Consider the following 144,179-nt stretch of genomic DNA (forward strand, 5'->3'; position numbering starts at 1 on the left):
ATGGAATCAAGATACTGTCACAGTCTTTTAAAATCAATACTAACAAGGGATTTCATTGACATTTTGTTAGAAAATTGTTTATCTTTGCTCCCTGTGCATATCTTCTTGTAAAAACCTAAATACCAGCACAACTGGGGCTAAGCCTCTTCCTGCTGATTTACACGTTTCCAAAATACTTAGTGACACTTTTTCTGAGAAAAATGGATTTTATGTATTTTTACATCAAATTAAAACCAGCTTGTGAAGGATAAAGAAAGTGTGCATCTGCTTTAATGTAATTGAAACTATTTTTTTACAAGTCTTTAATTTCCATACAGAGCAAGATATTGTACAGATACTCCTATTATAAGAAGGTATTTGGACTCAGAAATAGTATACAGTTTTACTCTTCCAAATTAAAATCTTATTTTTCTTGGCTCAGATCAATATTCTCAATATTAAATAGCACATGATTTTGTAACTGAGAAAAGACTTTTGTAAACAGAACATTTGGAAAATCAATAGTCTCTCAATTGTTAAATTTCTTACCCTGTATTGTACTTGTAATAGATGTTCTATTTGGTTTGTTATGATTATTTAACAGATTGAAAAAATACATATGTAAATATATTCTTATAATAGAAAATTTTCCATATGATGTCCTTGTAACCTGAGATTTTCTTGTTTTTGCACACATACTTACATACCTTCAAACTATAGTGCAATAAAATTATCTGAAGCAGATGAAATCCATTCAAACTTAGGTTCAATACTTGTATCAGATATATTATACTATAAGAAAATCAATTTTAGATAGATGAACTTTAACATGGGGTATTGCTGTAATTGTTAAGGCCAAACTCCATTTATTTTGTCAAGAAAATAAGAAGTTTCCTTTTTGGTCTTTTCAAAAATATCGTGATATTTGTGTCCTGCAGACTCTTTCATGAGAGCTAAATCTGTTGCACCCTTCCTCCATGGGGGTCTGCTGACCAGCTTGTGACTAGGAGCTTCTAGCAAAATACCTCTTGTCCCCTCCTCCCAGTAAAGCCTGAATGCAAGTTCCTGTTTTCTGCCCATCGTTATTGTCTAAATTCAAGTTCCAGTTGTCCACCCATTCTTTGCTGGAGGGCGCTTGGGAACAGGAGCTCTTGACGTTGGTAGTTTTCCACCGAGTCTGCTACTGGTATTTAAAGCTCTGCTCTTGTTACAATAAATGTCATCCTCCTTGCAAGATTGAGCTGTCTTTGTCTTCACCCAGATCATTGAGAATTGTTGTAGCTCCACCACCGTTCGCTACATAAATCCATGCAAATGAATGCCCAAAAAAAGGAATCAGAAAATTACTAGTAACAAATAACATGACACAATAACATAACAGTACATGTGGGACATTTGTTTCTTTGTCTTAGTTCATCTCTTTCTGAAGGTAAATCCCATTTGCCAATTGGATTAGGAATTCTATGCCAGATGCTTATAACTTCTCAGGGAGCTTTAACAGTGAAGAGTATTCAGATGTGCAGGGGCATGATTTTAAGCATCATTGTCTCTTCCTTATGACACTGAATTGAGTGGATAGTGGTAATCTTAGAACTCCAACTAAATGGATTTTATGTTTCCAAAACTGAACAAACAAGAATCACTGAAAATCTAATTTGATTGAATATAATTCTACATTTGAGAATCGCAATTCAGATGAGAAAACAATTAGTTACTAAAACTGTTTTAGTCATGTAATTTTAGGTCTTTGAATGACTACTGAACACATCTCTAGGTATTGCAACCATCTTTTTACTTAATTTCTCCTTCCCCCTTTCCCCTGACCTTTTTGTTTTCTTTCATCACCTTCCTTCTTGCTTGTCCCCTCCTCCTACTTCCTTCCTCCCTTTCTTCTCTGTTCCCTTTCCTTTCCCTTCTTCTCCTCGGTTTCCCTTCCTATCACACTCCTGTCTTTCCTTTTCTTTATATTACTTTCTATTTATTTTTATTTTACTGTTCTTATTTTTCCCTTATACTCACATCTTTTTTGCTGATTTAATCTATAGCATCTATAAAATTCAAAGCTGATGACAAGTAATAAAATCATGGTTCATACAGATTGAGGTGTTGCATTATTTTTAAATATGACAATTTTATATGTCTCAAATTTTAATATTAATTATTTATTCATTTATTGTGCTGCAGTTCTATGTATTTTGGACTTGCATTGTAACCATACAGTGCAGAGTTTGTCCTTGAACTTGTCCTTTTGTTCCATACCCACAGTATTAGTCTTTTCTTTTTTTTTTTTTCTTTTTGGTTTTACGAGACAGGGTTTCTCTGTATTGTTTTGGAGGCTGTCAGTCCAGCCCGGCCTTGAACTCACAGAGATCTGCCTGCCTCTGCCTCCTGAGTACTGGGATTAAAGGCGTGCGCCACCAACGCCGGACCCATAGTATTAGTCTTACTACTCTCATCAACATGCTTGACTTCTGTGCCGGGTGTGGAACCCAAGAATTCCTGGATCACAGGCAAATATTTTACCAACTGAGCTATTTCATAAATGACAAAATTTGAAAAATGATAACTATATAAATTAAATATCTGTATAGAAAGTTAGAAATACTTTTCAAAGGAAAGCTGACATTCTCAGGAAAATATGTTTATATCACAGAGTAAGTTCATTAAAACTGTCTTTTTCTCAGTTTTATGTTGTTAAATAAATTCTCAAGTGCATCTTTCATTGTGATTATTTCTCACACACTGTTCAGTGACAATTCTTAGATAACTAGCCTCCTCAGAAATGGTATCATCAAAGATTTTACCTCTTTTTTTTGCAAATTTAATACTTCAATCCTTCATATAAATTATTTTTAGTTGGAAAGACAAGAGAAAATTAAACAATGAATTAAGTATTTAAAATATATGTTTGGAGTATATGGAATATTCAAAATTATTCATCACACATTTTCTTCTGATTTGTACGTTTAGGATTTTTTAATTGCTTTCTTACAAATTCAAAGAGAAATAAACGTAAATATATTTCATTTGATGACAAATCATAGGCAATGAATTATCTATGGCTGAGTTCATTGAAAAATAATAATCTAAATACAATATTAAACTATTGTTTTTTATAAAATATAACATGCTTGTCTAGTATTTGAAAGAGCACAACATGTTATTTATAATGTAAAGAAACTTGTAGTATATTGTCTAAAGCATTTTGACCTATAATTACTACCTTACTATATAAAATCTTATTTAGCATTATAGAGAATATGGCAATAATACATTTGCTGTCTTGTAATTATGCAAGAGATTAGTAGGTATTTCCTATCAGTGTAAGCATGAAGAAAAAGACAAATCACAGAGCCAATATCATGCGTGCATGTTATTAAGTCATAATCCACGTCATGCTACAATAGTAACTGTTTTATGCTTATTCTGATATGTATTCCAATTAAGAAATTATGGTGTATTCATATTTTTATATTAAACACTTTTGTATAATGGAAGAAATTTCCCTTCTGCTTATTTCTCATTCACATATTTGCCGTAAGATCTAAGAAGAAGCTGCCATTTTCCAAACTAACCCAGGTCCTCAGAGCACACATAGAGAATGGAAACTCCTTCTGAGCAATGCCAGCACAGAGTAAATTTATTGTCTCACACTTTGATTTATGGAGGAATTATTCACAGCACTTTACCTTATGTTAGTATAGCTGTAAATAAATAAAGCAAAACGTGTTTGTTAACAGTAATCATGATCACATTTGAGAAATATGTTGGAGCTGGCAACATCTGTTCAGGAGGTGGTGAATCTAAATCACATTTCCTATATAAGGGAAGATTTCTCTGTTTAAGGGAAGATTTCTCAATAACTCTGCCTTTTCGGTGCTTTCTGAGCCAAACATATATTTGGAATTAACAAGTTATGAATGAGTAGAATGAAAATTAAAACATACTGCCATGGATTCAATGAACAATGAATTCCCTAAGTCAAAAAGAACCAAAAGAAAATGTGGGAGCTAGGGAAATGGCACAGTGGTTAACAGTACTGACTGACTTGGGTTCAATTCCTAGTACCCACATGGCAGCTCACACCTGTCTGCAACTCCAGTCCCAGGAGTGTGACAACATGGCAAAATACCAATGCAAATACAAGAAAAAATTACAGAAAAACAAGAAATAGAAAAAAAAAGCACTTGCTTGGTCAGCAGTGATAGTAATCTATGTGACAAAACTTTGACAAGCATCCTAAGCACTTCCTTAAAACATCCCTGCACTCTGGCCTGATGCTTCATATAATTTCAGCTCTAAATCATTTCTTCATAAAATTAAAGATGAACAAAACACTTTATTTCACTGATTTATAGCAACTTAAGGATTCTTAATAAAGATCATGTTTGTAGACTTATGTGTTAAACATAAACAAACTTTCTAGTCCATAAGCTAAAACTGTATCACACTTTACTGACCAAATAGAACATTTTTATATCCTTCTCTTTCAGTTTTTGTTCTTTTTCACTGTACATATGTGTGAAAAGTAAGAACAATTATTCTATACCCCAAATGCTACTGTAGCATATGAACCCGTTTTTCCTATATCAGAGTCACCAGAGTTCTACGTTTCCATGCAGAATGCTGTATACTGTGTGAATGTCCTCTTGTACACACAGATCCTGGGAAAGTTATTGTTGTCTTCCAAAACATACAAACTTCCTCAGCGTGGCCAACATGCTCTCCATTTCTTTCAGTATTCCCATCTTCCAGGTTCTCACTAGAATTGCCTGTTAAGCTTTTGATTATAATATTCAAGGGCTTTTATAGCCTAAATTTTCAAACTTCTTCTCATTCTTTCTGTAAAGCAATTGGCACAGCCTTAAAACTACATGGTCATGTGTACTAAAGCTGTGTCTCCAATGATGAAAACAAAATCACTTTATTTTGCCCTATTAGAAATTATAGGTATTCGGGGCTAGAGAGATGGCTCAGAGGTTAAGAGCACTGACTGCTCTTCCAGAGGTCTTGGGTTCAATTCCCAGCAACCACGTGGTGGCTCACAGCCATCTACAATTCAATCTGGTGTATATGTAATAAATAAATAAATCTTTAAAAAAGAAATTATAGGTATTCATGTATAAATATGCACAGTCTCATCTAATCTGTTTGATCAGAAGTTTTTGTTTTAAGTAAATTTAAGCCACAAAGAATATTGTTATATACCCTTACTAAATACATCTTTGATACTATCTACTTCAGTTTCACATATGACACAGCATCTCTTTTTGCTAAATTATGTCCTTTCTATTTCCTAAGTGACTATTTTGTTTTACTCACAGACACATATTCTGTTATTGTTGATCTGGAAATCAAATACCACATGATAAAAATGTACTGAATTTCATGTGTTCCTTGAAGATTGATTTGTAAGTATGAGATCTATCACCCTTTTAGACATTGTCAATACATTCATTTCTCTTGTCCAGCCAAATACTAATCTTGTCAATGAATAAGAAAACATTCAGATGCATAAAACTTTAGACAAACTCTTAGTATTTGTGTTAGGTTTTTTTAGTTGTTTCAAGAGTGCATACATAGAAAGAAATATGTCAATATGTGTGTGATTGTCACAAAGCCACCAATTTCAGGTCACCATGAATGTAGATCCAATTCAATTTGTAGACTTAAATACATTAGTGTATGTCATTCACAAAAAATGTCCATTTGCCTCTATATTGTTGTTGGATCATGAGAATTTATGTGGAATGCAATATTTGATACGTTTAACTATTTAGTCTAATTTTATCTCTGTGTAGTAGTTTGCATAAAATTATGCTAACAAAATTTTAGAGTACAAGATAAAGTAAGAATATTAAATGCATTTTTTGCATGATGCATTGGCTAGGGATTGATCTTGGGTTAACCTGTGAAATAACCGAACTCTTTGACTTAACGTTCAGCTTTAAGGATTTTAAAAGGATTCAATTTTTAAGGGAAAAAAAGCAAAAGAGCAGTGAAGCCAGATCATTAACCTGAGTCAGTGACAAGATGTCTGCTCTAAGTTCAGAATTTACCCAAGGAAAGGATGTCAATAAGCAGTGATGAGTTCCACGAAGTAGGTGCAAAGCAGCAAATAGAACAATCACTCAAAATGACACATCTCAAACTCAAAGAAATAAGAGATCCACGTCAACTGGCTTCAACTAACAACTTGCAGAAAATGGACTTTTGAACTCCTCAAGGCACCTTTGTCCACAGATATATCTTACCACAATACTCACTGCAACACAACCACAGAGATGAAGAGGTTATGCAACATTTCAGAAGGACTTAAAGTGACCCAGTGAAACACTTTATAGCTAATGCTAACCAAGCTTTTCTATTTCTTGTGCTCATGTATTATTAGAATTCAACAAAATTGGTAATATACACAAAAACAGAAAAAATGAAGCATATTAATTACATAATAAGTACAAATGCATAAAGAAAATGCCATCCTATTTTAAATGACAAAGCTATGTCAATCATTGTGCCCCACATTTTAATAATAGTTTAAGTTTAAAATATTTATTAAACAAAGGGTGAATACTATGAATTATACAATAGATTATATAACATCACAAACTCCAGGTGTCAGGGAATGTAAGGGTTAGAATAGGAAAGGAAAATGAAAGAAACAGGGTGTCAGTTCTGTGCCTATTTTTAGATGCAGTAGATATTTTAATAGACTTCAGTATAGTTTATGAAGCAATAATAGGCATCGCATGCATTTATTTCTAAGAATGTTTAAGCTATGAATATATCATATGACAACATAAATGTTTTATGTATCTTTTAATTTAAAAATATACTGTATAATATTTGTAAGGGGATGCTGTATAATAGAAAGTAGATTTCTACTCATGTTTTTAGAGAAATACATGCAAAAAATGTCTCAATCATAGATACAAGTATGTTACCATTCACATTATGTTCTTTATGGGGTGCTGTGGATTTTGGATAATGTGCCTCATTAGCTTCTGGGTGAAGAATGATCATTATCAGTTTTCTATTTCTGTGGCTAACAATGGTCACAGTCCTTCACTGAGCTTGGTAGTAAAAATATAACTATATAGAGGTTACATTTCCACTACCAAGCTGGCTTGTAAGATAATCTGTAAGAGCATTTTCTTGAGTAATAATTGATATGGCAGGGCTCAACTTACTGTAAGCAATAAGACCTCTTGGTCCTGCGGTGACTACAAGTACAGCTATCAATGGGTAGCAAGCCAGTAAGCAGCATTATTCCATGGGTTCTGCTTCATTTCCTGAATCCAGGTGCTTGACATGAGTTCCTTCCCTGACTTTCCTCAGTGAAGGACTGCGATCATTGTTAGCCAAAATAACACCTTTCCTCGTTAGGTTCCTTTTGGTTACAATATTTATCACCACAGAAATAGAAAGAAAATTAGACATTCAATAATGTATTTTTATAGTAATTTGGTTTTTCAAGACAGGGTTTCTCTGTGGCTTTAGAGGCTGTCCTGGAACTAGCTCTTGTAGGCCAGGCTAGTCTCAAACTCACAGAGAGATCTGCCTGCCTCTGCCTTCCGAATGCTGGGATTAAAGGCATGCACCACTAGCGCCTGGTTCCTTTTTTTATATATATTTTTTAACCTAAGAGACCAGGAGATCTATGGCTTGTCTTAGATACAGATGACATTTTCCCTGCTAATTACAGAGTGAGGAACCCTTGTCAATTTCAGAAACATTAGTGATCTGTAAACTAACCAGTCACAGAACTGCAAATATCAATTATAGTTCCTAATTTCTTTGAAATATAAACTGTCTCATGACAATTTTTGAACGTAAAAGAAAAATAAATATCTCATTTAAAATGTACTACTTTCTATTTTTCAATGAAAAACAATTTCTCATGAGAAAATAAAGAAGTCTGATATAAACTCAATTGCTAATATCTACATACATGGCTCAGTTCTTTAGCTGACTTGGTGCTCTTGCCGAGGGCCTAGACTCAGTTGCCAGTATCCATGTGACAGCACATGGCTGCCAATGACACAGTGCCAGTTAATATGAATCACTCTTCTGTTCCCTGTGAGCACTAGGCACATATGGAGTATATATATATACATATATATATATGCATGCAAGACTCATGCACATTAAAAATAAACAAATCATAAAGCTCAAAGGGCTAATATTTTTCCTGAAAATGTCTCAACAGGTTTCATAATTTTAATAATCACTCTTTGAGCCATCATTTTGATTTTGAGTATCTACATTACTCCTAAGTAAAATACTTAGTAAAAGCACAAGTGATGTGTAAGCAGTATTAACTGAATTTGAATTCCAAACTTTCATTTAGAATAAGTTCAAAAGCTAGTTTTAGAGAGTAGGTTGAAAATTATCTAAATCATGAATCTAAATCACGTTTAGGTTTATACGTAAAATCAAAGGGACTCCAGAAAAGGATTTAAGCAGATGTTTGAAGTTGAATAATTGTATTTTGACACATTATATCTCTCTCTTGACTTATGTAATTCAGGGATTGTATAAACAGGCAATAAGGATGAAGAGCAATAGGTAATAAAGATTCTATCATAATTGAAATTATCACTGATGAAAGCAAGTATGCTGATTATCATTAGACAGGCAAGTGGATAGATGATAGGTGACTACATAGATAACAATTGTAGAAAATAGATATAGTCTTTTTAGACAAGATTTTTGTTTTTATTGATGGATATAAAGCATGTGTTTATTTCTTCAGTGATTACTTAAGGCAACAATACAGATTAGGTATATGGGCAATATTTGCCTAAATACTTGTTCATTTGTATGTATGGTCCCAACCAGTTTTCTGTGTTGATTTTCATGACTCATATGTGATAAATAGTCTCTCACTTTACTCACTTGATTAATTCATTTTTCTCTGACATTTCCCACCAATGGTGATATACTTATCTGGTGATTATGTCATTTGGAAATGAATTATTGTGATACTTTCAGAATTAATTGAATTCTGCTATTTTAACAAGAACTTGAGTGGTATGATATTTTGGATCTTGTATGTTATGTTATAGAATATTAAGTTCAAAATGATCCACTGTAGGGATATTGCCTTACCAATCCTGTTGCTATTCTGAGTCCTTGGATTTATCACCATGGACACTGAGCTAAGATATCAATCAGGATTTCAAACTCTGAAATTGACACAGAGGATTGGAGACTGCATTAACTTTATTTAAAACTAAATCACTAAAAGCAAATAAGGATGTATATTTTGTATAAGGAGATAACATGTCATTTTCTTTATATAAGAACCTTGAAAGAGATTATCAAGCTTCCAGTGTTTCATAATGAAGAAACACAACTACTCTTCTATGTGTTTTTATGTGTCAATGAGTTGATAATGTGCTATCCGCACAAATGATAAAATTTTGGTTTGACTATCATGTGATTGATGATATTAGACACCACATTCTAAAATAAAATTGAATATCATGAAACAAGAAATCCTATTATTTTCCATATTTGAGCAAAAGGAAACAGAATTCTAATTTACATGAAATAAATGTTTGAAATTTTAAAACTTAAAAAAGTAAGAAGGTGAGCATTTCAATCCAGTTCTATACAAGTAACATAAAATTAGTTTTCTAAAGCTGGCTACTGTAAAAATCTTCAATGAAAACTTTCATGTTTGGGGAAAAAAACAGCGTGCTTTCTGCATGTATGAACCTCCATCTTATACTATCGTTGTCATCTTTTATTTTGAAGTATTATCGTAGATTTGCTTATATGTGGAATCTGTTTAATCCACCAGAGGTAGATGGACATTTGTTTTGATTTTCTTCTGAATTTCAATAAAGTAGCAAATAACTTACTAATGATATGAAGCAATTATTGCCTGATCGTTAACTAAATATGCACATGTTACTATAGCAATTGTGCTTAACTTCTAATGAATTATGGTAATGTTTATAAAGATCCTTATGCAATACTTGGAATTTAATAAATAGGCACTGACATTTAATTATGGACAACAAAATCACAGGGAAATCTTTGAAAAAATGACTTCAATGAAGACTTTTCTATATCATGCCAGAATACATCTTGCAAATCCCTACAATTGTAACCAAGCTTCTACTTCTCTGACATACAGATTCATTTCTTACTTATCGTTTCTTCTGGTTGATGAAAATAAGGAATCATGAACATTGAAATGAATATAGATATGGAGGAAATGATTCAGTAGAATCCTCCAAAAAGTCCATTCTACCTGTGCTGAATAAGGCTTCTGTTTCTCACCAATAAAATAGCACACTGTGTCAGAAACAGAGAAACACTGCCCCCCGAAGAGCAAAACCCTTCCTGATATGACAAAGTGCAAAAAGGAAAAATTTGAAACTTCTTTACTTTTAAATGTGAACAACATACTTATTGATATTTATGTCATAGATTTAAGCAAAGCTTGAAACAGAAGTAATCAGATGTGACAATGTAAAGTGAAAAATCTGTTGGCTTGTTATTTTAAGTTCTAGTAACTGAAGAACATATTGGAAATTTTCATGTTGTAGAAGTGGTGAACATATTTAGAGATGCTTTTCTAGCTAATCACCAGAAATCATCTGTTGCTTGCTTTATAAACTGAATTATAATGCTAAACAGGCTTATGGTATAAGTTTACTTTTTAAACTGTAGTAAAAATAATTGGTGATATTTATGAGAAAATGCATTTATTAGATGAATGTAGGGGCTGATACTGGCATTAGCATCATTAGTAATGTGTCCAGATAAAATATGAAGAAAGTGCCACAATAATCCTGGTATAATTGGTGATGCTGCTAAAGTTATATGCAAATGATTTACATGTGGACATATATACATAAGCACTATGTATATATGTATATATTTATATATGTACATACATATATAGTTTGTGTGTTTGTATCCACTAAATTGTGAAGCCAAATTACTAGGTACCTTGTTCTATTTCATTTGTGAAAATTTGACAAAATGATATAGTACAATGTTAGTTTATATAATAATGCTTTCAGCTATTAATATATAATTTTCCTTTAGTTTGTAGTTAAGATTTTTAAATACTTTAAGAACTATGTATTGGGACAAGGACTAATTTATGGGTATTTCCATATTGGATAATGTAGCATTCAGAGAAATGAAACAAAGCATAATTTTTAATGCAGACTTCTAAGCATCAATAATTATCTGACCAATGTTCTTTCTTTTCAGTACAAAGGATTGGACATAGTCTTCATTAGCATCTTTTTGGTTCAATGTGTTACATATACTACTTGTATCAAAAACTAGGTAGGTTAAAAAATTCTAGGAATGTCCTCAACAAAACGAGGTAAAGAATAACAACTAAAAACTCAATTAAATTAGAGCCATTCAATTAGAAAATCCCTTTTAGTAACAGCAGTACACAGTAGAAAAATGAGTTAACTTGTTGTTAATTTTGTTGGGTGAGTACCAGAAGGTATTTAAGAAGCCATAATTTCATAGTTTCATCCTGTGATCTTTGATTTACATGTAGAGAAATAAACACAACATGTATTTTATTATACATAAATGAGTTTATTACAGTTAGCTAGTCAAGGGAAACAACAATGCTTGAGAAAACTGCAATGAATGGAAAAATTTTATTTTCATTTTACATGAGGGAAAGTGAGGCTCAGTGAATGTTATTTCTAGACTCAGATACATAGTAGGGATGTGGCAAACCTAAACTTCAAAGTCTGATCTATTTCCAGTCCAGGATCTTGTGATGTAGAGGGATGCCACAAGCAAGAAAACATATATAAAAAGTGAAATTTGTATATCCCAAGCCTAGAAAGATATCTATGGTATTATATACACTTATAAGTGAATATTAGTCATTAAGTAAATGGCAATCAAGCTACAATTCATAGACCCAGAGAGGTTAGGTATAAAAGAGGAGTCTAGGTTATATGTAGACATTCACTGAGAGGGGAAAATATAATGGATTTTATGGATTGATTAGGGATAGGTGGGATTGGTAACAGGGGAACCACGTATGGGGGAGATGTGGTAGAGGTAGATAGTATGGGGAAAGATGGCTGGAACTGGGGGTGGGGGATTGAGCGGTGCTCTGCAAACCTAGAGCAACCATAATTTTCTGGAAATTGAAAATCTGTTCCTTATGAGGACTCCTAGGAATGGAGGATACAGAGTCTCAACTGGGCATCTCTTGGAGTCAGGTGGGTCTTGTAGTAGTAGGACTTGGTTACAGTCAATTGAGTTGTTGGTCAGGGTGTCCCATGGAAATCTCCAAACAATTTAGGCTGCATGCAAACATAAAAAATTGCCCTCTGAAAACTGACAGCCAGGCCTCATTGCCAATAATAACACCCACAGACACTCACTCAACAAGGAGAAGTTATGATGTTTTCTACATGGAGCCCCTAGCTCTATGTTCTAGTCCCTTCCATGTGGGAAAGTGTTCTGCCATCTACTGAAAGAGAAACATAGACACCAACCCAGCCAGAAAACATCTGACTTATAATCTGTTCTGCCTGCAAAATATACTAGGGGAGTAATGACACAGAACTTGTGGGAGTAGTCAACTAATATCTGTTTTGACATAAGGTCCACTCCATGAGAAGGAGCATCCTACTGCACACTGCTTGGGTAACCAAGAACTAGAGACTAGATAGCCCAGAGCCATAGGGTAAAGGCAAACACTACTGGTCAAGAAATTTAATAATCAATAAAACAATCCTAATGATATTGTGCTATACTCATAGCTCAGTGCTTTATCCAGTCATCATCAGAGAGGCTCCCAGATTGGAACAGTTTGCAGAAACCCACAACCAGACATGCTGATTGAGTCTAAATTGGGGGTCTCCATCGAATGCCACCACTCCAAGCTCTGGAAATCCCATGAGAAAGGAAGCAGAAATATTGTAAGACCTAGCAGGGTAAGCAGACACCAGGAGAACAAGGCCCTCTGAATCTACTAAGCACAGTGAATATGAGTTCACAGAAGCTGAAGCTGCCAGTAGAGGCCATGCAAAATGCATCACTCTTCTTTCTTAAACTTTACATATGGAACATATAGATGTCAATATCTGAGCCATAGCTATCAGTGGCCCATGTTATTAGTCTTTTCACTCATATTGTGAGCATCTATCCCTCTTTGGTAAGATATTAGTGAATCTCATCCAGGACAACCTCTGAATTATTTTTTAAAATCAACTCACTTTCATGATGTAAAATGTCAAACATTTAATTAAATTCATAATCAATAAAGAGTAGGTTTTCTATTTATTCATCTATTTATTTTACGTTCCAGCTACAGCCTCCTCCACCATCCTTTCCTTCCAGTTCCTCTCTCTCCCATTTCACCATTCTCACCATCCACCTCCAACCCTCTCCTCTTCTTCTCTCTTCAGGAAAGTGCAGGTCTCCTATGACTATCAATGAAACATGACAAACAAAGTTACAGTAAGAATAAAAACGATCGAGTGGGAGCTGGGAAGAAGAGAGGGGTAGAAGAGGAAGAGAGAGTAGTCATGGGGGAACAGGAAGATTGGGGGGGTAGAATAGGGGGAGGAGGGAATCATAGGTTAGAAGACAGATCAGGCACTAGTGTGACCTCTAGTGATCTAAAGGGATGACACCAATTGGCAAGCTAAGCAATAGTGGAGAGACCACCTCGAATGCCCATTCCTGATAATGAAACTTGATGTCTATAACCATCCTGGAGCCTTCATCCAGTGACTGATGGAAGCAGAGGCAAACACCCACAGTTAAACATTGAACTGAACCCAAGGAACCCAGTGACAAAGAGAGAGGAGCAATGAGCAAATTGGCAAAGAATGGGCTGGCAAAACTAGCAGAGACAGCTGATCTGAGCAGGGGAGAGCTCTTGGACCCCAGACTGACAGCTGGAGGCCAGCATGGGACTGATCCAGACCCCCTGAATGTGAGTCAGTGAGGAGGCCTGGGCAACCTATGGGGCCCTGAGCAGTGGATTAGTGTTTATCCCTGGAATACAAACAGAAATTGTGTGTCCATAACACACAGAAGGATGCTCTCTCAGCCTGGACTCTTAGGGGAGTGCCTGGACCCTGCCCTGAGTGAAATGACAGACTCTAGATATCCCCTATGTGGAAGGAATTGGCAATAGGGTGGGAGGCTGGGGGGTAGGGAGAGGGCGTGTGGGAGGAGGGGAGGGAGAGGGAACTGGGATTGACATGTAAAACAAGCTATTTAAAATAAAAAAAACAAAGAATAAATACCTTTCCATAATAAGGCTGAGCAAAGCAACCCAGATTGAGAAGTAGGGTCACAGAAGCCAATAATTAAAGACTGCCTAATTTCTCCCCTGTTAAGAGTCTCATAAGAGGACGAGGATACACAAGTGTAACATATATAGATTGCCTAGGTCAGTCTCATGCAGGCTCCCTAGTTGTCATTTCAATCTCTGTGAGCTCCTTTGAGGCCAGATTAATTGACTGTGTGAGCTTTCCCATTGTTTTCTTCACCTGTCTAGCTTTAACATTCCTTTCTCCTCCTCCTCCTCCACAGGATTCCTGAGCTCTGCCTCTCTGATGGCAATTGGGTCAAGCACGAATCTGGTCACAGGAGACAGCCAGTTCAGGCTACTTATACAGGATTGCTAAGTGGAGGGCTCTCCCCATAGATTACTACAATAATGCCCTGTGCCAGGCTTCCTGCTCAGCACTCTCCTCGTCTGTGATCACCCCCATCTGATTGCTCATGTTCCCATCCCAACTTGTGCTCAGTCCACTCAGGAAAATCTCTTCTATTTCCCCTTCCCAGGGAGATCTGGTTGTCCCCCCAAGAACTGTCCTTGTTACCTAGTCCCTTTGGGTCTGTTGATTATAGCGTAATTAATGTTTATTTTCAGCTAATATCAACTTAAGTGTGAGTACATATATGGTAGAACTTTTCAAAGGATATGAAATGAAAATAATATATTAGAATCAATCCATAACACCATTTTCTCAGAACAAACCTCCATTTTCATATTCGTGTATATTTCCAAAAATCCACTGATGACCAGGAGAGATGTGTTATCTGACATCTAGTGAGAACCTGGATTCTGTATGTAACACCCACATGGAGGTCCACAACTGTTCAAAATTCCAATTCTAGTGGATCTGAAATTTTCTTCTGCGCTCCTTATGTATTTGGCATGTACATAGTGCACATAAATGAAGGCAAACACTCAGTAATATAAAATAAAAACAAATCTTAAGAAATTAATCAAGTAGTTTTTAAGCATTCTATGACCTAGAAAATGATGAATGAGTTTCTTTATGTAGAAATGTATAATACAAGTCGCTTACTTAAGATTCATTATATTTTGTTGAATTGTTAGGATAAAAAAATATATATGAAATTTGAAAAGTCAGTGTAATGAAATTTTTAAAATGAAGTTCATAGAAATTTGATTTACTTAATTTGTTTGCATTTAGTTCAAGGAAAGGCATTATTTACTAGTTTTTGTTAGTTTGGTTTTTGTTTTTCAAGACAAGCTACTCTGCATCGTCCTGTTTTTTCTGGAACTTGCTCTGTATGAGACTGGCCTAAAATTCCGAGAGACCCCATCGCCTCTCGCTCCCACATGCTGGAGTTAATGCTGAGCACCACTACTGCCCAGTGGCATCTACTAACTTTTAAAATTAAATATTCAAGCAATACTATATAATTATTTAAAGAAACAAAACAAAAGTTACAATGAAATGTCACTTTCTACCATTTTCCTCTTCTTCAATATTCATTTAGCATTTCAGAAGTTAATGTTTTCACCTCCCTTTTGCTTTCTTTTGTATTTTCAATTAACAACATTATACAATATCTCCTGGATTTTCTGATGCATACTAAAGGTTTAGACTATATACACTATAATATTTGCTAATTAATGTGTTTTATAATTTTAACACAATATATATATGTATAATCACTGTACTTAAAATATATTGTTTTATCCATAGTTAAGTGCAATAAATAAGGCCCTTATATATTCTTCTAAGTATCATTTCCTAATATTAAACATTTCTGAGTATAGTGCTTGTGGTAGAATATTATTTTAAGGATTGTGATTTTTGTTTATTCTGCATTTGTTTATGTCTGTGAGGCTGTGATTCCTTGCCTGTCTAAAACACCTGATGGTCTAATAAAAAGTTGGTCAATAGCAAGACAGGAGCAAGGATAAGTGGAACTGGAAGGCAGAGAGGATAAATAGAAGGAGAAACAAGAAAGAGGAGGAGCAAGAGAACAGGGAGAAGAGAACATCAGGGGTCCGTCACCCAGGCACCCAGCTACCCAGCCATCTAGCCAGCGATAGAGTAAGAAAGAAAGTCAGAGAAATAGAAGAAATATAAAAGCCCAGAGGAAAAAGGTAGACAGGTTAATTTAAGTTAAGCAAAGTTGGCAAGAAGCAAGTAAAGCCAAAACAGGGAATTCATAACTAAGAACAAGCCTCTCTGTGTGATATATTTGGGAGCTGGATGGTGGTCTCCTCAAAAAGACCAAATAGTAAAATTTCCCACTACAAGTGTGAGTCTTGTATACAATGTTTTTCTACACTAAGAACATGAACAATGGGGTCACTGCTCTGTATCTGTTGTTTTACAGAATCATTATTTGAACTATTTGCTTTGCTGATTTGAATGTATTCCCATTTGTCAATTATTACCATTATTTCATTTCAAATTATTTTTGCAATTTGTCTTTATTTTACGTAAACAGATGTTTTGCTTGCATTTATGTCTGTGGGACATATACATAAATTCCACGAAGGCCAGAAGAAGATGCCCAGTGCACTTCTGTGTGGGTGTTAGGACATAAACCCAGGTTCTCTTCAAGTATAACAAGTATTCTGATGGCTAAAATGTGGTTCCAACCTTACTATTATTCCTAGATCAATTATATATAGTAAAATGCATATAAAATTTTATGCATTTATAGAATATCATGAGATTTTCAGATTGAATATTGCATGTTGTTCACATCAGAGTTAAGATAACCGTCTTTTGAAGCTTTTAGAATGTGTTTGTCATGAAAACATAGAAGATTCTTTCATCAATCTTTTTACAAAAGTCACATCATATTATCTATTGATAGAGTACTCTACAGAAACATACCAGAAATCCTTAGTCTTCTCTGTGATGCAACACTTTGATCCCCTGTTACCTATCACTTCATCTTCCCTCCTCTCCACTCTCTTCTGATAATTATCTCACTGTAAATCAATATACAATCAATGGAAAAATCCAACATGTTATTTACATATATACTGCAAATTGAAATTTGGTATTTCACAGCAAAAAGGCTGTGAGAAACCCACAGAAACAGCTGACCTGAACAAGGGGGAGCTCATGGACACCAGACTGACAACTGGGTAACCAGCAAAGGAGTGTTCCAGACCCACTGAACAAGGATGTCAGTTTGGAGGTCTGGGAAATCTATGGGGTCTCTGGTAGTGGATCAGTATTTATTCCTAGTACACAAATTGTCTTTAGGAGTCCATTTCACATAGAGGGATACTCTCTCAGCCTAGTCACAAGGGGATGGGGACGTGGGGGTATCTAGACCCTGCTCCAAATGATGTGACAGACTTTGAAAATCCCTCATGGAAGGCCTCACCCTCCCTGGGGAACAGAAAAGGGTTGAGATAGAGGGTCAGTAGGGGTAGGGGAGGAGGGGAGAGAGAAGAAACTTGGATTCACATGTCAAACAAACTTGTTTCTAATTTAAATAAAAAATAATAAAAAAGCAAAAAAATCTTGTTTTATAATTTCTTATTAACACAAGCAAAAAATATTCTAGAACTCTTCTGTCTATAGTAAAAAATATACATGTTAACTAAATATCCTTGGTTTTCATTTATACTTTTTAACAGTCTATGAGCTTACTATCAGAAGAATCAAGATTCAGTACAGTAATCACTTCCTTCACTCTTACCTTATAAAGAAAACCAGAATAGCACTATTTAGTAACTACTGAATTCAGCCATCAATTCTATGATGGATAACAGAATATTATCACTGTGTTAGTATTATTCTGAAATTAAAAAGAAAACAAATTTTATCTCTTACTTTCCTACTGGCTATGTAGATCTTTTGTAAATCTATGGATAATTCCTAAACACATTTGACTTTTGGTAGCGTAGATGAATCTTTCTGTCCTGCCAGTCAACTCCAAAATAACCACACTGAGACTTATTATTAATTTAGGTGCTTGGATGATAACTTAATCTTGTTACTAACTAGCTCTTACAAATTATATTAACCCATATTTCTTATCTACATACTACCAAGTGGCGGTACCTTTTTTCAACAAGGCATATTCATCTTCTGCTTCTTCTCTGTCACCTGGAAACTCTGCCTTCTTCTTCAACATACTCTCTTTTGGTCACCACTTAGCTCATTATTAGCCAATGAGAGTAATATATATTCATAGTATGCAAAAGAATGATTCCACAACATGAGAGAATGGTTAATCTGACCTAACTTTTCCAGTTCATGCTAAAGAAAAAGAATGTCTTTGAAAACATTGTATTAATATGGATAAAATCATTATTAGCTATTATTCAATGGGTGTTTGGAATGTAATGAAATTAATAAGAAACTTCTGCCCTGCTGAGGTATTTTTGCCCCTCACAGTTTATAGGAAGCATTATTTTCCCATGTCAGTTTCATTTTCTAGCCTAACTTCTCAAAATCAAATAACGATTTCAGTTTATCTACTGATAATGGAATTTCCCCTGAAATTAATCACTACTTTGAAGTCCTGTAGTTCCTTCCAGTTTTCTTTGAATTGTACTCTTATCACATTTAGTTTGTTTTTTTCTTCTGGATTCTGTTTCACCCCAATTTGTTTTTCTATTCTGTGTTCATGTCTTTCCTGCCTCCTACATGCCATGTAAGAGCACGAATGTTTTTCATAGCACAGAAAGAATATGGTCAACATTGGAGAAGAGTTTCAAAGTTACCTCATAACCAGAGAAATTAAATTTTTAAGCATTTTTTGCAACAGCATTTTAATTATCCTATTTCAAGTATCCTAATTTGACAGTAATTTGAGGTATAAAACTTTGGCATCTCTTACCATACTCACTAAGTCTTGATTTCTTAGTTTATTTTAAACACACCCATACACCTCAATATCCACTTTTTGTCTTAGCCCCTGTATATTTGTTAATACCATTGAAAAAGCTATTAGTATATCCCATATAGCTAGCCGTTTTTCTACTTGATAGCCACAGTTCTGTTTTCTACAATGAAGCATTCAGAAATTACAATTCTGTTATTACTGAACTTCCAAGCACTCTTAATATTGGGAAATAAAATCATACACAAAAGTATGATCAATTTTTAAAAGAAAACTATCACAGAGGCCAGGGTACTATAGTAAAAACCATATTTGTTCAAGTTTAACAAGCAAGCAAACACATACAAATAGAGGCAGACACTTGGAAATGGACCACACATGGGGAGACAGATTCCTGTGCAGTCAGAAGTTCCTTTGCTTTATTCCAGTTGGTTGAAAAATGACAGCCTGCAAGTACATGGCATCTGGAAACTCACCTTTTCACAGAAAGAATGGAAAAAGCTTAATATAGCACAACACACAGGAATGGAACTCAAACAGACTGCATACCCAGTTCTGGAAAGTTATACTATGAAATTAATAAAGAAACATTATGAAAGAAAACTTTACTGTTTCCTAGAGGAAGAAATAAAAGTTATTGGATATACATTTTTTAATACAAATGATAATGTAGAATTCATTGTGTTTAATTATGATGCAATTCAGATTTTCATTTTACAAAGGGTAAGATAAGATTATATGCTATGAATCAATATGAAATATAAACCATATTTTAACAGTGTATGTTGGAGAAAGCATTAGATCAGTTATTTGGAAAGAATGGGAGTTTTAGAAATATCCTTTGAATTTATATATAAATTCATAATCTCTGTGACCCAAATAGATTCACTTTTATAAGTAAAATGACAATGAAATCAGGATGTTTGTCATTTCATAATACACCTCAATTTCTGACATTACTTTATGTAGAAGTAGATACTTAAAATATAATAGAATTCTTTAAACAGTAGGAATTGTTTTAGATGTGTCACGACTCTATATAATAATTATTTTGATTAATTTGGCAGAAATTAGTATTAATATTTTCTGAAGCTTGTCCTTTTAAATAATTTTTAAACTATGGAAAACTTAAGCACAGTGAGCAAGGTCTTTTGCTGCTTTATCCTTTATTTGAATATAAAATACAATATTGTGTCCCACTTTTGAGCTGGTCAGGTGGCCTGACTGATTCACTAATATCCACTTTTCTATTTTCTTGGGAGAGAGTACTAGCTGGACATCAGAAATTTAGCTTTTAAATCATCAAAGGAGCTACAGATAACTAAATTAAGTGGTAAATTTGATGCATCACGACAATACATCAATTTGTGTATCATTGTAAAAAGTCATGGACTCTTTATGACATAACATGGAGATGCAAGGCTGTTTTTATCTATAATCAAAAAGAGAAAAGCTATCAAAAAGTTCTGACTCTGTAGGTTGCCCTCCAGGTGTATAACATAAAAGAACAAGCTAGTATGAAATGTTTCAGTTGTCCATCACCGCATAGCCAATCCTACTTAATCACTTCACAGTGTGTAGCCAGGTATTGGAGTACCTCCAGGGCCTTCATGAAGTTTCCATGATAGGCCTTCCAGAGCTGCAGGCAGAAGGCCCAGGGATCAGCTTCCAAGATGAGTCACGTGAATATCTTCTTTGGCTAGAGATATATTTTTTCTTTTAATAGGGATTTGGACATAGATTTCCATGAAATTTAAGGTTGCTTTGAACATAATAAAGTCGCGGAGAGTTAGAAACAGCCACCTGGTTTCAGTAGAACTATACCATAGTTCATTTCTCAAAATTGTACCAGTAGGCCCTGTCTACACTTAAAAAACATGCAAGTTACAAGAGCATGAACAATAAGAGTGGGATCATTAGATTGTTTTAGAGGGTATATATACTTTTATGTAAATAAACAAAACTACTGAGTGTGAAGAGTATAAATAATGCATAGAGGAAGATAAATTTCATAAAGAGAAATTAAAAATTTGCAGTGGGTTAGAAAGCTCACCTGAGAAAAAAAACATGAGAAAATAAGGTGCTACCACAAATGTAAATATACATATGAGACCATTTCTTAAGGGGAAACTGCAAAGAAAGAGACACTGAGAGGTAACATGACAGAGGTAAGAAAGAAGCAATAATCAGCACATGCTTAAGACTTTTAATCAGTTTTCACAGACTAGGATTAGAAAACACGTGCTGAATCTGTCAGTATGAAACAATGTAGCTTTGGAGATAAGACAGAGCTGCAGAGCATCTTAGTGAACTGCTCCAAAGAGTATTTTGGCTTCATTATACATTTTTAAAGCTTTCTTGTTTCTATTTTTTCTTCGGTGAAATGAAATATTTTTTACTTTTTTTATTCAAAATTTATATTTCCTTTATAATACCAACTCCAATCCCTACTCCCTCCCCTTCTCCTGCTCACCCCCTGCCTCTTATCTCCCACTTTTCCCATCCCCCCCCATGCACTCCTCAGAGGGGGTAAGTCCTTCCATGAGGAGTGTTCTCCTTTTTATAAAGAAGCTTGAGAGGGAAAAACACCATTCCACAAAGTTCAAGCAAGGGTTTTCTTTTTGTTTGTTTGTTTTGTTTTGTTTTTAATTAGGGGAAAAGGATCCTAAAAAACAGAAAGGGGATGGGGGAAACTGGCCTCTGGGGACAGGAGCATCAAGACAGAGGAGGAAGGGAAATGGGGAGGACAATGGAAGGGGAATGGAGGGAGGGAGGGGGAGGAGGGAGGTGGAGAGGGCCCCTTTAAAATGGAACATGGTGAAGAGGCACAGGTGATGTTCTTTGTGGCAGCAGCTGAGAGCATATCCTTTCAGAACTCCAAAGACAGACCAGTACAAATGCCTAAATCCTAACAGGGAGTCAAGAAACTTTGGCATACCAATCTGAGGCAGGCCAGAGCCTCTCCCCACTGTATTAAGTCTGAGCAAGGTACCCCACCACAGGGAATAGGCTCCAAAATGCCAGTTCATGCCGCTAGGATAGGTCTTGGTGCCACTGTCATGCCCCCCCCCCCCAAAACCCCGATAGGGTCACATAACTGTAACCCAAATTCAGAGGGTCTATTTCCATCCCAAGAAAGTTCCCAAACTATCAGTCCATAGTCTTGAGCTCATCATACTCACTCCATTCAGCTATCTCTAATTTTCCCCAACATACTCTTTTTTTTTTAAAATTTTATTTTCCAGTTTAAATTTAGATAAGAATCAAGGTTGCTTCACAAGTCAGTTCCAGGTCCCTCTCCCATTCCCTCCCTTCCTCCCATGCCCTCCCCTCCACCCCCGTTATCCTCTCATTTCTCCAGGGAGGGTGAGGCCCTCCATGGGGGTGTCCATAATGTGTCATTTCATATAGGGCAGGGCCTAGACCCTTTCCCAAGAGTTCTGGGTGAGAGTGCACCTCACATTGTTCTATTGGAGTCCAAAGTCCGTGTGTATACTTGGGATGGGTACTGATCTGCTGCCCAAGGCTCAATAGATTCCCTAGGCCTCTTCACTGACACCCAGATTCAGGGGGTCTTGATCAGTCCCATGCTGGCTTCCCAGGCTAATGCCTGGGATTCAAGAGTTAACCTTTGTCTGGTCAGCTGTTTCTGGGGGTTAAACCAGCCCAGTCTTAATCCCTTTGATCATCAGTCCTCCCTCTCTGTTACTGGCTTTCTTGTGTTCAGCTCAGTACTTAACCAAGGGAGTCTGCCTCTTCTTCGATCAGCCACTAAATAAAGTTTCTGTTTCCCAGACTCTCTGGCCATAGGATTGTAGGCTGGCACTCCCCAGATCTATGTCTAAAATCCATATATGAGAGAGTACATGCCATGTTTCTCTTTTTGTGACTGGGTTACCTCACTCAGGATGGTTTCTTCTAGTGTCATCCATTTGCCTGCGAATCTCATGATTCCATTATTTTTTCTGCTGAATAGTACTCCATTGTGTAGATGTACCACATTTTCTCTATCCACTCTTCAGGTGAGGGACATCTAGGTTGCTTCCACGTTCTGGCAATTACAAATAAAGCTGCTATGAACATAGTGGAACAGACCTCTTTGTTGTATGAATGGGCATCTTTTGGATATATGCCTAAGAGTGGAGTTGCTGGGTCTTGTGGTAGGTTTATTCCCATTTTTCTGAGGAATCTCCACACTGATTTCCAAAGTGGCTGAACCAGTTGGCACTCCCACCAGCAATGGAGGAGTGTCCCCCTTTCACCACATCCTCTCCAGCATAAATTGTCATTGGCGTTTTTGATTTTAGCCATTCTGACAGAGGTGAGATGGTATCTGAGAGTTGTTTTGATTTGCATTTCCCGGATGGCTAAGGATGTTGAGCACTTTCTCAAGTGCCTCTCAGCCATTTTAGACTCCTCTATTGAAAACTCTCTATTTAGTTCTGCAGCCCACTTTTTAATAGGGTCCTTTGGTGTTTTGGAGACTTGCTTCTTGAGTTCTTTGTAAATTTTGGAGATCAACCCTCTGTCAGATGTGGGATTAGTGAATATTTTTTCCCATTCTGTGGGCTGCCTTTTTGTCTTGCTGACTGTGTCCTTTGCCTTACAGAAGCTTCTCAGTTTCAGTAGGTCCCATTTATTAATTGTTGATCTTACTGCCTGTGCTACTGGTGTTATGTTCAGGAAGCTGTCTCCTGTACCAATTCGTTCAAGGGTACCACCCACTTTCTCTTCTAAGAGGTTCAGTGTGGCTGGATTTATGTTGAGGTCTTTGATCCATTTGGACTTAAGTTTTGTGCATGGCGATAGACATGGATCGATCTGCATTCTTCTACATGCCAGTCTCCAATTATGCCAGCACCATTTGTTGAAGATGCTTTCTTTATTCCATTTTATATTTTTAGCTTCTTTGTCAAAGATCAGATGTTTGTACGTGTGTGGGTTAATACCCGGGTTTTCAATTCGATTCCATTGGTCTACCTGTCTATTTTTGTGCCAATACCAAGCTGTTTTCAGGACTATAGCTCTATAATAGAGCTTGAGGTCAGGGATGGTGATGCCTCCGGACGTTGCCTTGTTGAACAGGGTTGTTTTGGCTATCCTGGGTCTTTTGTTTTTCCATACAAAATTGATTATTGTTCTTTCAAGGTCTGTGAAGAACTGTGCTGGGATTTTAAGAAGTCCCCAACATACTCTTGACCCGCCTTTTTCATATGATCCCTCCTCTCTCTCTTCAACTGAACTCCAGGAGCTCAGCCCAGTGCTTGGCTGTGGGTCACTGCATCTGCTTCCATCACTTACTGGATGTAGGTTCTGTGATGACAATTGGGGTAGTCATCAATCCAGTAAACAGGGAAGGCCTCTTCTGACAGCCTCTCCACTCCACTGTGGATTCCTTAGACTTCTTCTAGCACCAGGGGTTTTCCTACCTCCATAATGGCTCCCTCTAGATTGGTATCTCTTTCAGCAGGTCACGGTGGCACAGGCCTTTAATCCCAGCACTTGGTAAGCAGAGAACAGATAAGCCTGGTGTACAAGAACTAGTTCCAGGGCATGCTCCAAAGCTGCATAGAGAAACCCTGTCTCGAAAAATGAAAAAACAAACAAACAAAAAACAAAAGCTATCCTTTTCATTGCTATCTGCCTCCTTCCCTTCACCTCAGTCTTCTTCATCTTTCATGTTCCCATTTTCCATCTCCTCTCTTCTGCCCTCCCAGTTTTCCAGGAGATCTTAACTATGTTCCCTTCATGGCGCCCTCCATGTGCATCATTCTGATGATACCACGTTTTACCTAGCTCCTCTGGGTTAGTGGATTGTAACCTGGTTATTCTTTGCTTTATATCTAATATCTACTTATGAATGAGCACACACCCTGTTTGTCTTTCTGGGTCTGGGTTATTTCACTGAAGATGTTTTTTATCTAGTTTCATGTATTTGCCTACAAATTTATAGATGTTTCTATTTTAAAAATTGAATTTGGGTTACCATGAAGTCATTCTGAAGGAGAGAAAGAGGAGAGAAGAAGAGAGATAGGAGATAAAGAGATTTCAGATAGTTCACAGCAAAAGGAAAGAATCTATTTTAAGTCACTGAAGAAAGGAGTAAAATAAATTGTGAACAGTGAGTCAAAGAAGTCCAATGCACTTTTATAAAGCAGTTCATGGGTAAAGAATTAAATGTTTAACTTGTCAGTCAAAGAAATTGCTGATGTACTTCCCTAGCAAAAGCAACTTTAGGTAGATATGAAGCTGTGAAATTCAAGGAGTGTTTAACCCTGCCTTCATAGAAAGTGACAATGTTATACAAACCTGCCTTTTCTTTCTTTTAAAAAAATGTAGCCATTCGTATAATAAAATAATATAATAAAAAATTGAATGTGGTGTTTTGTCTGCATGCGTATCTGTGTCCAATATTTAGCTGCTACATTTACCCCAACGTAGCAAGTAAACACAAATTCAAATTGCTTCTATGGTTTCTATGGAGTTTTGCTTTGACTATCAAGTTCATAATTTTGAGTATTACATATTCATAACCCTGCTATTTAAATTTTTATAAAAAGGAAGAATCATACCTTTCTTAGGTGCTAGTAATTGTGGCAACAAAAAGGAGCTGAAATTTTCACTCAATCCAGGCATTGAGATGCTGATAATGATTTTGTGAAAGGAATTCCACAAATTAAATATGTAGTATTCATGGAGTCATAATCCTTTTTCCATTCTCCTTCTAACACCTTTTCAACAATTCAAGCTTTGTTTTCAGCCCCTGGTAACATTGTTTCATGCAGGAGTAACATTACTCTGCTTGCTCCAGATCCTGTAACATTCTCTTTTCCTCTGGGGTGACTACTTTTCCTACTTGAAGGTGAGGTGTCTGTTTCATGGAGGTGAATCCCTAAACATGCCTTGATTCATCCTTCTTTGTTTTAGATTAATTAAATGGGAAAATAAAGAGCTTTGAGAGAACTAAGGGGACTATGTAGTGGAGAACCAAAAAAAAATATCAATTCTTGCTCTCAACCAATCAAGGCACTGCTCAAATAGCAATACCTTTTTTTACTGCCATTGAAAATCTAATGAGTTTTAATTTCACTGCTCATAAAATTATATATACAGGTCGAAGACGATGATCAGATTTACATTGGATGGCTAACCAAACAAGAAGTCAAATATCAGTTATTTCTACATGATGGTAAGTCTTTATGTGCAATTCACCTTCTGTTGGAATATTCTCTACTTTCCCCTTTGGACCTGTGATAGAAAACCAAGAGAAAGCAATTGGTATCTTGAAAGTTGTTGACAGAAACAGAAGGATGATATCAAGGCAGTTGTCTTTTCTTCCCAAATATATTACGGAAGAAAACTGGGAATGAATAGATAAAAGACTAAAATGTGGAGTGTGGATGGAATAATGGATATTGGTCCTTAGCATCATTTCTAGTGTCTTATGTTTGCTCTGGTTCCTGGAAGGAGTAGAGCTAATCAATGACTAGAATGAACTCTTGTGAGATCATCCCTTCTTTAGGCACCACACATTAATTTGGACCATCAATCGTCTGCAGTACAATTCAAATTTATCCTCAGAGTTATTTCAAAGACAGGCCTATGTTTTAGGTGTTTATTTGAGGGCTGTATTGGAAAAACGATTTTTACCAAGTGCACTTAAAAATCCTCTACCCAAAAGTTTCCAGTTTATGTAGTATAGTAATAGCAATTAATTCTGTTGACCTCTCTGTTATTTTTTAATTTCTATGAATAGCATATTGAGCCGTGACATCTCATAGTAAGCTTTGCCTATTATCTGTAGAAAACTCATTGTATTTGATTATTTTTATATTTATTAACTCTTTCAGTCTCTCTGTGTTTTTCTCAGTGTGCTTCTATGTCTCTGACTCTCTCTTCTTCATTCTCTGTATGTGTGTGTCTGTGTCTACTTTTTAGGGCATTTATATGAAGGTCAGATTACTTGGTTGTCTCCTTCTGCCTTATGAATTCTAAGAATTAAACTCAGGTCATCATTATTTGTGGCAAATGACTTTACCTGCTGAGGTTCTTCATCAGCCCTCATTATCTTATTCCTGTGATTAAAACATCTACAAAATACAGTTTGTTCCTGGGGTACCAGTTTTCTCATGTCTCTATCAAAATATCCAGTTTGCATGTATCGCCCAATCCCTATAAAGACAAATTTAGAGTTCACAGGTACTGACAAATAGTTTCTTACTTAAGTACTCAGAATTTGACATTTTTTTATTGACTTCTACATAACTCATCAATATATTTGTTTATCTTAGTTTCACTTAATCTATAATACCTACTTCCAATTGTCATCGTGTTTGGTTAGGAAAATCATCAAAATCACATGCAATATAGCTAATGAATAATTTCACACTGATTCTAAAATGTATTGCTCTTATAGTAACAAAACTGTAATTTGCAATTTCTTCTAATATTTGTTCCTCTAAAATATTTCACTATCCTTCTCTCCTTCATGATTGCATTTTATATAAACCAAAAGGACAGTTTCTCTTCTAAATCAGGTCATACTACTTCCACTGCAAGGATACCCTTTGCATAGTTTTATCACAGCTTTACATACTTTAATGTTAAGGACAAAATTTTGTTTATTTTAATTTAACACTCCAATCATATTGAACCCTATTATCCTATAACTGGAATGAGTCACAAAAGAAGAAAATGAGTTGTGTACTTACTAGTGCCATTCTTAGAAATGCTACAATCCTCCTTTTCATAAAGAAAATTACAAATTAAATCTTTCAAAGTCACAATAAAATAAAACTATGCAAGCTTTCCTGTCATTTTTTAGTCTCTTTCCTTATTTCAACATTAATATGTTTAATTTAAAAATGGGTGTGTTGGTTTATATATCTTTCTTTTGATTTTAAAATCTTGGTGTTTTCAGACATCTTAGAACACTTTCTGTTCTCAGGTGAATATTTGATTAATGGATACTGAGTAACACTGGGGTAGTAACATTGACTTTTAACCAGTAAGATGGTGATAAAGTTAGAATTTGGTTTGAGATTCCATTCTCCTTAATGCTGTTTTTCCATTCTTCTCCTTACACTGTTCATGCGTCACAGTGTCACTCTAATAAATACAAATAAATAACAAAAATGGATTTATTTTTCCACTGTTTTGATACAGCACGTAAACCATAGTCACATTAATTTGTGCTTATGTTAAAGAAGAATTTTTAAATAGTGCTATTGATTCCATCACCAGAAGCATTTTCATATCATTCTGTAATACATAGAATCAGGGTAACATTCATAGTCACTTTGCATCTAGATACAACATACCTTCCTTAGAATTTATGGAGCACATGCTGTTTTCAGTATGTATTATTATTATAAGCAGTTCAAATGTTAATCAATCCTGTCATTCAAAAACCCAAACCTACTCCCTCTTTGTTTCCATTCAGCATACACTTTAACTATGAATTCTCTAAGTCATTATCTAAACAAACTGGCTTTACTTACAAAACTAGAGGAAAACTTTGTAATACAAAGACAGGTGGGTGAGCATTCATAGGTTGCACAATCCTTATTATGGTAATGAAATGAAACAAAATAAGGATAAACAAATAAATTATATATTTACACTTTTAAAAGTTTAATAATAGCAATACAGTGCTCCAGGATGAGCCCAAATGAAAGAGATAATCTGTACTGTTAGTAAAGCAAGCTTTCTCTGTGCATTAAATTGCCTGAGGGCTGCGCTACAACATGTCACATAAACAGTCACCTTGCTGCTTAAGCAGGGACTTACTGCTTAATCCTGGACCATCTTAAGTCCCTAGAGTACATAGATAATCACCAAATGATCTCAGATGCTTCCTTCTTTCTCGGGATCTTCTGTTTTCTCAGTAAATACAATCCCTTAACTCCAAAAATATACACACATGTCCTCCAGAATTATTTTCCATATAGCTTGATCAAAATATGATTTGTGGGGGATATCTTGAGAATATTTTATCACATTTCTGGTGAATTATGAGGAAAAAATAGAAAACTCTCCTCCACAAGGATTTCCTTCAGCCCACTTTTAAACTTGATCCATAATTTGATCGAATGCTCTTGGGCACTATTAAATAGTAATAATGAACTTCACCTAAAGCCCTTAGTAATTTTGTTCCACATTTCCTTCTCTAATTATCCACTATTCCCTATTTATTATTACTTCATTCCCTGCCTTGAGGCCCTCTAAAATTACTAAGAATGATAAATTAAACAATACATTTGGCACCAAGTTAACCTGTAGGGAGGGTTATAATTTAATGGGTTGTCTTCTGAATTAATTATTTCTGAATTATTTAATTGCAGTTTCTAAACAAATTTCTCAGATAATGTGACATTAGCACTTGTAGGATATTTATAATAAAATTATTATGACAAAAGTCCCACATTTATCATACTTATTTAGAAGAAGTTTTCCTCTAATTATCCTATATGTTGTTAAGATTTATAGCAAATGTTTATAGCTTTACAGTCAAGCATTATTTTCATATATGAGTATAAGCATACTCTGTATTATTTCACTACTTCAGAACTTCAGACCATAAGTCATAATGATTAGACGTTTCCAAGTATTTTTTCTGTAGCGATAACAGGAAATCAAGGCAGGAGCTGTAATCGGGAACTACCTCTCTCATATAGTCCAGGCCCACTGGAACAGGGATGCCACTAGAAGTGCCAGCTCCAGCCCCTCCCAGCATCTCCCAGCCACTCAGTGTGTAATCAAGATTACACTTCATAACCATACTCATAGACCAAATGGTTAGAGACAACATCAACTGAGATTCTGTCTTCCAAAGTGAGTTCATATTTGTGTCCAGTTGCTAACTCAAACCGTACCATTCAACTCCTTGTCCACTGATTTTCAAATGTTTCAGTTTCACCCATATTCCCTTTTCACTTCTGTTCATCCAGAACTCTTGCTAATATTACAGCATACAACATAGTCAAAATTAAGCTCCACATTCAATAAAAATTTCAAAACTTTAATACCGAGGATCTTTCTTCTTAACTATGGGTTCCTCTAAACTCAAACAAAACAGAATCACAACAACAAATAAATTCATACTTTCTTATTAAAAGAGGGAAGAACTAGAACAGTTACAATATTACCAAAGCCGACCAAAATTATAAAAAATTAAATAGTACAGTTTACAATGCTTGGGACTCACAGATGGTCTTTCAGTCTCCAGAAGCTGTGGTTAGCCGCACCTCTCCAGTTCTACCTTAGGGATATACATCGTGTTGAATAGGGTACACCTACTCACACTTTCTGTTGTCTTTGGTGGTCATTCCATGGTTAGATGTTTCCAAGTATTCTTTCTGTAGCTTCACTATGCTGGTGTCACCTAGCAACTGAGGTTCCAATTTCATCTGTGGTCTCTCCAAGAACTATGACCCTGCCACATGATTCCATATATCAGCTTCTCTACATGATCCCTTCAGTCCTGTGACTGTCAGAAACTCATGCTCTACCCTCTATTGCCCCAAGCCTCAACTGCTCTTCATGACTTCTTCAAACCAACACTATTTGTAAGAATCTTACACATTACCATACTGAACTACCAGCTTGAGATTTAGGATATATTCTCCATGTGACTACAGCTTCTATGTTCTGACTGAGAAAAAAATTCCTAGGAGAGTTTGCCTTGATGATATTGTTCTCTTATAAATCACGGTTGCTGTTTAGCCTCAGATAACCAGCATCTATTATCCCAGTAAAGCAAAGCTTTCACTTCAGTCTTGCTTTTCTTTTGTTACTCACAGCTAATTATTCAACCCCAGGTAAACAGAGTCCACTGTTCCTTAACTCAAAATATCAAATGAGTGGCTCTTATTGAGTCTTTGAGGGAATTCCTGTCTTCCCTCTGAATGTTCAGAAGCCTAGCCTCCATTATTTGCATTGTTTTCAGCGTTCTTATTTTGCATGCACCCACAATACCTTGTTAAGCTCTGAACAATCAAGAAGGTTACATCCCAAAGTTCCAAAATCTGCAGTCCTTCTCCACTCAAAAGTCCACAACATAAAGATTACACTGTCAGGTTCGTAACTGTCACAACTCTCATTCCTACTATTAATTCCTGTTCAGGAAGAAATAGTTTATTTGCATAGATGTTATAGTCTACCAACAAAGGAAGCCACAGCAGAAAATCAGGGCAAGAGTTGGAGGCAGAAACCATGAAGGAATGTAGATTAGCGTGTTGCTTTTTCTGGATTGTTAACATTCTTATATCGCCTAGTCCCAACCTGGCCTAGAACTGCCTTCAGTGGGATGTGTGGTCCCACAACAATCATCATCAAGAAAATGACTCAAAGACATGTTCAGAAGTCAATCTGATGTAGGTGGTGTTTCCACTGAGAATCCATTTACTTAATTATAGCTAGGTTTGTGTTAAGTAGACAAAAAATTATTGTAATTTTTTTCTGTACCATGAATACCTGTAGTCATTGAGTCTTATGTTAAATTCCTGAAAGTCTGACTCCATCTATACATTTTAGTTGAAGTCTTACTTTAAAATATATTATTTTCCATCCCCCATCAGTGTCATTAACAAGTTGTAATAACCAATTTATGTTTCTCTGAACTAGAAATGCTTTGATTTTATGTGACAGAAAATTGTCATTAAGATGAATCTATGTTGGAAAATGTTAATCAATCTGTTGTAGTGCAAAACTTAGCTAGTAATAAGCAGGTGTGTGTGTGTGTGTGTGTGTGTGTGTGTGTGTGTGTTGGAGGGGGATAAGTGTGTTCCTCTTGGACAGGCTGGACTCTCATGGAAGTTCATCACAATGTGAACAAACAAAAAATATTTATTGTCATAGTAAGTCCAGAGGAAGTGGAACAGAACATCTGGTCCTAACCCCTGGAATTTTCCCAAATTAATTACTTGCTACAGCAGCCCAGAAAACCTCTCAGATTTCATGTGTGAATGGCTGCAGTGGATATCCACAGCTCTTGACAGCCTTCCTTAATACCTTAAACCACTGGACAGCTGTTTTTTTAGTGCTTCATAAAAGTCGCTGGAGGAAAGAATGTTTTGACTATGTGTCTGGTTATTTTTCCACCATAAAATCTCAAATTTTCATGTCTGTGCTGAATTCTTATTATATAAATGGCATTCATTTTTTGTTAATCTTGCTTATAGAGAGGACTGTGTTCATTTTGTGTGCTAATCATAGAGCATTCTTCACCAAGTCCTGCACCTTTTAAAAACCATCTCCCTCCACCCACATACACACACACACACAAACACACACACACACACATATATATATACGTATATATATATATATATGAAGAAAAAGCAGTTCAAAATTTCAAATAAGTGTCATCCTCACAAGAAACACACATAAAGGATTTAAATTTTTAATAGTTTGAAGTAATGTGTTGGACTGTTTCTAAGAAGTTCAAATTACCTGCATGGACTTAGAAATGTTACACACAGCTATGGACATTTCAGCCAAGTATCTGAATTAGAGTATTCATAGAAACACATTGTATAACATACAAAGTTGAATATAAAGTTCAATAGGTACTGTGTGACAAATCTTAACCTGGGAAGATGAAACACATTCATCTCTTCATCCCAGATGAGAAACTCACAGTATGCCAAAGTACAGATAGGTACCTCTGAAGTCCAACTTGGTGAACCACTGAATTACATTGGTTATTACTTATAGGAAAATGAGTGAGGGATTACTTACAGATCAGAAATGACTGAAAGACAGCTGCGTCATCAAAGCCCATTCCAGCATGTGTGACAACTCACAGAACCTGGCAGTCCTGGAGTCACTGCTCAGCCTGCAGGCAGGTCAATGGGTTCTTCTAGCTCTAACATTCTTTCTGTTCCTTCTACTGAAAAGATCCCTGAGCTTTAGAGGGAGTGACTATAGATGTCCTTCTATGGCTAAGATATAGGCTACAATGACACTGTAACAGCCTCTTGTTCAGGAGCTTATCCAGTGGTTAGGAGTTGGAGCTGACACCCACAGTGGTCTGTAGGTATAAACCTAAATATTTATAGAGCATTTGGGCACGCACATTACATCCATATCATAAAACCATACAAGGTGATTCCCTATTAGGATTCATCACCTCCCAAGCCATAGGATTCCATTTTGGCTTTCCATATCAGGGTTGAATTTCATCCTGAGGAACAGGTATTAAATCCATCTGGAAGAGTGTTGGTTACCCAAGATAGCCAAGCAAGAATGTAGATGACAGCTCTTCACCAGAAGCCTCCATTGCTTCTCTGTCACTCTGAAAGGCAGCCAGCAGAGATGAAACTTGCAGTCAAGTTCCAGATTAATTTATTCATTTCCTACAATCAAAACATGAACATGTGGTGTCTTCAACATTACTATCATAAGTCAAATTCTGGCATACAATCAAGAGTAATAGCAATAGCCTTTACCATTTGCATGGCCTCAGGAGCTTCCCTGGCCAGCAGTCCACAGGGGAGATAGCCTACCTCTGGTACTAGTATTTTATTCAGTAACCATACGGTCTCTGGGAGTATACTTTTCCTTCCGTGTAGAGTACCTTTAGTATTTAAAGTCTTTAGCTGATGATTCAATTACTGGGAGATTCTCAATGGCTTTAAAGGATAATGGTCCTAGAACAGCCTGAATGGTACTAGTGTTAAAGCTTGAATATACCATGTCACACTGTTGTAAATATGCATCCCCCCTTTGTAACACTTGACTCCATAGCGTAGCAGAAGTCAATCTGGCCAGAATGCCTTCAATTCATGCCAGTGTAGTGTAAATGGTTTTTACTCATTGATGTGTAGCCAGCTATGAATTGCACCTTTTGCAATTCCTGGTTTACCTCCCGAAGTTGATGTCCTAGTGCATACATACCCTCTGCTCTTTTCCATGATTGAAACCAAAATTCTATTGGAAACATTTGTTTAGGTTGCTTTTGTCATAGCCACCATCCATAACCTTCTGAACTGCTAGTGGCACTGTGTCAGTGGGACACGTAACTGCTTAGCATGTCTTGCAATGATCTTAGCCTGCTGAAAAGCCTTTGAATTCTTTCTGTTCCAATCCCCCATAACACACTTTATCAAATTATACAGAGGACAGACATGTTAGACAAGATGGTGCATAAAAATGTGCTAATATTCCAAGAGTCTCAAAATGCCTGTAGCTTCTTTACATTTACAGGCACAGTCTGTTGTATGATTTTTCCATACACATCTAACCAGGCTATAATTAAACAAGAACTTTATAGCTGTGTCTGGCCCTTGTACCTTGTGTGGAATGAGCTCCTATTTGAGTTCCTTTCCATGTATCTCTATGTCTCTCTAAGATTAGTTACAAAGCATGGGCAGAGGTGCTAACTTAACCAGTTCCCTGTAGTGTTTAAATATTATCTTTGGACCATTACTTTTCTGTATCCTGGCTGTTTTCCACAGAACCTCCCTATGTTCCTGAGTGCCTGATACACTCAATGAGTCTGACTTAATCTGCTCAGACCTACCATCCAGAGGCAAAGGGAGATGCAATCTTGGCCTGCCCTGCTGAACCTGCTGTCAGAGTGGACCTGGCTTGGCAATGCAGGTCCTGTATCTGCACTCATCAGATATAGCTATTGGAAGAAATCCTGGCTAGGCAAAACATCTCCATCCCTACCATCATGACCTTTTGCTGGAAGGAAATATATTGTCCTCAGTCTGGAGGTAAAATGAACCAAGCCCTGGAACTGGCTTGGTCATATCAATTTCAGCACTTGAAATTCTCTTAAGGCTCATAAGCACACAGTCTTGCTTTCTATCAGTTTTCCCCCTTAGGAACTCTACCTCAAAATAAGACTTAACACATTTTTTTCCAGGAACCCAGGCAGACTTCTTCCTATGCTTTATATTTTTACTATCTGAAGATGAAAAACAAGTCACACCAAGAATACTGTGAAGGGGGGGTATCATATGATAGAGATATGATATTTGATAGAGAGAGGACACTTACATGAGAAGCCTAGAACTGAGCTCAGTGATCTGTAGGTCTCCGACCACAATAGCAAAACCAAGAGAGAGCATGTGCCCTTCCTTTTCCTTTTATTTCTCCTCCCTCACATACCTGTGACCACGTCCAAATGGACATGGTCAATGTTGAGGATATGAGAGATCTCTCCCAACAACTATCTTCTCTAGGTTGATCTTTCTTTACAGACTCTCTTTACATGCTAGTCTATGCCACTGAGATCTGCCAAACCCTTTTCCTAGGAAAGGACACAGTGAAATCAGTAAAGGCCCACACTAGCCTCTCAGATCCTGCTAGATTAATCTTTTGTTTAATTCCTCTGTGATTGTAGGCCTATCTGTCCCAGTAAGCTGAGGGTCAAACACAGATCCTTTTATTGCTAATTCCATTGACATCATCTTCCCCTCCTCTGTGAGTCTCCATCTTCTGTTTTTATGACAACTTCAGAGAGAGAGAACAAAGTTTTCCTAATGCTTACATAAGGCAGCATACCAGGGACTGATTTCCCTCATATTGTGGTATTTCCATTAATGAGCAATGGGAAATTACATTAGTCGTTTTTTCTGTCTCCATAGCAGTCAGAGTGATCACGTTCACTTCCACCACATCCCAAAGCATCACTAGCCTACTTCTTTATTTAAAAGTCTTAATTCCAATAGTTTAAATGTTAGTATTTCCTCACCACAATAAGGCCTTGCATTGGACTATGGTTAGTGTATCCATTTGCACACTATATTATTAGAGCTTTTCCCTCTTTCTCTACTAAAGTTTGGGCTTGAGAGGTATTGTTCACTGCTTTTATCATGTCTCTCTCTCATCCTCTTATTTATCTAACTTAGTTGTTAAATCAGAAGCTAACATAGAGGATATTACCATATTTCCATTTCTTGTTTCAATTGATCCTTTGCACAGTAAGTTCTTGCTTTACACAAAGAAGCCCCTGCTTGGTCACCATCTCAGTCTGAGTAACATTTCTAACTAAACACAACAGTGGTCAGGAACCTCTGCCACTGCTTGCTGAAAATCTCAACCCTTGTACATTAATCTCAAAGACTGCAAAATTTTCTCTAAAACTTTTGACTATTTTCAGGGTATGTCTGTATTCACATGGTGCATCCCACTCATCAAAAGGAATGCCATTTCATACCACATAGTTGAAGACTGGCATTCTGGGATTCCTCCAACAGACACTCCTAATACTGGTGTCTTAGATTGAATTGCATATTTCACTACCCATAGCAATAACCATTCAACTGCTGTCATAGCACAAAGACCCACAAACACACGTAACACAGAAAAGAACAACTCTATCAGAATGTCCTCCAGAAATGCTACCCAACTCAGGCTTCTAAGACTTACATGCATGTCTTGCTACCAAAAGCCAGGACAATGCACTGTCTTTTTCACAACTCATCTTTGATTCTACCAGGTCCCTGTTTCTGCACAAATTACACTGCCTTACAAAGCTACTCATGGGGAGACAACATACCCTTTTCTGCTCTCCCCAGATAAGACAGCCACAACACACCAAGGTACAGATGACACCAAAGCCTAGCTTCATGAACAAATCAGCTTTATTAGGATCTGTTACAGGAGCAGAAATGACTCAAAGACAACTGTATCAGCAAGGCACAGGTGACAGTTTATATAATCTGGAAAGCCTGGATGGAGTACACTGCACAATTTACAGGCAGCTGAATATGTTAGAGAGTCTTAACCTGGTGCCTCATCTGGTTGAAGTCCCTTGCAAGAAGTTCTTCTAGTGCAAGAGTCTACTTTGCTGCTGGACTCTGTTCTATATAGCAGAGAATGGCCTGGGGAATCTGATGAGTTTCAATGAGTTATTGATCTCTTCTCTTTTCTTTTTTCTTTCTTTCCATTTGTTGGCTTGCTTATTTATTTATTTACTTATTTAATGGGATGTTGCTTACCTCCTAGTTCTGGGGCATCCCTTGCAGGGTGGAATGTTTTGATCTTAGAATAATCTATTAAACAACAATAGTAAATTATAGAAGCTTAATTGCAAGCATTCACCAGAAGGGAATAAATACTGTGCAAAAAATAATAATGTAGTCACTAATTGTTTAAGCAATATTAAATCAATGAAAATGACTATATTCCTTCTTTTCTAAATTTACTAGCAAGTATATTTTTCTATAGTTTAAATATCCAGATAGTAGAATCTATACAGAAGACAGGAGGACATGTGTTGCACAATATTGTATTCTTGATATAAGACTATGTTATGCCATCTGGGTGATGTTTTCACAATAAACATGGAGATATATAGACACATTCTATGCTTTGCCCTTTAAAATCCTTGTCATCGACAGATGAGATAAGGAACAATAGAAGAAGGTACACCCAATTTTTAAAGAATATCACAGATTGAATATAGCAGCAGAGGAAAGAGGAGAAGTCCTAAATATTTCAGAAAAAAAAAGAAGATTCCTTCTCATAGGAAGATGTCTACTGAATTTAGCCTATTTTTCACTGTGACTAAACAATGCACTTCTACTTCTTCACCTATAGCAATCCATACTCCTACACCCCTCAGAAAGTATCCATTCACTTCAAATACTTGTGATAGCTAAGTGTGACAATTAGAAATGATTCCTTTGGGTGAGGGCAAAGTGAATATTGGAGTCATAATATTTATGGAATATTGATTACATGTATCTTGTTCATTGTTAGGCTGGTAATGATAATTCATCTCGTAAATTTCACAAACTTCTCATAGTGTTCAGTAAGGATACAAACAGCAAATACTCATGTGTTTGTTTTCATTGAATAAATTATATGGTCAGTACTGTTACTTCATAAGGCAAGCTGGTTATAACACTGACTAAATGTATACTGTTTGTTATATTACCAACCCAAAGTTCCCACTTTTCATAACTAGGGATAATAATAATAATTACATGTAAAGAATTCATACTATTCAAAGATCAAATAACTTCATATGATTAAGCTAAAGCCTAAATTACACATTGAAAATTCATTAAGGCACCTAATACATGCCAAGGCCAAAAGAAGTTAGTGTTTTCATGGTTGATTTGGACAATATGTTTATTATAATTTCTACTTACATTGTCATTTAAATTTCCTTCATGACACAAAATAAATACAGAGTGCTACATTAGGGGATGCAAAGGTTACAGTAATTTTTATGTGTCTTCCATGGACAACACTCAATGGAATTATTTAAAAACTAAATAAGAGTTTGATAAATTTTGAACCTCAGTATAAATAATAGATGACAAAAGGAAGTTAACACAGAAAATACCAGCATATGATTGTAGAATAGTTTTGCACAAGGCAACTATTTTAATTACTATATAGCTTAGATAGCTATTAAGGAGGACTTAAAGAGATAAAACATGGACTACCCTGCTAGTTTATGTAGAAATTTAAGAGCAGAGTAGCATTGAAGAGCTAATTATTCCACTTTTATTCAAAATATAAACAACTGTATTATGAAGAAAAGAAAATATTATTGACAAGTAGTTTTAATTTCTTTTTTCATGGATAAGTAAAATACATAAATTTGTCAGATAAACACATTAATTTTGTGAAAATGTATTAAATTTGCTATCATACTGAGTATGCTGAGAAAAGTATAAATTCTTCAACAAAACACACATTTGTAGAATATATTGCATAATTTCTAAATTAAAAAGAAGATTTTTGACGAATCTTGAGTAATTTAAGTTTGAATCTTTAAGAGAAATATGTGGAAGAAAATGTCAGAGAATAAAATTTCATATTGCCTAATAATATATTTCTTTTTTACACTTTTTATTTTATATTTAAATTAGTAAAAAGCTTGCTTCCCATATCAGTCCCAGCTCCCTCTCCCTCCCCTCCATATCTACTCCTCCCACCAGCCCCCCCCCAATCACCACTCAATTCCTCAGGGAGGGTAAGGCCCTCCATGGGGGATCTCTAGACTCTGTCATTTCGTTCCAGGGAGGTCAAAGCCCTCTTCAAAGTGTCCAGATTGAGAAAGCATGCCTCATTGTGGGATGGGTCCCCAAAGTCCATTTGTGTACCAGGGACAAATACTGATCTACTACCCAAAGCAACATTCAGGGGGTCTGGATCAGTCCCATGCTGGCCTCCAAGATCTCCCTCTTGTCCAGGTCAGCTATTTCTCTTGGTTTCACCAGCCTACTCTTGACCCCTTTGCTCATCACTCCTCCATCTCTGTCACTGGGTTCCAGGAGTTCAGTTCAGTGATTAGCTGTGGGTGTCTGCCTCTGCTTCCATCTGTCACTGGATTGGGTTTCTAAGATGGTATGTAAGACAATGGTCAAAATCACTATTAGGGCAGGGAATTTACTGTAGTCTCTCCACTACTCCTTGTTTATATGGTGGATTAGTTTGATGGATTTTCATATGTTGAACCATCCCTGCATCCCTTGGATGATACCTACTTGATCATGGGGGATGAGTTTTCTGATGTGTTCTTGGATGTGATTTGCCAGTATTTTATTGAGTATTTTTGCATCAATATTCATGAGGGATATTGGTCTGAAATTCTATTTCTTAGTTGTGTCTTTGTTTGGCTTGGGTATCAAGGTTATTGAAGCCTCGTACAAAGAGTTTGGCAAAAACCCTTCACCTTCTACTGCATGGAATATTTTGAGGAGAATTGGTATAAGGTGATCTTTGAATTTCTGGTAGAATTCTGCACTGAGGCCATCTGGCCCTGGGCTTTTTTTTTGGTTGGGAGACTTTTGATGACTGTTTCTATTTCCACTGGGGTTATAGGTCTATTTAAATTGCTTATCTGTTCTTGATTTAATTTTGGCAGCTGATATCTATCCAGAAAGTTGTCCATTGCCTTTAAATTTTTGATTTTATGGAGTACAGGTTTTCAAAGTATGACCTGATGATTATCTCGATTTCCTCAGTGTCCCATTGTTATGTCCCCCTTTTCATTTCTGATTTTGTTAATTTTCATGTTCACATTATGCTGTTTGGTGAGTTTGGATAAAGGTGTTTCTATCTTGTTGATTTTCTCAAAGAACCCAGTCTTCCTTACATTGATTCTTTATATTGTTTTCCTAGTTTCTACTTTATTGAGTTCAGTCCTCAATTTGATTATTTCCTGGCTTCTACTCCTCCTGGGTGAGTTTGCTTCATTTTGTTCTAGAGCTTTCAATTGTGCTGTTAATTTTCTAGTGTAACTGTTCTCCAGTTTCTTCATATGAGTACTTAGTGCTATGAAGTTTCCTGTTAGCACTACTTTCAAAGTGTCCCATAGGTTTGGGTATGTTGTGTCTTCATTCTCATTGAATTCTAGGAAGTCTTTCATTTCTTGTTTTTGTTTCTTCTGTGACCCAGGAGTGGTGCAGTTGTACATTATTCAATTTCCATCAGTTTGTAGGGTTTCTGCAATTTGTGTTGTTGAATACTAACCTTAAATCATGGTGGTCCAATAAGATACATGGAGATATTCCAATTTTTTGTACCTGTTGATATTTGATATGTTGCTGAGTATGTGGTCGATTTTTAGAGGGTCCATGTAGCACTGTGAAGAAGCTATATTCTTTTGTGTTTGGATGGAATGTTCTATAGAAGTCAGTCATACCCAATTGGGTCATAACTTCTATTAGTTCCTTTGTTTCTTTGTTAAATTTCTGTCTGGTAATACTGTCTATGGGGAGAGTGGGGTGGCAAAGTCTCCCACTGTAAGTGTTTGAGGTTTTATGTGTGGTTTGAGTTTTAGTAATGTCTCTTTTACGAATGCAGTTGCCTTTTTGTTTCGAGCATAGGTGTTCAGAATCGAGACTTAATCTTAGTGGATTTCTCCTGTGATGACCTTCTTCATCTCTTTTGATTAATTTCAGTTTAAAGTCTAGTTTATTAGATATTAAGATTACTACCCCTGCTTATTTCTTGAGTCCATTTGATTGGAAAACCTTTGCGCAACCCTTAACTCTGAGGTAACATCTGTCTTTGAAGCTGAGGTGTGTTTCTTGTATGCAGCAGAGGAAAAGATAGAGGCCTTCACAGAGGATATGAGAAAATCCATTAAAGAAATGGAGAAAAAACAAACAAAAAAATCCTACAAATACAAGACAGGAAGGAAAACATGAAGCTAAAATTACAAGAGCTGACATGGAGACAATAAAAAAACACAGTCTGAAAATAGGCTAGAAATAGAAAAACTGGGGAAATGGTACTACAGATGCAAGCATAACCAACAGAATACAAGAGATGGAAGAGAGAATCTCAGGTCGAATAGATTCATCGACCAAAGAAAATCTTAAGTACAACAAATCCCTAACATAAAACATCCAGAAATATGGGACACTGTTAAAAGACCAAACATAAGAATAATAGGTATAGAAGAAGGTAAAGAAACACAACTCAAAGGGGCAGAAAACCTATTTAACAAAATCATAGAAGGAAACTTTCCCAACCTAAAGAAAGACATGCCAATGAAGGTATAAGAAGCTTACAGAACACTAAATAGAATAGACCAAAAAAAAAAAAAAGTCCACTCACTATATAATATTCAAAACCCCAAGCATACAGAATAAAGAAAGAATACTTAGAGCAGCTAAGGAAAAAGGTAAGGTAACATATAAAGGCAAACCTATCAGAGTTATACCTGACTTCTTCATGGAAAGTCTGAAAGCCAGAAGGTCCTGGACAGATATTATATCAACACTAAGATATCATGGAGGCCAGCCCAGACTACTATTCCCAGCAAAACTTTCAATCAATACAGATGGAGAAAACAAGATATTTCATGAGAAAACCAGATTTAAACAATACATATCCACTAACTGAGCCCTGCAGAAAGTTCTAGAAGGAAAACTCCAATCCAAGGAAATTAGCTACAACCAGAAAAACATAGGTAATAGATAATCCCACTTTACTAACAGCCAAAAGAGAAAATGGGTGGAAATCCACACACAATTTCACCACTATCAACCATCCCAAAGCAAACAAGAATGAGCTATCAAAGGTCATTAATATCCCTAAATATTAATGGACTAATAATGTATTTCTAATACCCAAAGTGATATTAGTAGAAAGGATGTGAATAACTTGCTTTTATTTTAAACAAAGGCCCATAATTCAGTATTAATAAAATAATGATAATTTAATGATATCTACATGAATAAAATACTCTGAAATTAAATAAACACATGTAAATCTGCAACTAATAGAAATATCCTGTGTCAGTGATGTTGTATCTGCATACTTTACATTAATGTTAATTAACAAAAGAAAATAGCAAAATCATTTGCAGAGAGTTATGTCTGAATTGGGATTATGATTATGAGGAGTTCATTATTAATTCATGCTAATTGTGGTTGAATTTATATATACATAGTATTGTATATTTATAATTATATTATGCAATTATGCAAAATTATTTGTAAATGGACAGTAAATAATGTCATATTTAAAACTATAGAAAAATTATATCTCTAGCACTATATGTCTCAGTAACACAAAATATGCATGCAAAATAAATGATTATGCTTTCTTTCCAAATATCACACCCCATTAATAATATAAATGAAAATTTTAAAAAATTGTTTTGATTTATTATTTTTCCATCCTATTTTGCCATAGAAATAACACATTATTTTTTAAGTAAGCAATGTTGCAAAATATTGTAGATAGTTTCAACTATTAGTCCCATTTTAATAGAAAAAGGCACTGTAAATATTACACACTATTATTAGAAGAATGATAAAATGCAATATTCATATAGAATTAGTTTAGTATGTTAAAAATATTACTACCTGAGGTTGATTAATTAAAGAAAAATAAGTATATTAAAATGATACAGTTTTAAAGTGCCATAGGAGTTAAGTGAAAAACCTTCACACAGGATATTATGAGTGGATATTAATAGTTTAATAATAAATCAAACTTATTATAAATTGTATTTAATTTCACCGTATAACTATCAAATGTTTCAGGAATTATAACACTTTTCTAAACACCCTAGCAAGACCCATAGAATTCTAAAATGAATGTGAGTTTCGCTTCTAGCCTTAAGCTTTTAGCTACCAATAAATTTTTTGTTTCAGTTAATCAGCTAATTTGATTTCTACACAGTGATATGGTACTAATATGAATCCCCATGAAGGGACCCACAGCTCAAAAATGTGGTCTACCAGTGTAATAAACTTTGTAATATATTTTGTGAAGAATGGTAAAGGCTTATAAATAGATGATGAAGGGTAATTTTTTGAATGCATGACCCCTAAAAATGCTGAACTTTACCTTTGCCCAATGATTTTGAAATTACTAAAAGTTAAAAAATTTATGCCTCTCCTTCGTAGTATATTTTTGACTCCTCAATAATATTTTCTTTTAAAATGCTTCCTCACAAAGTTCAGGTATAGTTTATACTGGCAGTCAGTAGAATGGAATCAAGAGTCTTAACCAACAAACTATTCATACTTTGTCTGCAGTGTTTTCTTATGTAACATTTAACATTGTTATATTGGAGGTCTAAAGCATGTAAAATATTTATATGGTCATCCTGAATATGATTAAAATAAAATAGTACAGAAAAATATAACAGAACCAGACACATTCATAACTTGTCCTCTTTTGCATTTCAGTGGAAATACAGATTATTATTACTTCATGACACAAAGACACATGCAAAATTTGTACACATCTTGTTATGTATACATACTAGAGTCTTGACACAAATTATGCATGCCTGAAATCAACATTGGCTCTATATAACAAATTTAATGTAAATATCACACCTAAAGCGAAGTCTAGAAGAATTTTCTCTAAGTTAAGGAGCTGTAAAAGCTGTCCTCTATCTACTCTTATTTGACAAAGTTAGAGAAGTTTTAGATAGAATAATTAGTTAGAAATATAAAGAGCGGCTGGGTGTTGGTAGCATACACCTTTAATCCCAGAACTCGGAAGGCAGAGGCAGTTGAATCTCTGTGAGTTCGAGGCCAGCCCGGTCTACAGAGCAAGTTCCAGGACAGCCTCCAAAACAATACAAGAAACCCTGTCACCCTGTCTTGAAAAACCATATATATATGGAGGTAAATTTAACTTCATTGTAAGATAACATCATTTTATATAAAAAACTGAAAGACACTGCCAAATATGTTTGAGCTATGAGAAAATTTCACAAAGCATAAATATATAAAAGCAAATATAAACATATATGCATATTTTGTAGCATACATATAAATATGCTTTTTATATGTGTTATATATTCATATTATATTGTATGCTATATTAGTAGACATTTATACAAAAATATATGTCTATGTTTACATGTATGTACAAATATTTAATGAACCCACAGAAATGAACTAAAACTTGTACGCTAAACGGACACTGTAACAATACGCGACACACAATTACTGACAGTAAAGCTAAGTATTTAATGTAGAAAATTACTCACAAGATACCAAACCCAGAGGAGCCAAGCAGTTCTCAGCTAGCAGCCGGACCGGAAGCCGAACTCCAGGGAAAGAGACCGAGACTTCCTGTGTGCTGTCTTTTATGCCTTTCCCCGTAACGCCCCTAGCCATGCCCAAAAGTGGGCCTGGCTAGTGACGTAGTTCCGCCTATATACGTATACGTCTTTACGTCCAGCCATATACGTCTTTAGTCCTGCCTAAAGTGGGTGTGGTTAGCGGTGTGGTAAACCGCCCTTTTATTACCTCATCTGTATGCACCTCTAATAAGTCACATGTTTAATGGCGGCATCAGACTTCCTCCTACAATTCCCCTTTTAGTCTAAAAAAGGACAACTAACTTGTGTCCATGAACAAAATGTATCAAACTTCTATCTAAACCTAAACTTATCTGAAAGAAACACCCAAATATGAACACCTCCTTCCAATCCCAACTCTAAAATAATTGAAAACTAACACTAACAGGTGTAAACTATCTTATAATATCAATAGTAGGGAGAGGGGGCATGGAATTCTCAAAACTATTTCCTGCTGAGATGGGACGATGATAATCTCATGGGGACCTGTGAAAAGAAAATGTTAGTATAACAAAATCTCAGTAGATCAGACAGTCTCAGTATGGCAGGAGATGCTTGATTGAAGTCCCTGACTGGGGTTCTAGTGTTGATTGAAGCTCTTATCTTGAAGCTCTGGCCAGATTGTAGAAGATGTGCTGTTTCAGTTTCTTGGTCTGGAGTTGTGTAGAGTGATGTAGTTTCAAGCCAGTTTCAGGATAGTGCTTGTCAGGTGGAGTCAATGATGTGGGGCAGTTCAGATGCCTCCAGTCGAATCAGGTGAAGTCAAGGAAGTGGATCCTTATTCTCTTTCGGAAGCAGTTGAAGATTGCTGTCAGGAAATCCCTTGTTCTCTGGAAAACTCAAACACTAATGTTAACAAAGAAATATTTTAACTTTCATATGTATGCCTACAGAAGAGGTGACAATAGGGAAGATGGAAAACCTGGAGGAAATTAGACTGTTCAGAAAAAGAAATCCACAGATAACAGTCCCTTATTTTATTTCTTCTGTCTTATATCAATGGCTCTTTGATATAATACAGAAATTCTGAATCGTATTTAAATAATATGCTTGAGTTTAGAGTAGGAGAGCCAATCCAACTCCAAAGCCAGCTTCAGTTAAATGAATGGGGACTGAGGTATGTGAAGAAATAAAGATAAAAGGGTACTATGAAAAAACAATATAGACCGATTTAGACTTTGATACCACACAGTGAGATACTGTTTGTTTGATGGTCCTCAGGGTAGCTATTCATTCTTCTACAGGAATCCATAGGTCCAGTATTCTTTGCTGAGTTTACCTGTGAATACAAAAAACAAAACACTTCTCTTTCCTTTTATGAGGTCACTTTATCCATGGTGGACTATGAATTTGAAGATGGGCTGTTATCTTCCTCCTCCTGAGATGTTTTCTGCTCTGATCGAATTTTAATTAATTTTGATGGAACCCAAACCTTTTCTTCTCCTGTGGAAACAAAAGCATAACCCCTTCCCCAACATAACACATATCCTGGTTTCCAGACTGAGGTCATAGCATCCTTAAAATACACAGGTTGGTTCAGTTCAGAAGTCTTCTCTGTAGTCCAGTGTCTTTCTGCTGCAGTTTGTCCTTTTTCATCAGCATTAAGAAAATTCAACGTTAGTAAAGCATTGTGTAACCTGTGTTTCGGTGTCTTTGTTTTCCCTGGCTGTTTATGAAGCATCTCTTTTAAGGTTCGGTTAGATCTTTCAATTATTGCTTGTCCTGTGGGATTGTAAGGTATACCAGTTACATGTTTTATATTATAATATTTGAAGAATTGTTCCAATTTACTGGAGACATATGCTGGAGCATTTTCAGTTTTTATTGTTTTAGGTATACCCATAACAGCCATCACCTCTAAGAGGTGTGTAATAACAGAGTCAGCTTTTTCAGAGCTGAGGGCAGTAGCCCATTGGAAGCCTGAGAACGTGTCTATAGTATGGTGTACATATTTCAAACTGCCAAATTCTGGGAAGTGAAATACATCCATTTGCAAAAGTTCATTTCTGTGAACACCTTTAGGATTACAACCTGCTGGTAATGGAGTTTGATTGTACAATGAGCAACTGGGACAATTTCTTACTATTTCTTTGGCTTGTTGCCAGGTGATAGAAAAATCCTTCTTTAAACCTTTGCTGTTAACATGGTGTTTCTTATGAAATTCTGAAGCTTCCAACATAGTACCTACTAATAAACGATCAATTTCATCATTGCCTTGTGCCAGAGGACCTGGCAGACCTGTATGGGATCTGATGTGTGTTATATATATAGGATGAGTCCTGTTTCTGATGATTTCCTGCAATTGTAAAAACAATGAGGTTAATTCTGTATTATCAGGAACAAATTCTGCAGTCTCAATGTGCAGGACAAATCTTTCTGCATACTGAGAAACCGTGACTATATTGAGAGGCTCTGTAAAGTCTTTAAGTACCATGAGAATGGCATATAACTCTGCCTTTTGTACGGAGTTGTAAGGGCTTTGAACTACTTTACTTATATTTCCTGATTTATACCCTGCCTTACCTGATTTGTTTGCATCCGTGTAGAAGGTAAGAACTCCAGAAATAGGTGTTTGCCTCACGATACATGGAAGAATCCAAATTGTTTTCTTTATGAATTTGATTCTCTCTGTTTTGGGATAGTTATTACTAATACTTCCCAAAAAGTCACTGCAAGCTATTTGCCAATACTCATTATCCTTCCATAAGGAGGAAATTTCCTCATTCGTTAAAGGTACAATAATTTCAGCTGGGTCTTTCCCAGTCAGTTGACGAAGCCTTAATTTACCTTTTAATATCAAATCTGAGACCTTTTCTATATAGGTTTTCAATTTTTTATTCTGTTTATGTGGCAGAAATACCCATTCTAGAATGATGTCTTCCCTCTGCATTAATATTCCTGAGGGGTATTCTCTAGATGGTAAAATAACCAGAATACAGTCCAGATTTGGATCCACACGGTCCACATGTGCTTCTAATATTCTCTTTTCTACCCATTCTAATTCTTTTTCAGCCTCAGCTGATAGTACTCGTGGGCTGTTTAGGTCTTTATCTCCTTTTAAAGCCATTTTCAGGTGTTTTAAATCATGCCCTTCTACACCAATAATCGTCTGTAATTGAGAGATTTCTCCTAATAGTTTTTGAAGATCATTAAGAGTCCGGTAACGATCTCTTCTGATCTGTACTTTCTGTGGTCTAATTTTCTGAGCATCTATTTTATAACCTAAATAGTTAATAGAATCTCCTCTTTGTATTTTTTCTGGGGCAATTTGTAATCCCCAGCGAGGCAAAATTTCCTTTACTGCCTCAAACATCTTTTCCAAAGTATCCTTATTTGAATCAGACAATAATATGTCATCCATATAATGATATATTAACGAATGTGGAAATTTGTTACGAATTATTTCTAGAGGTTTATTCACAAAATATTGACACAAAGTTGGACTGTTTAACATACCTTGAGGTAGTACCTTCCACTGGAATCTCTGTACCGGACGGGAATTATTATAGGTAGGTACTGTGAAGGCGAACTTTTCTCTGTCATTTTCTTGTAGCAGTATGGTGAAGAAACAATCTTTTAAGTCTATAACTATAATTGGCCAATCCTTAGGAATTAAAGAAGGTAACGGCATCCCAGGTTGTAGAGACCCCATAGGCTGAATTACCTTGTTGATGGCTCTAAGATCAGTAACCATTCTCCACTTACCAGACTTCTTCTTGACAACAAAAACAGGCGAATTCCATGCACTAGTTGATTCCTCAATATGTCCAGCATCTAGCTCTTCCTGGACTAACTTCTCCAAAGCCTCTAACTTCTCAGATGTCATAGGCCATTGACCCACCCAGACGGGTTCATCTGTCAGCTATTTTAATGGTAGACCTTTCGGTTGCTCTGTAGGTTTGGCACTAGCATCTTGCTTCTGTACAGCCTGTACATTTGGCATCTGTTTTCTGTACTGTCTTACTATATTCTTACTACCACTAAGAGCTTGTCTATAATTCCTAGCTGACACAGGAGGAATTTTAATCTGTGTATTCCATTGCTGGAGTAGATCACGACCCCAGAGGTTTATAGCAATATCTGCAACATATGTATTTAACCTTCCTCTCTGTCCTTCTGGCCCAATAAAGTCAATCCATCTAACGCTCTGTTTAACTTCAGATAGGGTTCCAATCCCTAAGAATTGAACATTAACCTCTTTCAAAGCCCAGTTGGATGGCCAGGACTGCTGATTAAGGATAGTGACGTCACTTCCGGTGTCCAGTAATCCGTAAATCACCCTATTTTTTACCTTAACTGGCAGCTTGGGTCTATGATATTGTATAGAAGTTTGCCAAAATATATGTTTTGTATCTCCTCCTGATGTAATTGATTCATCCTCTGGAGCTAATGTATTATCCAGTGCCGTATTATTTACAATGGGCAGTGGATCTTCTAATTGTCCTGGGAGAGGCTGTCCTCCACTGTCACTGGGAATGACCGGATAATCTTCCTTTTCGGGGCTCCATTGAGCCCCGGAACCCCGTTTCCCTGCTGTAAAGATCTACCTTGTCTGTCTATTGTGGAAAAGCATTCATCAGTCCAATGGCGCCCCTTCCCACACCTACTGCATAGACCAGGAGGCTTAGGCCTTCTGTTTGATGCATTCCTGGTAAAAAGCATTATTTCTAGGAATGCGTTGTCTACAGTTCCTACTAAGATGTCCTATTCTACCACAGTTAAAGCATGTTGTGTCTTTATGCCTATTAAAATTCTTAGAGATTGGCTTCCCTACCCAGGCCTCTATATCATCACAGGTAGGGTATTTGGCATCCTGGTGCCTCCTCAAGCCTGTAGAAATAGCTTCAACTACCCAAGCTCCTGTATCCTGACTTTTACATTCCAGGTTCGCTGTATGTAGAACCCATTCCTCCAATGGCGCTGATCTTATTTTTAATGGCCAAATTACCTGCCTGCATTGAGGATTTGCATTCTCATACACCAAAGATTCTATAAGAAGATGCCTGGATTCTGGATTCACTACCTGTACTTCTACTGCTCTGGATAATCTCTCTAAAAATTCAGTGAACCTTTCCCTTGGGCCCTGTAATACCTTGGTGTAGGGTTGCATTATCTCTCCTGTTTCACAAACCTTATCCAAGGCATTTAAAGCAGCTGTATGGCACAAAGACAACATGTGCTCGTCATATGCTGATTGAACCTGTGTGTCAGCGTAAGGACCCTCCCCAAGAATCTTGTCTTGGGGTACTTCATGACTGTTCTGTAATTCCTGAATTTCTATAGCTTTTGCTTCTTGCCTCCATAAAGCTCTCCATTGAATTTGACAAGAATTTTCGAGCACTGCAAAGGCTAATTGGGCCCAGTCTTTTGGGCTTACTTTATTTACAGTAGCCCATGAGGTTAGGAGCTCTCTGACAAAGGGAGAATGAAGACCATACATGACAATGGCCTCCTTAATATTTTTTAGATCCTTCATCTGTATAGGCTCCCAGTGATAAGCAATGGGACCATTTGATTGTTTTTTCGTTGCTGGTTTTTCTGTTACAGATACTGGAAAAATCATAGGGGAACGCATAGCAACCTTAGGGAAATCATTCCGGCATTTGAGAAGCTTTGGGAAACTCCTGTCCTGACCTGTTGCCTGTATTTCTGATTCTGAAGTATCAGATTGAGCGTCTTCTAAATCCTGCAGTCTATTCATCATTGTTTCTCTGAGCTCTTGAAGTTCTTGGGACAAATAATTTTCTAAGGACGTCATGGAATCTTTCATTTTTTTTCATTCATCATTTACATGTGATTCCAAATTTCTAATATTCTCATCCTTAGCAAGTACCTCAATAGCATGTAAACTGCCTTCTACAAATGATATTCTATCAGTTAGTTTATCATTGCTCTCAGACATGGAACAATTCTTTTCTGCTAGCATTTCAATTTTATGTTCCAGTCTTTGTAATTTGCTAGTGAAATCATCAAACTTGGAATCGTGTTTTTCATTAAATGTTTCAACATTATGTTCCAATTTTTCAATTCTATCTGTGGAACACATTTTTCCTGATAGTAATTCAATTTTGTGTTCCATCTCTTTAAACCTGCTCGTCAGACCTACATTATCATTTTTAATATCCTGAATATTATCTACCAACCCTTTCTTACTCTCCTGTAATGAATTTTGCACTTCCTGAATCCTTTGTATTAAGATTTCAAAACTATCCTGCGATGGCTGTATGACCTGTATAAGTTTATTCCTATTTTTGAGCCATTCCATTAACAAAATTATATTGATTATGAAGCTAATAATCACCATCGTGGGTAGGAAGTACCTTTCAGGTAGGTCCTCAACCCTTTCTAAAATCCCATCCATACAAAAAACAAGAAAATTCTTAACATCCTGCATCATAGTGTTAGCTGTTGACATTGTATAAAGCAGTTACGTTTGTTACCAATGGAGTAATTCAGGCCGAAATCCACAGGCTGCCAGCGAAAGAGCACGTTCCGCCTACGTACGTATACGTCTTTACGTCCAGCCGTATACGTCTTTAGTCCTGCCTAAAGTGGGTGTGGTTAGCGGTGTGGTAAACCGCCCTTTTATTACCTCATCTGTATGCACCTCTAATAAGTCACATGTTTAATGCCGGCATCAGACTTCCTCCTACAAAAACTACTACTGGGAAACAACTGCACACCGAACTACCCACAGACCAAGCTGTGTAACTGCCGGCCTGGTATGGCTCTGAGCAGCACTTCTTCCCGAGCTCGGGTTCTAAAGCCGGAACTACCTGCACCTTCGGTTCAAAGGCTGCCCTACTGTGTTCTGCAGATCCACCTCTCCCAGGGTGGAGACCACCAAGTACCGATGGTTTGCGGAACATATACGCTTACTGGGCCTTCATAGACTGGGCAGAGGCAAATTCCCGGCTCCTTCCTGGCCATGTAGTAGTTCCCCAACTCATTTGCTGCCCAGGATCATGTCTCTGCCTACCTCCTGCCACTATCCTGCAGGACAAGCGGTTCCTTCTGCTCCAAGCCCATGTCATTCCCATGCAGGCCTGACTGCTTGGAGCGATTCCAACCCTCAGCAAATTGCAAATCAGATCGCTGCTGCTGCTGCCACCAACCTGACCACACAGCCTACCAGAGTTGCACAGCTCATGCCGGCTGTGCTGCTTGAGTTCCCTCTCCTGTCCATAGAATTTCACGACTGTCTTATAGCTGCGGGGTCTCCCAATCTTCACCAGTTTTTCCCACACCAAACCTGCTTCCTAATTTTTGTACAAGCTGCTTTTAAAATTTGTCAGAGACCTTTTGGGGAACATTGACCAAGAGGAGCTGGGTTCAGCCGTATGCCTTCGCCACCTGCTAGCCAAGCATGATAACTACAGGTAAAATTCCTCTCATTAACCCAATCAATTAGAGGTAAATTTTACAACTCAGTACTTAAAATTGGTGGGAAGAACTCCTATTTTATACCATGGCAGATAATTTAACGATGCAAAACTTTAGAGATCTCAGTGCCAATGCTATGAATTATGTATTGGGAGACAATTATGATGTCCTTCAAATATATTTGTGTCTGATGCTCATGATTAGCATCCTCATACATGTAATCACATGGAAGACAGTCAATAAGAAGACAGATAACAGGGAAATTATACAGATGATTAGAAAATTAGAGTCAAAATTAAAAATATGTAGGAAAAGAGGAATTGTCTACCAGAGTATGTATCTTGGAACTTAAACAGAACAACCTTCACGACACAATTAATTCCACGTCCACTGCATTAATGGCCAAAATAGAGTCCAGACAGGAAGAAGCTATCAAATTAGCAGGGACAATTCATTCTGTGGCTGAAGACAATGGCCATTTAGCAGATAGGATGATATTCCTAGAAGGCAACTTACATGTCATTCAGGCCTCTAGGTATGACGTTATGAAATGCTTGAAATCGTGTTTGAATGACAAGTTCAAGGAACGAGCAGATTTTCTTAGGTCCTTAGAAAAAATTTTGAGCCATGAAATTCAATAACTTAGAGAGACAATGGTTACAAGACTGCAGATATGAAATGATCTACAATCTGATACATCAGATTCAGAGCCACTAGTCCACCAGGCCACGACAGAGGTATACCTACATAACGCCTAGCAGATCTTCCTAAGGTTGTTACATCACCCCATATGGCATTTCCAGTAACTATGAGTGAAAGACCAGCTACAAGTAGGCACCATAATGGTTCCATCACTTATCTGTGGGAACCAATATAGATGATGGACCTGAAAGAAATTAAGCAGGCCATAGTTTCTTTCTTTCTTTCTTCTTCTTTTTTTTTTTTTTGCTTTTGTTTTGATTTTTGAGACAGGGTTTCTCTGTGACTTTGGAGGCTGGCATGGAACTTGCTGTTGTAGACCAACCTGGTCTCGAACTCACAGAGATCTGCTGCCTCTGCCTCCCAAGTGCTGGGACTAAAGGTGTGCACCACCACAGCCTGGCAAGGCCATAGTTTCTTATAGGGACCACAGCCTGTATGTCAGGGAATCATTGAATTCTTGGGCAAGCATAAATAACATAGAAAGGTTGGAGTCATCTGATTTCAGTGGTATTTGAAAATTCATCTGAAATACAATGGAGGGAGGAAGCAAAGACCATCAAACTTCAAGGCCTACAGAAATGTTTTGAGGCCCCCCAAGTTAAGACTTTTGGTGATGGTAAGCATGCTGATTCACAGGACCAGGGGGAATCTGATGAAAATATACTATCTTTATTCCAAAGAACAGCTATTAATGCTTTGAATAAGGTTCATGAGCCAGAATAAAAAATACAACCACACACAAAGATGATACAGGTTCTGAGAAAACAGTTCACTCAATTCCTAGAAAGGCTGTCCAGAGCAGTAAAGCTATAAGTGTCTGACACAGTGTCTAGCAAAATCCTTATAGAGCCTCTAGCTTATGAGTACGCAAAACCACAATGTAAACAATTACTTTGGCTATTAAAAATATGATCAGTACCATTGGATGAATGGTTTTTACATACAGCAAACATAGATTATAATGATCAAGATACAGGAACCTGGGTAGGAGATGCCATTTCTAAGGGACTAAAGAGACACCAAGATGCCAAATGCCCTAACCGTGAGGAGATACAAACATGGATTGGAGAAGCAATCTCCAGAAGTTTAAAAAGACAACATATTACCAGATGTTTTATGTGTGGTAGAATAGGACATCTGAGTAGTAACTGTAGGCAAATAATTCCTAGAAGTATTGCTCCTCCTGGGAAATATTCAAGCAGAAGGCCTCAGTCTTCAGGATTATGTAGGAGATATGACAAAGACCGACACTACACCAATGAATGTTGGTCGACCACAGACAAACAAGATCACATTTTACAATTGGGGAACTCCTCAAGGACCTCTTGGAGGCCCCTATGTCAAAAGTGGTCTGGTTAATCCCAGTCACTGTGGAGGACAATTTTTCCCAGGACAATTAGAAGATCCACCACCTATTGTAAAGAATAATGGTGTTGTGGATGACAGACAGAATAGTTACTGAGGATGAACCAGTTGATACTGGAGGAAACAAAAAATGTGTATTTTGGCAGACTTCTATAAATGATAAGAGACCTAAATTAAAAGTGCAGATAAATAATATTATACTGGAAGGGTTGGTGGACACAGTAGAAAACATTACTATTATTACTCAAGAAAATTGGCCCCCACGATGGCCACTACAAGTAGTAAATGTTCAAATGTTAGGGATTGGAACCCTCTCGCAAGTAAAACAACATATGAGATAGGTTGAGTGTATAGGGCCTGAAGGACAAAGAGGAAAACTGAGGCCATATGTCGCATATTGCTACAAATCTCTGGGGTCGTGATTTATTACAACAATGGAATACCCAGATTAGCATTCCTCTTGTGTCAGATATGAATCATAAACAAGCTCTTAGTGGCAGAAAATACTGTAAGACACTACAGTAAACAGACACCAAATATGTAGACTGTACAAATATGGATGCTTGTGCCACACCTATAGAGGAACCAAAAGCACTACCCTTAAAATGGTTTACCTGTCTTGGTAGGGCAAAATGGCCTCTGATCTCTGAGACACTAGAGGATTTAGAAAAGCTAGTTCAGGAACAGCTAAATGCTGGACATGGTGAAGAATCCACCACTGCACGGAATTATCCTGTTTATGTTATAAAAATGTATGGCAAATGGAGGATGCTTACTGATCTGAGAGCCATCAATAAAGTTATCCAGTCTGGGATGCCATTACCTTCTTTGATATCTAGAGGATGGCCAATTATAGCGATTGACATAAAAGATTGCTTCTTCATTATAGCTTTATAAGAAAAGGGTAGGGAAAAAATTGCCTTTACAATGCCTACATACAACAATTCTCAACCATTCAAAAGATTTCATTGGAAGGTTTTTCCACAAAGAATGTTAAATAGTCCTACTTTGTGCCATTATTTTGTGAAAAACCTTTGGAAATAATTCACAAACTATTTCCACAATCTATAATTTACCATTATATGGATGACATACTGCTTGCTGATTCAAAGGAAGGAACTTGGGAAAAGATGTTTGAGACAGTAAAGGAAAATTTTACCTTGCTGGCAATTACAGATTGCCCCAGAAAAAATACAAAAAGGAGATTCTATCCACTATTTAGGTTATAAAATATACCTATAGAAAATTAGGCCACAAAAAGTATAGATCAGGATAGATCTTTACCAGACTCTTAATGATCTTCAAAAACTACTAGGAGAAATTTTTCAACTACAGACAATTATTGGAGTAGAAGTGTATGATTTAAAAATGGCCATCAAAGGAGATAAATACTTAAATAGACCATGAATATTATCAGTTGGGGCTGAAAAAGAATTAGAATGGGTAGAAAAAGCATATTATAAGCACATATGAACTGTGTGAACTTCATTCTGGTTATTTTACCACCTAGAGAATCCCCTTCTGGAATTTTAATGAAGAGGGAAGACATCATACCAGAATGGGTATTTCTGCCACATAAACAGAAAAAAAAAACCAAACTGAAGACATATATAGAAAAGATCTCTGATTTGATACTAAAGGTAACTTAAGGCTTTGCCAACTAACTAGAAAGGACCCAGGAGAGAATATTGTACCTTTAACAAATGAGGTAAATTTCCTCCTTATGGAAGGATAATGAATGTTGATAAAGGGCATGCAGTGACTTTCTGGGAACGATTATTAACAATATCCCCAAAACAGAGAGAATCAAATTCATAAAGAAAACAATTTGGATTATTCCACTTATTGTAAGAAAAACACCAATCTCTAGAGTTCTTACATTCTACATTGATGCAAACAAATCAGGTAAGGCAGGTTATAAATCAGGAAATATAAATAAAGTAGTTCAAAGCCCTTACAACTTTGTAAAAATGCAAAGTTGTATGCCATTCTCATGGTGCTTAAAGACTTTACAGAGTCTCTCAATATAGTCATGGATTCTCAGTATGCATAGAGGGTTCTCTTACACATTGAGACTGTAGAATTTGTTCCTGATGATACAGAATTAACTTCATTATTTCTACAATTACAAGAAATCATCTAGAATAGAAGTCATCCTATATACATAACACACATCAGTTCCCATATGGGTCTGCCAGGTCCTCTAGCACAAGGCAATGATGAGATTGATCGTTTATTAATAGGAAGTGTGTTGGAAGCTTCAGAATTTCGTAAGAAACACCATCTTAACAGCAAAGGACTTTTTCTATCACTTGGCAACAAGCCAAAGAAATAGTAAGAAACTGTCCTCCTGTTCATTCTATAATCAAAATCCACTACTAGCAGGCAGTTATTCCAAGGGTGTTCACAGAAATGAAATGTGGAAAATGGATATATTTGACTTTCCAGAATTTGAACGTTTGAAATATGTACACAATACCATAGACATGTTCTCAGGATTCCAATGGGCTAGTTCCCTCAACTCTGAGAAGGCACAGTATGCTATCACATATGTCTTAGTGGTGATGGCTGTTATGCGTATACCCGCACAAATAAAAACTGACAATGCTCCAGCATATGTCTTTGACAAATTGGAACAGTTTTTCAAATTTTATAAAATAAAACATGTAACTGGTATACCTTACAATCCTATAAGACAAGCAGTAGTTGAGAGATCTAACTGCACCATAAAAGAAATCCTTCATAAACAACCAGGGGGAACAAAACCCCTCAAACACAGATTAAATAATGCTTCTTTACTAATGCTGAACTTTCATAATGCTAATGAGAAACGATGAACAGCTGCAGAAAAATGCTGAAATACAGAAAAAACTTCTGAACTAAACCAACCAGTGTATTTTAAGGATGTTGTGATGTGACCTCAGTTTGGAAACCAGGATTTCTGTTACACTGGGGAAGTGGTTTTGCCTTTGTTTCCACAGGAGAAGGAAAGCTTTGAATTCCATCAAAATTGATCAAGACTCGATCTGAAACTTGAGAGGAGGAAAGACAACAGCTCATCCACAATGTCATATTCTACAAAGTATAGGGTGACTTCACAAAAGAAGGAAAGTGTTTTGTTTGGCTTCACAGGGACACCCATCTCCAAAAAATGAAAAATGCTGGACGTATGGATACCTAAAGAAGAGAGGATGGTTACCCAAAGGACAATCAAACAACCAAGAATCCACTGTTTGGTATCAATGTCTAACACTCTCCATCTTGTTCTTATAACATCTATTTCTCCTTGCTTCTTAATAGTCTTTTAGTCCCAGTTCTTTTAACTGAAGCTGGCTTTGGAGTTGGATTCCCTCTCCTCCTCTAAATCCAAACATGATGTTAAAATAAAATTCAGAATTTCTGTATTATATCAAGGAGCCATTGATATAAGACAGAAGAAAACAAAATCTAAGACTGTCATCTGTTTATACCTGGTTCTTTCTCTGAAAGTCTAAATTCCCTCACATTTACCATCTTCCTTATTGTTGCCTTTCCTGGTATGCACACACATAAAAGTTAAAAATTCCTCTGTTAACATTAATGTTTGAGTTTTCCACAGAGTACTAGGAATTTTCCAACAGCTATCTTCAAAAACTTCAAAAAGAGAATGGGCCCCCACTCATTGACTCCACCTGACAAGTACCATCCTGACAAGTACATGTTCTATGTACATATGCTGTATATGTTTGAGTTTTTGTATTAAGTCTAAATCTTATTAGACTAAAAGGAGAATTGTAGGTAGAGACATACCTGCAGCTTTAGTTATGCCCCAGCAGGCATGGCTACAAGGTACATGAGAGAGAGGGGAATAAATAGAGATAGAGGCTGCCTGGCATGCTCTCCTTGGATGCTGGCCATGTTTTTGAGAGCTTCTCAGCTTCCCAGTATCTCATGAAAGTTACTTCTCTCTATCTGAATAAATATCCTTGTTTCCCCATTGCATTGTTTCTTCTTCAGTATAGTAAAAGGAAAAAAGAAGGAAGAATGATAAAAATTGAAGACGAATAAGGAATTTCTTTTCTTTTTTTATGATACAGGGTTTCCCTGTATTGTTTTGGAGGCTGACGGTCCACCCTTGCATTGGACTCACAGAGATCTGCCTGCCTCTGCTTCCTGAGTGCTGGGATTAAAGGCATGTGCCACCACCGCCCAGCGACTAAGGAATTTGTTAGGTAGGATAAGTATGCCTAGATTTTTACTGTGTAGCTGGATGAAACAGTTTACAACTCATTGCTCATTGTACACTATTTAAAGTGCTAAAATAGGAACCTGCATTTCTACAATATAATAAAATCATTAAAGACTTAAAACAACATTTATACTAATTTGATCCCTATATGTTATCCTACTCTATCAACTGGTAAGCATTTATTGTACATGTAAATTGTTATATTATAATATCTATAAACAATCATAGGCTCATAAAAGATGTTTAGTAATAAAGTAACAAATGAAATATTTTCATAACACATTAATAGAAATATTATGTAGACTGTGTAATATCTAAAATTTTGAAAGGGTTACCTTGGGGAATTCTCTGATGAAATTACTCAGCATTTAAAAGCATGTAAATATTTTACATGCTTTAGACCTCCACCCATACCTACTAATCTGTAGTTGCCTGTGACTCCAACTGTAGGGATCCAATCCTGTCTTCTAGATTTTACAGGCACCTACACTGACATGCACACACACACACACACACGCATATGTACATACACACAACCACGCTCATATGTATGTGCACACACATTTTAACATGCTTTAAAAATATTTAATGAAGGTTTTCACTGACATCAGAAAATTGAAGAAGAAAAAAATAGGACAAACAGTACAAAATTTGTTTTATTCATTCCAGCACACTTCCAGCTGGATACTAAATCTACAGTTGTAAAGATCGTAAATCTTTTACAAAATTTAGGCATGTTATTATTAAACTTATATTGTTTTGTGCAGTTTTTCTGGGTTGTAGCCCTTTCGGTTGTTTATTTTTTATATTATATTTTTAAAAAATTGCTTCACATGTCAATCCCGGCTCTCACTCCCTCCCTTCCTCTCACCAGGCCCCCAAGCTTCCCACCCTATTCCTACTCCCTTCCTCATAGAGGATATACAGAGCCTGTCATTTTATTCAGGGAAGGGCCTAAGACCTCGCCCAAGGGTTCAGGCTGAAAGAGCATCCCTCATTGTGGTATGGACAACCAAAGTCCATTTGTATGCCAGGGATAAATACTGATCTACTGCCCAGAGCCCAAGATGTTTTCAAAAGTATGAATATGATCAAATATCTATAAATTACCCAGCCATCTTTAGTAGTTAGTGTGATGGTCTCTTTCAAAAGAGACTGCAAATTAATAGCCAAATTGTTCTACATTGCACTGTAACTTTAGAAAAAGAAAGAAGTATAAGATATTCTTACACAGCAAAGTCACAGCAGGTTAGACTGTCTATACAGTCTATATTTTACATTTCCAGCCTTATGTCCTATGTAAAATATATACACTGAAGGCGAGGATGTGAGTTGGTTGAAGTTCATTAAAATTGTAGTTTTTCATACATGCAAATAGGGTTGTTAATCCATTGATAAACTGCTCTCTATATAAATCCTTTTCTGGTTATGAATTGATTTTACATCTGAGTAAGAGGATATTATTAGTCTATAGTTATCCACATCTTAAAATAATCTTAGAATCAAATGTGTTCCATAATTTTGACCTAGAAATGCTGAAATATTTTATTTATTTAATCTTTTTTTGTGAATTTATATACAGTATGTTTCTCTAGAATACACCATAAATGCCTATGATGAACACTTAAAGAGAAATGACACATTCAATTTTATTAACAAATCATTTCTCAGGAAACTCAAAACAGCTCATCAGCTGATTCTAACTTGACTGTGGGTTCCGTATCCAAAATTTGTTCCTCCTATTTTTTCTTCAGTTTTGTTGTATTCATGCTAAAATGACATATTTTCATTTCCAGGGAACAATATTCTCTTTCCTGGCAGCCTTCTGAACTTCAACAAGCCACATCAGAAAACTAATGATCAGAGATGTGTGTCCACACAAGGATCTCAGAAGAATCCTGTTAAAGCCATGCATCATTACTCCTTGGCTGCCATGAGAGATGCTTTACAAATGAAGCCAACTGCTTTCTCCAATGGAAATTCTAGACAGTAGAGATCAAAACAAAGCCTGCTATTTATCTTTTAACAAATTAATGACTACATGCTGAATTTAGTTTCAGGGAAGGTGGTTGACAGGCCGGATAGATGGCATTTACTGAGGTAGATAATGTAATGCAAAAATTCGGGTACATTATCTGCCATGAAAGACAGTGTTTTGCTTCTAACACAATTAACAGAGGCAATGTGATATGGTTCCTAAGAAATCTTAGGGTTGGATTTCAAGGAGGACACTGAAGCCCCAAGGTGCTTTTTGATAGAAGTTTTGTAATTTACTGAGCCAAGGGAGGGATTCTGAGAAGGATAGGCACATTACCTCAGTAAAGGGGTGGGTAGTCTTCTCCCCTCTTAAGGACATCTTTGGGTGAACCAGTTTTCCTGGGCTAGTGGGGGTGGTAGACTTCTAGACACTTGACTTTCAGGCTTATAGAGTATCTGGTAAAGGGATTAGATCATAATATGTAATGATTGATAGCTTGATATGTCACATCTCCATGGTGGTCCAGACATAGAAGTTAGATGCTTTAAAATAGCATAAAATAGCTGCTCCTTAGTGGACCTCAGCAAAGTCTTCATCAATGGTTTCCAAAGATGTTGTGGCATCCCTTCCCCCAGAGCTGAGACTCTAGTATCATTTTTAAAAAACTCTGAGTTTGGGAAGTAAATATATTCCATTTCCACATGAATATCTAGAGATCCAGTTCCCAAAGAATCCAACTGAAGAGGTTAGTGTCAGGCCTGGAGTTATGGTCACATCACATCAAGTCATGAGTACTCATTTGGGAAGAGAGATAAGAAACTAGAGTCTATGTGTGGCATTCTTGAACTCTAGACAAATCAGTACCAAGAACGGTTCATGATGATGTCTATGGATAAGAATGCAGAGCTGTTCACAAGTGGTATCTTCTCTCCTAAATCTTCCTGCATGTTTCTATCTCAAATACTGATCAATTGCACAGAATATAGACCCTGATAGCTTAAAACTTTTAGCCTAATGTCTGTCCACAAATCAGCCTTAAGGGAGTTGGGAGAAATCCTAGTATAGATAAACATGACCTGAGCAGTGGCTGGTATGGGTTCCATCAATTTATTTTATTTTTGATTGAGATAGAAAACATATGAAAGTATATTGATGTAAAAGCTGTAATATTCATTAGAATTCTATCATGTTAGCTCAATGCATATATATATTTTTAAAAGATGATATAATTTGAAAACAATATTAATGAATTAATTATAGATCATCAGATCAGTTAAACAGAACCTATTATTAACTTTAAATGCATTTTTCTTTTACAGTTTTTCACAAATATCATTGGACTGGGAAAGTAACAAAAGAGAATCTGGACCACATTAATGAAGTGAGCCGATTTAAAACTTCTAAGTAGGGGTTGGTGCTTCTCCACTTCCACAGCCAAAGTGCATGTAAATCTGAAAGCTGCCCCATTAGGGACAAGTCCATTCCTGTAACATAAAGTAGCTGTCAGGCAGTGAATGACTGGAGTTGTTTGCCTATATTTTCCTAAGATCTCTGTTTGAACCCCTCAGTTATGGATTTGGGACATCCAAATTTCAATGTCACAGTTTAACTTCATTTTCTTATCAATTAAAATTTGCTGTCTTTCATATGCGTCACGTGTAGATATTCATCTCTTCCCGAATTTCCAGAGCCTACATATTTTTTAACATAGTGATCACTTCATCATTCAATCATTTACATACCCATCTCTCAGAGAACAGATAATAATTGATTATCTATTATATGTCATGCTGTGTATTAGACTTTGAGAATTCAAATTTAACTTAGATTCAATCATAGCTTTAGAGGACCTTGTTGTAAAATAATTGCTACTAATCTCTGAGTCCTTATTGATTTACTTTCAGAACATACAGTAAAATGCTTAACAAGACTTATTGTGCGGGTCAGTATTGCCATAGTAAGGAATCTCAGTGCCAATAGGAAGGTTTATTTCATGCTTGTGGCTTTGCTCCTGTTACATATTTTGTTTCCATTTTAGAATCCAGACTGAAGGGGAAGATGCTGTTTGGAACATCACATTTATACGATGGAGGGTAAATTGCAAGGAAACTGGCAGAGACACACATGGTGCTGTCAGCTACTGCTATGAACCAGCACAAGCTGCCTTTTCCCCTGCCTTACTAATTAGCGAAATCCACATTGGAATAGCCCAAAAATATGGTGAAAAACATCAATGCTCTGAGTACCCTGAGAACTGGCGTTATGAATGGGCATGTCATTCCCAGAAGGGCAATACAGATCTGGAGTAGGCACATCTTTCCCTGGGTTATCTGAAGACTTTCTCACAGACAAGAGGCTGATGTGGACTCATTTCTAATTTTTCATATAGTATTTATTATTGGACAGAGATTGTCAACTATTTCAAATATGTAAGTTGAGGGTATATCATTCTTTCTGAACCCTTTAATCATTTCCCTCAAGCCAGAATCTCATGGCTGACTGTATAAGCTCAAAAAGTCAGGAAGGGAATTGAAACACTTTGAGAATCTAAAATGTTTCTTAGATTTTGTAATAATTGTGTTAGCATCCTAAACTTGTATTTAATAAAATAGATACATATTTGTTTCTGAATAAAAGCAGAAGGTGATAGCACTTCATACTAATCTATAGCATGCAACTTAGAAGTTTGATACTTCGCCTAAAACTGACACCAGTATCAGCAATGTAATACATATTGAAAGGCCCATTACGTATGCCAACATATTTGTGTCGTATTATTAAAATGTTGCTAAATAAAATCCGTAACTCTCTTATGTAAACAAACTATTTAGTTTTACGTATATTTCTCTGTATGAATAACTTTACTCCGTGGAAATTAAAGTTTCTGTCACAGAGAGGCTTATCTTCTATATTCCCAGCTAGTTAGAGGCCTAAGGATGAGAAAAATCCTATTAACAGAGTGTTTTAGGTGAAACACAGCTGCAGGGTTGAAATTTCATTATGAATCCATTCTATTTCCATTGCCCCACAGGAACACATATACTTAATTCATCAGAGTCCTCTTATTATCTGTGCAACACCTCCAACATCCCCATCCAACTCAAAGCCTTTAATATGTCCAGTTTCAGCATTTACAAAGTAAATCCATCTTTGAAATAGAGCAGTGCTGGCAGCATGCCCTGGATGCTTCTAAAACATTACAAAAATCCAAACAGCAGGATGTTTCTCAAAAGAATAGCAACAGTCTTCACACACCTAAAATAATAAACCTAGGCTTATGCTGATGCAGCTAGGTGGGTTCAATTCCCATTCATAGGGTGATGTATTGATTTAAAGATGAAATATATAACAAGTTTCTCTTTCGGGAAAAAATCAACTCCACTGCCAGTATTTGTGAAATGTTCTATCTCTTTTTTTTAAAATTAGAAACAGTCTTATTTTATATATCTTCCCAGTTCCCTCTCCATCCCATGCCCCCCACTGACCCCCATCCCATCCCTTTTCTGCTCCACAGAAATGTTCTTCTCTTGTACACAGACTCTAGTCACCACCCAAAAAATACCAAAAAACCAAATCCTCTCCCAAAAACAAAAGGAAAGAAAGAAGATCAAATTAACATAGGAGAAAATGCAGCCAGAGAAGTATTTATGCTCAATTATCCTGTGCATTGCCTGTAAAGTACTCTCTCTCTCTGTCTCTCTGTCTCTGTCTCTGTCTGTCTGTCTATCTGTCTGTCTCTCTCTCTCTCTCTGCAATTGTGTTTCATTCAGGGAGTAGCATGTTCATCCCCTCATTAATGAAGAGGGCCTAATGTTGATTGAATTTTACACGTCATTTCATGTCATGATGATTTTCTTAAAGCATCTTCTCAGCACTGTATAGACTCTTGTTTTTTACCTATGCTATATCAGCTTCCTATATTTTCCCTTATTGTATATTTCTTCTTATTCTAACGCATTTGTTCCTTATTTTCCCATGATTGGTATGCACACACTTTTGTGAATAGCTCTTCCTACATTTCCTTTAAATGCTGCTGAAGAACACAGATTTCTTTTTGTTTTTTAAGCTTAAATTTAGTAGAAAATACCTTAGCAAGATCCAGTGTTAATACACATGGAAAATATCCTTTGGAATTTGAATTATCCAATATTTTATTAATGTATTGAGTTGCTAACACCCACAATAATGGCAAAACTGAGAAACTGTCATGTGGTCCCCTGAACAAATAAATGTTGCAACTTGCTTTTAAATGACTGGTCAAATAAAAGTATCTGAAGAGGAGGATCAGGATACTTATTGGGAAGACTAACTTTATGGGCATGGTTTCAAAACAATCCAATTCTCTCTCCACAGGCTCCTGGTTCATAACTGATTCCAGAGGTTACCCTCTATATCCATACATTTTGTCTGAGCTCCACATCCATGTATCTGACTTCCTCTAAGAACTATCTACTTGTAAAAATAGAGAGAACAGATAACCACCTGATTTATGACCCTCTTCCGTGGGTTCTCTGTGGGTTTCTGAAACAACATAATATCAGTGATGTGACCAAGATATGGAGTAGTGACTGCTTGATGTTGGGGTTTTTCAGATTAAATTAATTCATTACTCCTTTATGATTTTGAAGCCAAGTTTAGCACACACATATCAGATTCATTCCAAAGATACTGGTTGAGTCATTGCCTTTGCTATATATGTAGAATAAGATGAAAAATAAATATTTATATTCTCAAATAATTTACAGTGTTTCAAATTGATGACTAAGTCAGAGGGTGACACCAGAACTGTATGACAAACTTCATTTTTATTAATATATCTGATAATGAAAGTGAACAATGTAATGGAAAGAATTCTTAAGGGCTTACTGTCTGGAAGTTCATAAACTTGTTTACATACTGAGCATATATGTACTAATTAGAAATAATTATTTGACAATCAAAAATCATTCATAATGAAAGAGATACAAGGAATTAAACAAAATGTAAAATCATTAGTAATAGACTGATTAAGATATATGAAAATAATGCTAAGTAATTAAACTTATAAGTAATTTCTTGGATCATTCATCATTATAGAAATGCTGTGAGATCTTACTTCATATAAGCTAATTTTTGGAATAATAAAGGCTTATTAGAGAAACTCTTAGCAAGGATGAGGAAAAACCTTAATTTTCACTTACTTGGTATATAGTTTAAAATTGTACAACTATTTGTGATAATTTTATGTTTTCTTTCAAATTTAAGTTACAGCCATTAGATAACATTAAATTTCTAGGTATATTTCTAAGATATATTAGATATCGGTCCTGAAAGGATGAATTCCTAATTTATCTATCAGCTATAAGAGTAATGGAAAACAACTTCCAAAAATCCAAATATCAATACAACCTCAACGTTCATGTAGAACGCAAAAATTTCTCTCAGATTATAACATATGTAACTAAACTCCTGTGACCCATGTAAGCCCTTCAATGTATCCTTAGCTTCTGATTTTTATTATAAAATACACTACTTGTGTGATTTAAGGATTTTTAATAATGATCCATAAGCATTAATGCCTTTTATTCAGCCTGCCAATCTTTCTCATTGTTACAGCTTATTTAAAGCCCATTATAAATTCTAGAACAGCTATGACAGAGCTATAGACCCAGCAAATTCTCAATGCCTATTTTCTTTTGACTGAGAAATAGATAACCAACTTTACCTGTAATCTGATTGTGACTATAGAATGACACTGTTTAGCTACTGCCAGGAGAACTCACTCAAACTTAAGTCTATGAGAGGAAGTTTTATATCTATACTAGCACTATGCTATATGAATAAAAGACAAATTGATAATAACACAGCAATTTAACTTATGTAATGTTATGTAAATTTAGAATTCCTGACAAAATACCATATGATAAATATGATGCCAAATGATCCATAGTGATAAAATAAGAGAATATGTTAGAATGAAAAGAAACTTCTCTGACAATTTATGGAATACATTTACAGCACTATGAAATATTCAATCTTCATTTTTGTCATGTGAGTAGACATATTAATCAAACATATTAACTAAAACATTTACGATATTTGTCCATTGAACACAATTGTATGTAATCATTTCAAAGATTCCATATAAGTTTTTGCATAAAAATAGACACTAGCTGATTTTCAGTAAGCTGCATCAGTCTTTTAAAAATATAATTATTTGTTTTACATCCTGACCACCACCTCTTCTCCCTTCTCCGCCTTCCCCCCTCTGAGACCACTTCTCCACCCATTGCTTCTCCATTTCTATTCAGAAAAGTGCAGGCCTCCCATAAATCTCAACAAAACATGACATATCAAGTTGCAATATGACTAAGGACCCCCTTTTTGTTGAGTCTGGGCACAGCATTTCAGTATGATGAATAGGGTTCCATCAGGCAGCAACCAGAGACAGCAAATCATTCCATTGTTAGAAGTTCTATAAGAAGACCAATCTATACAACTGTCATGGGATATATATATATATATATATATCCCATGCATATATCCCATGCAGACTCCCTGGTTGTTGGTTTAGTCTCTGCAAGCTAGAGTTCTAGGCAGTGTCAGAGGTGGGCTCACTCTCTTGGCATGGGTCTCAGACTAGACCACTCATTGGCCAATAGATGTCCATATAATTTCAAATGCATATTTCCATTATGGTTAAATGATAATTAGATTTTGGGGAAAAATTTGTACTCTCATGCACACTAAACTTGTTTTAGTCAAATTCATAGTTCCTTTTTTTAAAAGCTTTTTTATTACTTTAATTTTAAACAGCTTGCTTCACAGGTCAATCCCAGTTCCCTCTCCCACCTTTCCTCCTGCCCTATTCCCACTTCTTTTCACATAGCGGATATCCAGACTCTGTCATTTCACTCAGGGCAGGGTCCAGGCACTCCCCTAAGAGTCCAGGCTAAGACAACATCCCTCTTTGTGTTATAGACACACCAAGTCCATTTGTAAGCCAGGAATAAACACTGATCTACTGCCCAGGGCCCCATAGGTTGCCCAGGCTTCCTCACTGACTCTCACACTCAGGGGATCTGGATTAGTCCCATGCTGGCCTCCCAGCTGTCGGTCTGGGGTCCAAGACCTCTCCCCTGTTCGGATCAGCTGTCTCTTCTGGTTTCGCCAGCCCATTCTTTGCCAATTTGCTCAATGTTCCTCTCTCTCTGTCACTGGGTTCCATGGGTTCAGTTCAGTATTTAACTGTGGGTGTTTGCTGTTGCTTCTGTCAGTCACTGGGTGAAGGTTCTAGGATGGCATGTAGGGTAGACGTCAAGTTCATTATCAGGAATAGGCATTTAAGGTGGTCTCTTCACTATTGCTTAGCTTGCCAGTTGGTGTCATCCCTTTAGATCACTACAGGTCTCACTGTTGACAGATCTCTCTTCTAATTCATAGTTGCTATATCAACAAATAACAATACAGGTATATATATGTTATTTTCTTGATATATTTAGTTTTTATTTTTGTAACAAATGACAGTATTATCATAGCAGCTGTGAGATAGTTTTTAATTACAAAAATTTGCTGGTAGCCTCCCACATCCTCCTGTGAATCCAAGAACATGGACTTGTCATTGAAGCCAGAGAACTTCTATTGACACAGCTGTAAACTCATACATTAGTCTTTTGTTTGCCTTTCATATGGAAAAGCATTTTAGAGTCCATTAAAACAAAGCCTGGCATAATATTTTAGCTTTAAGCATTCAACTGAAGCTATCTAAAATAATACCTGCATGCATGAAGAGAGATTGCAAAGCATTAGATATCGACAAGGTAAATTAGTTGATAAATATAAACCTCAACCAAAGGACATAGAACATCATAGGTTTTATTTTGTTAAAAGTATAATCCTTCCTGTAGACCCAAATCCTTGTATAATATATGTATAGTGGCATATTCAAAATGTATAACTCTACTATTAAATAGTCACATTTCCTAATTACATTATAAATATTTGTCCTTAGATAGTATACTACTCACCCCTCAGGAAAACATTTCTTTACAACTGATAGGGACCATTACAGAGGTCCACAACCATTCAGAAGAAGAAATGGGGAACCAAGTAACAGTTAACACATGTACAAAACATTCCATTGCCTAAGGACTGAGGATCCTTGCAGAAGATGGGGTGAAAAGACTCTAAGAGTCAGAGGATCAGGGAAGTCATTCTGAGATTATGTCTCCCAGCAACTTTAGAAGCTGTATCCTACAAGTCTCACGAAATCACTGTCTAGGCATGAGTTGAACCAGTACAACAAGGTAAAGTCTAAGAGTTCTCAAATTTACAAAAGGACAAGGACCAGAAATAGCCTTCCCCAGGGAAGAGCATAGCAATTGGTTATACAACAACAAATGATCATCTTTAAAAAATAATTGTAAGTAAAATTGCACAGGAATTTACTGCCTAGTTTTATAGCAACTTTGCTTCTAGTAATAAATTTGACTGCCATTTTGTTTGTTATTAGTAGAGTCAACCTGGGGTTTTGGTAACATTTACACAATAAATATTTCTGTCAATATTCTTTCAAATTATTTTAAAATAATTTGAACCTATAGACTGTGTTTCTGGCAGGAATTATATAGTTGATCAATAAATTATCTGTTCTTGCAGTTTAAATTTAGTAGGAATAGTTAGCCAATTTATATGTGAAAAAATTGAACAGTGTTCATTTGAACCACCACTAGGTCAAGGAAGAGATAAAAAATTAAAGACTTCATAGAATTCAAGGAAATTGAATGCACAACATAACCAAACATATGGGAAACTTTGAGAGCAGTGCTAAGAGGAAAGTCCATAGCACTAAGTGCCTACATAAAGAAACTAGAAACTCTCATGTTAGTGACATAACAGCACACCTGAAAACTCTAGAAAAAAATGAAGCAAACTCACCCAGGAGGAGTAGATGCAAGCAAATAATCAAATTGAGTATTGAAATCAACAAAATAGAAACAAAGGAAACAAGACAAAGAATCAATGAGACAAAGAGTTGGTTCTTTGAGAAAATTGACAATATAGACAATCCTTAATCCAAACCAATGAAAAAACAGAAGAAGAATATCCAAATTAGCAAAATAAGAAATGAAAAGGTAAGCATAACAAGAGACACCGAGGAAATCCAGAGAATCTTCAGGTCATACTTCAAAAACATATGTCACAAAATTGGAAATTTCAAAGGAAATTGTCAGCTTTCTGGACAGGTATCACATACAAAATTAAATCAAAAACATAAAAACAATTTAAGTAGACCTATAACCCTTCAAGAAATAGAAGCACTCATCACATATCTACAAACCAAAAAAAAGCCCAGTGCAGAATTCTACCAGAAATTTAAAGGTAAACTAATATCAATATTTCTTAAATTGTTCTACACAATAGAACCAGAATGGGCATTGCCAAAGTTTTTTCTTTTATAAGGCTAGAATTACCCTGGAATCCAAACCATGCATACTCAAATACAAAAGAGAATTACATACCTATCTCCCTCATGAACATTAACGAAACAATACTCAACAAAATACTGGCAAACCGAATCCAAGTACACATCAGAAATATCACCACCATTGATAAGTATACATCATCCCTTTGATGCAGAAATGGTTCAGCATATGAATTCCTGTCAACGTAGTCCAACGTATGAACAAACTGAATTTTAAAAAATTAATGTTTCATTAGATGTTGAAAACACCTTTACGAAATCTAACACTCCTTCATGGTAAAGGTTTTGAAGAGATCAGTGATACAAGGCAACAAAAACAAGGAAATATACAGCATGCCAATAGCCAACATCAAACTAAATGGAGAGAATTTCAAAGTGATTCCACTATAATCAGGAAAGAGACAAGTCTGTCTACTCTCTCCATATCTATTCAATATTGTACTTGAAGTCCTAACTAGAGCAATAATGCACAAAAAGGAAATCAAGGGAATACAAAATGGAAAGGAAGAAGACAAACTTTAAATATTTGCAGATGATAGGATAGTTTACATAAGTGACTCAAAAAATTCTACCAGGGAACTTCTATAGCTGATAAACACCTTCAGTAATGTGTCAGGATACAAGATGAACTCAAAAAAATCAGTGGCTCTCCTATATACAAATGATAAACAGGATGAGAAATCAGGGTAACATCTCCCGTCATAGTAGCCATAACCAACACAAAACATTTTGGGGTACCTCTAACAAAAGAAGTGAAAGATTTGTATGACAAGAATTTTAAGTCTTAAAGGAAGATATTAAAGAAGATATTAGAAAACAGAAAGGGTCCTCATGCTCTTGGATAGGTAGGGTCAATATAGTTAAAAATGGTAATCATTCCAAAAGCAATCTACAGATTCAATCCTCATCAAAATTCCAGCACAATTCTTCACAGACCTTGAAAGAAAAATACTAAACTTTATATGGAAAAACAGAAAATCCAGGATAGCTTAAACTTCCCTGTACAATAAAAGAACGTCCAGTGGCATCACCATCCCTGACTTCAAGCCCTACTACAGATCTATTGAAAACAGGTTGGTATTGGCACAAAAGCAGACAGGTTGACCAATGGAATCAAACTGAAGACCATGAAAATAATCCACACACCTCGGAACACCAGATTTTTGACAAAGAAACTAAAATTACTAAATTATGGAAAAATGAAAGCATCGTTAACAAATGGTTCTGGCATAACTGGATGTTGACATATAGAAGATTGCAGATAATTCTGTGTCTATTGCCATGCACAAAACTTAAGTTCAAATGGATCAAAGATCTCAGCATAAACCCAGTCACACTGAACCTCTTAGAAGAGAAAGTGGCAAATACCCTTCAATGCATTGGCACAGGAGACTACTTTTGGAACATAATACCAGTGTTGAAGACACTGAGATAGATAATTAATAAATGGGACCTCCTGAAACTGACATGCTTCTATAAGCAGAGGACACAGTCCATAGACAAAACAGCAGCCTACAGAATGGGAAAAGATCTTTACCAACCCCACATCTGACATAGGGTTGATCTCCATATGATACAAAGAACTCAAGAAACTATATGCCAAAACACCAAATAGTACAATTAAAAATGGGATACAAAGATAGAGAATTTTAAATAGAGGAATCTCAAATGGCTAAAAGGCACTTAATGCATTGCTCAATATCCTTAGTCATCAGGAAAATGCAAATCAAAATCACTCTAAGATACCATCTTACACCTGTCAAAATCGCTAAGATCAAAAACACCAATGAAATGTTATGGTTGAGAAAATGTTGAATAAGGGGACCACTCCTCTATTGCTGATGGGAATGAAAATTTGTTCAGTCACTTTGGAAATAAGTAAGGCAGTTTACCAGAAAATTGATAATCTATGTCAAGACTCAGAAATACCATTCTTGAGCATATACCCCATGAATGCATACTTATATCACAAGGATATTTGTTCATCAATGTTCAAAGTAGTATTATTTGTAATAGCAAGAACCTAGACGCAACCTAGATGCCCCTCAACCAAATAATAGATAAAGGAAATTTGGTATAAACACACAATGGATACTACTTAGTGGTATGAAAAACAATGATATCTTGAAATCTGAAGGAAAATGGATAGAATACGAAGAAACTATCTTGAGTGAGGTAACCCAGACACAGAAAGCCAATAATGGTATGGAATCACTCATAAGTAGATATTAGACATAAATCAAAGGATAGCCAATAGTCCATGATGCCAGAGAAGGCAGGAAAAAAGGAAGACCCTGATAGTGTTATACATGGAGCCTTCTGAGATGGGGAAAGGACAAGATCTGTTGAGTATATTGTGAGAGTGTGGGAAAGAGGAGGAAGGATAGTGGGGAAGGGAGAAGAGGAGGGGGAGGAGAACATGAGGTATTCGGAAGATCCAGTTGGATAAAGGAAAGCAAGGGAGATCAAGGAAAGAGCTTGATAGAGGGAGCCATTGTAGCATAGTAAAAGGCTACTATATTGTAGCTCAGGGAATATGGAAAGAAATTCCCTTTCCTTCACAGTGGTGGGTGCAAATTGATATAACCTTCAGGAAAATACTTTAGAGCAGATAGTATTGATGAATAACCAGTGTGCCTTGCCACTTATGCTCCTACCTATATTTTGCTTCTTACATAAGCTCCATGCAAGTTTCATGATCTTAGCAATAATAAAATAATATTGTAGATATGGATGGAAGAAGCATAGGTTCAGTTATGGATTTCAGTTTTAAAATTAGTATCTTAAACTGTGAGGCACATAGTAATATTTGAAGAAAATATTCGTTTTATTGTTGTTCTTCAGTTTTCAGGATCAAAATATTAAAATGGCAATTCTGAAAATGTTAAAGACTAAAGGTCATAAAAAATCACCATAGTCAGGTTGCAAGATAATGTCTGTCAAATTGTTATTTCAGCCTAGTACAAAATGGAAAGAAGAAGAAATACACACAAACCTAACAGTTAGTATCAATACAGATGCTCCTGGGGAAAAAGACCCTTTATCCAATATTCATAGAATATAGAAAAATTCTTGAAATTCTCTTATTTTTAGCTCATATGAGTACCTGCCTTTCTCAAAGAACTGCATGTTATTTATGGCTTCTGTATTAATTACTTCTAAAAATGGGAGTGGACAGCATGTGTATTGATTGTGAAAACCCACAATACCTGCTTTTTCTTGACTCACATGAAATATTCTGTCACAGGCCCAGTGGTGGCTGAAGAAATGAAGTGGCAGTCACTATACACAGCTAACTCTGCTAAACGTATAGGAGTTATATTTGCCAAGCTTTCAAAAGTTAAAGAAATGTGTATAATCCTTTCAAAGAGACAAACTGTTTGTGGAGAGACTGAATCACATAGGATAGACTTGCAAGCAGCATGTGCCCATGATTCTTGCTCATTAAAATGTTAACCTCTAACTTTGAGTTGAAAAGAGAAAAATAATGTTGGATAAATCAGGATTCTTAGAAAGACTGGAATATTAGAAAGAGAGCAATCTTCTAGAGAAAAATAACAAAAGAAAACATAACAAAGACATAAAATGTACCAAATGACTGTGTAGAGAAAACTGCAATTGTCAAACAATCCTAAGCCAAAAGCTACATTGGACTATTTAAATCACAAGCACTAAACTTATCGTTAGGCTCTAATGGTATTAAGGAAGAAACCTTCTGTCTAAAGAAACTAGGAGGCTCAGCTATAATCTTTGTAAGATAAACAAAATGCACAAACTCCAAAGAAATACACATAAAGTGATTGTAAGCAGCAGGTTTTGCATTCTTATTTTGTGTATTTCAGTACTTAAGAATATTAATTACCATGCAGACACCAGCTGCTCCAACAATTATGCAAACTTAACAGAAGTTTAAAGAATGAAGCTTCTCTAAGGCATAGGAGTTGAGAACAAGCAAATTTGGAATGTCAGGACAGGCAGGTGGCCTGAGACCAAGCTCCTCAATTTTGTACTCTGCTTTTCTCATTGTAGCATCATCAGCAACAGCAAGGATTTTGCCACTACAAGAAGACATTATGTCCTTTGAGAGTAATATAACTTCCTCCAGCTCATGTGTTTCAATATTTGGTTTTGCATCAGGCTGCGTTTTCGGGAGGCTGTAGAACCATTGTGGCTTTTGATTGGCTAGCAGAAGCGAATCATTACAAGTGGACATTGAAGATTATATCCACATTTGACTGACTCCTGAGCCATTTTGTTAAAATTTGAACAAGCCATGACATAAATGCCTGCTGCCAGGGATACTTTCAGTACTATCATCTTTTCTATTTTATGATAAACTCACATACCATGAAGCTTTGAGCCAAAATAAACATTCCATTGTTATATTACTCTCATCATGTATTTTTGTCAAAGCGAGCAGATGACTAACTAATCCAGACACAGAAGACAGGAAAGATCATTCTCATTTCCTTACATGGAATTCTTTAAAAACAATTGGATTGAATATAATCATATACTATATATGTAATAATTTTGTATGTTATGCCATGTGCCGAGGTAACCTCAGTTGTATATGAAACAGGAAAATAGCAAGGGAGGGATGGATGGAGAATCTGTAGAGTTGGCCAGATGTAACAACTATGAAGAATAACATGACCAGTATATGATAGCAATATGTACAATAAGATGCAGTAGTGGTATTTATATACTTCAAGTAACTAAAAGTCAATTAGTGGACTTAGGCTTCCAGAATAAAGGGAAATTCACATCCAGTACTGTAAACATAGACTTCTTTCTATTTTTGGTAAAGCTATGTATCCTCAAAGAGAAATAAGTAGTATTATTTTATTAAAGCACTGTAATTCCTGACTGGTTTTCAATATTTACTCTTATATACATACATAAGTCAGGCTCTCATCTCTCACTAAAGATACTACTTTTTGCCAATGGACACTATTAAAGAAAACCAAAACTTTCCAAAATTCAGAGAACAGTCATCTGTAGGATGACCACCCCCAATTTGTACATCTACAAAAATCGAACAAACCAAAACAAACAATCCAAAACAACCTTCCCCAAACCTACACCGAAGAATAAGAACTAAAGGCAACTTATGGTTAATGACAGATAGAGTCAGTCTTCATCAGGGACAAGGTTCCTGATGGGTTAGACAATACCAAAAGGCCATCCTGATACACATATAAGCAATACTTAATCATTTCAGCAGTATATATTAACTAAACAATAGGAAACTGTGAATTTGAGAAATAATGGGAAGTTCAGAATAAGAGAAAGTGACAGCCACTAACATACAGGTTTCAGTAAGTTTCAATAACAGGTATAATAAAAATGGCTTCCCTTCCCCAATCAAAGCTAGGTTATTGAATGAAATATGTGATGCAGAAGGAACTAGAATGAGTAGAATGTAGGAAGAACAACATAAATACAAGAAAGTCACAAAACTAAAAATTTAAGAATATAAGATTTAAATGCATACATTCATACAAATAATCTACCTACAGTCTGTAAATGCTCTTCAAAAAAATGATGTTCTCCATAAGTTAGCAAGAATTCATTTTAATAAAAACACCATTCTGTAAAACTTATATATAATTCATTTCTTTAGAATTTCTGATTATATATACTGGCATTATTTCATTTCACATAAACATGTATATTAGTCTAATTATTTCTTAAAACTTTCTAAAATAAACTTGATCATTCCAAGACAAAATGAATAAATGTAATTGTGACAATGCTTTCACAAATAATGTGCCTATGATGGTGCAATAACAGGATATTACTATTCTATATAAATCCATGTACTATCTATAGCTGCATAACACATCTGAGGAGTTTAAAACCACAAAAGTTTATTGTCTCAGTTTTCTGCTTCAGAAATCAGTTATTACAAGCTGGTCTCTACCTCAGGATCTCATTCTTACAATTGAGGTGTCAGTTGGAGTGTGGCAGTCTCAGAGCTCAGCTGGAAGAGGCTTAGGAAAATGGCTCCTTGCTGAGGCATCAATCCCAAACTCTGTGGGTGTAGCTATTGGGTTGCTCACTGCCTGTCAGAGTGGGATTCTTTCCTAGGGTGCAGTGGGGAAAGCAAATGAGACAAGACACAATGATAAGTATGGAGTCACTAATGACATTTTGTTATATATATATTCATTAAATAGGTTTTATACAATTTAATGCATGTATGCAATACATACCAATCACTTTCATACTCTGGCTCCGTGCTGTCTGTCAATGTGTCTCCTCACAATACTCTCACATCCATGACTAGTCATTCAGTTTTGTGTCCTATTGAGTTTAACAAGAGACAGGTTGGAAGGATGGCTCAGCTATTCAAGGCTAGGCTCACAGGGTAAATAGGAGGTGAACAAGGGCTGGCTGTGTGTTCATGGATTTCAAAACATCTATTGGAATGTGATGGGCTAAGCAGTGAGTATACAAGTAAAGACTGCCACCCTTTCTCCTTTCTGAAATTATCAATATCTAGTTGATCAGAGAAAGGCATGAACTTTAATCATCAAGTAGTGACAATGCTTAGCAGAAACTTATAGGCTGCTTCCCATAGAGAAATTCTTTAGAGGATCAGAACATAACATAATGCCTGATTCTCATCATTATTATTTTATTTTAATTCCTGTCACAGGAGCTTTTGGGTAAAATGTTATTAATACATCCAACTTTAGTAAATTGAGCAATGGACTATATACTGGGTACTTTTCTGTTCCCCTGATAGATCATCTCTAAGACAGCTTATGGAAGCCTTCATTTTGACTTTAGAGAGTAGAGGTATAGTAATCTCTGATGGCACAGAAGGGTAACAAATGGCAAGTAGATGGAGGAGCAGTTGAGAGCCCAAATCACTAACTGCAAATAGGAAGCAGAGAGAGTATATTAGGAATCACAAGAGATTTTGAAACCTCAAAACCCTCCCTCCGTGCCTTCCATAATCCATATTAGCAAGGCCTTACATCCAAATCATTCACAAGTGGACACTAAACATTCAAATGCTCAGCAATTACCAGGATCATCTCACTGAAACTAAAGTTAAAAGTTTCAGGAGAGCTATTTCTCAATATCTATAGTTGAGATAAACGAAGTCCATTTTCAACACTTTCTATACAACATGTGTTGTCACTCAACTTACACCATTGAGTTCTGGACTACGATAATAAAAAGTTCCTATGCCAAGACTGAGCAGATGACAGAGAAATTAATGGAAAGTATTTTACTTAGTGGGCATTTTGCTAGTATCTTAAGTACAATATCGCGTCAAATGCAGTACTCTTCTCAAGAGAAGAAACTTCTCAAAAGTAATTTTGGTTTCACCTATGCTGAAAGTCTTCAGGGAATTATACAATTCCAGGTCTATTTAAGGAATAATTTTGAAATGCATTTATAATTATTATAAGATAATTACTCATCAATTGTGAATTTAAATGGTAAATTTAAACTAAACAAAGAACCATTTCTTTTCCTAATTGTAGACCAATGAATGTGTGACGATGGCTACAGACAGAAAGTTTATTAGAAATCTAAGCACCTGCCTCACCGTTATTAAACAGGATCTATGGTATAGGTTAACAGATGTCATCAAAAATATGTACATGTATGTCATAAGTGCATATTTTAGACTGGAAAAGAAAACAAATGTACACGAATCATTATAAATGATGCAAAACTACATAATTCCCATTCTTGTTTTAGTCCGACAAGTCTTTTGTAGTAAGTAACTTTATGGGATGAGACATCTAATTAATGTTTTAATATGCAAACACACGCACACACAGAGAGAGAGAAAGAGAGAGAGGGGGGGAGGAGATTATTCATTGAATAGGTTTTAGAAAGAGAAAAGGCAGTAGCATTTATAAAGATAAATATTTTATGCTTCATATATTTAGTATATTGATGTAAAGGAGAACAATAGAGTAAATTTTAAAGTGTCAGAAACAACATGTGCTTATCACGTATATCATGACTCGAATTAAAAAAATATATGTATCAACCACTACTCAAAGTCCCCAATGCAGTTAATGAAAAGTAACATTTGATACCCAAGATTTTGCTCTTATATTAATATGGTTTACAATGACTGCCAGTCAATTTTATTATTATTAGTATTATTATTATTACACACTAGTAATAGGGAATTTTAATCAAGTAGCAACAGATATCAAAAGTTCACATTAATTAGGATGTTTCTAAGTGGTTATTATGACAGTTATTTTTTTGCTTGTAATCTTGTCTCCTTAGGTATAAATTCTTATAATTTCGTGTTATTTATGTGTCTGATAAGAGTATTTCTGGGTCATACCAGTCATCATTATGGTTTACTTCAATGAATGACCTGAGGTTGAACTTTATTTATAGGACAAACTAAAGCAAAATTTGGCATATTTTATGTCATTGTATGTCTTCAAACATAAAATGTTTGTGTTTCTTTGAACAATTATAAGCTTTTTCTTTAGTAAGTTTATTAGCACCTTGAGTGCTGTGCATGCAACTGTTCATTTCTGCATCCCCAGAGATCATAGATTTCTCAAAGGTGAAACACTGAATTTCAATAAAATTGGTCACTTTTCCCTTACAGGATTCAAGAAAACTCATGTAGAAAAAAATTCTTTCCTGGTTGAGCTCTGTGATATGTGTATATCAAAGATTATATATATATATATGTATATATATGTAATACATATATACACATGTGTGTATGCATATATATCTATATATAATTTTTATGTGAACTATCATTATTTTTATTACTTTCTATTGTCATCACAATTATTTAGTCACTTGCATGTGTGAAAGAACTGTAGAATATGTTCATATTTATGCTCATTTAATTTTTTCCCATTGAGAATTATTAATTATAGTAATATTGATTGGTTTCAGTAGAGACTATATAACATATGTACAACTTATGATAGGCAGTAGACAAAGCACTTATTACATTCATTCCCTAACCAACTAATATTTGTTGTAAACATAAAATGTTTAATTCTATGATCTAAATTTCAGTTGAAATTTAATTATGGCCTTGATAATCATAGTTATTTTGTACCTTGTCACACCTTAGTTGAAAAATACAATTACTTTTAATTTTATATTTAAAACCACATTACATTTTTGCTGTCCATTTCTTCCTTCATCATCTCCCAAGTCTCTTTAATATGGATCCTTTTTCCATACCCCATGTATGTACGTGTAAATATCTAGAAGTTAATAAATAAAACCTGCTGAGTTGAGTTTTTCAGAGTTGGCTGTTTTGCATTGAATAAGCAATATGGAAGCTTAACCCTAGGTAACAGTAATTCTGGCGGTTTTCATTTCTCTTGTACTGCTGAATAGTAGTACATATGTATCACATTTTCATTATCCTTTCCTCTGCTGGATGGAATTCTAGTTGCTTCCATTTCCTGACCATTGTGAGTAAAGTAGCAATGAACAATGTTGAACAAGTGTATGTGGATTAGGATACTGATAACCAAGGTTACAGGTGGGGTTTAGATTTTTACTTAGTTTTTATATTACCAAAAAATGGTGAATGAGGACTCCTCTTACTCCATAACCTCACCAGCATTTATTTTCATTTGTTTTAATAATCTTGTATATCCTGACTGGTGTGAGAACAATCTCAAAGTTGTTTTATTGTTGTTTCTATTATTGATTTCAAATTGTTTCCCTTTTTTGGTTTTAAAATTGTGATTAAATCAGTTCTGCCTTCTCTTTCCTCCCTCCAAACCTTTCTGTTACCCCCACACTCACCAGGATTCTTTCAGATTAATAGCCAATATATTCTTGAATTTTTATCCTAACAGCCTAATCATAACCCGAAAAAGAATGAACCAAATAAATACGGAATCAGAAAAGCTCAGAGGCTTCAATCATAAAGGAAGAACTATACAAGCAATGAAGGAAAGCTGCATGAAGAAGAAACAGTTTTTCTCAGGGTAGTAATTTCCATACAAATTGGTTGCCGAATGTCAAATGATCAGTCCTGAAATCACTTACAAACAAGTAATATTATAGATTGAACAATGTGTATTTATGCGTTTAATGTATTTTAATTTGTATCTACTTGATTGCTAATGATGATGGAAATGTTCTGAGATATTTCTTAGCTACTTTTATTTGTTCTATTGATAACTGGATGTTTAGACCCATGTAGTATTTATTAATTAGGGAATTTCTTTCCTTGACACTTTAGAAAATCTAGTCCTTGACCATTGCACAATAAAAATTAAAATCAACCAGAAAAACAAGCAAAAATTTTTAGTTGTGAAAAGTCATAGAGATTAAACCACTCATTGTTGGATGATGATAGGTCAAAGAAGAATCAAGAAAGAATATGTGTATATATATATATTCACTAAACCCACATCTGACAGAGGGTTGATCTCCAAAATTTACAAAGAACTCAAGAAGCAAGTCTCCAAAACATCAAAGGACCCAATTAAAAAGTGGGCTGCAGAACTAAATAGAGAGTTTTCAATAGAGGATTCTAAAATGGCTGAGAGGCACTTGAGAAAGTGCTCTACATCCTTAGCCATCCGGGAAATGCAAATCAAAACAACTCTCAGATACCATCTCATTCCTGTCAGAATGGCTAAAATAAAAAACACCAATGACAATTTATGCTGGAGAGGATGTGGTGAAAGGGGGACACTCCTCCATTGCTGGTGGGAGTGCCAACTGGTTCAGCCACTTTGGAAATCAGTATGGAGATTCCTCAGAAAAATGGGAATAAACCTACCACAAGACCCAGCAACTCCACTCTTAGGCATATATCCAAAGATGCCCATTCATACAACAAAGATGTCTGTTCCACTATGACCATAGCAGCATTATTTGTAATAGCCAGAACTTGGAAGCAACCTAGATGCCCCTCAACCGAAGAGTGGATAGAGAAAATGTGGTACATTTACACAATGGAGTACTATTCAGCAGAAAAAGACAATGGGATCTTGAGAGTGAGGTAACCCGGTCACAAAAAGAGAAACGTGGCATGTACTCTCTCATATATGGACTTTAGACATGGATCTGGGGAGTGCCAGCCTGCAGTCCCATGGCCAGAGAGTCTGGGAAACAGAAACTTCATTTAGTGGCTGATCGAAGAAGAGGCAGACTCCCTTGGTTAAGTACTGAGCTGAACACAAGAAAGCCAGTAACAGAGAGGGAGGACTGATGATCAAAGGGATTAAGACTGGGCTGGTTTAACCCCCAGAAACAGCTGACCAGACAAAGGTTAACTCTTGAATCCCAGGCATTAGCCTGGGAAGCCAGCATGGGACTGATCAAGACCCCCTGAATCTGGGTGTCAGTGAAGAGGCCTAGGGAATCTATTGAGCCTTGGGCAGCAGATCAGTACCCATCCCAAGTATACACACGGACTTTGGACTCCAATAGAACAATGTGAGGTGCACTCTCACCCAGAACTCTTGGGAAAGGGTCTAGGCCCTGCCCTATATGAAATGACACATTATGGACACCCCCATGGAGGGCCTCACCCTCCCTGGAGAAATGAGAGGATAACGGGGGTGGAGGGGAGGGCATGGGAGGAAGGGAGGGAATGGGAGAGGGACCTGGAACTGACTTGTGAAGCAACCTAGATGCCCCTCACCTGAAGAGTGGATAGAGAAAATGTGGTACATCTACACAATGGAGTACTACTCAGCAGAAAAAAATAATGGAATCATGAGATTCGCAGGCAAATGGATGACACTAGAAGAAACCATCCTGAGTGAGGTAACCCAGTCACAAAAAGAGAAACATGGCATGTACTCTCTCATATATGGATTTTAGACATAGATCTGGGGAGTGCCAGCCTACAATCCTATGGCCAGAGAGTCTGGGAAACAGAAACTTTATTTAGTGGCTGATCGAAGAAGAGGCAGACTCCCTTGGTTAAGTACTGAGCTGAACTCAAGAAAGCCAGTAACAGAGAGGGAGGACTGATGACCAAAGGGATTAAGACTGGGCTGGTTTAACCCCCAGAAACAGGTGACCTGACAAAGGTTAACTCTTGAATCCCAGGCATCACCCTGGGAATCCAGCATGGGACTGATCAAGACCCCCTGAATCTGAGTGGCACTGAGGAGGCCTAGGTAATCTATTGAGCCTTGGGCAGCAGATTAGTACCCATCCAGAGTATACACAAGGACTTTGGACTCCCATCCAACAATGTGAGGTGCATTCTCACCCTGAACTCTTGGGGAAGGGTCTAGGCCCTGCCCTACATGAAATGACAGACTATGGACACCCCCATGGAGGGCCTCACCCTCCCTGGGGAAATGAGGGGATAATGGGGGGGGTTGGGGGAAGGGCATGGGAGGAGGGGAGGGAAAGGGAGAGGGACCTGGAATTGACTTGTGAAGCAATCTTGTTTCTTACCTAAATTTAAACTGAAAAAAAAAAAGGAAACAGACAGACAGAGAGGGAGAGGCATGATAGGTGGGCAGGGCTCTTTTACAGGGAATATAGTAAATAGGCACAGGTATGTGGTGGGTGCTCATAGTGGCAGCAGCTGAGGGTGTATCTTATCAGAACTGCAAACAGGCCAGTACAAATGCCTAAATATTAACAGAAATAACACAAACAAATGACTCAATTGCCCAACACATAGATTAGGAAAACCAAGGGCAAACCAAACTCTAACCCTGTAAATGCTAATAAACAGTAAAGATAAAAATGAAAATTAATGAAATTCAATCAAGTAATACAATATAAAGCAATCAATTAATATAATAGCTGGTTTTATGAAAAGATATAAAGACCCTTGGGCCAAATAACCAAAAGTAAATGAGGACCAAAATTCACAAAGGCAAAAATGAACAGGAAAACCTTACAACTGAGTCCAAAGAAATGCAAAGTATTATAAAGGAATATTTTAAAACTAGTATTCTACAAAGCTATAAAGCCTAAAAGAAATAGTTGAATCTTCTACTTCATCCTAAATAGCATATTTAAAGAAAGGTGAAACCAAGAACACAAAGAGACCCCATAAAAAAGTATGAAATTGAAACAATAATTGAATATTGAAACAGGAAAAAAATCCTCCCAACTAAAAATAGTATAAACACACACACACACACACACACACACACACACACACACACACACACAGCTCAAGCCTCCAGAGTCACAACAAAATCCAAAATTCTTCCAGACTTTCTGAATTCTGCCTGTCTCAAATCATCACAATGCACTATTAGCATGGCACACCCCTTCATGAACACTGGAATTTCAAGACATCTGAATACATCTACTAAGTGTAGCTACGTGAGGTGATAGGGCAGAGTGTGCATACTGCCATGACAAAGAGTAGACACACACACACACACATACACACACACAGTTTTGGTGCTGGAAACTCTACTGAGTCACTGGAATCATTCATTTATCATAATTGGACTGCTTTTACTCACATTTTAAGTTTTTTAAAGCAATATTTAAGACCTTTATTAAAGTAAAGTTAGCAAATGTTGAAGACAATTAGGATGGTTCAAGTAGACAAGATTCCTCTCATCAATTATGGGAGTTACTGATGGGATTTATTCAGCTGACAATAAGAAGCAGACCTTAAAAAATTAAACAAGTGCAGCAAAGTTGTGCTGTCTAGTTTGTTCTTGTTGTTGCTTTTTTTTTTGTCCAGCTTGACACAAGTTAGCATCTGAAGAGGAAGAAACCTCAATTTAGAATATGTCTCTAGGAGAGACAAGCCTTTATGGGATTTTCTTAGTTAATGATTGATATGGGAGTGCCCTTATCATTATGGGTGGTGTCCAACCTGGGCAGGTGTCCTGTGTTGTATAAGAACCCAGGCTGAACAAACAGTAAGCAACGCTTCTCCATGACTTTTTCTTCAGGGCCTGCCTCTAGTTTTATTCCTCAAATTTCTTCCCTGACTTTCTTTCTTAATGGACTGTGATCAGGGAATGTAAGCAGAATTACAGCCTTTCCTACCTATGTTGCTTTTGTTCATGGTGTTTTACCACAGCAATAGAAACCCCAACTAAAACTATGATTAAAGTCACCACCACCTATCACATTGACAGCATAAACTCTGGCATGTCCTAAGGGCACAACACAGACACATAAGGAGTTTCAAAGCCATAGATGTCACCACCAAAGGGTATGCCAAAGGACAGTCCTTTAGAATGTGGATGCTTTAAACTTGAAACATCGGAAGCCTGCTGACTGTATACTTTACTGCACAGTAGGCAAAATCTATAATCATGATTTCAGAATAAATTAATAACTTATTTCCATATTTAGGAGGCACCTTTGTATGTATATTTAGACTATATTCAGAAAGCAGACTTCTAAAGCAAATGCAGATTTCTTATGTGCTGAAGAATTGGTTTCGTAGACTGAAAGCATCCAAATACTTTTTGACTGGCTGAGACAGAGTGAGAGAAGACAGAAAGGGAGACAGAGAATCATGTGTAATTAATTATAAACAAAGATACATCTATGTATGCATGTGAAATGTAAATATTTCTGGTATATTTTTATTAGGAAGATTATGGTAATATATACATTGAATAGTATAATCCTTGCAAAAACATATAATATAGTAGTTGTTCACAGACTGTAACATTAGTCTTAAATAACAATTAATTAATATTTATGTTATCTTCATTATTTTGTCATGTATCCCTCTAAACACAAATAATTCATTAAAACAAACAAAATTTAGAAAATAAAAAAATATATTTGTGTATGGCTATGCTGAGACTATGAGGGAAAATAAAAAAGTTTAATAAATATGAAATGATAAAAACCTAATGTATGTACATGAGAGCATAATAACACACTGACAAATATATAGATATTTACAACAGAGAAATAAAGCTATGAACAAACACTTTCTTTTAAAATAACATTTTAGTGTAAAGATGTCCTATGTGTTATGAATTTTCAGACCATATAATCTTGAAATGAAGAGGAAGCCTGAGAAAAAGGCATAATAAGTGAACAGGCAGACCTAAAATAAAGAAGATAAATTAAGGTCAAGTAACTTCAAGTCATTTTGTATGAACACAAAAGAAAAAATAGATACAGATACAAAAAATGTCATATGTAAGACAGCTATGAGAAAACTCAGCATGCTAAAAGCAAAAGGAGGGACAGATGGTTAAGAATAAAATTAAAAATGAATCAATAGAGAGTGATGAACAAAAAATGTTCCACAATAAGATTATTAAACAACTCTTCCAATGAAATAAATAAAGGAAAGCAGTCGAATGAATAATTTAATTTGAAGTTCCTGAAATAGAGAAAAACAAATCTTTGGATTGAAAGTTCAAAACACAAATGTTACTGCTCAATCAATACTAACACACAGCCTGGGGCAATTATTTGACTTGAAAGATAAAGAATCCCATGGCAGCTTGGCAAATCCTACAGTCAACTACAAGAAGGATAAACCCAGCTTAGTTCCTACTTCTCCACAGTAACAGTTTTCACATAGAACTGAAGCAAGCCCCAACAAGATTTCCAAGAAACTTAAAATTGAAGGTGCAAGTCAACTGCAAAAACTATAGGTATATATTGTTAAAGTACACCACATTGCAAAGGCATACCTTTTTGTCATACAAATAACATGTGTAAGCCAAATACATAGAATATACAAACAGTCAGCAGATGTAAAAGATTGGGGGGCCTGGAGAGGAGGAGAGGGAGAGGAAACTGAGAGTAACGTGTAAAAAGTTAAATAAAAAAAGATTCTTAAAACCAACAAGATCAATGAAAAGATACATGAGAGAAACATTGCATGATATTTTAAGATTCTATACAACATACACTGTATAATAATTCCTAACAGTATTTAGTTTTTGTAGAATAACTAAAAATTTAATGATTACTTTGATAATATCATCCTCTAATTGCTTACATCTTATGTATTATCTAAGTCAAAGATATAAGAGTAACATAGGTAAGAAACATACTTTTTCTTAAGAACCTATCCTCCCTGAATTTTTTTCTATTGGTTTTCATATGTTGTCTTACTATAGACATATAGTGCCAAAAGCTCATTTCATTTATTTTCTCATAATTTAAACATGCATACAGATAAGATAATAAAATTGTCAATATCTTGATGTAGACATATTTAGATTTATTTAAATATCAATATCACTGTATTTCTTATCTCACAATTGTGACTAACACCCAGATAACCTTTTAAAGATTAAAATGAATACTTTTACATAAAGAAAACACCATTAAGAGCTGCAGACAAAAATTCACTAGTTATTTTAAAGAATACCACTAAGTAAAAGTGAATTGTATTAACATTACAAAATTTTACTTAAGAGAAAGAAAGTGCCAGTAGCCATCCACATATGTTAGTCAGTTTTATGTTAGCAAAACAATTGTCTGAGTCCAAAACGACAATAATAATAGTTTTAGTGATAATAATAAAAATAATATGATAGTAATAATAATAACTCATCTTTTGACAGTGTTGAATGTTTCAGATCACACCAGTGTTGAACTGTTGAATTTGGGACTTGTTTTAGTAGGAGGACAGATGGCCACTCACGTTTAAATTTAAAGGAAGAAAGGCAGAGAGACTAGCTCCTTACAGTATCCTCCTAAATCATGTTACCAGACTGTTGATGGTTCAGCCGTTTTAAGCACTAGTTTTTCTTACAATGGACCCAGGTTTTATAAACTGTATCCACATGGTAGTTCACAAGTCTGTCATGCCAGTTCCAAAAAATCTGATGCCCTCCTCTGGCTTTTTCAGGCATTACACTCAAGTTGTACACATACTTCAATTAAGGGCACCCCCGCACACACACACAATTTGTCCTAGTTAACTAAATGTTTTCCGTTAAATGAAACCCTCAGTAGAGGAGGACAGTTAGATACAAAGATATTCCTGAATAAAACTGCAGAAATAAGCCAAGTATTTTATTCTTTATCACAACGATGACATGAATAATAATGCAGAACAAAAAGAAAAATTCTGCAAATGGTAGTAACTAAGTTGAGGACAAAGAAATCTGATATATACTACTAGACCCTAGGATTTGTACTATTAGAAACAGGGCTTTGAAGACCAACAATTCAATGAGAAATTAACTGAACTTAAAAGCGAATTATTATAATGATTTTATTTTTATATTAAGAGACAAATGACAAAACAGCACCAAAATAATTCCATCAACCCAACTAAGGAAAATTAAGACTATAGAGCACAGATTACAAATTAAGGTAGCCCTAAATTATACATTATTAAGAAAGTCACAAAAAATCTAGCTATTTTTAAATCCCAAAATTTAAAATTCTGGTTATTTTAAAAGTTTAAATAGCAACTGACTTCAGAAATCATCCATATATGTAGAGATAATGGCGTTTGGAAGGAAACATCAGAGTGAGATACTACATAGCTATGCATAAATCATCATTGGTATGAGACTCTTGAAGGAAATTTCTATTAAGCTACAATTGCACCATTCTTAGTTTTTTAAAAAGAAACGACAGTGTTATACCAAAGGGTCTATCAAGACCAGACTGGTGAAACCCACAAATCTGCTGACCTGGACAAGGGGGTGATCTTGTACCCCAGACTGATGGCTGGGATTCCATCCAGCAAGGGACTGATCTAAACCCCCTGAATGTGGGTGTCATTTAGGAGGCCTAGGCTATCTATGAGGCTTTGGGTAGTAAATCACTATGGACTTCAGTTTCCCATCCCACAGTGAGGGATGGTTTCTCAGCCTGGTCTCTTGGGGAAGGGCCTAGATCCTGCCCTGAATGAAATGACAGACTCTGGAGATCCACCATGGAGGGCCTCACCCTCCCTGGGGAATGCAGTGGGGACTGGGGGAGATGGTGGAGGTCAGGGGAGGAGGGAAGGGAGAGGGAGCTGGAATTGACATGTGAAGCAAGGTTGTTGTTAATTTAAAGAGACATTAACTTAGAAAAAAAGAGTTACAGGTTTTGATAAGTTCAAGGTGTGTATATATTTTTGTGAGTTTGCTATTGCTTCTGTTTAGCAACACACAGTAAGAAATTAACAGCATAAAAGAATAATCAAACATCAAATTTAAAATACTGCCTGAAAATACTGCTCTTTCCAAGAATGATGAAGTGAGTTTCAGAGTAACCAGTGAGGAGCAATGGAAACACACTTTTTATTTTCTGGATGCTTTTTAACTGTTGAATATTTTATACATGAGTTCAATGTCTACATTACTTCAAAGCATTCCTCTCCAGCCACTTCTGTCCCCTCTACACCCTATCAAATTCATGACATCCTCGGTAGGAAAAATTCTACTTAAACATTCATATTACACTATATATTTATGACATCTTTAAATTTTAATATTTTATTTTAAATAAGCTAGTAAAATACTGTTTCCCTATGTTTTTTTCAAATATCCCCATTCTTATTAATTCCCGCCTCCTCATTATCCCTCGGTATTGCCATCCTTCCACAGTTAAAGTCACCTCCCCACCTTTCACATCCCCCTCTTTAGAGGACAAGAATTCTAGGTACATGAAGCCGCAACCTTTTTAGGAAATTAGTCAATAAACTTTACATTTTTAACTGTGAACAAGTAAATATAAAATCTTACTTTCTTGATTATGATGTTATTTTCATTGACAGCCTAGTTATTTAATCAAACAAGACTCTGATTTAATATAGATTTACTAAATATTATACAGATTCAATCAATTATCATTTTACAATCTCCTTTCAATGTGAGAAATTTCTGTCTAATATAATTTAACTACTTTTTATAATGTGTCCTTCACAGATTATTTGTTATTACTGCAGACCATCTTTCGAACAAATAAAAGACATAGCATTAAATAAAAGTGATCCTATTCAGCACAAATAGAAGATATCACAATTTGCCATGGTAGGATGTAAATAAGCTTATGAATTAGCTTCTGCTTTATTTAAAGGTTTTATCTGTCACCTGCATCATATATCTAGTGCAAATATGGCCACTGTGCCAAAATTTCTTTTATTCATTTGCTAATATTTAATACTTATAGTAAACACCAAACATACCAGTGTTCTCTTTTTTCCTCTAGAAAGAAATTATTTGTAATTTATCCTGTATCCCATGTTTATACATTATATTAATTATATTGTATCTAATCTTTAGCATTATATGAAAGTTACTAATAAATTTTGAAAACTAACATTTACATAATCAAGGTAATTAATATAAAGGCTAGTTAGAGCTGCATATATAACTCCCCAAAGCAAATAGAATTTGAAGCTGTTACACTATAATTTATCTGGGTCTATAGAAGAGGAATAAAATTATAAATATGTTGAAGCATGACCAATCTCCTTCCCACTGCATCAATGCTGAGCAAAGCCTCCCATTCTAGGGAATGGCCTCCAAAAATCCTCTCATGCATGTGGAACAGGTCGTAGTCCCATTGACACTGGCCCCCCAAATAGACCAAACCATACAACTGTCACCCACATGCATAGGGTCCAGCTTGGCCCCATGCAGGCTCCACAACTGTCTGTCTAGAGTTCATGAGTTCTCAAGAGCTTGGTTCTGCCTTAGCTTAATGTGCCAGGGTTTGTTGACTCCCCATGGGAGACCTTACACTTGTGGAGCAGTGGATAGGAGTGGGCTAGGGGGAAGGAGGGCAGGAAGAGCAAGAGGGGGAACTGTGGTCGGAAATATAATATAGGATAATAAATACCTTATCAGAGAAAACAAATGACACTTTAACTAACTGTTAGTTGAATCTGTATGATTTCTATTATATATGATAGTTGTATTTGCTTTTATAGCCTTTCCTTAACTAAACAAACCTATTTTATTTGCTGTTTTTTAAAATATGCTTTTCTTGTCCTCTAGATATCTGTTTTAATTAATTAGACCTATAATTATAAATGGGAATATTAGTTTAGGAAAAAGAATAAGGAATCAAAAATCTGTAAGAGAATGATATGACAGAACAAAGTGAATAGAAAGAATGATCCTATTCAGCACAAAAAGAAGAAATCACAAACTGTCTTTTATTCAGTGACAGGTTATAAGGAGATGTTATGTTTAACAAGGTAAATATTGGTATTGTATTTAGATTGGAAGTAAATTAGGCATGATGTTTCATATGTGTAATCTCAGATTTCATGAACATGGAACAGGACATTGATGCAAACCTAAGGCTAAGGTGGGCAACATGATAAGTATCAGGAAAGCAGAGGGTACTGACTCATTCCTCTTGAATATTGGAAGTAATTGGAAAAAATGAAATAGCAGATTAACTTTTCAAAGCAACTTTTTCTGGCAGTTGTTTAAAAGAAAACGAAGGTCTTCCATGTTGAAAGCCCTGAACTCTTCAATGCTGAAAAAATACTCAAAAACAAAGTATTAAAAGAAAAAAAACATTATAAACAATTCCATACATTTGCCAGCTTGGGGAATTGGTGGTAATATCAGTCCTCTGACTCCACATAGCCATGGAATGAGCATGCACACATATGTGAGCACACACACACACACAAACACAAGCAGAAACACATACACAAACCACACACACACAAACCTGTCCCCAAACCAGAGAGAGAGAAGAGAGAATACATAGATCTAGTATTTTAAAAAAGTCATTGTTATTAATCAGACTTCTTTTTACTGTGAAATGTCACTTGAGGGAACTCCTGAAGTAAGTTCTGAATTGCAATTCCTCTAAGGATTTAATTCGTTTCAGAGGATACGTTATAAAAAAGGAATACAATGTGGTGCACAATTTTAAATATGTCCTTTTAGAAGCTTCAACTTATGTGAATAACATTACTTTCAAGAATGATGATAAGCTAACTTGTACTGATTTAAATGACACAAATTTCCTAGTTACAAGTTTAAAATAAATATGAATATTTAATATTTATAAAATACAGTTATGAATATTCCCACTTGCCTACAGAGGGAAATAAGATTTTAAGATTGGCAGATGAATTTTTATTTTGTAATTTTGTCCTAGGAAACAGGAAAGAAATTGTACATCAGAATTATATAATAGGAAGGGAAAGAATAAAATTGTGTTTACAGCTATCACTACCTAACCACAAATTTTATTTCTGATGGTGACACTGATCTGTATTCATACACTGTGTATTTTGAGCCTTGTACAGGTTACCCCTCTTGCTTTGTTACCATTAGTACATTATTCATGTTTACAACAACTACAATGTAAGATTTTGCACATAAAATAAATTAACCATAATTATATGATTATTAACTGACAGAGTGAGGATATAAATAATAACGTTTTGCCTAGTGCTTATGTGGATATGTTCTATGAGCTTATTGAGTGTTTATGTAGATGAGAAGACTGACAGATGTTCAGTAGTTTAACACAGGAAATATAGTAAACAGATTATAACTTTACATTCCAACTCAACTCTACAATGCCTGATAATGATTTCAGTACACATGTAGAGTACCAGATGCAAAGGAATATTGAAAGTTATCTGAATGCTCACTGACACACTCTCACCCAAACTCAAAATTCAAATGAACAAGTAAGGTTTGCACTAAATTATTAACCTTTCCCAAGTATGTAGAGTTTCCGGAAAACATCTTTAAGCAAGAGCAGCATTTGGAACATGAAACAGAAATTATTTTATTCCTGTGTTTTATGTGTGTGTGCACATGTATGTATATTCATATGCATATATACATATATGATTATATTTTTATCCATCAAAGATTAAAATCTATTTTTTATCAAATATGTTTGGTTGTGTATTTTTAAATTAGACACAACTGTTGGTGACATTTTATGACTATTTTGAAAACAAAGAAAGTGAAAGAGAAAGAATCAGAAAATGTTGTCATCACATAGCACATCATCTGTCACTTTTCAGTTGCCTAAGGCAACAGGCAAGCTGTTATTTAGAGTCTCAGTTTAATTTAGCTTTTAAAACATGATTTGTTTTCTGGGGTCACTAATTACATGTTAGTTAATTAAAAATTTTATTGTATGAATCAGAAAGGGAAAATGATATATCATTTACTTCATGATTTGTTACTGGAATGTCAATATTTATATTGGGAAGTTAGATATTATGGCCCAAACCAAGAATATCAATTTCTTTGCTAATGTCCTCTAATCAGCATTTTAGTGACATATCAAACCCTTTCATCAGTATTTGGTAATGTTTAATGGTGAATAATAACTACTAATTAAATATCAACATTTCAAGACAGATATGGCCTAGAATATAAACATATTTTTGACGCTTATTAAATTTCCATGAAATTCAAACTTTCAAGAGTTTGTCATTAAATATGTAAAACATTTGCTTGCATCTTCTTATTATTTTATTTGAACTAATTGTATAAAACATATCAAATGCAGTTATTACTCAGATAGTATGCACATGAACTGAATGAATGACATGTAATCTCTTATCCTATTCAAGATATCTAGAAGTAATTCTGTCAGTGAACAAGAAACTACTAATATATTGCAGGAGTTTTTGCCCTTTTATTTTCACTAAATTTTATTTCAGTCATTACTATCTTTTACATGCTAGATGGGTAAGTTACATTACTTTACATATCATAGAATAGCACACAAATAAATATTTACAAAATGCCAGATTGGCCGGGCAGTGGTGGCGCACGCCTTTAATCCCAGCACTCGGGTGGCAGAAGCAGGCATATTTCTGTGAGTTCAAGGCCAGGCTGGACTGACAGCCTCCAAAACACAGAGAAACCCTGTCTCGTAAAACCAAAAAAAAAAAAGCCAGATTAATGTTATAATTAGTATAAGTTGAATTTTTTACTAAATATGTAACTATATCTTCTGGAGTGAAAGGAAAAGTAACTACTATCACTTATATGAAAAAATAAAAAATACAAGGGTATAGTGGGGTAGAAGATTAACATAGTGGTTATGCTCTACATTGGATGAGTAACATAATAATTCAGCTTAATGGTTTCATGAAGTTATGTGTGTGCTGCATACATACGCATAGAGTTATATAATCTATGTTTTCTTACATTGCTAAATTCCTCAAGGATAATTGTGTTCAGTCAAGACAACCAAGAAATTACAATACAAAACACATTTTCCCAAGTATTGATCCAGTTTATGTCATTAAACCCTGTCTCTTGAACTTATATCATATGAAAAGCAGATACTCAAATACAAGTAACTGGAGTGAATGTGTGTACAATTAAAATACAATTGTTTTTGTGTGTTCATTTACAGTGTAAAACAAAAGCAACAGAAAACCAAGAAGCAGGAGTCCACTCATCAAGACAGAGTTTATAGACTCGTGTAAATTGCAATTGGCTTAGTCAGAGTTTAGAAGATAGATATATTATTATACACCATGCATTTATGGGAATCTGAATTGATTCATAACCCACAGAAAATCCAAGTTGATTTATGACCCAAAGGATAGCCCAAGCCTGAAGTTCCAGTAATGGCGAAAAAGAGATGGCATTATGATCAGACTTTCTAGGCCACCAGGTTCATCTAGAAAACTCCAAGTTCAGTGAGAGACTTGGTATCAAAAGTTAAAGAGTATTTTTCCTTGTAGCTCTACTCCTTAACCTGAAAATTGCATAATTTCATCTTTTTATTCAGCTAGGAAGATTACAATGTTTATATGAACCACTGTTTTGTGTCCATTAATATAAATGTTTTTAACAGTTGTGACTAAACAATAAAAAAGAATGCGCAAAAATGTCTGAATTAAGTTATAGATTCTTTTGTATGCTTACGAGTGTTATAACTAGATTATATGAATGTCCTATTCCTTACTTTCTGAAAATTTTCACATTGTTTCAATGGTTGTGGTACCATTCTATACATTCATAGACAGTGATTAGTAATTCTCTTTTCCTCATAGCTTCTGCAGATCTGCTGAATGAGATAGAATGTCAAAGTAATTTATACTAACATTTTCTAGACAGCTAATCGTACTGAACATTCTTTAAAGTGTTTATTAGCCACTAATGGTTAATTGGTTCATTATCCATTGAGAAATCTCTACCTAGTCCCATGGCATATTATTCCTGATTGAGTTGTTTATTTTCTTGATATTCAAATTCTTTGGGTGGGGTATTTACATCTTCTAAATATTAATCCTTCATTGTTTGTGATGGTATTCTGGAGAAAGATAACAAAAATCTATTCACCTGGAATAATAAACCGATGACAGATCACAGTAAGTATAACACCCAAGTCCAACTTGGTGAACTATTGAGTTTTATAGAGGTATGGGTGAAGGGGTGGTTAGAAGAATACAAATTACTCAAAGGTAGCTGCATCATCAAAAGTCCTTGTTAGCTCTGGTGACACCTCACAAAATCTCATAGCCTGGAAGCAGCTCTAGTGGTTGGATAGTACCCTTTCCTGGTGACTCAGCTAGACTGAGGCTGTTCCAGAAGATCATCTGCTCTGAATCTTCTAGACAGCTTCTGTGATGTTTCTTTGAGGCACATGGTCTTACCTGCACCCCTTCTATGCAGTTCACTTTGTCAGAGAATTTCTTAGCAGTCCTTATTGCTTAGACAAGTTGAGTAATTTGCAGCTCAGTCAATATTGTCAGTTTCTTGGACTTTTTGAAACTGCTGAGTTGTTTACTTCCTGCGATTAACAATTTTCTGTGAAGGATGCAGTGTTGTCTTCCTTTGCATATCCTATCTCCTACTGAACTTCCCTCTGAGACTTAAGGTCTTCTATTCACAAAATTATGTTGCCTTTTCACAAAATTAACAGGTGATTTCACTGTTCAGAGATATTTTATCTTCATGAAATGACATTTCTCATTTATTGACTTTATTTCCCCAGTGACTGGAGTTTTATTTAGAAAATATTTAAGTGTGCATGTACAATATATTATACTTTTACTGCTAGGAAAAATAGTCCTTAATTTTTTTGTTATAGAAGTTTTTGATTTATATTGAGATACTTGATCCATTTGGTATTTAAGTCTTTTAAATACAGGTATTCATTTTTCCCCAGCAACTTTTCTTGAGAATGCTGTCATTTCATCTTTGTGTGATTTTGGCCTTTTTGGCAAAAAATAGAGTAGCTGTAGTTGAGCAGGCAAATAATCATAATGCATGGGATGACCTATGCTCAGAAAGACAAACACCATGTGCTCTCTCTCAGATGTGTATTCTAGCTTTGAATCCTTAAATACATGTGTTTAATTTAGACTATCAATATAAGTCAAGGAAACTAGAATGGGGAGAGTGTTTGCTTTAAGTAAGGGGAACTAATAGATATAGGCAGTATTAAATTCTACAGGGGTATACCAGGCTTTTGAAGGTTTATTAGGGATAGGAGTAAAAAAATATGGGCTGCAATGCCAATTGTGTCTGTAGTGTGATTGTGATGGGAGTTGTCATGTGCTCTTTGGTTGAACTTGAAACCTCATCCGCAGGAGGGAACTCATGCCTAGTATGTTAATTTGTCAAAAATTCAAGGTTTTAGTATGGTTACACACAATAGGGAGGGACTTAATACAATATTTAGATAAATAGACATGACAGAAAAAAACCCAGTAGATAGGATTTATATATATATATGAGTTGTTGGTCAGAGAGTCTTCAAAGGTCATCAAACAATATAAGCTCTTGTCATCACTCATTCTGTGTCTACCAAAAGTAGGTGATGGGCTCATTTTTGTCTCATCAAAGATCACAGCAAAATAAATAATAAAATTATGTAGCTAAGTCAAAAACAACACTGAATTCTGAAATTCTTCTGTGCATAAGTAAATAGAATTGTCTTTCATATCTCAAACACCCAACTACAAAAGCAAGAAAAATAAAATAGCAACAAATATTAATAAAGGAAAGGAGAAAATCATTTCCCAACCCTGCATAATAAACAATTCACTCTCTTTTTAGATATGAGAGACCTATAGAAACACTTCCATATATCATGTCTAATATGACGGTGTTGGTTTTGCCCAAACCTAAGAGGAAAGACATAATATTCATGGAGCAAAAGCAAATACATTTTAAGTGAAATGAAGATATGATTATTTTCATAGTGTTCTAGTAGTTATGCTGACCAAATAATATGAGCAAACATTAACTCATTATGAAAATTTTAGGGCCTAAAACAACAGGACTAAACAATAAAAGCAATTCAAAGACTTTAGAATTTCGGAGAAAGAATATTTTTCATTTATTACTACCATCAAACATTGAATTATCCTTTTGACATTTTAAGCAGTCAACTATTATTTTTCTATACTGAGGCTCTTTAAATTTATGCATACTAATGGTAAGGTCATACTAAGTTGTGACCAAACAGTGTTTAATAGGATGCCAGACATACTTCATAAGACAATCAGTAGCATTCATAACCCAATCTTTGTCTAAATTTTAGGAAGGCACTTAGTTTTTTTCTTTTTTTAATTTAAATTAGAAACTAGTTTGTTTTAAATGTAATTCAAGTTCTCTATCTCTCCCCTCCTCCCTTGCTCTCCACCAACCCCTACCCCATCCTCTTTCTGGTCCCCAGGGAGGGTGAAGCCTTCCATGGATGATCTTCAAAGTCTGTCATATCATTTGGAGCAGTCTAGGCCCTCCCCTGGGTGTCTAGGTTGAGAGAATATCCCTCTATGTGGTCTGGGCTCCCAAAGTCTATTCATGTACTGGGGATAAATACTGATTCGCTACCAGAGGCCAGATAGATTGCCTAGACTTCCAAACTGGCATCCACATTCAGGAGGTCTGGAACAGAACTATGCTGGTTTCCCAGCTATCAGCCTGGGGTCCATGAGGTCCCCCTTGTTCAGGTAAGCTGTTTTTGCAGGTTTATCCAGCCTGTTCTTGACCCCTTTGCTCATCACTCTTCCCTCTCTGCAACTGCATTCTGGAAGTTCAGCTCAGTGTTTAGCTGCAGGTGTCTGCTTCTGCTTCCATCAGCTACTGGATGAAGACTCTAGCATGACATATAATGTAGTCGTCAACCTCATTATTGGGAAGGTACCTATTTTAAATGCACTATTCATTAGAAATTTTGCAATGAAGTTCAATTCTTTCAAATTTCCGTGAGAAATTTCACTCAATGCAAATAAATTCAGTAAGAGTATAAGAAGTACAAATATTCCAGGTGGTGGTGGTGGTACAGGAGGGTTAACTAGGCAGTTCTCTATGAGTTTGAGGCCAACTTGGTCTACGGAGCAAATTCCAGGACAGGCTCCAAAGCTACAGAGAAACCATGTCTAGAAAAAAAACACCAAAATAAACAAAAAGTACAAATATAACTTAAACACAGAATTAATGGAAAAAAATGTCAGTTTAGTCATTGAAATGATCCATGTTTGAGAGTGAATAATAATGAGGTAAAATTAATAATTTTTGGAGAAGGAGTGTAAATACAAAATAAATTGACTTCTCAAGGGCTCTAGTGCGTGGTCAGCTAGACACACAATTATCTTAGTCCAGTTATGTCATCATTTATCTCTTATATTGTGGACTATGATTTGCCACTCATTATATATGTTTACCATAAAATATGTGTGCGAAGTAATCCTAAAGATGATGTTCAAAGAACTGATTATTTAAAAGAGGAATTGCTTAAACTTAGCTAGAGCTGGCACTGACAGGGGTGTAATAATGCTTGAGAAAAGCATTGAGATGTCTCATCTAAAGAGAGACATATAGATACTAATAAGTCAAGTGATGTCCAAGAAAAAAGAGTTGAAATTCCAATAAGTTAACTACATCTTTACTGCCTTAGTAAATGCCATCACATATACCTTATTTTGTATGTTTTTTTCTTACAGCTTCAGTATTGGTCCCATTTCTATGGATGCTTAAAGAGCAACTGGAGATAAGTGATATCATTTATCTGGGAGTGTACCTTGAAAATATAGGGTAAATGTAATTAATATGCAGCACTAAGGTATTCTAACCAAGAGGGCAATTAAATGTTATTATCCATTCTAAGAGAGCTATACTTGAGAGCAACTCCTGAATTAATTTAGCTTGCTTTTTATTCAGATGGGATACAGATATATACAAACCCTTTATTCAACATTTAATTGATAGTGAGTGCTTAGTTCCCTTTTGTTTCAGTGAGTTTTGTTGTTGTTGTTGCTGCTGGTAAATGAATATCATTTCTCAGAAGAATGAGTGAATTCACTCACCTAGACAGAACTTTAACAGGTATATAAAGGAAAACTGTTTGATTAGAAAAGCCAAATACAGATGGACAAAATATGTTGTTGAACTGGCTGGAAATATCTTTTAAAATATTTTTCTGCACTTACATTTACTAAGAAAATATTTGCAGAAAATTTTAAGCGATTGTCTTGTCTCCTATGATTCATTTGTCCAGTTAATTGTCAGAAGCTTAAGTTTTCTCTATGATACTGATAAATATCACTTATGATCAGGATTGCTAAAATTCTGAGGCTACGTGTATTATCAACACTGATTTTATACATTTTATTATTTCAGCGAGTCTTGAAAATGTCATCTGTAATAGACATGGTATCATGTACCTTTTAGGTAAGACTTCTATAAATTTAGTGTCTAGTCATACAAGAACCATTCAGTATTTCTGTATTTTCAATACATACAATTATACTGTGCACTTTCATGTGGTTGTCTAAAATTTTAACTAAGCTGTATGTTTTTAACAATTGTCACTTTCCTATAGATTATGAAGCATTGTTTCATTGTTTCTCAGGAAATATCATTTTGATATTTTCTGGCCTCTATTTACTGAAGAAAATGATTTACCTGCAATCTTTAAACACTTGACATATTTTTACGTTGACAGCAAGTCATATTGGATATAGTTGGAACCTATTAAAACATAATTTCTATTTTTCTATGTCTTTTTGCGAGCATTGGAGGGGAGAGGAAGTTTTTTATTATTATAGTCCCAAATAATAAGAGGAAATTTCCCATTAGGCTGTCAAAAGAAGACTTGAAATAATAGACATTCATATTACTTATAAACTGAATCTATTTTTCCATTAAATGTGTTATTATTTGAATTCTAAACACTTCCCAATAAATAAAATCTTGTGTGATTCTATCATTTGTATGTGTAGATGTATGTTCATTTGCTTATATGTTGGAGAATGTGTATGTACATGCACAGAGAACATCAGCTGTTATAGCTGAGACACCTTCATCACCTTTATCTTTTTTTCTTTATTTTTGAGTATTTAGTATAATTACATTATATTCCCATCCATTTCTTCCCGTGAAACACTTCTATATACCTCATTGCTCTCTTTAAGAATTTATGACCCATTGTTTCACTAATTGTTGATATAGATACAGATACAGGTAGATGCATATAGATGATAGAGGCAGACAGATGATAGATAGATAGATAAATAGATAGATAGATAGATAGATAGATAGATAGATAGATAGATATTCCTAAATATGACCAGTTCAGTCTGTATATGCCTGTTCATCACTGGGTAAGAGTATTTCTCCTAATCTAAGCATTCCTTAGAAGGCCATCATTATTTCCTTAGTGTTAAGGCATAATGATTTTTTCCATTCCACTTTAGCATGTCAATTGTTGTTGTCCTTAAGTAGTCTTGTTGGTGAGACTTCATGCATATAACTTCAAACTTCATTGCAGATGACCACAATCATTCAAGGTCCATAGTAATGGAGTCTAATCCCAATAGATAGATATACAAAACAATTCCTATGCCTAAAGTTTAGGGAAAATTACCAAAGAGAAGTGGAAGATTGCAAGAGGTTCAGGGAATTTTCTGTGAGACTGGGTATATTAGTAACATAAAAATCTTTATCAATAAAGTCTTGCCTTTCTTTTGAAACAGGTTCCATATTTGCTCCAGAACTCACCACGTAGGTTAGTAGAACAAGACAGCAAGCCCCTTTGATTACTCATAGCCCTTCCCTTGTGCTGTGATTACAATCATTCAACACCTTGCTTGATGCTTTTTGTATTGTTTTGAGACACTTGTATTTAAATGTCAAGCAATCAGCTAACAAATAATTCCTCAGATCTAGTACTATCCTTTTTAAAATTGAATATTATTTGGCAATTTCATATAAGTGTATGATATAATTTTGTCATCTTCAGCCCTAATTGCTCTCCTTTTAAAAAATTTAATTGATATTATGGTCATTATACATATTTACAGGGTACAGTAGGATAACTGTATAGCACAAGGGCTTAATGATAAAAGAAGCATCTCTTGTTTTGGTATTCATTGTCCCTTTTCTAGTCATTATGAGACAGATGATATATTTCTGAAAATAACAGTCATCCTATAATGCTGCAGAATACCAGATCTTTGTTCTCACATATGCTTGTGATTTTTATTTTATGCTCCAATTACATCTACCCATCCTCTCATATTCCATCACTCTTATATTCTAGTGATTCTCCAGTATTATATTCTGGCTCTGATGTCATTTAAAAAGATTCTACACCTCATGGCCATTCTTTAATTACTCTCTTATCTCATCCCATTCCTGCTAAACTGCAACCTTTCTATTTGCAACTTTCTTCTTCTCCTCCTCCTCTTCTTTCTGACACATTAAATTTAATAAAGGATGCTTGCATATCCATAGATAGGAGTTATTTATTGAATCACATTAAATTTACTACTAGGAAAATGATCCCTGTTCTAGCAACAATTTACTGACAGTAGCTTCTCAGGGAAGTCTGGAAACTCTTAAGAATTATCACCATCCATAAAAGAATGTTGGCCATCCTCCACTTTGGCATGTTCAGGTAATCACTGCTACTATGAATTTGTAAGTGTAATGACCTTTGCATGCTTCAAGACACCACTTTACAACATTGCTTTTTAACATATGCACTAGCAGTCTCTCAGTCAGTTTTCTGGTCATCTATAAAACTTGGACAAAGCTCCAGGCAGTGGTGGCACACGCCTTTAATACCAGCACTCGTGAGGCAGATGCAGGCAGATCTCTGTGAGTTCGAGGCCAGGCTGGACCGACAGCCTCCAAAACAATACAGAGAAACCCTGTCTTGTAAAAACCAAAAATAAAAAAGAAATAGCTCCCCAGTCAAGACTGGGTGGGTGAAAAAAAATTGGACAAAGTGATATATAATATACATCAATGTATTTTATTGACTATATATAGAATATTCAACATAATACATTTAAATCAAGACTTTTTAAATAAATTTTATTTAAATTAGAAACAATCTTACTTTACTTATCAATGCCAGTTCCTCATCCCCTCATGCCCCCCACTTACTCCCCCATCCCATCCCACATCCACTCACCAAGGTGGGTGAGGCCTTCCATGAGGGATCATCAAATTATGTCAAACTGGTGCTGGGCCTGTGTATCTAGGCTAAGAGAGTATTCTTCCATGAGAAATGGGCTCCCAAAGTCCATTCATGCACTAGGAATACATCCTGGTTCCACTGTCAGACGCCCCATAGAGTGCACAATGCTCCTAGCAGATACCCACATACAGGGGGCCTGCTTTTGTCTTTTGTTGATTCCAAAGCTATCAGACTGGGGTCCATGAGTTCCCAATAGATCATGTCAGCAAATTCTGTGGGTTATCCAAGCATAGTCTTGACCCCTTTTTCACTCTTCCCTCTCTGAATTTGGATTACAGGAGTTTGGCTCACTGCTTAGTTGTGGATCACTGCTTCAGCTTCCATCAGTTACTTGATGAAGGCTCTATGATGGCATTTAAAGTAGTCATCATTCTCATTATTGGGGAAGGGCGTTTAAGATAGCCTCTCCACTACTGCTTAAATTCCTATTTGGGGTCATCCTTGCGGATTTCTATATAATTCACAAGTGCCAGATTTCTCTTTAAACCTATGGTGGCTCCCTCTATTGATGTGCATCTTTTCTTGCAGTCCTCTATTCATTTGCCCACTCAATCTTCCTGATCCATCATGTTCTCCTCCCCCTCCTCTTCTCCTTTCCTTTTTCTCCTACCTGCCTCCCCCGTCACCCCATGGTCTCTATTTGTTCAGTGGCTCCTGTCTCTTTCAGCTTCACTGGGAGATCATGTATATATCTCTTACAGTCCTCTCTTTTTCCTAGCTTCTCTGCAGGTATGGATTGTAATATGGTAATCCTTTGCTCTATGTCTAGAATACATTTATGAGTGAGTACATACTGTGTTTGACTTTTTTTGCAACTGGGGTACTGCACTTAGGATGGTTTCTTCCAGTTCCATCCATTTGTCTGCAAATTTCAAATTCCATTATTTTTTCTGCTAAGTAGTACTCCATTGTGTACTCCATATTTTTTTTGTATCCATTCTTCAGTTGAAGAGCATCTAGGTTGCTTCCAGGTACTGGCTATTACAAATAATGCTGCTATGTACATAGTGGAACAGACTTCCTTGTTGTATGAATGTGCATCGTTTGGGTATATGCCTAAGAGTAGAATTGCTGGGACTTGTGGTAGACTGATTCTCATTTTCACTTAGGAATCTCCATACTGATTTACAAAGTTGGTGTATGAGTTGACACTCCCACTATTAGTGGAAGAGTATTCCTCTTTCTACACATCCTCTCCAGCATAACCTGTCATTGATGTTTCTGGTTTTAGCCATTCTGACAGGAATGAGATTGTAAAGAGAAGCCTTTTCCTTGAGAGAAGCCTTCCCGCCAGCCTGGTTCCAGAGCCACATCAGTCCTAAATAAACACACAGGAGGCTATATTAATTATGAAGCTGTTGTCCTTGCTTGTTTATTACTGGTTAGCGCTGACTTAAGTATTTATCCCATAATTGCTAATCTAAGTATTTCTGTTACCGGAGAAGTTTCCAGGCTTCCTACCACAATGCGTTACATCTTGACTTCCTGTGTTTCTCCTACCTAGAGAACTCCTGGATTCCTAGTCCCACCTATCTTGGTTCCCTATTGGCCAACAGTGCTTTATTGACATACACAGGACTTCCCCCATCATGAGATGATATCTCGGATTGTTTTGATTTGATTTTCCTTGAGACCTAAGTATGTTGAGGAATTTCTTAAGTGTCCTTCAGTAATTTTCGATTCATCTATTGAGAATTCTCTGTTTAGTTATGGAGGTATCAACTTCTCTGACTTCAAGCTCTCCTATAGAGCTATAGCAATGAAACCAGCTTGGTATTGGCACAAAAATAGACAGGTAGATCAATGCAATTAAATTGAAAACCCTGATATTAACACACACTCCTATGAAAACCTGATTTTTTATATAGAATCACAATGGAAAAAAGAAAGCATATTCAACAAAGAGTGGTGGCATACTTGGATATAGTCATGTAGAAGATTGCATAAAGATCCATATCTAGCATCAGTCATGATACTTTATTCTAAATGGATCAAAGTTCTCAACATAACTCCAGCCAACTCAGAGGTAACCTTGAACAAATTTGCACAGGAGACTACTTCTTGAACCTAACACCAGTAGCACAGACACCGAGAACAACAATTAAATGGGACCTCCTGAAACAGAGAAACTTCTTTAAGGCAAAGGAAACAGTCAACAAGACAAAGCTGGCAGCCCACAGAATGGGAAAAGAACTTCACCAACTCTACATCTGAACAGAGGACTGATTTTCAAAATATACAAAGAACTCAAGAAGCTAGTCACCAAACACTAAATAATTCAATTAAAAAGCCTATGCAATCTATGGGACCATGGGTAGTAGATCAATATTTATTCCTGGCACACAAATGGACTTCTGGTACCCATCCCACAATGAGGGATGGTCTCTCAGCCTGGAAACATTGGGAAGGGCCTTGGTCATGCCCTGAATGAAATGACAGACTCTGGAAATTCCCAATGGAAGTGACTCACTCTCCCCGGTGAACAGAGTTGGATTGCATGGGGGACTTAGGGGCCTTGGAGACTGGGAGGGGGGCATGAGAGGAGGATAAGAAGAAGGAGCTGGGATTGACATGTGAAGCAAGCTTGTTTCTAATTTAAATTTTAAAAAAGTGAAAAAATGTGGAGTACAGAATCAAATCATGACTTTTAAGCAAATACTAAGAGCATTTTGAATATATGTGTATATATGCATTGTGTGTGAAATAAAATGTGTCAAGCTGTTGATGGATGATACATGTATTAAAATAGCAAAATTATAAAAATCTTAGTTATTTCAATTCACAAAGTTATAGAAGGTATGTAGTTTTCACTAGGTTTTTAGTAGAATACTAAATAAACTTTACATTTGTGACTAAGTCAGTATTTCATGTAATCCACAAATAACTTTGTCAAGAATTATGAATGAATATTTATTTTTAAAATATGTAACGTTCATATTAGAGTTGTATTGCTGAATTATATATCTAATAGTGATATTTAACTTCTCAATTTGGGCATTATACTTGAAATCATTTAAAAAATAATTTCAGAACCAACAAAATACTTTAAATTTTCTAAAGCATTGAGTAAATAAAATTGATTTGGCAGACAAACCATCATCTATTGATTGAAAACCACATAGATTATCTGTGTGATTTTTCCAGAAATTACACCACTTGAAAGAAACGCTTTGATATGAACAACAACCATATAATATTATGTTGAAAGTCACTTTTCTTTATTTCGAATATGGAATATACTAACCTTTCAGAAATCCAAGCCAACATTTTATACTAAATTCCAGTATGAACCTAATTAGATGTATATGCAGTGGCAAATAAAATGAATAAACATTTAATATGATTAAGTTTCATTTCTAACTTATTTTATTTCAAATTCTAGTTTTATTTGAAATAAAATTTGCTGACAGCATAAAAATCAAATTCAGTTTCTTTTTACTGAATTTTGTTACTGAGTCTAGAGTATTAGTAGAAGTCGAAAATCCCAGTATTCTCTTGGTGAATTAAAAAAAGTTTCAAGCTCAAGGTCATACAGGGCTACATAGAAAAACCCTAGTTTTTTTTACTATATATATATATATATATATATATAATTTTAAAATTTAAATTTAAAGTATAAACAAGGTTGCTTCAAATGTCAATTCCAGGTTCCTCTCCGTTTCCCTCCCCTCCTCCTGTGCCCTGCCACCAACCCCCCCAATATCCCCTCATTTCCCCAAGGAGAGTGAGGCCCTCCACAGTGGTGTCCATAATCTGTCATTTCATCCAGGGCAGGGCCTAGACCCTCCCCCAGGAGTTCAGGGTAAGAGTGCATCTCTCATTGTTGGATGGTAGTTCAAAGTCCATTTGTATACCCGGGATAAATACTGATAGATTACCTAGGCCTCCTCACTGACACCCATATTCAGGGGGTCTTGATCAGTCCCATGCTGGATTCCCAGGCATCAGTGTGGGATTCAAGAGTTAACCATTGTCAGGTCAGCTGTTTCTGGGGGTTAAACCAGCCCAGTCTTAATGCCTTTGGTCATCAGTCCTCCTTTTTGTCACTGGATTTCTTGGTTCAGCACAGTGCTTAGACATGGGAGTCTGCCTCTGCTTCCATCAGCCACTGAATGAAGGTTCTGTTTCCCAGACTCTCTGGCCATGAGATTGCAAGCTGGCACTCCCCAGATCTATGTCTAAAGTCCATATATGAGAGAGTACATGCCATGTTTCTCTTTTTGTGACTGGGTTACCTTGCTCAGGATGGTTTCTTCTAGTGCCATCCATTTGCCTGCAAATTTCAGGATTCCATTGTTTTTATTGTGCTGAATAGTACTCCATTGTGTAAATGTACCACATTTTCTCTATCCACTCTTCGGTTGAGGGGCATCTAGGTTGCTTCCAAGTTCTGGCTATTACAAATAATTCTGATATGAACATAGTGGAACATACATCTTTGTTGAATGAATGGGCATCTTTTGGATATATGCCTAAGAGTAGAATTGCTGGGTCTTTTGGTAGGTTTATTCCAATTTTTCTGAGGAATCTCCATGCTGATTTCCAAAGTGGCTATACAATTTGACACTCTGAACAGCAGTGGAGGAATGTTCCCCTTTCACCACATCCTCTCCAGCATAAATTGTCATTGTTGTTTTTGATATTAGCCATTCTGAAAGGAGTGTGATGTTATCTCAGAGTTGTTTTGATTTGCATTGCCCAGATGGCTAACGATGTTGAGCACATTCTCAAGTGCCTCTCAGCTATGTTAGACTCCTCTATTGAAAATTCTCTATTTAGTTCTGTAGTCCACTTTTTCATTGGATCCTTTGGTGTTTTGGAGACTTGCTTCTTGAGTTCTTAGTAAATTTTGGAGATCAGTCCTCTGTCAGATGTGGGTTTAGTGAATATTTTTTCCCATTCTGTGGCTTTTGTCTTGCTGACTGTGTACTTTGCCTTACAGAAGCTTCTCAGGTTCAAGAGGTCCAATTTATTAATTGGTGATCTCACTGGCTGTGCTACTGGTGTTATATTCAAGAAGCTGTCTCCTGTACCAGTTTGTTGAAGGGTACCACCCACTTTCTTTTCTAACAGGTTCAGTGTGGCTGGATTTATGTTGAGGTCTTTGATCCATTTGGATTTAAGTTTTGTGCATGGTGATAGACATGGATCGATCCGCCTTCTCCTACATGCCAGCATCCAGTTATGACAGCACCATTTGCTGAAGATGCTTTCTTTTTTCCATTGTATATTTTTAGTTTTTTTAATCAAAGATCAGATGTTCATACATGTGTGGGTTAATATCAGGGTTTTCAATTCTATTCCATTTGTCTAACTGTCTATTTTTCTGCCAAAACCAACCTGTTTTCAGGACTAGAGCTCAATAATATAAGTCAGGGATGGTGATGCCTCCAGACGTTGCCTTGTTGAACAGGGTTGTTTTGGCTATCCTGGATCTTTGTTTTTCCATTAAAAATTGATTATTGTTTTTTCAAGGTCTTTGAATAATTGTGCTGGGATTTTAATTGGGATTGCATTGAATCTGTAGATTGCTTTTGGCAGGATTGCCATTTTTACTATATTGATTCTACCTATTTAAGAGCATGGGAGATCTTTCCATTTTCTGAGGGCTGCTTTAATTTCTTTCTTTAAAGACTCAAAGGTCTTGCGATACAGGTTTTTCACTTGTTTGGTTAGCATTACCCTAAGTTATTTTATGTTGTTTGTGGCAATTGTAAAGGGTGATGTTTCTCTGATTTCTTTCTCAGCCTTTTTATCATCCGTATATAGTAGGGCTACTGATTTTCTTGAGTTGATCTTGTTGCCTGCCACTTTGATGAAGGTATTAGTCAGCTGTAAGAGTTCCCTAGTAGAATTCTTTCGGTCATTTATGTAAACTATCATATCATCTGCAAATAGTGAAAGTTTGACCTCTTTCTTTCCAATTTGTATCCCCTTGATCTCCTTTTGTTTTCTCATGGCTCTGGCTAGAAATTCAAGTGCAATATTGAAAAGTTATGGAGAGAGTGGACAGCCATATCTTGTTCCTGATTTTAGAGGAATTGCATTGAGTCTATGTCCATTTAGTTTGATGTTGGCTGTTGGTTTGCTGTATATATTTTTTATTATGTTTAGGTATTATGTTTAGGTAAGTTTCTGTTATCCCAGAACTCTCCAAGATCTTGTGCTGGATTTGTCCAAGGATTTTTCAGCATCTAGTAAGATGATTGTGTGATTTTTGTTTTTCAGCTTGTTTATCTTGATGGATTTTCATATGTTTAACCATCCCTGCATCCCTGGGATGAAACCTACTTGATTGTGGTGAATGATTGTTTTGATGAGTTCTTGGATCCGATTTGCCTGTACTTTATTGAGTATTAATGTTCATGAGGGATATTGGTCTGAAGTTCTCTTCCTTAGTTGTGTCTTTGTGTGGCTTGGGGATCAAGGTTATTGAAGCCTCGTAGAAAGAGCTTGGTAAAGACCCTTCTGCTTCTTTTGCATGGAATAATTTGAGAAGAATTTTATAAGCTGTTCTTTGAATTTCTGGTAGAATTCTGCACTGAGGCCATCTGGACCTTGGCTTTTTTTTTTGGTTGGGAGATTTTGATGAATGCTTCTATTTCCATAGTGGTTATAGGCCTATTTAAATTGCTTAACTGTTCTTGATTTAATTTTGGCAAATGATAGCTATCCAGGAATTCGTCCATTTCCTTTAATTTTTTCCAAATTTGTGGATTACAGGTTTTCAAAGTATGACCTGATGATTCTCTGATTTTCCTCAGATTCCATTCTTATGTCCCCCTTTTCATTTCTGATTTTGTTAATTTGTATGTTAAAGCTCTTCTGTTTGATAGGTTTGGACAAGTTTTGTCTATCTTGTTGATTTTCTTAAAGAACCAACTCTTCGTTTCATTGATTCTTTGTATTGCTTTTCTAGTTTCTACTTTATTGATTTCAGCCCTTAATTTGATTATTTCCTGGCGTCTACTCCTCCTGTGGGAATTTGCTTCTTTGTGTTCTAGAGCTTTTTGCTGTGCTGTTAATTTTCTAGTATAACTATTCTCAGGTTTCTTCATGTTGGCACTTAGTGCTATGAAATTACCCAGTAGCACTGCTTTCAAATTGTTCCATAGGTTTGGATATGTTGTGTCTTCATTCTCATTGAATTCTAGGAAGTCTCTAGTTTCTTATTTTATTTATTCTTTGACCAAGGAATGGTGCAGTTGTGCATTATTCAATTTCCATCAGTTTGTATGGTTTCTGCAATTTGTGTTGTTGTTGAATTCTAATTTTGACACATAGTGGTCTGATAAGATGCATGGAGTTATTCCAATTTTTTTGTCGCTGCTGAGTTTTGATATTTTGTCAATTATGTGGTGGTTGATTTTTGAGAAGATTCCATGTGGTGGTTAGAAAAGTTATTTTCTTTTTTATGTGGATGAAATTTTCTATAGATGTCTGTTAATCCCAGTTGGTTCATTACTTCTTTTAGACTCTTTGCTTCTTTGTTGAGTTTCTGCCTGATATTCCTGTCTAGTGGTGAGAGTGGGGTGTTGAGATTTCCTATTATAAATGTGTGTGGCTTTATATGTGATTTGAATTTTAGTAATGTTTCTTTTACTAATGTGGGTGCCTTTGTATTTGTGGCATAGATGTTCAGGATAGACACTTCATCTTGGTGGATTTCGCCTGTGATGAGTATGTAATGGCCTCCTTCATCTCTTTTGATTTATTGTATTTTAAAGTCTAATTTGTTAGATATTAGGATTGATACCCCTGCTTGTTTCTTGGATCCATTTCATTGGAAAATCTTTTCCCAACATTTAACTACCAGATAATATCTGTCTTTGAGGGTGAGGTGTGTTTCTTGTATGCAGCATGAGGATGGGTTCTGTCTTGGAATCCATTCTGTTAGCCTTTGTCTTTTTACGGGTAAGTTAAGGCCATTAATATTGAGGGATATTAATGACCATTGATTTCTCATTCTTCTTTGATTTAGAATGGTTTTTGTTGGTGGAATTATGTGTAGAATTTCACCCCTTTGTTTTTTTGGCTGTTGATAAAGTGGTATTATCTAATACCTATGTTTTTCTGGTTGTAGTTAACTTATTTGGGTTGGAGGTTTCCTTCCAGAACTTTCTGTAGGGCTGGGTTAGTGGATATGTATTGCTTGAATCCAGTTTTGACATGGAATATCTTGTTTTCTCCATCTATCGTGATTGAGAGCTTTGTCGGGTATAGTAGTCTGGGCTGGCATCCATGGTGTCTTAGTTTTGGTAGAAAATTTACCTAGGACCTTCTGGATTTTAGTTTTTCCATGGAGAGGTCAGGTATAATATTGATAGGTTTGCATTTATATGTTACTTGGCCTTTTTCCTTAGCTGCTCTCAATATTCTTTCTTAATTCTTTATATTTGCAGTCTTTATTATGTGGCAAGGGGACTTCTTTGTGATCCACTCTATTTGGTGTTCTGTAAGATTCTTGTACCTTCAATGGCATGTCTTTCTTTAGGTTGGGAAACTTTTCTTCTATGATTTTGTTGAATATGTTTTCTACCACTCTGAGGTGGTTTTCTTCACCTTCTTCTATACCTATTATTCTTACATTTGGTCTTTTCATGGTGTCCCATATTTCCTGGATGTTTTGTGTTATGGATTTGTTGCACTTAAGATTTTCTTTGGCTGATCAATCCATTTATCCTAGTATATCTTCAACACCTGAGATTCTCTCTTCCATCTCTTGTATTCTGTTGGTAATGCTTGTATCGGTAGTACCTGACCACCGTTTTCCCAACTTTTTTATTTCCAGCCTTTCTTCAGAGTGTGTTTTTTATACTGTCCATATTTCAGTTTTCAACCCTTTCACAGTTTGAATGTTTCTTGCAATTTTCGGTTTATCTTTTCCTTCCATTTGCTGCATTTTATGAATTTTTTGGATTGTTCTTCCATTTCTTGCTTTGCTTTTTCATCCATTTCTTGCATTTTTTGATTTGCTTTTTCTTCTATTTCTTGTATTTTTTGGTTTGTTTTTTCTCCCATTTCTTGCATTTTTTGGTTTGTTTTTTCTTCCATTTCCTGCCTTTTTTGGTACATTTTTGCTTCCATTTCTTGTATTTTTTGGTTTCTTTTTTCATCCATTTCTAGCAAATTTTGGTTTGTTTTTTCTTCCCTTTCTTGTGTTATTTGTTTTTTTGTCCATTTCTTCGAGGGATTTTCCTATATCCTCTTTTAGGGCCTCTATCATTTTCTTGAAGTTGTTTTTAAGGTCATTCTCTTCTTCTTCATTTGCATTGGAATGTTGGAGTCTTGCTGGTGTGGAGTCTTTAGAATCTGGTGATGTCATATTTGTTTTCTGTTGCTAAGTGTTTTTTTTATTGTCTCTTTCTCATCTCTTCTTCTCTTGGTTGCAGAAAGAGCCCCTTGTTTGGTGGTTAGGGGACTAGAGGTCCCTTTAGGCATGTGCTAGCAAGTCCAATACTCTGGTGGTTCTTCTATTCCTCCTCCTAGTTCTGGTCCCGTGGGTGGAGAAGAAGACCAGGAATCTTGGGTGCCTCTGCTGGTATGGGAAGCTCTGTTGCCTTGCCCAGTCACTGGAATGCAAGCCAGGACTTTGTTTACCTGGATTCACTGGTTTCCTGGTCTCCTTGGTAGAAGAGAATACCTGGAATCTGGGGTGGTTTGCTCCCGCAGGGGTGGGAAGCTCTGTCAGAAAAACCCTATCTTACACACATTAAGTGCCAACAAAAGTGATTTCTTTGATCATTATAATGAGTGATTCTTCCTTATCAGTAGTAAGTTTCTCATGCACACTTATGATAGGGTAATTGTCAATGCAACAATACTCATTCTTCTAAGTTGATAGTTGGTTTTGTTTGGCTGGTTTTTTAGGTTGCATGAGAATGTTCCCATGTTTATATATTTAAATTTAGAGATTAAAAAGGTGACTTTTCATGTGTTTGTTTTTTAAATATGTAGTTTATTTACATATTGCATCCTACAGGTGTACATAAACCCCAAGTAAATTTCAGCCATTCATTTTTTTTAATTTGTGGTAAATTTCAACCATTTTTAATCTTTATGTGTAATTTATTATACATCACTTGAGTGGATTTTTGGAATATTCCTCAAAATCTCTTACAATTGACAAGCATTTCTGTATTATCTGACTTTTTCCTACTTATGATGTGAACCAGATTTCATATTTTTTACATATATCAAAACAATGCAAGAATGAGATTGATGCTGAAAAACAGTGCTTTTGAGTATTACATTTTTCTACTGGCAGGTATAAAACTAACATGTAAAATTTCCTTCATGCTGCCTTGATGCTAATTTTCAATGTAATTTTTCTATGTTATTTCTATATAACATATATTTTAATTATGATTTTCACTCCCCTTTTTCCTCTCAACTCCACCCCATAAATCCTTCCCATCTACTTCTATTCCATTTCTGGTTTTGCCTTAGAAAACAAACTGGAATATAAGGAATTATAGTAAAATAAAACTTAGTGAGATTTAAAAAAATCAATCAGAATATGACAACCAAACAAACAGGGAAAGGGCTAAATAAAAAGCACAAGAAACTTACATAAATACAGAAAGAAATTCATACCTACAAGAATCCCATAGAAATACAAAACATGAAGTCTTAATATATACCCAAAGGACCTGCAGGATAAAACAAAACAAAACCAAATCAATAAAAACAAAAAAAATAGAGAAAGAAAAAGAAATGTCATGACACAATATTCTAAAGATATCATTGGATTTGTTTTCTATTGGCCATGTATTTCTGGGCACGAGGTCTACCATTAGGAATAGTTTTTTTTTTTCCAAGTGACAAACTCTTGTAGAAAACTAATGTTATTAAATTTGCATGTTGTCATCAATTGGAATTAGGTTCTGGATTAGGGATAAGGGTATGTGTTCACTTCTCTTTTCAGTTCTAGGATCTCATCAGTTACACACCTGTGTTGACACTTTGCATACTACCAGAGTCTCTGTGAGTTTATATATATCATTCCCATTTTATTTAGATGGTCACTTAGGGTTTTATTACTGTAAAGAAACACCATGACCTTAACAATTTTTGTAAAGGAAAAATATTAATTGGGGCTTGCTTGCAGTTCAGACATCGTGTTGGAGAAGACAGGAGAGTTCCACATCTTGATCCACAGGGTCCAGGAAAAGACTGAGGTATATTAGGCCTGCTTGAGCTTCTATGACCTCAAAGCCTGCCTATACCCTCTGTGACACACTCCCTCCAACAAAGCCACACCAACTCAAATAAGGCTACAATAGTGTGAGTCCTATGAGACTATGGGGTCATTTTCATTGAAGCTACCACAGAAGGCATTGTTTCTTTGCTTCCCCCCATCACCTGTGGCTCTTACACTTTCTCTACCAACTCTTCTGCAGAGTGTCATGGTCCCTGAGAAAAGGAATTTAATTGTGACATCCATTTTTAGATGAGTGTCCCAGGGTCTCTCATAATGTGTATATTGTCTCATTGTGCATCTCTATTTATTCCCATCTTCTGTAGTAAAAATATTCTCTGATAATATCTAGGCAAGACACTGATCTATGAGTATACCAGAATGTATTTAGTAATCATTTTGTCGCTACATTCCTTTAGTAGAGCAGAAATATTTGGTTTTACGCTAGTTTTCTGAGGTGTTCAGTCTTTGGTTCTTTGTCACACAAGAAGTATCCACTATCAATTGTGTCTCCTAGAATTGGTCTTAAGTCAAATCAGATATTGGTTGGTTATTTTATGATCTATGTGCCATTATTGCCCTACTAAATCTTGCAGGGTGGACATCATTGTAAATTGGCACATTTGTGCCTGAGTTGGTGTTTATGTTTCTCTTTTAGTAGCAATAGAATACCTTTCTATACCAAAGACATTAGAATTTAAATATAAAGTCTCTGTGTCTTCAACTAATAGAATTCTCTATGTTCAATGAATTGTGTAGGTATTATCTTCAGCAATGTTGCCATGTCAGTAGTTTTAAGGGAAAAACATACATCCTGGGCAGCTTCCCAGTTTGTTTGTGGGTTTCATGAGACCTCTTTGACCAGGAACTTGATTGTTTGTAACTTATTCCCATTACTGGAAGTTTTATTGGGTAACTAGAGAGTTCCTGTTGGGGATTCCTCTCCCCTGTTATTTGGAGATTTCTTTTAGATTGCCTTCATACTTCTATATGTTTTAGGCAGCCTCTAACATATTAAATTGATATAAAACCCCTCAAAATTGCTCTTAATTATACCTGTCCTTCCTCATAAACCATCCCTAACCCTTTCCTGTTTAATCTGCCATCCCAATGCCTACCAGTCTTGTAAGCTGAAAATTACCTTTTCTAGTAACCCTTCCTAAATGGATTCCCTCCATCTACCATACTTAATTACTCTAGAGCTAACATCAATGGTTACACAGATTATTGCAGGCTTAACAGCTAATATTCTCATATACACAAATACATATCATATTAATATTTCATGGGGATTACATTATGTAAGGGTGATTGTTTCTAGTCCTATCCCTTTACTTGTAAATTTCATGATTTCATTGTAACATTTCATTGTATGAATGTAATACATTTTTCTTACCAATTCATCATTGACAGATAACTAGGTAGTTTCTAATTTTTGGCTATTATGGATTAAGCCATAATAAACATGGTTGAAAAGGTGTATTTGTCAGAGGGCAAAGCAGTCTTTGGATATATGCTCAAGAGTGGAGTAGCTAGTTATTTAGGTAATTCTTTTCCCTGGATCCTGGGAAACTAGCACATTGATTTCTATTATATAAAAGTTAGTCCCCATTCCATTAGCAGATGTGTGTTCTCCTTGCTCCACATCCTACCCAGCATGAGCTCCCATTTTTTATTGACCTTGGCAATTCTGACTGATATATGATGAAAGCCCAAGGATGTTTTGATTTGCATTTCCCTGAAGACTAAGTATGTGGAATATTTCTTTAAGTGCATCTTAGGATTGTGAGTTTCTTCTTTTTAGAATTCTGTGTTTAGATTAGTGTCCTATTTTAATATGATTATTTGATTTCTTAGTGTATATTTTTTAATCTTTATATTTACCCAAAATTATCCCTCTATCAGTTGCGTGAATAGCAAAATTTATTTCTGAGTCTGCTCAGAAGACCTCGGCTCATTCCCCTTATGTGGGGTCCCATGCATATCTTTCTTAGGGTCTTATCTGATTCCCAGACTCTCTGATGGTGGGATAGTAGGCTGGTACTCCCATGAGGCATGCCTAAAATCCATATATGAGTGAGTACAGACCATGTTTGTCTTTTTGTGACTGAGTTACCTCACTCAGGATGGTTTCTTCTAGTGCTATCCATTTGTCAGCAAATTTCAAGATTCCATTATTGGCAGATGATATGAAAGTTTATGTAAGTGACCAGAGAAACTCTACCAGCAAATTCCTACAGCTGATAAACACCTTCAGCAAAGTGGCAGCATGTAAGAGTAACTCAAAAATTAATAGCCCTATTATATACAGATGATAAATGGGCTGAGAAATAAGTCACAGAAACATTACCCTTTATAATAGCCACAAAAACATTAAATATCTGGGGATAATGCTAAACACACAACTGAAAGAGCTGTATAGCAAGAACCATGAGTCCCTAAAGAAAGAAATTAAAGAAGATACCAGAAAATGGAAAGATCTCCCATGCTCTTGAATAGGTAGGATAAACATAGTAAAAATGGCAATCTTACCAAAAGCAATCTATAGAGTCAATGCCACAATTCTTCACAGACCGTGAAAAAACAATAATCAACTTTATATGGAAAAACAAAAGACCTAGGATAGCCAAAAACCCCTGTACAATAAAGGAGCTTCAAGAGGCATCAATATCCCTGAATTCAAGCTCAATTATAGAACTTAAAACAGATTGGCATTGGCACAAAACTAAATAGGTACACCAATGGAATCAAATTGAAGACCCTGATATTAACACACAAACCTACAGATACTTGGTTTTTGATGAAGAAGCTAAAATTATACAAGGGAAAAAAGAAAGTATCTTCAACAAATGGGGCTGGCATAACTGGATATTGGCATGTAAAAGACTGCAGATAGATTCATGTCTATCACCATGCACAAAACTTAAGTCCAAATGGATGGGAGACCTCAACATAAATCCAGCCACACTGAACCTCTTAGAAGAAAAAGTGGAAAATATATTTGAATGAATTAATACAGTAGACTGTTTCCTGAACATAACACCAGTAGCACAGACACTTAACAAATGGGACCTACTGAAACTGAGAAGCTTTTGTAAGGCAAAGGACACAGTCAACAAGACAAAAGGCAGCCCAGAGAATGGGAAAAGATCTTCACAAACCCTATATCTGACAGAGGGCTGATCTCCAAAATTCACAAGAACTCAAGAAGCAAGGATCCAAAACAACAAAGGATCCTCTTTAAAAGTAGAGTACAGAACTAAATAGAGATGTCTCAATAGAGTAGCCTAAAATGGCCAAGAGACTGTTGAGAAAGTAGTCAACATCCTTATCCACCCTAGAAATGCAAATAAAAGCATCTATGATACCATGTCACTCCTATCAGAATGGTTAAAATAAAAAACTCCAATGACAGTTTATGGGATGTGGTGAAAAAGGAACAGTCTTCCACTGATACTGGGAGTGCCAACTTGTGCATTCACTTTGGAAGTCAATATGGAGATTCCTCAGGAGAATGGGAATCAGTCTACCACAAGACCTAACAATTCCACTCTTAGGCATATGCCCAAAAATGCCCATTCATACAACAAGGACATGTGTTCCACTGTGTTCATAGCAGTATTATTTGTAACATCTAGAACCTGGAAGAAAACTAGATGCCCCTCAATTGAATAGTGGATAGAGAAAATGTGGTACCTTTACACAATGGAACACTATTCAGCAGAAACTTTAATTTTTTTCATACAAGCCTTTTACTTGCTTGGTTAGAGTTACTTCAAGGTAGTTTATATTACTTGAGGCTACTGTGAATGTTGCTGTTTCCAGTGTCCACTTATCGTGTGTGTGAGTGTGTGTGTGTGTGTGTTTGTGTGTGTGTAGAGAAGAGACGAGAACAGGAAGGAGCATGAATATCTGCAGATGGCCTATTATTTTCCTAGGCTGAATAGCCAGTGGTTTCTCAGAGACTGCTTGCAGGTGTTGGAAGCAGAGAAAAGGGGATGAATGGGGAAGAAGGCTGCTAGAGTGGGAGTCATGGAGAGAGGCTGCAGCAGATCATTTTATGCAGGGATAGGAATGAGACTGTGGAGTTGGATAAGCAGGATAGGAGTGAGAGTGAAGATCTGACAGTTACTTACCTGCCTCCCTAGCAGGAACAGCTCAAGGGATCCCATGAATCAATTTCAGCCATTTTTAAAGACAATTTCCTTTACAAAGTTCTAAATTTTTCTGTTTATAGAATCAAGAAATGCTAACCTAGACCTCCCTGTAATACTGACTCACCATGTTCCTGAGAGAGAACACAAATATTTTCCTACTTTATAATAAAAAGGTTATTATTTGTAGAGTGCACAAACCAGTTTCTTCCTACTTTCTCTATTATTCTATATGCTTCTTGGATGCAAAAATTTATTCAACTTCCCTCATCTAGCACTTTAACACAAAATGTACACTTGTTCCACAAATGAAATTTTTGTTTATATGAAAATGATTCTACAATGAGAGCAGAAGGTTTCACATGTTGGCAAAGTCACTAAGATCTGAGGTGACACTAGTCTATAAACTGTGAAACAGTCTAAAAGTGAATATATAAAAACTGCTTTGAGTCGGCACTTTCCAGAATGCTTTATTGTGCTGTATTTGATTTCTTTCAGAAGAAAGCTTGACATTCTTGGAAGAAATGTATTAGAGTACTGAAGTAATGTCTACAATCAATATCTGCCCTATCCCCATTGCTCTCTCACTCATTGTCTCAGCAAGATGCTAGCAAAATAGATGTCTTACTAACTGGAAATCACTTACAATTTTAGAAGTGAACAGAGGTAAGAATTTATTCAAAATTTATCATTAAAATTAGAATAATTTTTATATTTTAGGATATTTAGTTAAAGGCAAATGCAAATTTATATTGTTTCCTATTGGAAACAATTAAGCCTGGAGAAGTCATTCTAAATTTTATACAGTGTATCCATGATGAGAAATCTACATATCTTTTCAACTTTTTAAATTCATAAATTATATGAATTTTTATAATTGTATGAAGCATGGTTTGATCATCTTTACTTCACTTTCAACTCATCCCATTTTAACCCTACACAAATTTGCATCATTTAGAAAAATAATAATTATACTCATTATGTCTAATTTGTGCTGCTGTCTACTAGACCATGTTCACCTGTGAAGATGACAAATCATTATGAAAACTGATTTTCTCCCGACATCTATCAACTGTTAGTAGATATTCAGCTTTAACCAGGACGTGTTGCCTACTTTATCTATAACAGAACTTGATCTGACTTGAACTTGCAAAGTGGTTGTCTCAATTTTTAAGATTCCATTGATAAAACTGCCATCTTGTATCCAGAAAACAGTTTCCCTGTAGTCATCCACAGCTTTCAGCCCTTATAATGTTTCTGTCACACATCTTCCATATAACCCAAGCCTTATGAGGAAGGGGTATGATATATGTCTCTTGCTTAAGGGTGAACATTCCTTAGCCTCTTAGTATCTAAACTTTGATCAGTCTTTGGTTTCTGTGTTAGACACCATCCAGCTCAGGAAGCAGCTTTGCTCATGATGTCTGAGATATGCACTAATCGGCAAGTACTATTTTAAGATATTAGGAATTGTTTTTACACCATGTCACTTAGCAGAATAACAGTAATAGGTTCTCCTCTTGGTCTATGACCGTTCTAACAGCAGATTCTTGGGGGTGATACTGATCCTTTGTAAGCTTCTTGTGTAGTGGGCTTGAATGCAAACTGAAAGTTGTTTACTTCTATGATGTTAATACCATTGTTGCATAAGAGGTTAATTATTGCCATTCCAGTTTTTAATTTTAGTCCTCAGAGTTGATATCAGGGTAAAAACAATGATTACTTTTTTCTGGTAATATACACACCAGCTTCCAGTATTTTGAAAACAAGCCAGTAGGAATGAAGCATTTTGGAGAAAATAAGCTTGATATTTTTTTTTCATTTTCTGCAATGCCAGCTTGTGACATCTTCAGTAATTGGTTCTTACTATAAATTTCTGAAGGATATCTAAAAGAATATGTAATAGCATGTGAAATAGGACATGTTTTGGGACTATAATGACCAAAACGCTAGAGGAATGAACCTATTGGACTTTTTGTTTGAGAGCCTGTGAAATCTAGTAGAAGCGTCATCACCACATTACAGGGTAACTCTTCTTAAATTATTTTTAAATATTGGTTACACACCACACACACAGACACAGACACACACACAAACACACACAACTTCTACAATACTTTCTTTTCATATGTCTCTTTCTAAAGATCTTAACTTTAGTTATTTTATTGTATTCACTTCTCTTTTAAACCATAGCATTCATTATCCCATTTAGTCATTTAAGTTATTTCTTTTCAGCCTTTTCTATAACTGTGGTCCAATAGCTGTCTCTTGAAGTCACCCTTCCACTTCTAAAAAAGTGTTACTAATTCACAAATTTTTATGAGCATTTCAATTAAAATATACATACCTGAAGATGCAAATATCATATGCACATTGGCAAAACCATGACAAATGTGTCTTTCTGGGTCTAAGCTACTCAGAATGTTTATGTCTAGCTCTGTCTACTTACCTGAAAATTTCATGTTTCTAAACAGCTGAAAAATATTCCATTGCGTAAATGTGCAGTGTTTTCATTATCCAATCTTTGTTTGTTACCTAGATATCATTTCCTCAGTGTTGTGAAAAGATCATCAATTAGCGTAACTGAGGAGGTATTTGTTTAGTACAATATAGAATTTCAAGATATATGCCCAGATGTAGTATAGTATCATCATGTTTTATGTCACTTTTTAGATATTTGAGACACATTCACACTGATTTCCATAATGGTTTTATGAATGTGCACTATCTCCAGCAGTGTGTATTTGTTCTTTGTTTTCTTCATTCATGCTAACCTTTGTCATTATTTTTCTTATAACATTTTGAGTGTGATGAGATCAAATGTCCATTTATATTTAATCTACAATTTCCTAATGACTAATGATACTGAAAGCTTTAAAACATATTGCTCAGTCACTTGAATTTTATATTTTGTGAAACTCTGATTAGTTATATGCTCCATATTGTTAAGTTCTTTGTATATGTTCTATATTAATACTTTGTTATATGTATAGCTTGTAAACACTGTTCCCTTTCTGCAAGTTGCTTCTTCACTATAATTGCTGTTTCCTTTACTGTATAAAAATTGTAATTTCATGTGGTCACATTTATGTGAGGTTAAACACCAGTGTAGATTTTAATACTGTGCCCTGTTTGAAAATTCTTCCCTTTGCCTTAAGTTCAATCATATTTTCTTTTTGTCTGCTATCTGATTGAGGGTATTAAGTATCACTTTTACTTTCTTGTTCCATTTGGAGTTTGTTTTTTTAAGGCAATGATTGAGTTAAGGACAGAATTTCATATTTCTTCATGTATCTATGTAGTTTGACCTAGACCATTTCTTGAATATTCTATATATATGTATTCAATGTGTATTGATGAACTTTGCCAAACTCAGGTGACTATAGGAATGTGGACTTATGTGTAAGTGCTGAACTTTATTACAAAGATCAATATGGTGGTGTCATACCATTTTTTAGAATGTATAGAATGAATGGGAATCTGGAATGGTGATAACAAATCTCTTCTTTCATTGTTCAGAACTCTTTGGGTTATACTGAGACTCTGTTTCCATTAAAAAATAAGGTAATTTCTTTCAATTTATGGAAAATTTTAACTGAGATTCTGGTGAAGATTGTGCTAAATCTGTAATTTGTTTTTGGTAGAATGGACATTCTTACAATTTTTTTTTTGTTTTTCTAGACAGGGTTTCTCTGTGGTTTTTTAGGCTGTCCTGGAACTAGCTCTTGTAGCCAACACAGGTCTCAAACTCTCAGAGATTCGCCTGCTTCTGCCTCCCAAGTGCTAGGATTAAAGGCATGTGCCACGACTGCTGGCCTACAATTTTAATCTGAGAAATCCATAAGGATTTAAAGTCTGTCAGTTAGTTTATATTTTCTCCACTTTTTGTGTGCGTATGTATCTTTAAGTTTTCATTGTGCAAGTCATTCTTTTTCTTAGTGAAATTGATTCCATCACACATCTTATATATTTTTGTATGTTATGTTTTAATTTTAATTCAGTTATTTGTTTCTATCCTGACTGAATTGCATTCAATAATGTGTTTAATTTCCATATGTTCCTAGAGGTCTTGAATATGTAAGTATATACAACTTTTAATACCATCCTGAACTAATCCAATTTAATATTTGATAGGGTTAAAATATTTTAGTCACTTTTACTAATAAGGAATTTTAGTTATTTTTATTCCACAGACTACTGCTTATTTTTACATATTTTACTTACTCAAATTTAGGTGAATATTTGACATTTTCCTCCATTTATATCTCTGTTCTGCATAGGGTAAATGATACATTCACTTTAAAACTACTATTTTGGGAACTGTCAAGCGAAATCTTAACCTGTTAAGGAATATTTTATAAATACACAAAGCAAATATGAAATTTACATCTAACCACTTAAAATACCAAATGAACTTTTTATGTTTTACACCAGTGACAGCAAAAGGAAAAAATAAATAATTTGTAAAGTAAACTTTCACACAGACAGATATAACATCACATTTCTGCCTGAAAACATTTGCTTGATCCTGTGAGTAGATTGTGTTCAAGTATTCAAGTTAAAGACTCAGGGAAAGAGCATGGATTTTCTTTGGCTATCTGTTGCTAATTATGTCACCAAAAGAAACATTGCTATGTGATGTCAAAGCAGTTTCTTTCTTTCTATGTTTTGTTTCCATTACTGGGAATTCTAATTTGTCTATATCATGGCAAATGCTATTAGTGAAGTCATAGAATTTTAAGAGTGGAAAGTAGCCTGCCATCTCTCATCTAACTCAGTCCCTACTATGTCCTCAGTGAGTGACTTCATATGTTTATCCATTATTGGGTTTGTCAGAAATTTTAGATGGAAGTTTGTAATAAAATAAGACATAGACTTTTTAAATAATAATGCATGACTGAGTTTACATTCTTGACAGGAACTGGAGAAAATATGCAATTATAATTCTCAGTAAAACAAATCATTTCACAAAGTCAAATATCCATGTGATGAATGGCAATTCAGAACTCTTGATAAGACATAATGTCAGTCAACAAATTATACACTTTTAAAAACTATAGTAGATTTTATCCTGTGTGTTCATTTCAGGTCTTTTGTGAATAAAATTGAAACTATGTGTCCTCCATTGTGACATCCACGATGCAACCCTTTACAGAACTGATGTCATACAGCCCTTTACAGAATTGATGTCACTTGCACACATTCTGAAGATGACAGCTAGTTCTTAAAATCAAACTCAAAGGAACAGTTACCAGATTTCACAGGCACAGTGAACCATAAAACGCAACAAATACAAATTACTCGGCTGCACTGTTATATCGAGTGTCTGGGGATGTTTTTTGATAACTTATTAACAAAAGACATAGAAAGGAAGAATTTAGTGTTTTCCAGAGAAAGCTTGTGTATGTTAAATACCCAGTAGAGGCTATGTACCCTAAATTTATAGAAGAAAGATAATTAAATAAAATGCTAGTTCATTGGGCCGCCTGATTCTTCTCTCTTGATATAAATTATACTTGAAAAGAAGTTGTTTTCCTTTTATTAATTGTGCCTACCATTATAATAATAGAGAATAGTGATCAGTCAAATATATTTTCATTTTGAATAATGTTTTAAGATCATTTAGTTTGTTTATTTAATTTGTGATTGTTCTCTAGTACTCTAATGCATAGTTATTCACAGAATTAATATGATTGTATGTCTTTATCATGGGGAGTCATCCAGGTTTGAACAATTAGTATATTTATTATATTTATAGTTCTCCAATAGAATACTTCACAGAATAACTTAAGTACATAAAATAATATTTGTTTGTTAGCCGGGCGATGGTGGTGCATGCCTTTAATCCCAGCACTGGGGAGGCAGAGGCAGGCGGATCTCTGTGAGTTCGAGGCCAGGCTGAACCGATAGCCTCAGAAACAATACAGAGAAATCCTGTCTCATAAAAACTAAAAAAAAAAAGAATATTTGTTTGTTTCAAGATTGCAAAGAGATTTTCAAAGCATAATTGTAAGAACAGTATGATGGTTTAAGAGATCTATTGTGGGTACTGAGGATTGTTTACATGGCAATAGGACAGAAGAATAACAAGAAAGAAACCAACTTACATTGTAGCCTTCAATGGTTTGATCCTAGTGATCTGCCCTTGCCAGGCATGAAGGCTGATGGCCCTCTATATAATGCTGCACATTGAGATCCATCACTGAAAATCAGGGTCTGGTGGAGAAATTAGGGATTTAAGCTATAAACTTTAACTGGCTGATAAAACCTACATTTTAAATACAGAATTTTGTTGCCTGATATTTAATTATCAGTACCTTATTACCTATTATGTAATTTGGCTGTTCATTTTTTGATGTTATGTATGTAGACAAAAAATTTTTCTACATAGTTAACCTCAGTTTTCTGAAAAATCTGATGAAAATAGTATTTGCATTCTTTCTTTGTATGAAATCATTCTAAGTTGACTATTAAAGAAAAAAATAGGAAAAATCCATAGTGTTTAGTCTTTACTTTTTCTGTTTTCATGCATACAAAAGAAGACATCTTGAGGCAAAGCAGTGTTCATAGAGAATATAGAAAACTAAAAGTTGAACAAGAAATGTATAAGACATTTCAGAACCTTAACAAACATTTCCTTAGAGACAACACTGTGTGCCCATAAAATATAATTAAGTAAATGTACTTATTTGTAATTTTTCTATGCCTTAGGGTCACAATGCCACCTCCACCATTTTTGTTTTATTGTCCTTTATAGTTTCTGTAATTTCCTAAGGTCCTGCACATTTCCCTGGGGATTTGTCACCGTAATTTAAAGAATTTATTCACTGTCCTCTCATGCCACTCTGCTGTCATGGTCCAAGGGACAACACACAACATTTCACTCTTCTTAGCAAACATTGCTTGTACAGGAACTGACGTTCTGTAAAGGAGGCATTTCTTTTGGCAATAGGTTTATGCTGCCTTCGTGGTAGGCATGTCCTCATAATACATTGACTAGTATTTCTCCTTGTTCCTTGTCTCACTTCATTGTAAACTGTTTATTGGTGGGAGAGCTACACAAGAAGTTTTCCTAATTTCTACATGCCAAGATCTCTATTCTGGTGTCTGTCAGCAAAAACTGAAATTTCTGAATAAATGTCTCTGTTGGGGTTATTCAGTTTCTTCCCTGGCGCAAATGTGCTTGCCTTGAAGAGTCCTCACTAGCTACCTGTCCCAAAGTGAACATACTTGATTAGATTCTGATTCATTTGAATTTTTTCAAATTTATATTTAGTGGACTAAACACACACACACATACATAAACACACACACACACACACACACACACACACCAAACACACAGTTACCAAACTAATGGTACAGCATGTACAATATGAATAATGGTGCAATATTTTTACATGAAAATGAAGGACCAAATATAAATTTACTACATGAAAATAGAAGACCATTTATAAAGCAATTTAAATGGAAGTTTAAGCTGTATAATTCTAAGTCTGTAAATGCTTTTAGAACAATCATGGGAATGCTATTTTTCATATACTTTGTCAATTTGCCTCTCGTAAAAGGCACATAACAAAATTTAAATGAAAGTTCAAACTACAATTGGGAGTAGCATTGGTGAAACTTCTGCCCACGTTTGACTTATATAAAAGGAAAGGCATGTTCAAGCCTGGTTGTACAGGCAGAAGTTCAAGCTGCTGCACAGCACCAAGGATTCCCACTGATACCTTGGCAAAGCTTAATTGCAAAGATTCCCCTGTAGAAGACTCTACCATTGAGAAGAAGCAGCCACAACTGTACAACATGTTTGAATTTTGGCACTCAGTTGGTCTGAATGAGCAAGGATTCAGCTCTAAACCGGAAAAGACACATATCTAGACATACATAAGCCAGTAAAAGTAGCTTCCATGTCATTATATACACAGGTGATTTTTCCATACCAACAACAATGGCTAATATTCTAAACTTGTCCATTTGATGGGTTATTTTAAATGGAATCTTCCTAAAGCATGATAGATTTTACAAGGACCCATTTGTTTATCAATCTGCTTCCCATCTAGAGGGAAGCATTTAGAGATATACACACTTATCTGCCTTAGTTTTTACTTCTATAATAGACTTTACTTGTACAATAGACTTACCTGAATACACTTTAATTGGGATCCATCCTTTGTTCCCTTTTAGTAAGACATTTCAATTTTCATTATGATAAAAATAGTATATTCAAAAAACCCCATGTCTTACACATGGTAAATATATAACCACAGGTTTCAGATGCTACCTCCTTATAAATAGATTGAATCATTATTCATCAATAATATGTCACATACAGAGGACAACAATTTATTTGTCAGGTAGAAAACAATATAAACCAACTGGCAGCAAGCAAGCCATGGGGAGACCCAAACACTTTGACCTTGTATGTAAGAGAATGGGGGCCAATTGATGATGCAAGATAGAAATCTTCCTGAATCAAAGTATTTACATTTAACTTCCCTGTAAGGCAGCACTAATATGGTTGAAAGATACTACACTAGAGCTAATGTAAGCTGACACTGAACTTGATGGCATTACCTGTAAAGTCCCTTCATACAAATTTCTTCAAATAATCATTCCATTTGAATGTACTCCTAGAAAAAGAACCCATCAACACAGCCAGAGAAGTTACATTTTCTTCTAATTAAAATTCATGATTTGTTTCTTTTGCTACTGAGTAGAGAAAATTTTACATAGCATTTGTCAATTTTGTGAAATTCACTAACTAGGGTTTGAGTTTTGCCTTAATAGGAAAACATACAGTGATTAAAGTAAGGCATTTAAGAATCCTATAAGCTATCCAAGACTGCAGAGAAGCTAAATAACTTGTATGCACACATACGGTAAGCAAATTCTACCTAGCTCAGGGATAGCCTAAGTAGAATTATGGGTAGGAAATTTTCATTTCCTTGAGAACAGTGCTACCTGAATTTTTATATTCATTGAAATATTCCTGGCCCCAAAACATTGCAATTCTTTGGGTAGTCATATGATATGGAACATCTTGATTCCCTCACTAGTTGTTTAAAATATCTACAATATGTTCATGTTATTTCCTTTTGAAACGTTTGAGAAATATGTATGTTTCAATGGCATGTGTTAATAAATATCCCTTAGGTTCTAATTTCAGCTCAATAATAAATTTATAATTTTAGGGTGATAAATATTTACTTTCAATTATTTTAACCATCTAACACCACAAAAAATTTTATCTCCCCTGGTGCGTATTATAATTTCATGATGGCAATATCTGATATGCTTCTATTTTTTGGTACTTTTTAGTTTGCTTGGGTTTATTAACCAATTTTATGTATACTTGCTAGGCTATGGCATATAGGTTTTGAACATATCCCTACCCAGCTGTTCCTATGAAAAATTATATACTTATGATTAATAGTTGATATTAACTTAAAGAAATTATTTACAATTTAGGGTAACTTGCTTCCTAGGTTTCCAGTAAAAATGTGTGTGTGTGTGTGTGTGTGTGTGTGTGTGTGTGTGTGTGTGATTGCTAGTGAGGTTTTCTTCTCTTGAAAGTACTCAGGAAAATAATATTTAAGCAAAACACATTAGAAGCCAAAGCATTAATATGCTTAAAGAAAGTAAAATGGAGATATACATGACCTTTGCATATATCCAGTTCTGTTGCAACCCTGATCCATTAATGAATATTTTCAGCCATCAGTGGTAATGGCTACACACAGCGGCTGCCTTCTACTTAATCAATACTGTTTATATTTAGTTTCATTTTGTCTTTCTATCTCCATAAACATGCTTTACATATGCTGCTAAAATTCACATAAGACACTTCAAACCATAATGACTGATTTTGAATATTTATTCAACCCTAACTTATCATCTATATCTAACTTCTTTTAGGTCTGGTAGATATGAGACCATTTTTGTTATTTACTTTTTTCTCCTTCAGGGTGAATAGTGTCAACCTAGTAGGATGTTTTATAAAATCCTACTTATTTAAAAACTAAGAGAAATAATATGGGTTTTCTTATTCCTAGCATTTAAATATAAATCCATTTCAATTCAAATTTAGTTTTGATTATATAAGATTTTTCTAAAATCATTTGTAAAAATTGACATTGCAATCTAGTCATTAATCATTTAACTGGTAGAGGAAGCTTTTCCATATTTTCTTTCACATTAACATCAAAGTTATGTGAAGTGTCCTGGTTATTTGGTTATCAGAAAGAACAGTAATTTATTTCCAGTGTCAATAATCACAAATACTTACTGTTGATGTTATTCTTCAATTAATTATTTATTACTCTTCTTTCTGGGTTTGACACTAACATTCAAATATTGTTTTGCTCATTTTTCCTCTTCCCTTTTTCTGATTTGCTATATATCTATTAATAACTTTTCATTTTAATAATGCTTTTCTGATAATTATCATTGTTGTTTATGTTATAGGCATAACATAATAGATATACATAACATAACATAGATATACAAGGTATTAGTCTATAAATAATTTATTTACAATATAGATGCCAAAGTAAATATAACTCCAACATTTTTAATTTGATATATTTCTGTGTATATGTTCTCACAGGTTTAAACTTAATTCATCCTCAATTTTATAGCCTTTTACATCTTTATTGTATGGTTTACATATTTCTATAAATATTTTCTAAAACATGCAAGCTATCTTTTCTCTACTACTGTCACCTTGGAGTATTTAAGAAAATGCATAGTTACTCAATATTATAGGTTTTATTTAATCAGGGCTTTTTCTCTTTGTCCCTCCTAATTATTATATTTATTCATTTTGAGTTATAAAAGCATGGGAAATTTAAATGGCTTCATTGTTTCATGTCTGGTCTGACATACATCTTTTAAGGTCTGTATATTTTCATTTATTATTTTTCTTATAATTATCTTAGGTGTTTATTTTATGGACATATCAGATTTACAAAATATTAGTCCATGAATAATTTATTTTAAAAATATAGATTCTAAAGTAATTATAACTCCAAAAATTTAATTTGATATATTTCTGTGTTGTTTCCTTGGTTCATTTCTATATTGATCTCTTCAGATTAAATTATTGGCTTACCCACCAATTACACTGTTAGTTAAAAACAATAGGAACAACACAAGAAAATTTACAAATTTTACCTTCCAGTGGAAGAGAGTACAATCTGTTCCTAGTTGGACATTGTATTGTCCTACCAATATTAATTTGGAAGCTGTCCAGAGGTACAATATATTTGGTTCCTTTTTTGGTTTACTGGATTCCAGAATTTTGTCTACCCTGTGCTGTACATATATTATATATACATATCCTTATTGCCTCTTTATCATGTGATTGTATAAAGCTTTCTATTCTCTCTGCTGTTACAACTAATCTATTCATGTTTTGTAATAGCAGATGCCTCCCCAGCCAGTCTGTGATTATTTGAACAAGTTTGCCATGGATAATTTTTATTGGATTTTTGAATGTTTTAGATAACGTCATTACACAAATTCATAGACACCATTTTAAATATAAAATAATGTCTGCCGATCAAGAAATCAAATTGATCATCAAGTTATTTTGAATCAATTAAGAATATCATTTATGGGGCTGGAGAGATGGCTCAGAGGTTAAGAGCACTGCCTGCTCTTGCAGAGGACCTGAGTTCAATTCCCAGCTACCACATGGCGACTCACAACCATCCCTAAAGAGATCTGGTGCCCTCTGCTGGTGTTGAAGCATAGAACGCTATATGCATACATAATAAAATTTTTAAAAAAGAACTCAAAATACTGTATGTTTAAAAAAATATAATTTATATATTTACAGAAGATTTAAATATGGAGGTTAGTGTAAAATATATATAAAATTATATAATAAGGAAAGACTTTTTTCTCCACTCCATAATAAAATCCCTGCCACCTTCCTACGTATTCTTTAACCATAGTAATGCTTCCCCAGGTCACTAATTTTATGATTCCTCAGACTAATAATTGGGTTATTCAGCACTTTCTTCCATATTTGGCCTTCTTTTTCAATTTAATCTTATTCACCAGATTCTGATGTCAAATATTTTAAAACACACACACACACACACACACATGCACACACACACATACACACACACACACACACACACACACAGTGTCTCCCAAAGGCCAGTACATAAACAACAAAATTCTAGTAGCTCTTAATAGATTGGCACATTTACAAACTCATACTGTATGAGTTAATAAAAAAGACTTTCTTTTGTCACTAGTGTGCCTTCAAGTAGAGTAGGACACAAATCATGGGTTCATAAAAATATCTGTATGAAACACTGAAATGTAACAGTAAAGCAAGAATTATTCTGTAGGGTACTTTCATAGAATCTTTCTTATCTCCACAGTGAGAGCAGTAACATGAAAGATAGGTATTCACTGGAGCTCATCTATGAACAATGGAAAAGACACAATTAAGGGAAAGTGCAAAGAGCCACAAAAAACAATGAGTCAACTGGCAATGAGGAAATTCAGGTGTTAGGAAGGCTTTACCATGATATGAAGAATGCTTTTAGAGAAGCCTGGAAAATAACTGGATTTATCAAAGGAATGATTATGAAGATATGACAAATGTAGTTAGACAAAATGATGGATGAAAAGCTTAATTGGGTTGATGGGATCAGAGAATACAGGGAAATAACATAGGAACTTGTAAGTTTGTTAAAATTTCTTAAGGGTAATGAGGAACAGTGGTAATAACTGATGAAAATTATAAAATAAAAATATCTTAAATGATAAAGTTTGTTTTTTGATGAAGCTGATCTAAAATAATTTCAGTTACATAAAAGAGCAACAACAAATACAGCACATTTAACATTTGGGTAAAGTTTTGAAGAGGTTCTCTTTTATTCTCCATTTATCATTTCCTTATACTGAGGTGGAGACTTCCAATAATTGTAGTAATGAAATTCAGAATATTTTTTAAATTTTAAGCTCATTCATAAAGCTTTTCAATATTGTAAAATCTATGGCCAGATTTATTTATTGCAATATATACTTCACTGATACATTTTCTTTATTTAAGAATGAGTACAGGATTAAGTCTTAGAAACCTTCACAAAATTCTCTCAGTATTCATTTATATCCTCTCCAAGACAAATAGGACAGTGACACATGTGGATTCACACATGTGCAAGGCCTAATCAAGATGAAGCCAGGCTGAATCCCAACATTGAGAAAGAAGAGGGCACAAATCTTCACCCTAGCTGAAGGACTCAAACAACTTTAGCAAGAAAGTCAGTTTTCTTTTAGGGTATGAACTCTGGAAGGTCAATGACACACATTCCTTCTAAAATAACTTCATGCTAAACTTCAACCGGAATGGTGCAAAAAGAAAGTTTTTCCAATACATCTATGATATGTAGACTTCAAGATTCTTATCAGAAGTGTAATTTTGCTAAGGGATTTAGTGAATCTTGGCAGATCTCATGGATCATACTTTTCTAACCTCAGAAAATTAGATTTTGCTGTGTTGTCATCAGATTCTCTCCATCTGCCAGTATTCTTCAGCCCCCCTCTCATATATATATATATATATGTATATATATATATATATAGCATATCTATCTATCTAATCTATCTATCATTTGGCTATCTGTATGTCTCTATCATCTATTATTTATCTACCTAGTTACCTATTATCTATCCATCTAGCTAGCTATATGTCTACTTTTATCTTTCCCAGTCTCCATCTCTGTTGATCTTTTCAATGTAAATTATTTAGTCGTGGGAATATAGTTCAAATATTCTGAAAGTTTCTGTCTCTTTCTCGATGTTGATTCCAGTTATCTCTCAATCAACCCTAAAAGAGGATCACTCACTGAGGGATAATGAGCCTTTCACACAGAATTTGCAGTATTCTTCAATTTCCATAATTGTTTCCATAATTTCCCCCAGAAGTTTTGCAGCTTAAAATCATATATCTTTCTGTCTTTCAAATTTTAGGGTAGTTCCTCTCTTACTATCGCTATGGGCATGCACAAGGATATATACCAACTTCTTTTCCATAATTACCCATTTAAAGTTACTGATCACAAATCATTGTTATCAAATATTTCAGTCCAGGTGATTATTTTCTAGAATTTTGGTTTCAAATTTTCTAGATTCTTGGTATATCTCTATTACCTTTATTCCCCTAAAAATTATGTCAATTTGCTGAAAAATGTCATGTTTGTTATTGACCTCTAAGGGTTCATGATAGCTCCAGGAAAGTGTCTTCTCTACTGTATTTTTGTGTTGCATAAAGCTCCCAAATAACAGATTTATTTCTCAGTAATCTTGTTGTTTCATGATAGGGTTGATAGTTTCTTATCCCCAAATATCTGGATTTTAAATCCAAGTTCCTTAATAATCCTCAAAAGTAAGATATGATTTGTGGCTGAAGCCTTGCATTCTCTATTGGAATTCACAGTGAGGTAGCTGATTTAGATTCTATTGTATTCTAAATCATTTGTTTCTCTCTAGGCCCAAGGTCTAAATCAGTTGCATGAATGATCAAGTTTTGGCATGATATTATTTAATTCCTTTGCTCTTATTGAGTTTGGATTTATTGCAAAATCACAATTTCTGTAATTATAAATATAAACTCATTATCTTTCTAAGACTCAGATCTGACCTTTCATAATCTACCTTTTTTTGTTGATGGTTATGTCTGTTATTCTATAATTAGATTCTTTCTTTACGTGTGGGTATCATATCCACTGTTCTATGTGACTTTTTTTCCTTTATACACATACTCAGAATCCCATATATTAGTTACCTTTCCTTTCTGTATTCTTTCTTATTTGTGTATTTGTTAAATGTATCTATCTCACAGAGTGATTCTTTTCCTATTATCTGTAGCTCCTTGGAAGAGCAGCTTCCCTTTGGTTTAGCCATAGCATCTTCTCTTGTGTTTGTTGAAATGTTGAATTTGCCATTTATTTATAATTACTCTATAATCCTCACTATTAAAAACCTGGATAATTGGAGCTATTGGTTAAAAATATATGAAGTCAAATTCTATATAGTTAATAGGAAAGGAGAAAAAGCAAACTTCTTTTCAATAATTTCTGGAGTTCCCATTTTAAAGTATTATCCAAATTCACTCAAAAAATTGTTAAAACTCAGTAAATTTATTTAAATTAATGAGACATCTTAATTTCAAAGACTGTTTCCTTTCCTTTCAATAATAAAGTCTTAAAACACTTCAGTGAAACTTGTTTTACATAAAATTATGTTCATGGACATTCATTCATTTAAGAGTTATGACCTTTGAATAATAACTTTGTAGTGGTTGCTAAGAAAATGATGGCACTATGACATCTTTCTTGGAGAATTAGTGAAGCAAGAAAATCAAGTAGTAAGAAGTAATGACATACAGAACTCCAAACTGTGAAAATCATATAACACAACTTTTCTGTTAAAGTTGCCATCATGGGAACTATAAACAATAGTTTGATTTTTAGACATAGTCACCAAGCAACTTGCCTTTCTAGGGTCTAGTCTGTGCCATAGCATTTTATTATACTTAAAATTTTATAATATGTTTGAAAATATATACACATATATGTATGTATAACTGACTTTTCTTTTCATGATTACTAAATTAGTAGATTACAGCATTAGATTCTTATAATTGCATGTCAAAAACTAGACATGAAACATAAATCAGAAGCCCAATATTTGGGACTCAAACACCTGAAAAATAATGACAAAACACTGTAACAGGGAGCATGAAACAAAACTAATTTCTTTTCTCAAAAATTATTCCAAATTCCATTTTTCAAACAATACTACTAAATGTTTCTATGATACAATCAATGGAAAGTGTGGAAATATATGAACAGCTGTAACATTTTGTGAAAAGGAAATCTTTACAGCAATACTTTCTAGCACAAGGAATATGGGATAATCCTTCATGTTTTCAAAAAGTATTGGTATTCACTTTGTTTAAGAAACATTTGGCTTAGAATGTAAAACACACCAAATATGTTAGCTCTTCGCTAACTAACATACATGTCTTAAAAAGAAGCCAGTCAAATTTTCTGTAAGATATATTGCAAATATAGACAGAATCATTATAAAAATTATACTGAAATCCAAAGAATTTTTTAAAAGATGTATAAAAAGAAGAAAAAGTGGTTGAAAACATTCTGCCTCATTTCAAGACATGAGATAGCCCAGTAGTCAAGACTAATACTAGCAGAGGGGTAGACAATCTATTGTTGTAATTATTTGTTTCTCTTGGTGTCTTTTATTGGTATTTTGCAGCTTTAAATACATGAATTCTGGACAGAATTAATTATTAGGTTAATATCTGAATATTTTATTTTTGAGTGACTAAATAATATTGTATTTTCATTTTCATAGACATTCATTTTCTATAATGATTCTTCATTCTATGCATTGCTTGAATTCATCTATCCTAAGAAACATTTGTATATTCCTTAACATTTATATAAAAATTTATGTCATAAGAAACAAAGATGACTAGATCTCCCTCTCCAAGAAAAAAAGAAATACTTACTTTAAACTTGTACTTCACCTGAGGGCTAAAGGTGTATGAAATTTCTCTAAAAAGAATGAATTTTGTTGAATTATTTCTGCTTGGATTAATTGTAATTTTATTTGGAATTACAATTTTGGTCTCTATAATTAAGATATGAATCGTGCTTTGTATTTTAATGACATATATTATTATAAAGATAAGCATTGGTTACTATTAAAGACTTTCAAATATAACGCAAAATTCTGCAACTTTTACCTTCTTTTTTTCTTTTCCTTTTTAAACATAATGTATATAGACCATGTTAGCCTGGAACTCATATTAAGGCACTTGAAGATGGCCTCCAGAAACTCAAAAAATTCTTACCATAATTTCCTGAGTGTTAAGATTACAGACACTGGATATTTACATTACTTCACTTTGCATGTACTGTTCTAAAGCTGACAGCTCCAGAGAACAGAGCCAAGTTTACATACATACTCAGCCAATAACCTTTTTAGATCATTTGGTGTCAGTAAACCATTGTGTACCTTGCTTTGAAGGTAGTGGAGCCAGGATATTTTGTAGATGCCAATTAGTAATAAGGCTTGGTGAAATATGTTTGAACTGCTGATCCATCTCAGCAATCCTGAGGTAGATAATTAAAAGTAAAGTTTAGAAAATTCTGTAGAGCAAGATAATGTTACTCTTTAAAGATTTTGCTTTACAACTTGATTATTCTACACTGAATACTATTTTACAAAAAGAATGATATTTAAAACATATTATTTGTCATTTGGTTATAAAAATCATTTTATAATAAAGTATCTCATAGTGTTGGACAAAGAAATTCAATAATTAAGAAAAATTATACTAAATATGTATTATAATTTAAGTGCTTATGAATACAAGACCAAGTTCTCAATACCCTCTTTTCTAAACTTTGACAAAGAATACTTATGACATTTCCCCCATTTTAAATGTATTTTTCTTCTGGTATTAATAAAACATTTTGTATAGGTAACTGTTATTCCTTATGAATACATGAATTTCATGCATTAAATATGTGCTGCATGTTTATATAAGAGATACTGTATGGCTTGCAGAGACAGTTTATAACAGTCTATTGCTTGAAACAGCTTACAGAACTAATGAAAGTGTGAAACAAATCAAATAAATATTACAAAAATTAGACAAAAGTGGTTTGATCATCAGAAGAGAATGAGAAGTTTGACAGAGAGAAAGGAAATTGGAGGAACACTCACACATGTAACATGTGGTTTGACCTTTAAGTGATGACTGGAAAAAGATGGACAGTGGAAGAGTTGAGCATAATAAACGGAGTGTGTGAAAAGAGACAGGACTGCCGGCAAGGGACACTTGAGACAATGAGAAGTGAGACATTGTTTTGATAATAATTTTTCCAATAGCATTTTGAGAACATTCTCGAGATATTACCTAAAGGATGCCTTAATGAAGAGTTCCCAAATAGTGTGAGCAGATAGTTGTTCATTTAAAAAGATTGAAGTGCAGTTCTCATAAGACCTGCCCAATAAGAAAAGGGTTTGCAGGAAAAATAGTATAAAGATGATGAGCAGAATGCTTTTCTGTATCCATTTGCTTGACTGACTCTAATGACATGGTATTTTAATTTCTGGGACATATAATAGCTGTACTTTAGAATATTATACAAACACATAAATATGTACACATGCACACACACCGAAGGAAGGAAATTTCATTCGATTGGCTTCAAAACATTTCATAGTATTCATGTAAGTTTTTTTTTAATGAGACAGGATACTTTGAATTTTTTATTAGTTTTATAAATGTCTACTTGGGTTATAAATTTTTAAATACTCAATGGCACCTGCTCTACTGCTTCTTTTGTAGACTATCTTCTTATCTTTACTCTGGTGAAATAAAGATGTAAATTAGTAAGAAGCATTTAGTTCAGAAGCAGCTGCATTCTTCACATTGTTCACAGATGGGATGCAAATAGCAATGGGACCGCTGATTTGCAGTGTGATTCGGATGTCAGACAAATTTTCAATCCTCACTGTTTCCTTAAATTGGTATTAGGACAACTTTTAAATATTCATTGCTGAAAGAAATTGCCCCCATTGACAAATACCAAAATTTAATGATCTAGTTAATTTTCACTTGAAAATCTATTAATTTGAATTGATATATGCTAATATCAATTCTTTGCTTTGAAGGGAATACATTTTATTTATTTTATTGTAATGACAAATAAACTTTGAGTTTAATATCTCACCAAACTATCTTAATTATTCCAACTTGCGCCAGTGATAAAATTGAAGATTGTCACTTCTTTTTCATGTGATTAAAGCTTTTTAGATTACAGGACAGGGGTAAAGTCTTGTCAATACCCCATATTGCTTCCCTGATACCAGTTTCACCTGCAATATTAAGAATCTCAGAACAGTCGGTCGGAACATAGTCAGGAATTATAATTGTCTTATTGTTACAGCAGTAGTAGTATACTTACTGTATTCTCTCAAGAGGGCAATGTTCTACTCGATTTAACCTTTTCTTGAGGTACATTACCAGTTCCATGTGATAATGAGTTCTTCTTAATTTCTAGCATTTCATAGTCTATTAGTAGTTTTTAACATATATGTATGTAATAACACTGCCAATTCAAACACCCACATACACACCCCATTATGAGAAATGTAACAGACTTTATTAGAATAAAGGGAGCTACACAGTAGGTAGTTTGTCTACAGATTGACTCAACAGTTGTATCATGTTCTGTTTTAATTTTGATATACTCAGAATGGATATGCTCATTTTAAAAAAATCAAGAAATTATTTAGCCAAAATAGCAATGACCTAAAATTTGATGCTTATTAAATGAATTGAAATCCATTAATTCTATTTTAATATATATCAAAAATTAATTACTTCCAAAGAAAATAATGAAGTCACTTTGGAATGAGAAAACAAAGGCATTTTGGCAACAAAATTTGGTAGCATCTTTCAACATCACATCTAAATAAATATTTAATCACCCTACAGTAAGATAAATATTTTCCAACAGATATCATTATAAACATAAACATTATCAATGAAGTGAGAACTCAGAAAACTATGCCTCCTTGTCTAGTTACAAGCTACCAATTTATTTGTATTGGTATCTATTTATTTCACTCATCTACAGTTATATTAAAACTCTTCTCCTGTATTAGACATAACACAGTAGATAAAGAATAACATTCTTTTTCCTGTAAGATATCTCAAATTTCTCTTCTTTTAAATTTGAATTGAGGCAGAACTAAAAAGTTTAGGGTGGAACCAGTGTTTTGTGAAGTTTGGGTTGCATCAAAAAGTGATTCACACTTTCTGCAGAGACTTGTCCTAAATCTTATTTCTTGAAATCCCCAAGCCAAGTGTATTATTGTTACTGTAGTAGAAAAGATACATGGGACCACCCATGTCCATATATCTTTGGGAATGGACCTAGGTAAATGCACACTCTCAGTCTTCCTGTTAATATACTAAGTAAACGTTGAATAGAGATAGTTTAGACTTCCCTATGATCCAATATTATTCCTTAATACTGAAAAATGACTGACCTAAATCAATATCTCCTAGATTAAAGGAAAAACCCAACCCACATTGATCAAATGTCTGATTCTCAAAACTGCAAATACTTTGTATCCTTTTCTATTTCAAGCCAAAAATCTTTTGATTAATCTTTTATTTAACCATTTATGACAAGAACTTATAGTAGGCTTCATATGCAATAAGGATGCAAATTTTGAAAGCTCTGTATATCTGGCTGAAATCTACTACGATAGGATTTTATTTTTGGCAAGCATTTAAAAATCATACACAGTAAGTTATGAAATAGGGAAAGTATCTGAAACATGATTAACACAAAAAATCAATAAGTAATGGACACAGTAACAGTATGATTATAGTACAAAAGCCAGATAAGGATTTGGAAAGGTTTTTCTAAGCACTGAAGAAGGCGATGAAACTTGGAGCAGTTTAGAATTAGTGAAGATAAATTGTTATCATGATTTGATTTTCTATAAATAAAATAATTCCAAGGATCCTTATAAACACTGTTGAGTTTTATATAATATTACTTTGACAATATGAAAAAGTGTACAATTGTAGCACAATTTTGACCCCTTTATCACACCACATATATAGATTCAAGACAATGAGGACAATAATGAGGAAAAAATATTCAACAGCTTCTGAAGTACTTGCTAGTGATCATGAAATCTATTGGTAGAAGATAAAAACCATGTAAAGAAATTAAATTCAGCATGTTTCTGAAATTCATATTCAAGATACACATAATAATTATAGGGAGGAATAACAAGTGTGAAATAGTATAGCTAATTGGAAAATTACAAGAAAATATGTTGGGTGAAGTTTTACTCTTTTTACTCTTTGGCTTTTTTGAGGGAACCATCACCCAGTTCACAAATATATGAAACACAGAGATACTTATTTTTGTTATGAATGACAAGGCTTACCTTTGCTTGCTTCTAGCCAGATTTTCCTTATCTTCAATTAACCTATCTACTTCCCCCTCTGTGTATTTATTTTTCTTACTTCTGCATATCTTTCTTTTATTCTTTTTCAATGGCTGGCTAGGTGATTTAGTGGCTGGTACCTTATATCCTACTTTCCTTTTTCTCTTGCTTCTTCTCTTCCTAGTTTCTCTTTCTATTTATACTCTCAGCCTGCCATCACTGCTTATGCCTTCTCCTGCCCTGCTATTGGCCATTCTCCTGTTTATTAGGACCATCAGGTCTTTTACTTTGGTTGTGAGCCTAGACTTTAATGGCTGAGTCAGTTCTCCAGCCCCATCAGGTATTTTATATAGGTAAAGAACCACAGCCTCAGAGAGTCAATCAAATGAAGCATAAATAAATAAATGTCACACACCTTAAAAGGATATTCCCCAACAAAAGGAGAAAAAGAAATAGAAGAAAAATAACAAGACAAAGGAGAAAGAGGAATGGAAGAGGAAGAGGAAAGGCAAGAAAAAATGAAGAAGAAGAAGAAGAAGAAGAAGGAGGAGGAGGAGGAGGAGGAGGGGGGGAGGAGGAAGAGAAGGAGATGGAGAAAGAGAATAGAAAGAAGAAGGGGAAGGGGAAGGACAGGGAGAGAGAGAAGGAGAAGGAGGAGGAGGAGGAGGAGAAGAAGAAGAAGAAGAAGAAGAAGAAGAAGGAGGAGGAGGAGGAGGAGGAGGAGGAGGAGGAGGAGGAGGAGGAGAAGAAGAAGAAGAAGAAGAAGAAGAAGAAGAAGAAGAAGAAGGAGGAGGAGGAGGAGGAGGAGGTGGAGAAAGAGAAGAGAAAGAAGGGGAAGGAGAGGGAGAGGCAGAAGGAGAAGGAGAAGGACGAGAAGAAGAAGGAGGAGGAGGAGAAGAAGAACAAGAATAAGAAGGAGAAGGAGGAGAAGGAGGAGGAGGAGGAGAAGAAGAAAAAGAAGAAGAAGAAGAAGAAGAAGAAGAAGAAGAAGAAGAAGGAGGAGGAGGAGGAGGAGGAGGAGGAGGAGGAGGAGGAGGAGGAGGAGGAGGAGGAGGAGGAGGAGGAGGAGGAGAAACAACTGGTAGGCAATGCCATATAAAAGCAAGGATTTTTGATGGAGTACATTTAATCACAGAACTTTCTAGACAGAAGCTGACAGGTTTCTGTTAATTCAAGGCTAGTCTGATCTGCAAAGGGAGCCTGCATCCACTTTGGCATGTGCATTATGTAGTCCTTATACTGCTCATGTTTAAACAGTGTTCCTGATGAGACTTCATGGATGTAGCTTTTGATACTTGTCTTAGTTACTGTTACACTGCCGTGAATAGACACTATCATCAAGACAAATCTTAAATTTAAAAATACATTTAATTGGGGGATTGCTTATAGTTTCAGAATTTTAGTCCATTATCTTTATGGTCACGAGCATGATTGCACATAGGCATGGATAGTGATAGACAAGTAGCTAAGAGCTTTATTCTAATCCTTAGATAGCAGGCAGAGGAAGAGACAGAGAACACTGAACTCATCCTGGGAGTTTGATGCTTCATAAGTTCCCCCCAACAAAGCAATAGATCCTAATCTTCCCCTGAGCCATCAAAACCTGTGATGGATTCATGCAAACACGATGCTGAGGGTGCCATTATCATCCAAAACAACACACAGAGATAATCTCATAGCAAATTCCCTGATCCTCTGGCTCTGGAAGTCATTCCAGTCTTTCTGCAATGATCCTTAAGCCTTAGGTACTGAAATTGTAGGTGTATCAGATGAGACCAGACTCAGTTACTCTTTACTTTCTTCGGATGTGGTTTTCTGTAGCGTTTTGGTTTTTTTCAAAGAGAAACTTTCAAGAAAAATGTTTTTCACTTTCATTGATTCTTTTTTTATTTCATGTTAAGCATCCTGATCCCATTAATGTCCCTGACCGTTTACACTCAACTTCTGCCCCTGAAATATATTCCCCCATACTAAACAAAATAAAATTTAAAAGAAAAGGAAAAGTATCTCCTTGTGGAAGCCTAAGTGTGGCATAGTGAATCACATAATGTTCCTATTATTCTATCCATCTTTACTTGAAAGTGTTCCCTGCAATGAATCATTGGCCTGGTTCAAGGTCTCTGGCTTCTGCTGAAACCTCACTAGTACTCCTCTTGGACACTATGCCTTTGCTCAGTGTAATGAATATCCTACAGCTTTGGATCTGAAGGACTGACCTCTTCACATGCTCCAGCAGATCACAGATTGGGTGGATGTTGATATGGGCCAACTCATAGCCCTCGGTCTGTGCATGGATGTAACTGGATTGGTCAGTCCACCAGCTTTCCCTCATCCTCATCACCAGCGATAGATCTCCAGCATCATCCTATGTATCTTACCCAATACAGCAAGCAGCTAGGGCCTGGGCCAATTTACCTACTCTTATGCCAGGGCCAGTTCTCCTACACTCATTGGTCCAAGAGGCCAGCTCTGATGACTGTTGTGGCTGGCAAGAGTTTAGGGGGAAAGGGCATCTTTCCATATCCACACCAACCCTTGACAGAAAAAGGGTGGAGTCAGTTCTTCCTTTTTCCCACCCTCAGGGCTGGTTCACAAGAGCTCCTGTCAACAGAGTCAGGTCTAATATGTTAACCAAGTGAGGTGCTGTGCCTGCTCTCCCAAAGTCTGCATTTGGTGAGGGGCAGGCCAACTCTACTACTCTCACGACCTCAGGGTCAGCTCTTCCACACATCACAGGCAACATGGGGCCATGGGGGAGCATCTTTCTCACCATGATACCAAATGGCAGATAAGCGGTAGGGCCAGATCTCCAATGTTCATGTTCTTAGAGGCGGGTCACCTATACCCATCAACAAGGTCAGCGCTACTGTGTTGCCCAGGTGAGTATGCAGGGGGACACTATTACAAGTGCTGCACCTGGTGAGAGGTAGGATCAGCTTTCTCACCAGCTTCAGTTGTCAAGCAAAGGGGAAGGGAGGACCTTTTTCCCTCATCCTCACCTCCACAAGGCAGGTGGGAGGGCAGGGCAAAAGAATTTTAATATGTAAAAATAATAGCTAGTTTTTCTTCATGCAATAGAAAATGATCTAGAGGATAAACATGTTTAGAAGAAAATACTCTTCACGTGTGTCAGTTAAATACATTAATGAAAACCTGAAAGGTTTCAAAATACTTTGGTGTCATATAAAGAGATTATATCATAGACTTCCTCTTTTGTTAGTTTAACCATGAGTGAGCACAAGTTTAAATTTTTTGTTTCTTCCCTTTGTCTTCTGTCTGTCTATCTATCTGTCTGTCTGTCTACTTATCTATCAACCATCTATTTTTGGATTTTGGAGACAGAATTTTTTCTTTGTAATATTGGAGCCTGTCTTGGAACTTGTTCTTTAGATCCAGCTGACCTAGAACTCTGACGTCTGCCTGTCTCTGCTCCAGAGTGCTGGGATTAAAGGTGTGTGCACCACCAACACCAAGCCATTCTCTGTATTTATTGAATAGCTCAGAAAACAAGCATTGAAAGAGAATAGGGGTACTCTACAGAAATCTTTAGGAGAGTGTTACAGAGAAACAGTTTGGTGTTTGGTAGCATTGCTATTCCAGACTGATCCACAGCACTCCAAAAAGAACACTGAATACAAACACAATTTACCAAGCTGTATTAGCACCTTACTTTAAAATTTTTAACTGAATTTTTCTCATATAACATTGCTTGCAAACTGTTGTTTGCTTCCAGCAAATGATTATGACAACACACACACACATGCACACACACACACACAGAGAGAGAGGGGGGGGGAAGAGGGACAGAGACAGAGACAGAGAGAGACAGACAGAGAGAGAGACAGAGACAAAAAGAGAAAAACAGAGAGAGACAGACACAGAGAGGGAGACATGTAACTTATCACTGAAGCTAGTTATTAGCTTAAGTTGTATAATATGATAAGTCTTAGGCAATTATGGTTGACAGTTATATTGTTCCCTTAAAAGACAGTTAAACTTAAACAGACTGATTGCACATAAGGATAGCAGATTAAGACTTAAGTGATTTCAATATGTATTATTAATTTGGCAATGTAGTTCATCAAAGTATATTCCCTTAGATTGTAAGAGATATTTTCACAAAATTTTATCAATACATTCATCTAAAGTATAGTTCTGCACATATGGAAAAGTTTAAGTAGATTGGAGAATAGAGGTTTCCACATGAACAGAAGAAACACAGGATTCAGGATAAAGAGGTTATGGATGGAATTAGTAGAAATTTGATTTTGAAGTAGGAAACAAAATTATTATTTAATAGGAAATATAGAGTAAAAATTTGTATGGCTTAAGAAGTCATAAAGAAGACTCTGGGCAAACAGAGAAAGACAGCAAAAGACTACAAAATCCATACGTAATCTCTAAGTGCTCTATTTATATCATAGTCCAATGTCACATGTAGGAAATGGGATAAGATGATGACATTAATACTTGAATGCCTAGAATTCTGAAATCCGTCCAAATTGCTTTTATTATGGGAGGTTCTGTTCCAAATATTACCATAGGAATGAATCATTAGAAGTCATTCTACAGGAATGTACTATTCTTTATGTATTTGCAAGTATGGTGTGCATGTGAACATATATAACTGTACATGTTTGTATATAATCCTGAATTTGACTTTGAGAGTCTTCCTCTACCTCTTTCTACCTTGTCAATTGGAGCAAGACTACTCGGTCGAATCCATATTTCACTGATGGCGCGATCTGCTTAGTTTGCTCAAGAGATCTCTTGTCTCCACCCATTGAATGTTGAAATTACAGACAGCCCACTATATCCAAATGGCAATTAAGTGGGTTCTAAGTGTGTGAACTACACTCTTCATATTTTCTCAGCAAACCATTTAGCAATACTCATAACTAATAATACAATACATTAGTAGCATTACATGTTGAAATAATAAAGATTGTAAATTCATCAAAGGAATTAATTACTATACACTAAGCTTCTGTCCCTCAAATAATCTGAATCCTTGACTTTAAATAGGCTTAATTCTGTGGTTCAAGGCTGGTAAACAATAGAACAGCACAAAAGGCTGACTGTCACTGATGTGCATTATCAAAGTCAAAAAACATGAATACTTTTCCTTTTGGACTCATTTCAAGAAAAAATATGTGGTACTTCAAATAGTTTTCTATTTTTCAATCTCTACTAAGAAAATATAACTATAATTATTTTTCAGTAATCAGAAAATATCATCAGGTCACCTGAAAATTATGAGGTGGCAGATGAAGAAATAAGAGCAGCACACATCTTATCGACCTGTATTTTTAATTAGCTTTTGAACCAGATAGAAGAGCATGCAACATAAAAAATACATAAAAATTAGTTCACAACTTATTGAGTACTATAAACAACTTTTTGATCTCCTCAAAACAAAACAACAAAAAACAAAACACATAAAGCAACAATTTATTTCATGGTCTTTTTCTGTTTTGGTCTTTTTGTCATTTTTTATTTTTAATTTCATTTTACATTCCAACAACAATTCTCCCTCCCATACCTCCTCCAGTCCCCCATTACCTCTTCCCACTCCTTCCCCTCCCCTGAAGCCCACGCCCAGTCCACTCCTCCTCAAGGTAAATGGATCCAATGAGGAATCAACACAGTCTAGCACGATAGGTTAGGGGAAGGCCAGCCCCCTCTACCACGCATAAAGGCTGAGCATGGCATTCTATCATAGGAAGTAGGTTCCAAAAAGCTAGCTTATGTACAGGTTTGTATCCTGGTCCTACTTCCAAGAATACCCCAGCTAGTGCAAGCTTCAAAACTGTCTCCCATATACTGAAGACATAGATCAGTCCCTTGGAGTCTCCACAGCTGTTGGTATAGGGTTCGTGAATTTCCACGAACTTGTTTCAGCTGTCTCTGTGTATTTCTCCACTATGATCTTGATCTGCCGAGCCCCCCAGTACTATACCCACTAAACAACCCAAAATAGTGTCACTGGGGACCAAGCATTCAAATGGCAGGGGATATGGATGATATTGTCATTAAAATAATTACACATAATAAAAGTTATGTTGATGACAGATTACCTGATACCAAGTTTTGCTTACAGATTATGAAGTGCATTGAAAATAGTGAATTCCATAGCAGCATTCCAGGATGTACTAATTTTCTCAAACCATGGAATTATAATTGCCATTTGCTTTGCCATTTTCTTTGACCCATGTCTTTTCCAAAGAAGCGGAGTTGTATAGTTGAAGAGTCTTGTCTTGGAACCCACCTTTCATATTCCAGTCTCCTAATCTCCTTATTCATTCTAGCAGTCTATCAGATCTTTCTACTAACAGGAAGATAATCACCATTCTATTGTCTTATACTTTGCCTTTACTTTTCTAGCAAAGATTAGAGAATTCATGTCAGGATTCTGAAAGTTTCTTAGTACATTTTCTTTTTCTGGTTTAAAGCTGTGATAAAAACTATGGACTTTTTTAGAGCCATTTGAACTACTGAGAGATGGATAAAACTAAAATTTCATTGATGATTTGACTCATTGAAAGTGTTTATAGGCATTCATAATAGCATATTAAAGCTCTAGAAATTGATTTTTCATCTTAATAGTTATCCCAAAATTTTCCAAAGCCTCAATATTTCTACCAACAGAACTGACAGCCACCTTGAATCATTTGTCAAAGTTCTTCAGCACATGTTAGAGGTAGACTTACTATAAATGCTC

The sequence above is a fragment of the Mesocricetus auratus genome, unplaced genomic scaffold (genome assembly GCF_017639785.1).
Source record: "Mesocricetus auratus isolate SY011 unplaced genomic scaffold, BCM_Maur_2.0 Super-Scaffold_2245, whole genome shotgun sequence".
NCBI classification, from domain to species: Eukaryota; Metazoa; Chordata; class Mammalia; order Rodentia; family Cricetidae; genus Mesocricetus; species Mesocricetus auratus.